At 37.3% G+C, this 114,503-nt stretch overlaps 3 protein-coding genes, 2 long non-coding RNA genes and 7 other non-coding genes across 12 annotated transcripts; 8 read left to right on the top strand and 4 right to left on the bottom strand.

Moving 5' to 3' along the window:
- The first annotated feature begins 32,459 nt into the window (after positions 1 to 32,459).
- On the top strand, positions 32,460 to 44,593 carry zdhhc13 (zinc finger DHHC-type palmitoyltransferase 13). Its single transcript, XM_055036824.1, has 17 exons — positions 32,460 to 32,541; positions 35,332 to 35,552; positions 36,650 to 36,772; positions 37,231 to 37,308; positions 38,253 to 38,397; positions 38,487 to 38,551; positions 39,081 to 39,243; positions 40,145 to 40,270; positions 40,351 to 40,484; positions 40,565 to 40,667; positions 41,230 to 41,361; positions 41,454 to 41,516; positions 41,596 to 41,689; positions 42,180 to 42,263; positions 42,343 to 42,500; positions 42,854 to 42,951; positions 43,683 to 44,593. The coding sequence occupies exons 1-17, from the start codon at positions 32,518 to 32,520 to the stop codon at positions 43,819 to 43,821; spliced, it is 1,950 nt and encodes a 649-aa protein (XP_054892799.1). The 5' UTR covers positions 32,460 to 32,517; the 3' UTR covers positions 43,822 to 44,593.
- Positions 44,594 to 45,056: 463 nt separating this feature from the next.
- Positions 45,057 to 45,246, top strand: LOC129364489 (U2 spliceosomal RNA). Its single transcript, XR_008606454.1, has one exon. It is a non-coding gene; the product is annotated as a U2 spliceosomal RNA (small nuclear RNA).
- A 4,556-nt stretch (positions 45,247 to 49,802) lies between these two features.
- Positions 49,803 to 49,992, top strand: LOC129364479 (U2 spliceosomal RNA). The gene has a single exon (XR_008606445.1). It is a non-coding gene; the product is annotated as a U2 spliceosomal RNA (small nuclear RNA).
- A 1,127-nt stretch (positions 49,993 to 51,119) lies between these two features.
- On the bottom strand, positions 51,120 to 52,299 carry LOC129364273 (uncharacterized). Its single transcript, XR_008606419.1, has 2 exons — positions 51,981 to 52,299; positions 51,120 to 51,392 (listed from the first exon to the last, which is right to left on the bottom strand). It is a non-coding gene; the product is annotated as an uncharacterized LOC129364273 (long non-coding RNA).
- Positions 52,300 to 54,533: 2,234 nt separating this feature from the next.
- Positions 54,534 to 54,723, top strand: LOC129364478 (U2 spliceosomal RNA). Its single transcript, XR_008606444.1, has one exon. It is a non-coding gene; the product is annotated as a U2 spliceosomal RNA (small nuclear RNA).
- Positions 54,724 to 55,851: 1,128 nt separating this feature from the next.
- LOC129364271 (uncharacterized) lies at positions 55,852 to 56,821 on the bottom strand. The gene is made up of 2 exons (XR_008606418.1): positions 56,713 to 56,821; positions 55,852 to 56,124 (listed from the first exon to the last, which is right to left on the bottom strand). It is a non-coding gene; the product is annotated as an uncharacterized LOC129364271 (long non-coding RNA).
- Positions 56,822 to 59,264: 2,443 nt separating this feature from the next.
- Positions 59,265 to 59,454, top strand: LOC129364488 (U2 spliceosomal RNA). Its single transcript, XR_008606453.1, has one exon. It is a non-coding gene; the product is annotated as a U2 spliceosomal RNA (small nuclear RNA).
- A 4,538-nt stretch (positions 59,455 to 63,992) lies between these two features.
- LOC129364480 (U2 spliceosomal RNA) lies at positions 63,993 to 64,181 on the top strand. Its single transcript, XR_008606446.1, has one exon. It is a non-coding gene; the product is annotated as a U2 spliceosomal RNA (small nuclear RNA).
- Positions 64,182 to 68,693: 4,512 nt separating this feature from the next.
- On the top strand, positions 68,694 to 68,883 carry LOC129364481 (U2 spliceosomal RNA). The gene has a single exon (XR_008606447.1). It is a non-coding gene; the product is annotated as a U2 spliceosomal RNA (small nuclear RNA).
- Positions 68,884 to 70,023: 1,140 nt separating this feature from the next.
- On the bottom strand, positions 70,024 to 77,214 carry csrp3 (cysteine and glycine-rich protein 3 (cardiac LIM protein)). The gene is made up of 6 exons (XM_055036823.1): positions 77,186 to 77,214; positions 76,120 to 76,262; positions 74,818 to 74,989; positions 74,267 to 74,396; positions 70,885 to 70,978; positions 70,024 to 70,296 (listed from the first exon to the last, which is right to left on the bottom strand). Exons 2-6 carry the CDS (start codon positions 76,229 to 76,231, stop codon positions 70,223 to 70,225), a joined length of 582 nt encoding a protein of 193 aa, XP_054892798.1. The 5' UTR covers positions 76,232 to 76,262; positions 77,186 to 77,214; the 3' UTR covers positions 70,024 to 70,222.
- Positions 73,437 to 73,625, top strand: LOC129364482 (U2 spliceosomal RNA). Its single transcript, XR_008606448.1, has one exon. It is a non-coding gene; the product is annotated as a U2 spliceosomal RNA (small nuclear RNA).
- A 958-nt stretch (positions 77,215 to 78,172) lies between the features above and the next one.
- Positions 78,173 to 87,983, bottom strand: e2f8 (E2F transcription factor 8). Its single transcript, XM_055036822.1, has 13 exons — positions 87,717 to 87,983; positions 86,318 to 86,548; positions 86,101 to 86,251; positions 84,882 to 85,178; positions 84,563 to 84,724; positions 83,714 to 83,851; positions 82,968 to 83,177; positions 82,797 to 82,878; positions 81,992 to 82,451; positions 80,850 to 81,110; positions 80,651 to 80,774; positions 79,635 to 79,963; positions 78,173 to 79,195 (listed from the first exon to the last, which is right to left on the bottom strand). Exons 2-13 carry the CDS (start codon positions 86,486 to 86,488, stop codon positions 79,028 to 79,030), a joined length of 2,553 nt encoding a protein of 850 aa, XP_054892797.1. The 5' UTR covers positions 86,489 to 86,548; positions 87,717 to 87,983; the 3' UTR covers positions 78,173 to 79,027.
- Between the last annotated feature and the right edge of the window lie 26,520 nt (positions 87,984 to 114,503).

Genomic DNA, 114,503 nt, shown 5'->3' with positions numbered 1-114,503 from the left:
ATAACCACATGCTGCATTATGCTTGGTTGTGCAGGAGGCTCCACTTTTGCTTTTCAAAAATGGACAGTTGCGTAATTGCACATCTGTTTGCAGCCATTTTCACAGGCTCAGAAAATTTTCAACTTTTCAAATTCAGAATTTTATTTTGTGAAACATTTCTGATATAAACCTAAAATCGCAGTTTTATGGTGAAATTTGACAGGAATTTTGTTTTTAACAGATCTGCCATATTTTTGTCAGAAAAGTGCAAATCCAGCCGACCTCACAAATATTTTTGTACAATCAGACAAAACCAATTTACAACTTCATTTTCAGGAAGATTTCAGACCTTTTTTAAGTAAATACTTTCTTAATGTTGATGAAAAAGTTCCACTTGCTGATCATTTCATTTATAAGAAAACATTTTTCTCATATCATCAGAAAAATAATCTGCCAGTGGAGCTACTATCCTTCATCAATATTAATGAATCAATTGTCTTTAAACAATTTCTTATATTTTCTTAAAAGTTACTTGCAAGTTAGTTTTGCCTTATTTCAAGTAAACTGAGATGTTCTCAGCAGACACTCGATGGGAATTTGAGTTTTTGCAGTGTAATACTTCATTGAATGTCAGCATCCATACAAACTCAGAACATTTTAATTTCAATGTTGCAGCTTTAATCACTTAATTTACTGTTTTAGTTTGAACATGATTAGGAGACAACATGATTTAAGCCAGTAGGACCGGGTTATATTTAAAGGTTTATACTCTCAGGGTTTGAGTGTTAAGGACCGAACAACAAACCCAGCAGAGTCATAGCTGCCATGTGCATTGGCAGCTGACGTTAATATGATTAGACTGGATTATGGTAATGTGTGGGGGGTTCTGGTGGGTGTGGGGCGAAGCCATGCTGCTCTCGTTTCGGGGGAATACTTAATTGGTTGGGCTGCTTTGATGTTGTGCTGATGTGGGAACCGGGAGCCTCGTCGTAATTCAAGCTGATTTCGGTTTTGGCGTTGGATCTGGGCTGGCGACAGGTAGAAAGGAACGAAACCTGAGGAACACGGCGAATATGAAGATACGTCTGGGTGGGAGCAGACATTTTGTTCTGTCCCAGGACTGAATGTGAAATATGAAGTCAGGTCTCATTCAAGTTCAGCTGTGTGACATTTACTGAGGTTAAATTCTCCCAACAGACACTAATTCATAGTAAAACAATTATTCTAGTTTTTGGGGAGGGTTTTTTTAGTCATAAAAGATATTTTCTCACATTAAATACTACGACAAGAACATTGCTACATTTCTTTGGCTGAAATTTGCTTAATTGCTATAATACGCCGTCATACAACTCGGCAGGTACTGTGCCGTTACCCAGCAACCCCAGCAGGGTTCCTCCCATCACCTAGCAACCAAAGTGGAACTCCAGCATGTTTGGTCAGCTGATTTTACCGCTGTATGAGCTTTACAATGGCTGCTGGAAAAGACAAGTGTTCTTTCTGTGTTCTTGTTGGTTGTGCAGGAGGCTCCACTTCTGCTGATCAAAGATGTACAGTTGCATAATTGTGTGTCTGTTTACAGCAACAACAAAAAAAAAGTAGAAAAATTTTCACTTTTCAATTTCAGAATTTTTCTAAAACATTTTTTTAGATCTCAAAATTGCAATTTTTGTCTAGGAAAATTTCAGCATTTGGAGCTCAGAAAGTTTTTTGCTTTTTGTAGAAAATTTTTTAGATTACTTTCAAAATTTGAGAATTTCCTAGAAAATTTCTGAAGCTAATCTAAACTTTTTTGGGGGGATCTCAAATGAAGATTACTTTATGTAGACCAGAGACGTATCCGAACTCGTTCAATGGGTCACCTTTGAAGAATTATCCAAGTTGTTTGATTTAACTTCATTCAAACTTAAAAAAAAAAAAAAAGTTTTTTACATGATAAAAGTATGTAACCTTTTGATCAGAAACTGGAAATCCAAACCAATACAAACCACTTTGATCAAATATTTAGTCTGAAAACACAATGAATGAGCCCACAAGTTGCGGATGAGCACATGGAAAGCCTGAGTCGTGACAGAAAGAAGGAATTTATGGCACCTCTGCTTGTGCCAAATGAGCTCCAGATTACAATAATACCGCTGGTGAGCAATTAAATCCTTCTAAACAGAGCAGAGTCCTGCTCTGCATCCATCAGCCGAAGACCAACCCGCCAAACACAAACCTCCCCGGCGGCTGCCCGCGCACGGACAATTAGAAGATCACAACCAACAAGCCCCGAAACTTTAAACTCTCCAGATTTAATGTCACTGACAGAAATGATCAACTTTCTTTGGTTTAAAGTAGCAGCAACATGCTAGCACATAAAAATGTAGTTAATGCCCCACTTATTCACCATGGCAACAGCGCCCAAGCTAATTAGCATCATTATGGTGAAGTAGCATTAATTAGCCGTTAAGATTCAGTTCTTCATGGTTTATTCTCTGAACTTGTTTTCAACTTTATTGTATTTTTATGAAATAAAAATTAAATGTGAATATTTAAACCCATTCCTTATTATTTTTTACCACATAATATTAACTCTAAGAAAATTTTAATAAATATATAACATTATTTTTATATGATTCTGACATTTTACTAATTACCTGAAATAAATTACAAGTGGGACTTTTTTTTATCAATATTAAGAGCTGATTGACTTCTATCTTACTAAAAAGTTAGTTTTGTTTTAATTCAAATGTACTAAGATATTTGCAGTAGAAACTAGACAAAAACACTTGGTTTGCTAATGTTATTTTCATGCATTTTTTGTGCCTCACACTGCAAAAACACAAAATCTTACCAAGTATTTTTGTTGTAGTTTCTACATTTTTTTAGATCTCAAATGCAAGTGATATCTTAGTGTTTCTTATTTCAAGTGTACTAACTTTTGAGGATGATATAGGAGCTTGTTTTAATTGAATAATCCCTGAATATTGATGAAAAAGTATTCGCAGATTATTTCACTTACAAATCGGAAAAACGTCTTAAAATCATCTTTAACATTAGCGGTTCATTTACTTGAAACAAGTTTCTATATCTTGCTAGAAGCTACATAAAAGTTAAGTGTCCTGATACATTTGCTACAGAAAATAGATCTAAAATACTTGGTAAGATTTTCTGTTTTTGCAGTGCGCTCCTCTCTCTTTCGGCTTTAAATGTAAAACTTGATTAAACTGGATCTAAAGTTCGGCGGCTAATTATTTTTCCCAGTTAATTATTTCCCCTGCAGACGGGATTGATGAGGCCATTCTGCATTGAAAGAATCTCTGAGCTGATTGAACCGGGGGAGAGTTGACCCCCTCCGACCTCCTGAACAATGCATGATTATCACAAGTGGATCTGCTGAGTGACTGCGGATGATTAGTACCTCCCTTGTTGCTTTGCATCGCCGCCGAGACAAAAGCTACATTTGTCTAATGGTATATAATTTACCTCCTTCCTGATTTTCGCTCTCCTCTGTCTTTCTCTCTCTCTGTCATTTTCGAAGCACCTTATTGATTAATTGTGTGGAGTTTTGGAAAATTACAGTGATTACAGTTATTAGCTGCTGTTGTTGCGTTACTCGCTAATCAAGGACACTGTAAACGGACAATCAATAAGGCTCACACGCCGTGGAGTTTCTGTCCTCATGGAGAAAGTTTTAACTTTGTGGAAGAGGAGAAAAACATGAAGCAAATACAAATAGAAGATAAATATCTATAAGGAATCAGAGGAGATGATTGCTTAATTAATGCAAATTACTAAATAATCTGAGAGTTCATTTAGACTGAAAGGAGACTGAGGCTTGTAGGCGAACCAGAGTTTTCTTTTTTAATGACTTCACACGTGAAGTCATTAAAAAACATCCTCCATCTACTTCCTGCTGTTGTCATCTTTGTAGTTTTCGTCAGCAGTAACATCCGGTTGTTGTGACTGGAGTGACGCACTGAAAGTGTTTCCATTGCACTTTTGTGAAATAAACCAATTTACCAAAGAAAAAAACAAATTACCCCATCCAAACTTATCAAAAAACTAGTTTTTTTTTACTTGCTGTGTTTCCATTACATATGTGTGGAAAAACTTTCCCAATATTTTGCTAATGTAATATAAAAAAACAATTGTGCAATTGTTGTGTTTCCACTAAATAAGTGAAATTAGAATCAAACATAAAATAAGTTTGTTTGTGCGATAAGTCATTGAAAAGTATCCTGCAGCTACTTCCTGTCTTTGTTGTTTCCTTCAGTAGTAACATCCGGATGTTGATCACGTGACTCGTGTGAGACGATAAATGTTTCCATTGCAGTTTTGCAAAATTTACCAAGAAACTCTTCATCTTGGTGCCAAAACTTAACAACAAATCAAACATTTTTTTCTCATTTAGCTCATTCTATTTTCAAAAATATCAATTTGCGCAATCATATGGTCACTGCTAATACATTTACTGAATCCAAATGTTTCCTTGTTTTCAGGTGAATTTTCCTCCGTTTTGCAGCACTCATTAAATCTATTAGGCCAAATTATTTTCTACAGGTGATGCATTGCCTGCTAGCCTTGATTTAAGAAGAGCTAAAAGAGGTGAAGTATTTTCTTGTTTTAATTACCTCCCTGCTACTCCTTTGAAGCACAGAAACATCCTTCATGCCTCTCATAACGGCGTCTTCTGCCCCTTGAAAAGCCCCCGACCCTCAACGCCACTCTTCATTCCAGCCATAATTAACTCCTTCAAATAGCAAATCGACTTATGTAGCTTATAATTTGGATTTGAGAACGTACACAACTCGATCTGCAAATACGACCATTTAGGAGAAGAAATTCAGGTTTGAATTTCTCACTCTCCAAGGCCAAGACTGAGATTTCTGCAGCTACATGAAGGAGCGATGCATTTGGAATAGGAATCTCGGCTATTTACAGTTTCTTTTCGTTGGACAAATAAATGCAAGAGCCCGTTTCATATTTAATGTTAGCTCACAGAAAACCAGCAGACCTTCGAAGAAGCGAGTCGATGGGAGCCGAGATGTAAACAGGCTTGCAGACAACAGGGAGCAGCCTCGCAGTGCAGAGGTTAATACTTCATTAATGGCTGATTAATGTCTCCAAGCAGATTAATTCAATTGAGCCCTTTATTAAGCAGCGCGTATTAATAGAAATGAAGACTTCCCTCAGCGGGAGATGTTTGTTGCCATATGGGGCCTTCAAGGTTGGGAAGCAACCGGGATCCCGACCGCAGCGGGTCAGCAGGGCTGGAGGAAACGTTTTCCCAGCCTGCGATATGAAGTGACTCCACAGAAAAAGACCAGCTGGATGCTAAAAGCTCACGATGAATAAACCATGGAGTTGGAGTTGCATGCAGGTGCTTCTATGTGCTCTGATGCAAAATATGTCACATTTTACACTAAAAAAGGTGAATATATGGCGAAATTCAACATTTGCACCAATTTAAGACATACGATTAATCGTGATTAATTGAATTAATCAGATTAATTATGATTAATTGTTTATCGAAATACTTATCAACTAATTGATTAATCGTCAACTGGAGTTAGAGGTGGGTGATACGGATGTTACAGTATTTTGTGGTTCTATTATTATAATAACAACAAAACTGATGATAAAATCTGATTGTTCATACTTTTTAGGTACGGCTGCGACTGCATGAAGCAGCTTATTATAGCTCCACAAACTCAAATACTGCTTTTCAAAAATATAAAATTTTAATACGCTTCTTTAGGACACCAGTCTCTTCAGAGTGTGATTTGTATCACTAAAATGCACACAATAGCTGCATGTAATTGTATTTTCAAGGTTTAATATTTATTGATACTTTATTAATCAAACAATGCAGAAAATACTAAAAAATAACTCAATTGCGATTTCTCTGTTAAATAATAACACAATTAAAATCTCAGATAAGTTTGTTCACACAATAAATCATTAATAAAACCTTCAGTGTCATCATCCTCCCACCACTTCCTGTTGTCTTCTTTGTCGTTTCCAGCAGTAGCAACATCCGGCTGTTGTTTATGTGACGAGTATTGGTTTCAACCAACTCACCACCTAGCAACCAACTCACCACCTAGCAACCAACTCACTACCTAGCAACCAACTCACCACCTAGCAACCAACTCACTACCTAGCAACCAACTCACTACCTAGCAACCAACTCACCACCTAGCAACCAACTCACTACCTAGCAACCAACTCACTACCTAGCAACCAACTCACCACCTAGCAACCAACTCACTACCTTCCCTACCTTCCCTAGCAACTCGTTCGTTCCTTGGTTACCTAGCAACTCCTTCATTCCTTGGTTCCCTAGCAACTCGTTCATTCTTTGGTTACCTGGCAACAACTTGCTGGGTAACTTGTGCAGCAGCAGTTTCATGTTTCGCCTTACAACAGTTTAAAAGTAAAAAACAATTGTTTGGAGTGAAAATTGTGGATAAAATAGGAAAGGTTTCACCACTACCATTAGCGGAACAATTTCAGATTCTTAAAACAAAACAAAAAAACGAATCAATAATTATTGACGTTGACAATTATCAATAAAAACTTGTATGAAATGCCGTATCTCCCAGCATTTCCTTTTTTACTCTTACTTGACCAAAAATAATATTTCAAAATGATTATAGCCTCTTAATCCACCTCAGATTGATTGCCAGCAATAGTTTCTCTATTGAAATGTATTTTTACTTACAGGTAGTGCTAAACGTTTTAGTCACGTTGGTGGAAAACCAGGAATCCAAATCACATTATCTAGAATTAAAAAGGTTGACTTTACAAGTACTGCTTTGAAAAATCTTTTGATGAATATAATTATGTTTGAGTCTGAGGGTCATTTTTACAAGAATTGAGCGCTGAGTTATCCGAGAAACCTAACAAAACTTTTAATTAAAGCTGCTAGTCATAAAAATGAAGAGAAGCCAGAGTCGTTTCACAAGCTTTATTTCAAACATCCTTTCCTTGACATTGACCAATTTCTTTTCTCCACTACAAATAAAATCAGGAATTCAGTTTACTGAACAGCCTGAAGGATATAATGCCGTTTTTTTTTTGTTGTTCTGTGAAACCAATCAGCTGGCGCCAGCGTTTCTTCCTTCTCTATCTGCAGCGACTCGCACGCACAGAAACCCGCGGACTGAAACTCGCTGAGACGCAGCACAGCTGTTGTTGTTGGCACACAGTGTCAACTGCGTTTGCCCTGAAAGTTAACAGCAGACACTCGACTGGAGACCTCGCCTCGCCCTCGGCCGCGCCGCCGCATCGCGACAAAGGCCTGCTCTGTCTCCGCTTTGGAGCCTTAATGGAGTACAATGACCTCTGTGTCACCGTTTTTCTTTTTTCAATCAGGCACTCTTTTTCTCAGCAAAGCTACACAGAGGATTTCAAAAACAGAAAATATCAAAGCCTTCATTGGCTTTCATCCGGTGAAATAAACCAAGTTTTTGTTTGTCTGATTACCAAGAAGTCAACACTGAGAGAAAATGACTTCTCAGAAAAGAAAAACTCTCGTAAATGCTATTTAGTTTTGCTATAACTTTAATTTTTTCCAGTGGTAAGGCACCAGTTGGGGAAAATTGCACATTTATTTGCTGCCATGCATATTTCTTCACCAATTAAAAGTTGTGGAGCTACAAGCGTCCAGCATGCAGACACAGTGGAAGTAGGGCTGAAAAACGTCACGGTATCATCGTTTCATATCAGCCTATTGATAATTATTGATAGATTCTTTCGTTTTAAATATCTGAAATATCAAAATGGTGGCATGATCTTCACTGCTTTATCCACAGTTTTCTCTCCATGTCGCTGTTTTTAGTTTTTAAGTAGTTTTTAAACTGCTACCTAGCAATAACAAGTCACTCAACATGTTGCTAGCTGACCAAAGATTTAATTAATTAATCGATTCAGCTCCAGCTGTTATGAGATATTTTCAATCAAAGTAAACATTTAGATATTCAGTTTATTTTTTAGGAAATTTGGTGAGTTGTTTCTCTTTGGTGCTGATAATAGTTTGCGGCTGAGTTAATCAGCTGTTCTTCTTCATAACAAACTCTTATTTTGAATTTGAATGCTCCAGCTACCAATTAATCATTTATTGAATTAGTTGTCCATTAATTCCAACGATCGATTAATCACGATTAATCGTTTCAGTCCTAGTTTTATGACATTTTAAATCAAAATAGAGCCTTTGTTGTTTCTCTTTGGTGCTGCAGCTGAGATTCATCAATTTGTGTGCTTTCCTCAAATGGAATGAAGTTTTTTCAAGTAATTTCTGCTTTTTAAAGCATTCAGGCGATAAGAGGAATGTCCCTTTTTCTCCTTTGGAAATCATTGAAAGCCAGCAAAATTGACGCAAAAAAAAATAAAGAAATAAAAAAAATAGGTGAACTTATGGAGGAAAACCTTCGTGTTGGAAAAAGTGACATCTCTGTAGCGTCGCATGATGAGCGCCGTGGAAATCCCATTTTTCTGGACCTGCAGAGAAGGTCAAATTGCCTTTGTTCTCTGACTAATTAAATCTCGGGTAATTACTGCGACACTGTGGATGTCAGGAAAAATAGATGAAGAGAGAGATTCAGGAGCTATATAGATCCAAATGAATGAAGGCAACATTCATCACAGATTTCATAAGAGCCGGTGGGTAATGGGAAGACGCTGTTACGACCTTAATGATGGCTGATTTGATTGGAGGGTTTTTTTTCTTCTTTTCTTCGACTCGCTCTCTCAGCTTCACAAGGTTCAGCAGCAACAGAGCGAACAGGAGCTCAAAGAGCTGAAGGAGCATTCATCATTGTTCTTGTTGCTATGCGACTCACTAATTAGCAATCTAACCTGAAGAAACAAAGGGATAAGATAGTTAAAAATAAAAATGCTTTGCAGGAAGGGAAGTAATTGCTCCTGTTGTTCCTGATGTAAAGGTTGAAGTTCTCCGCTGAGGTTTCTGCCTCAAATCCCTTCTTTGATTTTTGAAGGATAAAAATTCCTTTTAATATCGGCTTATTTTTGTTTTTTGGTTTGTCGATGTTTTTATTTCTCAAACTGATTTGTTTACTGAATCCAGTAAAACAGATTAAAGTTGAAGCCAGGAGGTAAATATCTGTTAATTTGTAAAGCTGCCTTTTGATAAACTTTGAACAAACACATTTTCAAACATTTGCAGCTAAATTATTTAAATCTGCTGGAAACCAAAATTTATTCTGTTAGTCTAAAATTTATAGATCTAACATTAAACCACAAAAACACAAACTCTTACCAACGATTCGTGGTCTAGTTTCTAGTAAAAATACCTTTGTACACTTAAATAAGACAAAACTAACTTGCAAGTAACTTTTAGCAACATTTAGCTGCTTGTTTTAAGCTGATAATTCCTATTGATATTGTTGAAAAACTACTAATATGAGTGAAAAATGTGACTCAACAATCACGGAGGTTTTTGAAATGGCTCGTTTTCCAGACAGCTAGATGGGATTTTTAAGCATTTGTTTGTTTTTAGAAGCAGTTAAAACCCAAAAAGTAGCACAAAAACGTACAAATATGATTTTGGTATAACAGTTTCCCTTTGGGTAAATCACAGCTGTGTAAGCTTGCTGCGTGTTTTAGATAAGCTAACACTGCATGAACAACCATCCTCCAGACATATGCTGTCATCTCAATAATAAACCTCCATAATCTCAATCCTACAGCTAACTGTCGTTCTCTTTCACACATAAAATGAAACCTATCCGAGATTCTGCAAAGACTCTCCGCGTTCTGGCAGATTCCTTGATTTTGTGTTGCAGCCTCAGTTCGATGTGAAGGAGGCAATAACTGTAGGGTGATGCTTCATGTTCAGCCAAACCAACCTGCCAGGTGGGGGCTCGCATATTAGATCCATAATTCACTACATGGATTGAATTTCCTCACTGGATTTGGAGCAAAGCAAGATCCATCAAAAGAGCCGGGGAGACCTCTGTGACCCTGAAGTGGAGAATTCAACAAATAGAGCAACATTCTGATTTATGATACGCAACACTGATTCTTTGCCAGTGTAGACACGCTGCATGTTTACATGTGGAAATTTCACGCATGTGTACAGCGCCGGAGGGTAAAAAAACGATTCCTTTACATCCCATTCATCCATTCATAGCCGCGCCGCTACGGCAGAACAATTAACTAAATGAAACCTGGAGATTAAGGTATTATTAATTCAGTGTGGTGCGCCACAGCAAAGGGAAAAATAATGCAGGAAAACTGTTGAACAACTCAAAACCTCTTTTTCTTGCTCTCTGTGTCGGCTACAGCTACATGTTGCTGAAGCAACTGACAACACTAAATATATGAGGATTCAGCACACAAACATTTCCCACACATGAACACAACATTCAGTCTGTCAGCTTTATGTTTTTAGGCTTGATGTTTATTTTGCAATCATTAATAAATGATCGCTGTGGTAGATTAGCTACCGGTGCTGTTAGCCAAGCTAACACAGCTGTGGTAGTTTAGGTATAGTTGCTATTAGCTAAGCTAACACAGCTGTGGTAGTTTAGGTATAGTTGCTATTAGCTAAGCTAACACAGTGGTAGATTAGCTAATTTAAACACCTGCTCTACTCAGTCGATGTCTGGGTCCCCTTTTTCTTAATTTAACTGAATGAAAACAAACCAAATTCTGCAGCACAGCTACATGCTAATGTTGTCATAGTCAAGCTAGCATAATGGTCCTAGTATATATTTTTTTCTTAATAAAAACTTTTCCCTGACCTTGTTATCATTATGTTGTAGTATTGACAATTAGTAATAAAGTTCTACGCCCATTTTTTTAAAAAAATATATGTCACATTTAAGATTTGGCGCATCATGTTGATAACTTAACAGCTACAACCAATGATGGACATCAACAGTGAGCAGCATTTTCCCTCCAGTGGTAAGCTGGCGGCGTAATCTTCAGTGTGTGATGTCACACTGCAACATGTCTTAAAATTGTTTGCATTCATCTACAAATATTTTAAGGTTCTTTGTCATCAGAAAAGTAAGTACGATTGGCACTAATTTCCTTCCATACGACCCCCACTTCAGGATTTCTCATTAAAAAATATTCCCAAGTTTTTGTTTGTAAATGCATCAACTTCTTTCACTGAAGCTTAAACCTATAAGAGAGAACAACACATAATCTCAGTAGTTCCTTTCTTTTATAACATCCCCTTGCTTCAGTGCATTTTTCTCATCTTAGGGATGAAATTTGCACATTGGTGGTCAGCTGGCTTCAGTTTGATCTCACGCTTCAAAGTTTTGATCAAACTGCTTTTGTCTGAACGCGTTCTTGAACGGAACACACTTTGAAGTTCAAAACGTGTATAATTTCAGTTTTTCCTGATGTCAATTCTCTTATCGGAACGGATTATGCGCTCCGGAGCCGCCCTCGGGGTTTTACAGTTGTTCTGGGAAGGCAGAGGACTTCTGACAGGGGACGGGACGCGAGGTGTGTTCATGCATATTTAGGCGCTTCTCGTGTGAGGCAAATGTGGCCGACTTTCTTTGAGATTACACGGATGCAAGAAGAAGTGAGAGTGCAAACTCTCGATGATGAAAGGGGGAAGTGAGATGTTTCATAGATGGAAATAGGCTGGGGAGAACGTGAAGGGTCTGCTGGGTAAAACTGATTCAGTGTTGGAGTTCAGCGACATTTGGGATTTCTGTGAAACTGAAGATTAAAGGTTCGTTGTCGAACATGTTGACCCGTATTTGTGTTTTTTGGGTTTTCGTCCATATTTCCAAGCAATTTTAACAGAATTAAATTAATGCAACAAGTAAAATGTGTCAATAATGCAAGAAAGAAATTGTGTTTCCACAGAAGAGGAATGGAGCCAATTAAAAAAATGACTCAGTTCAGACTTTAATAAATGTAACTTTAACTTTACATCATGTTTTAATATTATTCTCCGCCTTCGAGGTCAAAGCTCCGCCTCCGAGCTGCAGGTTCCAAGGCTCTATCTCATCGGATAGCTCTCACTCAGCTCCTTCAGACTAGCCAGCAGCAACTAGCAAACATCTGGTGGAACTGTGCATCTGCTGAGCTCGTTATAGGAGCTTCTTCTGAACGAATCGCTGTTAAAAACATCGTTAAGGGGTTAATAGAGGAGCTATGGTGTTTAGAGATGGAGGAACAGTTTCAAGGCTTCAAATTACCAAGTCGTATTTCTTTAAATTTTCTATTTGACATGTGAAGCATTTTTTAAACAACTGAAGGTAACAGTCACTCGGTTATGCTATAAAATACATACTACTGACCCGTTAATATGATGGGCACTAGAAAGTACTAGTTAATTTTCAGCAACACATTTTCACCATATTATAAATGAAAAAATCTTCCAGTGCAACTAGTATTTTTATATTTAATCAACATTAAGGATTCATTGGCTTAAAACAAGCTCATTTATTTTGCTGAAAAGTAGCTTGTAAGTTACTTTTGTCTTATTTCAAATGTAGTAAGACATTTATGGTAGAAAGTAGACCAAAAAAACTTGGAAACATTTATTTTTTTGCAGTGTTAAGAGATGCACTTTCTTTCTCATGTGAGATTCAATCCAATAAAGCAAATGAATGAATCATTTCTTGCGTTTTGGCATGTTTTGAATGTGTTTGAGCTTTCCACATGCAAAGCCTTCTTACCAACTACCGTAAATCAGTTCAGGCTTTATTTTTAACCTCATTAAGGATGAGATGCACACACCCAAGGCCACTCAGACAAACCCAGATTGGTTGGTGGTCTATGTTACCCGCAGCAGTCCTTTTCCAGGGCTGCAGAGGTCAGACTTGAAAGCTCTCATTGGAAGGAGAAAAAAAAACAAAAAAAAACCTTTAAAATGATGAAAGTAGGGCAACAGGGAGAAGCAACAGACTGATGGTCCTCAGAAGGCAGAGAGGAAAGAGGAATCATGTCCTGGGGGAGGAAGGAGACAAATGTTGAAAGAGTTGTTTGTTGCACTGATTGAAAGGATTGTGGAGCCGACGGAACATTTTTTCGACGCTTTAATGCCTCCTTCCTGCGCGTATTGATTCAAATTATGTACAAACACAAAAATATGCACAGCAGACACACGCGAATGCATGCGCAGGAGTTGCTGTCCCCAGAATCTGACGCATGTTTTTATTAAAGTAAGCAGCTGTTCGATAGCGCTAAGGAGTAATGCAGATTGACTCTGGCTTAATTATAAAACCCCTGCATGAATTTGGTCCTAATGGAAGCTGAACACTTAACCCAGATTAAATGCAGAAGAGCAGATCAATGCTGAAGGAGTTTTTTATTTTTCCTCCTCCACTCGCGCTCTCAGAAACACCGCATTTACATATGCAATGCATCTCCGTTAGGATAATCACAGCGAGCCTTGAGCCTCGGGACCCGTCGGGTGGGGATACCTCACAGGGTTTTACAAATGAAGATGCATGTCTGGAAAAACCTTCCAGCATGAAAAATGCACCCAGGAGTCTGTGCACACAAATAAACATGAAAATTCAAGCCGTTGCATGCATAAACATGGCACATTTTCTGGTTATTTATATGATTAAAGCAGCCACAGGATGTAAGGAGTGCAAAACTTCCCTCTTGCTCAAGGTGTGAGGAGACATCTGTGAGTTTTCTGGGAATATCAAAGTCCTAAAACAAGTATGTATAATCCAGAAACTCCATGATTTGAACAAATATGCGGTTAACTGAGAGCTGCAACCACTGATGGTTTTAGTTTATTCTGATGTTTGTTTATTCTGACGATTAATTGTTTATTTAATGATTAATTGTTGGTTCTGATTATTCAGCAGATTTTTGTCCATTTAGACTTATTTTATAGATTAGGAATACATTAAAAATGACAAATGAATAATTCAATTAAAAAAAAAGAAAAGTAAACATTTTATTCCATAAATTTGGTCCTTAAGCATTCCTTAAGTGAATGATTCTGCAGCTAAAAAGTATTTCTAACAGCGATAGCGAAAGGTTCCTATCAATAGGTCGTTTTTTGTTTTGATTTTTACACAATTTGAACTACGTAAAACTAAAACTACAACTTGGGGAGTTCAGAGTGTTTTCCTCCTAAATGCAAATATATATATATATATATATATATTTGTACTTTTTTGGTTTTAATTACTGCTTTTACTGTATATATGTATATATGCAATATGTATTTCAGCATATTGCCATTTTTTCAGTCTCTACTCCAGTAAACAATCAATTACTAAATTAGTTTTGACAATCATTTCAGTGATTGACTAATCACTCGTAATCCAATCAATTGTTTCAGCTCGAGATTCAGTGGAGAAGATGCTGTACTCCTTTCTGTCTCTGCAGAAGATGTTTTATACAGTCATAAAGACTCATGTACGGAAGAAGAATAGAGCCACTGGAAAATCTAAAAGAATTTTGACTTTTCTTCTCAGAATTCAGATTTGTTTTTCTTCTTCTCAGAATTCAGATTTGTTTTTCTTCTTCAGAATTCTAGAATTCTCACATTTAATGGTAGAATTCTTTTCTTAGTGGCCCTGATTGTCTTCCGTACTCATGTTGGAAACAAATTAGGCTTGCAAAAGTCGTCATATTTGTTGTCCTATTTTGCACCAGGACCTTGAGTTTATCACATGAGAACAACAAGGATGAAATTGTGTTAAAATGCCTCTTCTGCTTCTCTTTTAATAGCACAAAACTTCCACAAAGCCCTAATAATTCCTTAAGATGAATTATTTAATTTAATAGATAACACATGAAACCCCTTCGTCACCAGAAAAGCAGCGGATTTTGTGCTGCAGTGTTGCAGGAAGCATCGCGCTCTGCCTCTCTTTTGTCTGGCCCATTGACATGTAAATGTCCTCCTGCTATTCGGCATCAGCAGAGAAAAAAACCACCGAATTGAAATGTCAATAGTAATTTTTGGCATGCAAGGGAGAGTCAAGGGCTCCCTCCCGGGAGAAATGTAAAAACCCAGAGAGTGAAGGAAGTATGGTGTGTGTGTGTGTGTGTGTGTGTGTGTGTGTGTGTGTGTGTGTGTGTGTGTGTGTGTGTGTGTGTGTGTGTGTGTGTGTGTGTGTGTGTGTGAAGGCGATGGAGAATTGGAAGAGGATGGGAGATGTAATAGAGGGGCAGATAAAGTGGAAGTCGGTGTGATGGAGGAGGAGAAGAAGGGGGAGTAATGGCAGTCAGAAGGTGAGCTGTCAGACGGGAGGGAGAGAGCGATCCTCCGACGGCGGGGGGAGGAAGGAAGATGGAGGAAGGACCGCCGCGCGCCGCTCCTCCTCTGGGATTGTCCTCCTCTTCCTCCGCTGCTGATGGACAGGCTGAAATACCGCAGGAGCCACCTCCCGTAATGACTTGATGAATGAGCTTCTCCGGCCGAAACCCCCACCTTCACTCTTCCTCTGCCTCATCCTCGCCAAGATGGCCGCCCCCTGCGCTCCCGAACCAGCATCAGGAAACTGCCGCAAACCGCATTCACACTGCGACATGTTTACATAAAACATGCCAAGAATCACAGCAGCTGTGATACGGAAGAAGATTAGAGCAAAAAAAAAAAAAAAAATCGGACTTTTTCTCAGAATTTTGACTCAAATTTATGAGTTTTCTCAGATTTACAATTTTGTCAGAATTTGGACTTTCTCTCAGTATTATCATTTCAGCAGAATTTTTATTTACCTATTTCAGAATTCTGATTGTTTCTGAAAATTGACCTTTCTTGGAATTAGAATGAACGATTGATGGACCTTCAGGTGGATTGACTCTGAAAGCTCAGATCTAAACTTGGTCAAGTTTTCAGTGTGGATAAAATGCAGGTTTGCAGGTCAAGTGACAAAGAAGCAGTTATGTGATTATTTTCATATACTAACGGATTAATGAACATGTAGAATATTTGGTTGTTTGGAGTTTGACACAGAATTTGAATTCTGACTTTAAAGCTTTAGTATTTGATATTATATTTTCCATATGGACGCCAAGCCTGAGCAGCTCAGCTGATTTTATTTTGGTTTTACTACCAACATGCATGGATCTCGTTTATCTTATTGATCCAAATCGGCTGAGTTTTGTTTGCTTTGTGTGGTTTGATTCTGCAGCACTATGCGCTTCATGCTCAGCAAAGTCATTAATGCTGGATTTTCAAATCAATGGCTTTGACTCAGTCTTGTTTTCCAAATCAATGTTGCTGCTTTTATTTCATCTGACATGTCCTTTGTGTCCCTGCTGAGCAGAGAAAATGTAAAGTTTTTTTTTTTTCAACATGCTGGGATTAAAAAGAGAAAATGGCTCCAGTATGGAAATTATCTGCAGCACAGCCAAACATCTGCAAATATCTGACAAATTAGAGCTCTGAGTCAAAAATGACAAAACTGCTGTTTCAGAGAAAAGATGTAAAGTGTTTAACAATCAAACCGGTTCACACGGGTCTGAAAAAAAACAGGTGATGCATCTGCATTCAGGACATTAATTGGCACAAGTGGAGATTTCTTGGCACTGAACGCAACATAAGTTTCTGCTGCACAAAGCTGCATGAAACTTTGACTAGACAGCTGATACTCATGGCTGTTAAGTCATTTTTCTACTTGTAAGATGTCGGTTTTTCAAACGGTTGAAAACATCCAGGAAGGCGAGCAAAGCGCAATATTGGAAGGAATGTCATGCAGGTTTATGGTGATTTTATGAAATTTTCACATATTTAACGCTTTTCTTATCTCATAATTATGAGATTTTACATTAATGACCTCTCAAAATTATATTTTGTTGTAATTATGAGCTTTTTTCTCATAATTTAATGTGATTAATTTTTATTATTGATTTTAATGTTTTTTAATGGAAATTGCAAAATTATTGGGGGTTTTTAGACATTAGGGCAGTATCAACAAAATTTTGCTCACATTTGTAAGGGAAAGAAAATTTATCATCAACAAATAATCCTCAATACACAAAATCAGATAAAAAAGAGCATAATAGAGATTGCAGAGTCATAATGAGCGCTCTGTGCCTCCCCTGCTTGTGATGAACATGAGTTTCTGTATCCGGACGCCCTGCAGCAGACAGCCGACCCTGAGAGGTTGGCGGTTCAATCCCAGAGCTGCTCTCTGTCAGAGGCGTGATGATCTCCAGGAAAGGTCACGTCAGGACAAACAGCAGTCATAATAACAGAGCAGTGTGTCAGCACGGACCAGCTGGGAAAACGAGACGATCGCCAGTCTGGCGCAGGCGGGATGGAGGGAGTGCTCAGCAGAAACAGACATGAATGAAGGGATTTAAATCTGAGGAAAGCGTAATCTGCCCGGAAACAGGAAGCGGCGTCTTTACGTAATCACTCTTCCTTCCAGTTGGTCTTTTGGAGACGAAACATGAAATTTACACTTATCTCAAATCAGTGACAGTTATGCAGTTTAAGTGAATTTAACGGTTTTAAGTTACAATAAAAAAGTTAAAGTAGCGTAAAATATTTTATTAAAAGCTGATTGTAATAGCCGTGTTGTTGTTTTAAAATGCGTATTCAAAGGTTTGCAGATGTTTCCAGAGTGAAACGAGTGTTTGGTTCAGGTCCATTTTCAGTCACACTGGTAGAGGGCAGCATGCTCCAGTTACTAGAGAGATTTGGTACTGGATTGTTCTTTTTTTTTTGTCAGAATCAAAATTGTCAACATTGTTTATGCACCACCAGTTCTAGTCTAAATCTAACCTTAAAAATCTAATCTACTAAATACATCTTTGCCAGGTTTCCAGTGTTTTAAGTGCAGGTTTTCCAGTCCTAATGCAGGAAGAAACGGTTACAAAATTATTTTCATATTCTCAGAACTTAATAGACAAACGCCTAATAATATTTAAGTGGATTTATTTTGATTTTGACAGATTGACACAGATTTAGAATCAAGATTTTACATTCAGAATTCTAAGAAAGAAATCAGAATTTTACGTTTAAATTTTTTTCTGTTGGCGTAAATCCTCTTCTGCGGGTCAGAGGTCATGCCCACTCATGTTTTATTTTGCTCTGCCTCCCTGCCAGCAGTTGTTGACTGCAGCTGCAGGCTGAGAGACGCTCTCTGTGATTCAGAGCTGGAAATTTGTCATTTTAAAGTGTGGGTCAAACGGCCTCTCAGGCTATTGATTGGCTTGTCCTCCCTTATTACTCCCCTGTTATGTATTGCACCCTTCGTCAGAGCTGCGACAGCCGCAAACACATTAAACCTGAGCAGCTTCGATCCTCCATAAAGTGGCGCGCCGCAGCAGCTGCTGCGCTTCGCTGGGAGCAGATGAGCTACCAATCAAGAACACGGATGCAATGTTCTCGCCGCTCCGCTTTCTGGAGTTACGATCGGTCCCAGAGAGAGGATCTACAGCGCCCCGACTTCACCTCATAACACAAGGTTATTCATAACTTTCCTTTAAACAACGCCTGGTGGTGAGGAAGGAGAGAGTATGTAGGGGTGAGAAGACTCTGTCCTCTGTGAAGATAAGAAACATTAACTGCATGTTTGATCCTTTCTTTACAATTATGCAAAAATAAAGTCAAAAACAAGACGACTAGTATAGGCAGGATCTCAAACTCATTTTCATTTTTTATTCGGGTCGTTGTAGATGGAAAAAAGAAAGGTAAATTTCAGCCAAAAAATTCTGAACATTTGAGTTTAATCTCAGAAATTTTATAGATAAATCTTGATCATTTCTGAGCTTCAAGAGTGAAAACTTTGATATAAAAGAACTAAGAAATTTTTAGGTTCAAGAAACAAATGTGGAAATTTATAAGTCTTTTGAAAAGTCAAACATTTGCTAGAAATAACTCTGAAATTTGAGGCCAATGTAAAAAACCTTCAAAGGTTTTTTTGGGGTCCAAAAGAAAAAATGCGAGAAAAATTTCAGAAAGTTTGAGAGTAAGATCAAAAATTTTCAAGGAAAAAAAAAAACATTTCTGATGTCCATCAACGTCAGAATTTTTTTGAACTTTTGTGCTGTTTGCTAGTAAACTGTTTGTATTTGTCTTCTACATTTGCTCACCTCCTGAGGGCAAAGGGCCCCTTTGTTCTGAAACCCCAGTGACGCCTCTGGATGATCCTATGGACTTTGTTAACCATTTCTTTAAGATTATTCTTTAAGTTATTCATTACAAATCAGACCAGACCGTTTCTTATTTTCAACGACTGAAACAAATTTAGAAGTGAACAGAATCTGTTTTTATTAAAGGTCCGGTGCAGATGAGTCAGCAGTGTAACAACAATTTGATGTGGCGAAGTGGTTTTAATAAAGGTTACCTCAGAAGTTCATCTCCGTCTGCAGGATGTGCTAATGGGAGTCGGTCCGGCGCTGAGTGAGTTTGTGTCCGCTGGGTTTAAACGTCGGCTGTTTATCAACACTTTCATATGACAACCGTCCAGTTTCTGAGGAGGGGGAAAACTAATGCTTTTAAAAATGCTTTTTTTTATAGGTCTACTGCCTTTTTCATACACCTATCCGCACTAATATGTTTACTAAAAACAGGGACTTGTTTATTGCAAGTGCTTTGGTGTTTTCACACCTGATGGTCCGGAAGACTCGGTTAGATTTAGAACCAAAATTGCAACATTTGTTACATTTTCAGCCACTGAGGTTCAGTGTTTCACTGCGTCATGTTAAACTGTGAGAAAAACCTGTTCCCCTCCTCGCCTCTGGGGGCGCTGTGCCAAGAACCACAGAAGGAAAAATTAAGAAAACACTTCTTCACAAAATGTTAACAAAAATTGAGTAATATGGAGCTAAACTGGTGTCATGAAGTTCAAAAAAATTATTTTTTTTAAATTGGAAAAATAAAATTTAAACTGAAAAGCTATTTTGAAACAAGAAAAATAATTAAATCTGAAAAATGACAAAAAAAAATTCAAACTGAAAACAAAATTTAAAATTTCATTTTCAGTATCAAAATAATTTTAACAATTCTTTTTTAGTTTCCAAATGATTTTTTTTTTAGATAACTTTATGGCCCCAATTTAGCTCCATATAAGGACCAAAAATGTGAACTACAATCCTTGGTCTTTGTTAGTTGAAGTGAAATCTGATTAGGTTTGAATGCCTAACGAACACCCAACAGAACAGAGACCGCTCCAGAAGCAACGAGTGGACAACAGAGCAGTGCATTCTGGGTAAATACAACCAACACAGAGACACATGTCCATAGCTAAAGGGGGAAATGGCATGTGGTCTTTTAACAAAGACAAAAGCAAAAACCTTTTGTCTGACGCCGCTCCATTTTTGTTTGCATTTTGTGAAGAAGAAAGTTGCTCTCAGCGTCTTTTTCAGTGGTTGTTACATCACTTCCTTTAGTGGTCCTTGGTGCAGCGCCCCCAGAGGCGAGGAGGAGAACAGGCTTTTCAATTAGTTTAGTTTGTTTGCTGAAAATGTAGCAAATGTTGCAATTTTGGTTCCAATCGAACCAAGTCTTCCAGACTGCCATGTGTGAAAACTGGAGTCGGTCTCTCAGATTTAATTCCTTGTTAAAAAATAAGTATGATTCCTAATTAAGACTTAAAGAAACATGCAACAGAAGCAATAAGACAGCTTCTCTCCAAGGCAATATAAATGCATCTCTCATAGCAATTCTTCCATTTCTTGTTATGAGATATTTCACCTTCCAGCTACAAGATCCATCCATTTTTAGCTTAATAGGATGTAAAGAAAACACAAGAAAATAAAACGATTCTTAAAACTGGACCACCAGCTCATCCTCAGCCGTCCCCAGCGTTTGGTCCAACCAGTCTGCTTCCCGTCCAGAAAGCACAAAGTCCGTTACATCATACATGACCGGCAGGCGGAGCGCTGCTGAATCAGCTGCAGAAGCTGCTCTGATCGGACATGATGAAGGCCAGCCTGTCCTGACAGACTCACACAAACCCCCAGAGAGGCACTTGATCGCCCACCTCACCTTTTGCATTAGTGCTTTCAATCTGCCACTCACCGCTGCAGAGGGGCAGACAGGGGGCATTAGGTGGACTTATTGCCCCGCTGCTGTCTTGATGTCCATCTCCCCTCAAACGCACTCAGAGCTCGCTCCCCGTTTGCTATAAAGCACCTGATCAGTGGTGAGAGAGGATTTTGTTAGACTGCATCGGAAAAAACAAAAGTAAATTTATGTGTTTGTTTACAATAATCTACAATCTGTAGATTGTCAATTAAAAAATAGTAAATTTCTCAGAAATTTTGAAGTTGATTAAAAAAAATTTCAAGAAAAACTTTGAAATTTCTGAGTTTAAAATGTCAAACACTTGTGAGAGATAAAAATTAAAACATTTTTAGATTAAGCCCAGAAAATTTTGGAAATTTTCTGTCAAAAAGGACAAAATTTAGGCTTTTTGAGCACAGAAATTTTCACGTTTTTCTGTTTTTTTGGGTAAACTTTTGACTTTTGGAGCCACAAAATAAAAATAAAAATTTGGACAAAAAAACCCCCATAATTTTTCTGGAATTTTTGACTTCTTGAACTGAGAAATGTCTGTGCGTTTTTTTCATAAAATTTTGAGCTCAATCTCAAAATTTCAGATTTTTGGTGGAATTCTACTCCTCCTTTTTTACCTGCCTAATGGCCTAATGTTGCATCATAATAATAAAACAAGAGGAAAGATAAAGTTACAAATTAGTGTTTCCAGTGAATTTCGGTTTCAAAAGCTGAAAATGTTGAGCTTTCAGAAACTCTGAGTTTGGAGTTGTGAAGTGTGCCGCAGGTTTTCAACAAAAACTGTGCTGTAAAACTCCAGGTTCCCTTCGCTTCTTAATGAAGGACATGACGAGGTGAATCCGGGTTAAAGTCATTATCGCTCATTGATTTCCCTCATTAAATCGAAGATGTAATCACAGAGGTGAGGAAGGAAAAACGCGACTCGGGTAAACGAGATATCAAGTCTAATTTTTTTTGTTGAAACACCTCAATAATTATTGTGAAGTCGATTTTTATTGCTTTTAAAAAAAGACTAGAAGGCAATAAGCTGCAGGAAAATTACTTTATATTACAAAATCAAAGAGATCCTTAGTTTTTTCATTTTTGTAAGTCACAATGGTACAGATCTTCACATACATTTTAATATCAGGCAAATATAACCTGAGTTAAATCAAAAACAACTTTCTATCTGTGAAAGAAACAGTAATTGCCTCCCAGACTTAAAAGCTCCTACAACGATATTCTGTCTTTTACAACACTGCGGGGGAATTTTGTGCACTCTTGTTAACAATGTTTTTTAGCACAAAATCTCATTACTTTTGCTGGATTTGAGTCCTGACTTTGACTAGGACATTGCAAACCTTTCATTTTGTTTGTTTTTTTTAGCGAATTTCTTGCTGTGCTTCACATTGTCTTTTTTCTTGAAGTGAATCTGATGGACGGACATCCTCCAGAAGCAAAGTTCAATTAGTTAATTGTGATCAAATGATCATTAAAATATTCATCAATTAGTTTACTAATTGATTAATAACTAACTGGAGTATAAACGGTTACGGTTCAGTTTGCTGAAAGAGTAAAACACTAATTAAGCTAAAAAAAATGTACAAAACATATAACAATAACAGAAACTATAGTCAGAAATAAACAAATCTGAAACAGAAATGGAGAAAATAAATCTTTGGTAAACAATAAAGAAGTAAGAAAAGCAGAACCATGAATGAAAACCAAAGTACAAACATCTCAGGATTGTAATACTTTTCTTCCATTTGATTTTATAATGAAGCATCTGAATCTTTTCTTCACTACTTTGACTGAAAATTAGAGAAAGTTGTTCTGGAAGATTAAACTTCTGCTGCAAACCTCTCAACGTCTCCATCTGCCCTCATTTCTCTGCCTGAATATTTTCCACTGCATGACTTTGGTGTCGAGTTTCACCATCTTTATGTCAGTTAAATTAATCTGAAAACGCTTTCAAGCTTTACCAAAGAGTACCACTACAATTATCCTGGTTAATGCATTTTCAGTAAGATTTCAAACCAAAAAGTTGGAAAATGTTCAAATATTTCCTGATTGTTTGTCTCTACACTGCAAAAACACAAAGTCTTAGCAGGTAAGATGTTTGTTCACTAAAAATAAGATAGCTGGATTACAAGTAACTTTTCAGCAATAATTGTTTTAAGTCAATTATTCTGTAATATAGAAAGTACAAGTTAAATCAACAGATTGCTTCACTTGTAACAAAACATTTTCCTCATTTTATAAGTGAAATAATCTGGAAGTGAAACTAGTATTTTCTCACCAACATTAAAAAGTTATTGACTCTAAACAAGTTCCTATATAACTTGCTGAAAAGTTACTTCTAATCCAGTTTGGTCTTATTTTTAGTTAAGTAAGATATTTACATTAGACAAAAACCCCAAAAATATTTGGTAAGATTTTGTGTTTTTGCAGTGTAGGTAAGACGTTTCTGTCTTTTCTAATGCGATGCCACCTAAACATTAAGCAAATAGTGATTGTGAACCTCAGTTCTTGCTCGTCCCAAACATGATTCGCATCACATTCATTTTTAAAGCCAAACATCGAAACATTCTCTCAGGATTTGCAGCCGGATCTGCATCAGGTTTCCTTTGTAATCAAAAATATTCAGGAGAAATCAAATTACCTTTTGCTGAGCAGACGGAGGAGCCGCCTGCCAAACCTCTGAGAAATTTCATATGTTTCAGAAGCGCTGCCCACAGAGGAAAACACAACATCATTAGTGGAGTCATGAAATTCAAGGCCAGCTCATGAATTTGTCATTACTTTACAGGATTGTGGGTTTTTTTCTCTCTTTTAATTGGATGACTGCAGAATATATTTTTTAAGTGTGCACATTTATTTGGAGATGCAGCAGATGTTGCAGAGCTTTCAGTCCGATCAAGCAAACTTCATCTGCAGATGGACTGCTCAGGGCATCGTCCTTGAAATGTTCTGATTAAATTAACCAGATTTCTTTATGGCGGTTGTTGTTTCCTCAATTAAATCAATTTACTGCCGTGTTTATGAAGCTGCAGTTTCCCTCCTTCCTGTTCACACTGTGTCCAGATAATAAGCAGGATCTTTGGAAGCATCTTTTGTATCATTTTCACCACCTGCAGAGAGGATTTTCTTCCTTTTCATCCAAAAACTTCCTGGTGTTTGAGTTGCTAAAGCTGCCCGTCTCACGCTAACTGCTAAAATGTTACATTTATTAAGGTATGTGTGGGGTCTGACCAAACTTTGCTCCATTATTATTAAAGGTGACCAAATTACGCTGCATCTTGTGCACAAAATTATTCTCATATAATGAGATTATATTTCTGTTTTAGGGCATCTTGTCTCTTTAAATACAGATGAGCTGCTGATGGCCACGCCCCCTTCAGTCAACGTTTACATTCACATGTGAAAATGGCTGCAAGCAGATGCACAATTAGGCAACCGTACATCTTTGAAAAGCACAAGTGAAACCTCCTGCACCACTAAGAAGAATGCAGCAAATGGTTTCTGAATAGTAAGTCAACAACAAAACACTGGTCTTTTCCAGCAGCCGTTATACAGCTTGTCCAGCGGTAATCCAGCTGGCCAAATGAGCTGGACATCAGCAGTAAATCGAGAAAGAAAATTCTTGTTATAAGTGAAGTAATCTAGTACTTTTTAAAGTCAGAATTAAGAAATTATTGACTTAAAACAAGCTCCTAAATCTTTCTGAAAAGTGTTGTCTTGCAAGAAACTTGTGAGACAAAAGAAGTTTCTGAAATATTTGCACTAGAAACTATGATAATGCTTAAGATTTGGTTTTTGCTTTGTAGAACGGCCTAGTTAACGTTTAGACCTAATTGTAATTAAAAATATGTGGCAGAGCTGAAAAATGCCGTAAAATGAATCAAATGAGTGAAACCTATGATCATCACAAAAAAGGTTAATCAAATTTAGATAAAAACATATGCATGTTTCTACCATATAATTATTTTATTATCATTTTATTTCAGTGCAAAAAAGTGGAAGAAGCAAAAGCTTTAAAATGTCTGCAGTTAAACTTTGACAGCACAAATAATAAGGTGAAACTCTTAGAATAAAGTTAGATTTGATCATTGGAGCTCCAATAAGCGAATTTAAAGCCGTCCTGAGAGAAACCTCGTCATGAGATCTGATGGTGAAACTGACACCATCGTTTCAAGCGTTGGTTCAATGCGAGCGAGTAATTCGCTCAGCGACCCGCCGCCGCTGCGTTCGCAGCCAGACCCGCCCGGACTCTCTGGAGACGGGCGCAGATATGAAAGTGAGAAGACCTCGGTCGGATGAAGTTAATTATGCTGATGAAGAGGGAGGTGACCAGAGAGATGCAGCTGCAACAGAAGGAAACAAGGAATGACTCCTTCCTCCTTCCTCCTTCCTCCTTCTTTCTTTCTTCTTCCTTCTGATCAGAAAACTCAACGTTTGCTCCTCACACTGCAAGAACTCAAAACCTGACCAAGTATAATTGGTCTAGTTTCTACTGTAAATGTTATTACACTTAAATTGAGACAAAACTATCTTACAAGTAACTTCTCAGCAAGATGTAGTCAATAAATATTGATTAAAAATGTCCTGCTTGCAGATTATTTCACTTATAATATGGAAACAAGTCTTGGTGTAAGTAAAATAATCTGCGGGTGAACTTCTGCTTTTTTAAATCGATATTGAAGAATTATTTACTGAAAACAAGCTCTTATGTCTTTCCTCTGATTTTAGAGAAACTAATAACTAAGGTAAGATTTTGTGTTTTTACAGCTCTGAAAATGTTTGAGAATTTAAATAGTTAATGTTACTTTATGCCACAAAGTACCTATTCAATAAATTTCCATCTCAACTTTGGCCTAAATCTGACTGACAGACTCAGAGCTCAGATTATTAAACTTTAAAAAAGGAGAAAATGGAAAAATAAGTGAAAATCTTTTTTTAAAAAAAGGTCATTTAAGTTTGGAAGTTTGTTTATAATTCTGGGCAAAATGTATTGCAAACTAAACTTAATTTGTTTTGCCAAATATGAATCAGTAGAATCACTCAGATGAATTCTGTAAAAGAAAAATCATCTTTATATTTTAATATCTTTTCTTTTCTGAGCTTAAAACACAAAACAGTTTGACTTAATGGATATAAAATGAGTCCAAACACTGAAACTGTAAAGAGATTTTTTTATTTCTTTATTTACTCCAGTAGTAAAATCAAAACTCAGCGTTGCATTGGTCATTTCCCAAAGTGCTTTTGTGATTTTTCACAACAAAAACTTTGTTTTTTTTAATCAAAGTAAAAACCTGTAGAGGAAATCTGTGTAGGAGGCTTCATCTGCGTCCCAACAAATCAATATTCCATGAATCTTTGAAATGAGCCTCATGCCAAGGCTGCGTCGTCCTCCAGCAGCAGCTCTGCATGCAAGTTACTCAACGCAGCTGGAGTTTATCATCTGCTCTGCAAAAACACACAATCTGTGTTTTTGGTGTTTCTAACGCAAATATCTCAGTTCACTTGAAATGAGACGAAGTAACTTAAAGTTTCATCAAGATAAATAAGCTTGATTTGAGTAAATAACTTATTAAAATAGATAAATAAAGCACCAGTTCCACTTGGAGAGACATTTTTCCACGTTACAAAGTGAAATAATCGACCATCTGATGTTTTTTATTAATATTAAAAATGTACTAACTTAAAACAAGCTCCCATCTCTTGCGGAAAAGTTACCAAGTTAGTTTAGGTTTTATTCAAATGTACTAAAATATTTGCATTAGAAATTAGACCAAATTTTTCACAGATTTTACCAAACGATAAAAGAAGCGTTTTATCTGCCGGTGCTAGGTGACGTGCTTGGCTTCGCTTACGTTGCAGTTTTTGAAACGACTCATTTTCCAGACACTAAAAATATTATTGCCAAATAACATCTGGCTGCTTTTTTAAGGAAAACTGAAGTATAAAAACGTGAATAAGGTCAACGTTAAGACATAGAGCAACCCTCTAAGCAAATGTTGTTTTCTCTCACCGACGACGTCAAGTTTCTTTTCAAACTAATCAGAAATAATTTTACAACCACTAAACTATGAGGTAATGCTTACTGCTCAGAGGTTCCTGCTGCAGCGGCCGTGTCTGATGGGAAAGCAGCGTGTTTCGTCGTCTGCGCCGCCTCACCAGCAGGTCTCCCTTTGATAACTCAGCGGCAGGGTCATGGTCTGGTTTTGAACTCAAGGTCTTGTGGCATTCCAGGCCAAAGGTCAACCCAAACACTGATGAATGAAGGAGGCGGGAGGGGGTGAACCTTCGAAGGCTGACAGGAAGCCAGCAGTATTATTCTACATGTGAGTGTTAAACACAGTAACACACACGCATGCAGTGGCGAGTAACCGAAGTTACTGGGAGGTACGTCAGTGGGGGGCGGATTATTTTTCAAGAGTTTAAGCTTGGAGAACCAAATTACCTGAGACTGCCACTGAGATGGATTCAGTTTGTGTCAGTCAGAGTTCAGGGCAGAGAGGAGATTTGTTCTGGAGTTCATGGGAAGAATTAAGGAGCAGCTTCATCCGGTGAGATCAGAGCAGATCTGAGAGCTGCTTTAAACGGGATAAATAACGTTTTATTAACTTCAATTAGTGACAAACTGCTGCATCCTAAGAGCACAGAACAGGGTAACCGCAGATCCTTTGCAGTCATATTCAATAAATTAGGCAATGCAGTCAGATGAGGCCTGATTGTTCACATTCACATTTTTACATTTCCATTTGGTTTCTGCTGTTTCTAAAAACATCCCAATCAATTAAACACCCAACCAGTTTCGACAATAATGTTATGTTTTTTGTGTCTAGAAAATGAGCCAATTTAAAAAGCCTTACAATGTCAGTCACAAATCAGTGTGCTGTTACCTAGCAACCCCAGCAGAGCCCAGCCGTTACCTAGCAACCCCAGCAGAGCCCAGCCGTTACCTAGCAACCCCAGCAGAGCCCAGCCGTTACCTAGCAACCCCAGCAGAGCCCAGCTGTTACCTAGCAACCCCAGCAGAGCCCAGCCGTTACCTAGCAACCCCAGCAGAGCCCAGCCGTTACCTAGCAACCCCAGCAGAGCCCAGCCGTTACCTAGCAACCTCAGCAGAGCTCCAGCACGTTTGGTGAGCTGGGTTCACTGGTTATAAATTTATTCCCAATTAGTTTAAAACAATTGGAAGTCGTTGATGAGTGAAAACTGAGAGTACAACTTTTGTTGTTCTCTGTCTGAAAGGGAACCTATGATGCTAAATTCATGTTTTGCACATTTTTGTACTTCCATTTGAGTTTCTACCGCTTCTAACACCATCATGAGTTATTGATTTTTTGGTGCCTGGACAATAAGTCATTTCAAAAATCTCTGGAATGTAACATCAATAATGCCAGGTGAACACCAGCCCCTGTTACCTACCAACCTAGGTGGAGCTCCAGCCCGTTTGGACCGCTGGTTTTACAGTTGAGGTACTGCATAATGGCTGCTGGAAAAGACAAATATTTTGCTGATGACTTACCATCTAGAATCCCCTTGTTGCATTGTTGTTGGTTGTGCAGGAGGCTCCGCCTCTGCTTTTCAAAGACACATGGTTGGATAATTGCACTTCTGTTTCCAGCCATTTTCAAGTGCCAGTGTTAAAGTTGATTTGGGAGGAGTGGCCAGAAGCTTATTTGGATTTCATTGACAAGACGTCATAAAACAGACTAAAATCTCAACATCTAAGGATTTAGTGCAAAACTGTCCTGAGCATGTTTTGTATTAAACTATCTTAACCTGTTCAAGGAAGCATAATTGGTCACTTTTTAGGACAGTGACCAAATTTCCCAATAAATTTGTAATATTTCACAAAAAAAAGTGCTCCCCCCTGAACCAAAAACAGGAATGTTTAGTCTAGAATGTGATGACAATGAGTGGGAAAACACCCAAAGTCTAAGGAAGATTTTGATTGACACGTTTTTGAAACATTTCAGAAAACTGTCTGCTTTAAGACAAATTATAAAGAAATCAACCTTAAGCTTTTAATGAAACACTAACTGGAGTTGTGAGTTTTCACAGCGTTCAGTTTGCTCCATCAGCGCTCAAACACACATCCTCTACATGCTTTTTCTGGGCGGCCCGGCTTCCTGAATGGCTCTATTTCTGTTGACCCCGAACTCACAACAAAGATAAAACCCTCCGAGGCGTCGCTGCGTGTCCGGTTGTAAAAACACTAATTCAGCTCTCATTTGCCTCTTCTCTTTATGCGGCCTGCAGATGATAAAGTCTTGTTGACCTTTACTCCTCCTCATTGTTATGACTTCCTCATGACGGCTCAATTACCTCCGTCAGGGCCGGCCAAACCCTTTTTAGGGCCCTGAGCAGATTTTCTTCAGGGGCCCCACCATACATTGCAAAAACAAAATATTAGCAAGTTGTTTTTTGTGCAGATTATGGGAGTAGCAAACTAAAAAAAAAATTTTTTTGAGATACAGAGTGGTATTTAAGTAATGCCATATTACTTTAATTATTTGAAATTGACAACAGCTGACAAACACTGAGTCAATATATATGTTATGTTATGTTTATATATATGTTGTTTTTTCTCACTGAAGTTGAGACCAAATTTTTCTTGTTTAAACTTAGTCATAATTACCAAAATTATTTCTATTTTCTAAATGCAACTTGGCAAAAACTTTTTTCCTTAATAACTTTCCTTGAATTCAAAAGTTTGCATACATTTTGTCAGTATGAGTGTCTTTTGAACTGTCTGAAATGGGTCAAACTTTTTGGGTTTCCCAAAGCAGCTGCTCAACTCACATATGCCTCGGGCCGGCTCTGACTTAAAGATAAAACCATGATTTTGTGCATCATCTGGAACAATATGGAGTTAAAATGAACCAGGGAAGATTTTTTTTATCATCAGTGGCAGGCCTCAGTGGACAGAAAACATAAATGTAATTAATTAATTACACTTAATTAATTAATGACACACCTGTTAATTCCCAAGCTCGTTGTAGACAGTTAGAGTCGCGCTTAAGCTGCAAGGATCCTGCTTTCAGTAAAATAGAGCGACTAATGAATCCTGTGAGATATCACCAACATGTTCAAACATTTTACTCACTAGGCTTTTATATTCAGCCCCCTGCATTTTAATTAAAACGACAGTTTTTTTGTATTTCATTGGGATTCTATGTGTTTTATCAGGAGTTTCCAAAAGTTTTATAACAAGATCCTCAAGCAGGATCCAAAGTCCAAAGTGCGGTCCGCGGGCTATTTGTTGCTCTTTGATTCATTTTGAGCGGCCGCAGAATGGAACAAAGGCAAGGCTCCAACACTATTTATCGTTTTTTTTAGAATAAGATTTTCCATTGGAAGTTTTTATTGTCTTAAACTTCAAATGATAAGTACAACACTGAATTTCTCCTTAGTCTGTTTTTCTTTGTTTTTGCTTTTATCTTTATCTCATAATCAGTTGCAAACATCTCGTGAGTTTTCACTCAGACTTGATTGTACCCATCTATTATATTTGGCAAAATGCAGCAAAGTTGAAGGGCTGCACAGTGGCGCACTGCTGCCTTGCAGAAAGAAGGTCCTGGGTTCGATTCCCAGTCTTTCTGCACAGAGTTTGCATGTTCTCCCTGTGGGTGCGTGGGTTCTCTCCAGGTATTCCAGCTTCCTCCCACAGTCCAAAAACATGACTGTTAGGTTAATTGGTCTTTCCAAATTCTCCTAGGTGTGAGAGTGTGTGCGCCTGGTTGTTAGTCCTGTTTGTTTCTGTGTTGCCCTGTGACCTGTCCAGGGTGACCCTGCCTGTCCAGGGTGACCCCGCCTGTCCAGGGTGACCCCGCCTGTCCAGGGTGACCCTGCCTGTCCCGGGTGACCCCGCCTGTCCAGGGTGACCCCGCCTCTCGCCCGGAACGCAGCAGGAGAGGCACCAGCGACTCCAGACCCTGTTAGGGACAATCGTGATCAGAAAATGGATGGATGGGCAACAAAGTTGGTAAAACAAAATTTGCATTTTCTTTCCAGGGAGTTTAAAACATTCTATAAATTCTTATTTTCCATTAAAAATGGGATCATTTTAGTCTCCAGTTTCAGGTTTTGAATGTTTGAAATGAAGAAAACACTTAAAGGTCAGAGCAAACTAGAAAAGTTTAACATATTTGACCTGTTTTGTGTTCTAAAAAACTTTTTTTTGCTCAAGAATAAAAAGGTTAAACACATTTTTGCAAAAAAATAAAATAAAATAAATAATAAGAAGACTTTTTAAATGTATTGTTGCTTCATAGCCTTTATTTTATGGAATAACTTTACAAACAGGAAACCCTTCTCATTAAAGATTATCCAGTAGCGCCATCTACTGAACAGCTTTTGAAAGTGCAGGAGGCTCGGTTTTATTGAAATTACTGTTTGCTTTCTTATTTCAGCTTGATTATTGAAATTAAATTGCATATAAGTTTGATTAATTTAATTTTTAAGAAAATGAATAAGAAGAGTTTTGACATAAAGCACTGAGACAGTAACAACTAATAATTGTTAGCTTAATAAACTAATTAAAATTGCACCTTAGAGGTCAATAAAGATGATTTCAGTTTTTTAATCATCAGGCAAGTTACAACCTTTCCTAAAGTTGCAGTCCACAGGCTTATTTATGCTGAGTTGTTCTTAACTTCCAAACTTGAACTGTTTTAATATTGTATTTGCTTTATTTTTCCTCCTCCGAGAGTCTAAAGTATTTATGTTTACTTCTTAATAATGCAGGAAGCGAGTGGCAGTAAAATAGCAGTAAAATGATCAATGTGGCGTGTTCCGGAAAAAGAGCGGAAAATGGAAATTCATTTTATCCTTTCAAAATAAAACGTGGCAAATTCGATGGAAAACAAAATTACATCAAACCAGCATTTTCTGAAACACTTGACTGGAAGTTATTATTATTATTATTATTATTATTATTATTATTATTATTATTATTATTATTATTATTATTATATTATTATTATTATTATTATTATTATTATTATTATTATTATATGAATAAAATAGATTATGTGTTGAATAGAAGGAAAAGTATTTTTCAATTAAAATTGGTAACAACAACGTTTTTCTGTTTTAATTTTATATGTTAATCTTTAGTTTATATTTTTTGCTTATCTGGGCCTATTACAGAAAAATTGTCTGAAATTACAAATACATTTTTTTATTGTTTTTATGAGTATATTACATGCATTTCACCCTTTTAGACCAACCTGTTTACCTTCCAAATTATTCCAGTCAGTTATGTTTGCCTTCTTCATAAAGAGAAAACAATAATAACTAAAGTTTGCAAAAATAAATAGAAACAAGTGCAGATTTTAGCAATTTTTCAACTTTTTTCCCCCATTTGCTAATTTCATTGAATGTCCACTAAAAGTACCAGTAGTAGTGTATTAGATTTATTTTCCAGCCAGTCGGTCGGAAACTATGCTTCTTTTCACTTAATTTTCTTCAAATATCAATATCAGTGTTTGTTTTATTTTATTTTTGACCTATAAAAACCAAGTCAAATGTCCATAAAGGGTTGTCTTTTATTTTGAAAAGCTCTCGGCGGAAGTTGAACCTGTGTTCCAGATGCAGGAACTTTCACTTCGATCCGCCGCACAGAGATGGACTGGAATGATGGCGGTAATGTACGTGGGATTTACCTTCATTTGCTGCTTTTTATTATTCCGTAGTGAGCTCGTGTTTCTTTTGGGTCGGACGTGACCCGCGTAGTTTTGTTTAATTGACGTCAGTTCAGCGGAATGTTAGCATTCACTAGCTAAGCTACCGCTGAGTTTAGCCCACGATGTGTTGCTGTGACGCGGAATAACCTGTTCAGGCTGATTAAGAAATATCATTTTTGCTTCATTTGTTGTAGTTTAACTATTCCTGGTTAGCTGACACCAAACTGAGCCGCTTAACTAACCAATCCCACCTGAATTGGCTAAATTACCTGGTTTTCTTGTCAGGAAACCAGCAACATTTCGGCTTTGACATTGACATTGACATGAATTGACAGCGTGATCAGCCGTTTCATCTCCTGATTTACTCTGGTTATCATCTCCTTTCACCAATAAAACCCTCATATATGTTTTATGAAAGTATTTATAAGAGTGAAACACTGTTTTGGCGGTCCTTATGTAGACCTGTTCTAATGAAGTCTGACAGATAAAACCTGAACCTCCAGGAAATTCATCCCATTTCCTGCTGAGAGCCGGAAAATGAGTCAAGTTCTCCTCAAGCACAGAGGGAAGGGTTAGGGTAAGATGGAAATTAAATGTTATTATATTTGCCTTGATGCAAATTTATTTAAAACGCTGTTGTAGATCGTGATGGTTGTGGGCAGGCAGTACCTCCTGTAGCAGTCTGTATCACAGTTTTTCTGTAGAAACCTCTGACTGAAGGCTCTCTGTGAACAAAATGCTCAAAGCTTTTTGTAATTTTCTCAGTTCTATGAAGAATGCAGCTTAAAAAGCACAGCTATAAAACAATACATCTAATACAGACTCAGAATTGGAAATAAAGAAGCTTGTTTTGGGTGTTGAATAAAAATGAGTTTTTAAGTGAGAATTGAATGTGGTTGCACAATTTTTCTGTAAGTATTACACGTTTATCTCCTCTTCCTGGATCTAAAATACCTTTTGAGAAGCGTGAACTGTAACTATATTATCCATGTTATCCTATACAACATTGAGTCATCTTGTAATAAATTTGCTGCCTGCGCCATCATGCAATTAGTCATCCAGACAGCAGTAGGTGTCCCGGGGAAAAGGGCAAAACTTGTGAAAACATATTTTAAATGACTACATAACTGGAGGTCATTTAGTACACCATTAATTACATCTAGGAATAGAATAAAAACTAATTCAGATTGAATGGGTTGCAGACAAATTGGTGAAGATCTGCATGTTTTCTTCAAACCCTACTTAAAGTTTAATTTGACACTTAATCTAAAATTTTAAATGTTTGGTTTGATGCCAGTGATAGACTAGAAAAAATAAAGTTAAGATACTCTAAATCTGCTTTACACCTGGCTTAAAGCACTGCCTCCAAACAACATAATGGAAATGGACATGTCATTGCCATTGATCACTTCAAAAACACAAATGTATTTTTGGTGTATTTTGTATTGCAAATGTCTTAGAGTAGAAATAAGACTAAACTAACTTAAAAGTGTCTTTTCAGCAAGAAATAAAAGCTTGTTTCGAGAAAATTATTCCTTAAAGCAGTGCTTCTCAATTATTTTCCGTTACGCTCCCCCCACCCCCTAGCAAGAAGAAAACTATTCGCGCCCCCCACTCCCCACCGTGACTATCCATCTCTGCATAACATTTTTTCCTTATTAACATTTTTTTCGCTGAAAAAACTCTAGCGGCTTATCGGCGTGATTGGGATGTAACGTGTTTAAGTGACGCGCTAATTTATTTGGCTTCATGCTGTCCGCTGCGAGCATTTTTAGACACAGCAAACACACCGGTCTTTCCTCTTCTCCAACTGTAGTCACAGTGAAGCCAAGCGCTAAATACGCTTCGTCGTATTTCCTCTTCTTAGCTTTCGGTTGACTTTCTGTTGTCTCATTATCTTTGTCTCTCTCCGCTTTTCTTTTCATCCCTGTGAAAAACTTTTCATGTTGGGGGTTGTTGAATAACGGAGGCCATAGACAGAACGCAGTTGGAGCTTTTTGTTGACTTAACACTGCTAACCAAGGCAAACCTGTTGTCTTGTAAGTCGTAAAATGTTGCACTGTCGCAAACGTGACAGAAGTAACAATGAGAGCGCCACTGCCGCCTACTGTGCGCAATTACACTTTATACTAGTTCGGCCAAAAAAAAAGCCTGGTCCCCAGGATCACACGCCCCCCCAGGTATCGCACCGCGCCCCCCAAAGGGGGCCCGCCCCACTATTTGAGAAGCACTGCCTTAAAGGAATCATTTTAAAGGAAAAGTACTGGTTCCAGTGGTTAATTATTTAACTTAAAATATATTGTCATAAAGAAAAATAATTTCCAGTACTTTTCATCAATATTAAGGAATTGTTCATTTAAATGCTCTCATAGCTTGTTGTAAAGTTACTTTTAAGCTAGTTTTGTTTTATTTCAAGTGGATGAAGCGATATAAACTAACAAGTAATATATATATTTTATTTTGCAATTAGCTGTCTTCACTTGATATATATTTATGCTTATTTACCACTTATTTCTGAAATGTGAGTCAACATTGTGGAAAATATGTTACCTATTTTATTTGTTCTTGTAGGATTTTGTTCTAATAGCATATTGAGAGAACAAAACTTTCCTGAATAATCAGGCTTTTATTAAAAAAAATAAATAAATTGGTTTAGTATGTAGAGCCTATAATGATGTGTGATTCTTGACTCTGGATCCATAAAATTGGACATCTTTAGCCTCTCTTGTAGCGGTTCGGGTTTTCACTTTGCAGGGTCACAGCCACGGGCGTGACGGGTGTCATCATGGCAACTCGGGTCACTCTCACAGCCACGGGCCGAGAGCTGCAGCCTTCGGCGGCATGACCAACATGTACATGCCTGCTTACGGCCAGATGGGCAAAGGTCCGGACCCGGTCATGGACATCAGCCAGCAGCCGAAGAAACGGTCGCAGATGGATGACAGCAGCAGCTGTGACATCGTCAAGGCAACTCAGTGAGTGCAGTTTTTCCTCTCAATGCTGGCTGCGTTTCCATTCAACATTCAAAAATTTATTTAATTTAAACACGCCAATTTTGAAAAAAAATTCATTTTCAATTAAAAAGTCTTTATGAGGTGGATTTTCAACTGTCGAAATTGGTTTATTTTACAAAACGGCAATGGAAACTTGTTTTTTTCACATCACAGAAGTCACATGATCAACAGCAGGATGTTACTTCTGGCAGAAACGACAAAGAGGAAGTAGTTGAAAGATGGTGGCGTGGCATATTTTTAATGACTTATCGCCTGAACAAACTTATTTCATGTGTGATATTAATTGTTATTCTTATTTAATGGAAACATTCATACTTATATGTAACGTGTTTTTTTGACATTCGTGGAATATTGACAAAGTTTTGCACGTATTTCTAATGGAAATGCAGCTTTTGCTCTTGATTACTTTTCAAGTGCAAAAGTAATCAAATTACTTTTGCACTTGAATAAGTTGAGAATAAAAATCCAAAAAATTAAGAAAGTAGGAATGATTAGGAACTGAAATTAGCTTCTGAAAAATATCCTGCAGTTTACATACTTTTTAAAGCTTCAAGTCAAATAACAGGAGACATTGTGTTCCTCTTTTTGCCAATTTATTAGTAGAAATAAGCGCTTTAGCTTAAATGAATTAAAGGAAGTTACAGAATTTAATAGTCGTATTTAAAATCTGAACAAAGAAGGCTTCTATCTTTACCTTTCAGGTAGTTTGTGACTGTTAGTCTTTTTTCTTGCTAATATAAATCAATTAGCTAGATGGATGTAGTGAATAAAATATTTTTTTGTCAATTTATTTTCCTTTTCCAAGGAAAATCAATCATATATGTTTGGTTTATTTTCCACCAATTAACTTGTATTAGAGGATTTAAAGTTTTCAACCTTGCAGTGCAAACATATGATGATGTAATTTTGTCTAAATCTGATAGAAAGAACTCGTTTTACCAGTTCAGTGTACTTTTCTATCACCATACTCTGACAATAACAGGTTTCCTTCATCTAGAGCTGCATTTTTAGAGATTTTATTTTGTGTAAGTATGTTGAGTCTGTTTCTCCTTGGTCAGGTTTGGGATCCTGGAGCGCTGTAAGGAGCTGGTGGAGGCCGGATATGACGTCAGACAGCCAGACAAAGAGAACGTCTCCCTGCTGCACTGGGCGGCCATCAACAACCGCTCAGAGCTGGTCAAGTAAGTAAGAGTTTCTGAAAGCATCTCTATCTGAGTTTGTTGTTTTATGATGCTTAAATCATAACAAAAATACACCAACATGTTGATTTGTTAAAGAAAGTCAGTGTGTCCAACATTCAAGTTGTCATATATTAAATATGATGCTTTTACACTGCAAAAACACAAAATCTTACCAAATATTTTTAAATTTTACCTTATTGCAAGAGTACTAAGATATTTCCAATAAAAGTAGATAAAAAAATACTTTGTAGGATTTTTATTATTATTATTATTTTAACCATTTTAGAAAAATAACTACAGATTTTGGTCTCAAAATTTGATTGATTTCTATTTTTATTTTTACAATTTTAGATTAAATTTATGTAAGAAGCGCTTAAGGACAGTGACTACTCAGTAAACTCTGGGATTTTTGTTGAATAAATCAACGTCTTTTTGTATTTTTGATGTGTTTTTTTTAGGTATTATATGTCCAAAGGGGCAATTGTTGACCAGCTGGGAGGAGACCTCAAATCTACTCCCCTCCACTGGGCCATAAGGTTGGATTTATTGATCTAATTTGACTCATTAGTTTGACTGCAACTAGTGATTGTTTTAGTAATTGATTAATGTGTCAATTAATCTGATTAATTGTATTAAAGCATGGACATTCTACACATTTTTAACCAGATTAGCAATTTTTATGCAATATCAGAAACACATTTTAAATGTATATAAGAAAATAAATATGTTATTGCAACAATGTGGCATTCCTTTTGTAAATATGAAGTTTTGACTAAAACACACATCTACAGACAAAGGGATTTTCATATTAAATGCAAAACATATATTTTGTACAGTTGTGGGTTAATTTATACTGTGAATATGTGTTTCTATTTTCAGTAAATTGACATTTTGAGTCTGAATACTCCATTTAAGGATGAATCAATCACTACTAAATTAGTTGACGAATAGTTCAATAATCGATTAATGAGATTGATCACTAAAACACTAACTTGCATTCAGATGAGTCATCAGATGGAAAATTCAACACTAAAAAAATACAGTTTGTTACATTTGTAGCTTTAAATTTGTAGCTTGTCACAATGGCAAGTTTTGCTGGATGATAAATTGTTCCAGAAGTTACTGTGATAAACAATAATGTTGTTTATAATGGTAAAAGTCTCAAAGATCAATAATTTTTAATTTCTAACAAATATTTAACTTTGCAGTCTGAATACTTTAAAAATAACTAATATAAACAAACAAATAAAATGGATACTGAAGTCTCTGTAAGCAGAATAACTTTTCACAAAAGGAGCCATTTGAGAAAAACTATTCATTCAACTGGAAATGATCAAGTTTTCTTTCCAACTAATCAGGCGATTAATTCATTTATTGCTTCTTGCAACATGCCTAGGTTTAAGTGTATTCACTGCAGAACTGATTTTCTCTTCTTCCATTGCGGTTCTGTCTTGTGTTTTGTTGTTTTGTGTGTGAACAGACAGGGCCACCTTCCCATAGTGATCCAGTTGATGAGATACGGAGCAGATCCGTCCGTCACAGACGGGGAGGGCTATCGCTCGCTCCACCTCGCCATCCTCTTCCAGCACATGGCCATCGCCGCTTATCTCATGGCCAAGGGAGAGGTGAGACTCTAAAGTTCATTTTTCCACTGAGTCAGCTGCCGTTTCTCTTTTATTTGATCTTTTTTCCCCTCTTGGTGCTTTATTTTCAGGAAGTGGATGTGCCTGACTGTAATGGACAGACACCACTGATGTTAGCAGCACAGAAGATTATTGGGTGAGAGGCTTTTTTTTCTCTTCTGCTTCTGGTTACATTTATCTGAAAAATCTTATTAAACCGAACCTAAAGTGCAAAATTTACATTTGAACATTTTTGTACTTCTATTTGGGTTTCTAAAAAAAAAAACAGCCCAAGCGCTTGATAACCTCTGTTTTTTTTTTGTTTTTTTTTGATAACTTCATGTTTTTTGGACATTGGCTTTTAGTTGTTTCACAAAGCCTAGCAACCCCAGCAGAGTTCCATCTTGTTTGGTCACAGAGCTTTTCTTCTCTGTCTGTGCTGTACAATGACTGCTGGAAAAGACAAGTGTTTTGTTGTTGCCTTACCATCCAATTTTTTTCTTACCATCCAAAAATAACTTTCAGTTTTAATGGAAGGAAAAAGATCCCCCCAATTTTTACTGCTGTTACTTTTAATGCCTAAGAGAAGGATATGTTGTCTTTTATCAGGCAGAGATTATTGTTGTAACCTTTAAATAAGTAATCAATTGTATAGTGCTAACATTTCATGTTTTTTTTTGCTTCAGGCCCGAACCCACTAACTTTCTCATCAAGAACAACGCCTCAGTGAGCGCTGTGGACAAAGTTGACAGGAACACGCCGTTGCATTGCGCAGTGCTGGCGGGAAATGTTGACGCTGCCCACATCCTGTTGGAGGCAGGAGCAAGCGTGGATGCTGAAAACATCAATGTGAGTTTCACGCGTGAAGGCGTCAGTTCGTTTGTCTCTGTGGGACAAATGCCACAGGAAAACAATTTGTTTTCAGATGGCTTGTTTACTGTAAACTGAACTAAAATTCATCTGATTTTTTTAACTTCAATCTACTATTAACTTTGTATTTGTGGCTTATAAATATGTTTACACAAAGAGGCTGTTATTTAGCTAAAACAGCTTAGATTAGAGGGGAGAAATTCTCATAGTAAGTGATAAGATCAATAAACGATTGAATATTGGCAGATCCTTAATAGTTGGCATCTGGAATCATTTACGTTCTGCAACTCCTTTAAATGTTTCTATTTTATCTTCTTTATTTATTGCTTTGGTACCAACACAATTTATATAACTGCAAAAACACAGATAGTTTTTTTTAATAAAAAAGCATTTTTATCAACATACCACAAAATATTGCGATAAATTCATGTCTGTATCACCTACAGATTGCTTGATTTTTATTTTTTTTACATGCTAGTCATTATGTTTTGTGGTATTTAATGTTCTTAAATTTGTCTATAATATTTCTTTGTTGGAAGTTAAAATGTTCTCAGTATCTTTTAGTTGGAAGGAAAACATGTAATTTTATTATTTTCAGTTCAAGTCCCAAAATATTTTGTTGTTCCAATAACTCTGCATCCGATGGCACATTTAAGCTAAAGTATACTGAAGCTTCTTAAAATGGTTTTTCCAACCCTTTGTAGTTTTGAGCATTTTGCTAAGTTAAGTCTGGTGTAGGTACGAGGTCGACCTTTTTGCTTTAATTTGAAGAAACATATTCATTTTCTATTTTGCGCTTTACCCCTTTTTCCTGTTCATTAATATTATAATTGGAGCTAAAATGAACTGTTCCCATTGGATTTGTGTGTTTCTTCCTCAGGGTCACACGCCCATGGACCTGGCCCACCAAGTCCACAGCCCTCTGCTCATCCACATGCTCAACTTCACCAAACAGCAGAGGATTCGCTCCAATTCCCGCTGTTTACGCTTTGTTCTCAGATACAAGGTGCAGACTTAAGGCTCCTGATCGAACACGGTCAGAAATCAGAACTCCTTTAACATCATTTTATTTATTTATTTTTAAAGGTTTTGGTGCAGTTCCTGTTTTGCACAGCCATATTTGGATGCGTTGGTGGAATATTTGACATGAACTCCGAGTCCTGGTTGCTCAAAAGCATCTTGTTAGGCTGCGTGGTGGGGGTGATTAACCTGGCCTCGAGGTGAGAACTGGTTTGCCTGCAGATTGAAATATAAATGCCAGAGTTTGGATGTTAATCAGAACCATTTGCATTTAAAACAGGAACTTCCCAAACCCAGATTTTCAGTCTGTGCTGCCGCCGTCGTCTCTGATGGCTTCGGTCTTCTGGATGCTCATTACCTGGTGTCTCTGGTTCCTGCCAGATATCCTTTCTGTTCAAAGAAACAAACATTTTGTTTTGGTTCTTGTTACGAAGAAAACATGTTTTGTTTTTTGTCACTGTCATTCAGATTGTTGGCCATTTCAGTTTGAAAGGAATGTAAACATTCTCCCTGATTTGGATCGCTGTTATTTTTAATGCTGACACTGCAAAACACAAAATATTACCAAGTATTTTTAGTCTAGTTTCTAGTGCAATTATTGTAGGACACTTGAAATGAGTCAAAACTACCTTTATAAGTAAGTTTTAAACAAGATATGGGAGCCTGATTTAAGTAAATAGTTACTTAATAGTGATGAAAAAGTACCAGTTCTATCATGGTAAGCTAGTTTTATTTCTTATAGTCTTATTTCCAGTGTACTAAGAAATAAGACTTAGCCTAACAACTCCAGCTAACTTAGCCCGAACAAAATATGTAGTTAACATTTTTTGGATAATTTATAAACCAATGCTAACCTTGTCAGGAAAGCATAACACGTCATATTTAATAAAATGAGTTGGGTTTTCTTGTTCTTTCTTTTTTAAGTTTCTTAACTTAAATCCACATCTTCCCAGCACAGCAGTGCAGGTGCTGTTCACTCTGAACGCCACCGCTTTCCTCTACTACTTCCTGCGGACCTGCCGGACGGACCCGGGTTTCATCAAAACCACTGAAGAGCAGAAGAAAATGGTGGGAAAGGTCTTTAAATTTGTCAACCAGTTCAAGGCGTCTTACAAAGAACTGTTTCCACAACTTAACGAGGCCTTTTCTGTTTTCTGTTTGGGATTCAGAACGTGGTGGTGCTGGCCGAGGCTGGCTGTTTGGACCCCAGGGTTTTTTGCACTTCCTGCATGGTGAGGCGATCCACAGGTTCAAAACTTTAATGAAACAATAAGTTACCTGAATTATCTGAAATGACTTCCTCTCTTGCAGGTTAGGAAACCAGTGAGAGCGGTTCACTGCTTCAGCTGCGACGCATGCGTGGCAAAGCAGGACCACCACTCTGTATGGACCAACACCTGCATAGGTACCAACGAATAAATTAAAGACACAACGTTGTTTTAGTCCAAAATCTGCATTTGATTGGTTAAGAAAAATCTGCAACATTTTTTAGTTAAGCAAAACATTTTAAATGGATTCTTATATACAAAATCCAGATAAAAGGCTAAAACCTGTAGATTTTTATCATTTAAGCAATATTTCTATGAACAAGTTCTACAGCAAGTACTTTTATTATGGCAAAAATAGAAAATACGTTTGTTGGTTTACTTTTTTGTGGAAACATCTTACTCTGCTTGAAATAAGATAAAACTGACTAACATGGCAGATATTACAATTTCCTGACCAAAAATGATTAATAAAGCATCTAACTTGCTATTTAGCTTAACTTGGCTTGTTTTAACTCATTAATTCCTTTATTTTGATGAAAAAGTACAAGTGCGACTGGCAGATTATTAAAGATAAATGTTTCCTGTGCAAGTTATGCTGAATATAAACAATTATTTTTATTGTTTCAGGTGCCAGGAATCATTACTATTTCGTGCTTTTGCTGCTGTCCCTCTCAGTGATGGGGGGCTGGATGATCTACGGTTGTTTTACATGTGAGTGACTCGGCTGAAGCAGAACCTCAGCAGCTGGAGTTTCACTGTTCTAAGCAGAAACGTTGCTGTGCGTCCTCAGACTGGGCCAGCCGCTGCTCGCTGCGCTACGAGGAGCAGAGTGTGTGGGGCGCGGTGTCGGCGGTGGTCAGCTGCTCTCCCTGGGTGCTCGCCGTCTTTGTGCTGTCCTTCTACCACACCTGCTGGTCCACTTTGTTCCTGATTGGGCAGCTGTACCAGGTGACGCCTGGAATGTGTTGATGAGTTTTAGATGCTATTTAATTAGTGCAGTGGAACTCCTGCTCAAATTGATCAAACTATTACAAGATAACTACAAATTTGACTTCTTACACAATTCAGTTTTTCATTAAAAAATGAAAATCTTAATTTTCTGTTGGTAGTTTCAGTAAAAACAGTCGGAGTTCAGTGAAATTATTGAACATTCTGTCAGACGCATTATCTATTGGTATTGATCATGTGTTCGTTGTGATGCATCTTGCTGTTGGTTGATTGTCCAGCCCTATGCTGTCTTGTCGCCTTTTTCATTTGATGGACGTTTTGTGTGGAATAATTGGTTCTTTGTTTGGGTGCAGATTGCATTCCTGGGATTAACGACTTCAGAGAGAGCTAATCTGATGCTGCAGCAACGGAGAATGAGACAATCCGGATCCCTGAGACAGAATCCATTCAAGTGAGTTCACCAATGTTTCTTTCATACTTTATCAGAGGAACTACCTGCTACTGGAATCTACAGGCAAGTTTTTATTTATTTGCTGCTTTTATATAACATTTTTGGATTTTTTTTTTTAAATTAACCAATTAATAATTTGATTTTAAAAAGTTGCATTATTGGAAATATACATCTGTTGCTTTTTCAGCAAATGACCTTTTTTGAGTCTTTTAGTCCAGTTAACGATTAATCATTTACTAAACGGGTTGACAATCATACAAATAATGAATTATCATGATTAATCGGTTCAGCCCTAAATCTAAACTGTTAAATATAATTTAAGCAAATTTATCTTAAAAAATGAATGTTTTATTTTGTTTTTTTACATCTTTGAGTTGCTGCTATGAGTCTGTTGTTGTTTTAGCAAATGACCTTTTTTGAGTCTAAACTCCAGTTAACAATTAATCAATTACTAAATTATTTCAATAGTTGATTAATTGTGATTAATATGATTAATCATTTGAGCCACAGGAGTGGTTGATTATTTTCTCAGCTCCAGAACCTGCTGATTGTTCTGAAAGTCCAGTTTCTGCATAAACTCAGCACCAAATTCCTAAAGGCTTTTGCATTTTTCACTTTCTCATGAAACTGATGGTTGAAAACATAAACAACCTTTAAAACAATTTGAAAGTTAGAAGAAGAATTCCCCATTTCTCCCTCTGATGGACTCTCTTTCTGACCCGTCTGTGCAGCATGGGCGTTGTCCAGAACCTGGCGTCGTTTTTCCAGCTGCGCTGCTGCGGCCTCTGCAAGCCGACCGTCGTGGACTGGACGGCCCAGTTCCAGCCCCAATGGGACCAGTACCTGTTGGAACAAATCAACATGGTCTAACCTCGTCCCTCTTCCGTATGTCCGGGTCGAACTCTGCTTCTGGACCAAAAACACAGAATGTATTTATTTATTTTTCCATCCGTTGGCTCCTTGTAAAGAAAGACTTACTGGTAGTAGAGAGTGGAGTAGATATCAGCTGCTGCTGCCTTTCGCTCGACCAGTGATGATGGAGAAGGAAAATCCTTACGGCCTGAATAGTTCTGGGCATTTTGTGCTGTTTTTATGAACGTTAAGACTATTTTTATCATCCAGGAAGAAGAAAACAATCTTTGTAAATGTAAACGGTTTGGTTATATGACTTTTGTAAAAGCTGCATGCGTTTCATAACAAATGACCACTATTATATACTTCTATAAAACAATTATGTGCCTGTCTTTTTAACTGTTGAGAGCTCAATTGAACTTGGCTCTTAATAATAAAAAAGTGGAGGACATATATTTTTTAAATGACTGAAACCTTGATAAAACTCCTGTCTAGTTGGATTTTAAGCTCCTTTTTGTACATATTGGGTGCCATTGTAAATAGAAAATATAGTAGTAGGTCAGAGTTTGAAGGGACTTTTGATTTTCACGTTTTTTTTCTCTAAGATTAATTCAATGTCTATCTTTTCTAACAATTTTTCAATCTTGTAAATTTTAGACTTTTGGAGTTTCAAAAGTCAAAAATGTTCAACTTTCCAAACTGGGGAGTTTCCTTTTTCTTCTAAAATATTTCTGAGATAAATCTCAAATGTTTTACTTTTTGATGAAATGTTAGGTTTTTTTTTGTGTTTTTTTTTTTTTTTTTTTTTTTTAGATTAATTTTGGGAAAATCTGGATTGTTTCCAGAAACACTCTTTGGGTTTCAGTGATGTAAGCGCTGCCAGGGCAGCCATCTTGTTTGACAAGCAACTTTTGCAACTTCTGTTTTTTTCTTGGACTTTGAATTCCAAAGGCTGAGATTTTTTCCTTTTTTAATGTTTAGGCACGTACATTGGGAGACGTATTCACTTCTCCGCTTCCTATTGGACGAACGCGTACCACGTGGTTACATGTTATCCCGGATATTTTCCTTTAGTTGACTGATTTAGTTTAATTTCCCGCAACATACAAAGATTAAAACCGCCGGATCTTAATGAAATAAACACGCCACGGTCCACGCTTCGTTTGCAGGTTTAAAATAATGTTAAAGTTTGTGAACCGTGAGTCAAGCTTAGTGTCCCCGGAAAGGCTTCGCGTCCTCCCCGGCTCTTAGGCATCGCTTCTCGGCCTTTTGGCTCAGATCAAGTGTAGTTTCTGTTCTTATCAGTTTAATATCTGATAGTCCCCTATATGAGGACATCGTATTAAATTGATTTTTGGGACAGGGAGATGGACTAGGGGCTTGCTCTGTCCTCTCCAAGCATCAACCTGGTATTGCAGTATATCCGGGGATGGTGCACTTACTCCATTATGTTATATGGTAATATTGAAACTCTGCTGGACTGGAGGTGACAAGCTGAGCTTTGAGTATAGTTTAACCAGCTGAAAGGATATAGACAATCTGCAAGTTGTTAACTTCTGGGAATTTTGTATAACACATGGTATCCGTAGCCACACTGCGAAGGTAGAACAACCCCGTTAACAAAACGGGATTATTAATATAGAAGGTTCTAGTGACTGGCAGTGTAAATATCAATGATCAATTAATAGTTGTACTGTACTTATACTGCTAAATAGGAACAAGGCAATAGCTAGCTCTAAGCTAACTCTAAGCTAGAGCTTAGAGCTAGCTTATCTATATTTCTGAGATAAATCTCAAATGTTTTACTTTTTGATGAAATTTTAGGTTTTTTTTTTTTTTTTTTTTTTTTTTTTTTTTAAGATTAATTTTGGGAAAATCTGGATTGTTTCCAGAAACACTCTTTGGGTTTCAGTGATGTAAGCGCTGCCAGGGCAGCCATCTTGTTTGACAAGCAACTTTTGCAACTTCTGTTTTTTTCTTGGACTTTGAATTCAGGTCAACAGGCTGAGATTTTTTCCCTTTTTAATGAGAATAAAGTCATAATATTAGTGGAACACAGATGTAGTAAAATGAGAAACAACTGAGTATCTAGAAGAACGACTCAAACTGAGCAGGTTGAATCAGTTACTTGATAACTGTTTTTTTTTTTCTCATAATTTTAAGACTTCCTTCTGGTAAAAATGCCTTTTTCTGCTAATATTATGACTGGTCACAATTAAACAAAGGAGCTTGACCTTAAAACTCTGTCATTCAATTCACACAAGGGGTGATTGAAATAAAATCTACATTTGCAAAATATTTTCTGTCATTACTAATTGTTTTAGAGAAGAAAGCAAGAAAAAAAAATCAAAAATGTTTTGATCCACATCGCTAAGTTTTGACTTTTGCTTTAATTTGTTTGGAGATGATTCATTTACTCCGTCTGTTACTGGTGACTCTTATTTTTCAGATACAGTTTTACTAAAAATCTAAATGAAAGGATGACTTTTTTTTTTTTTTACATGTTGAAGATATAAGTGACATCACCAGAACTCATGAAAGCTGATTTAAAATACAGATTTTTTTAGCCAAATGAGAAATTAGCACATTAACAAACCAACTTTATTGCTTTTGTTATAAACTTCATTGAGAATTAATTTTATTGTAACAAAACCTCTTATTTAGTGTTGCACACATTTTTCCCTCTAATTTTCATAATGTTGCCGAGGGTTTGGTTTGTGCTGCTCCATCTTCCAGCTTTGAGACGCTGTGATCGGGTTTGAACTTCAGCAGAACCGCCAGTTTATTCTCGTTCCTCCAACATGGCCTCGTTGCCCAGACCGAATCCTTTTGGGCCGAAGTTCTTGGCATAGCAAACTGAAAAGAAAAATGTATATCAATGTCTCTGTTTCATAGAATACAGTTTATACATTTTCTTTTGTATCAAAGGTTTAACTTTCCATGTTTTTTTCTTGAAAATTTTTACATTCATCTCTAAATTTTTGGTGTAAATTTACAAAAAAAAAATTTTGTTTGCCTATTTACCCGTCTAATACCAGAATATTACAATGTTCAATGATTTCACTGACCTCCGACCCAGAATCGCTCAGCGTTCTGGGAGATGTAGGCAAAGGAAAGACATTAGCCGCTCAATCTTTCGCAGCTAGTTCAGTGAAAACTGAATAAAACAGTAACGGTTACACAACGAGCTTGGTCACATTTCAAATATTTAAAACAATAATAAATCAATAATTATTGATATCGACTGATATGAAACGCTTATATCGTAATAATATTTTCAGCCATGTTTGTGTTCACACAAATGCAGTTGGGTTAGTAGTAGAGTAAAGCTTTATTTGACTTTCCACCAACATGGGACTGGATATAAATCAGTCTTAAAGGGAGAATCATATTTCTCCAAAGAGTGTGTAGAGTTTTAGACTCTTTGTAAATAAATGGCTTCACCTTTACAGTACAGCTCTCCGTCCTTATCCGTCACTGTGGTCGACTCCAGGCTTTTACCACACAGAGCGCAGCGGAAACAGGTTTTATGCCAGGCCTGGAAACACAATATAAATGTTTATTATTTTGGAAAAAATAAATATTAGCTTGATATAGGCCTGTCACGATAACAGATTTTGCTGAGCGATTAATTGTCTCAAAAATTATTGAGATAAATAATATTGTTTGGAGACCTTTTTACACTGATTTAACGGAAATTACATAATAATACATGTGATTTCCTGCCAAAGATAGATACACTTTATTTTAAAAAAAACACTTAATGCTGGAACTGAAAAACAAAAACAAAATGGATTCTCAGTCTCCATTTACAAAAATTACTTGAATAAAAACTATATATATATATGGTAAATGGACTGAACTTATATAGCGCTTTTCCAGTCATTTTGACCACTCAAAGCGCTTTACACTAGAGTCACATTCACCCATTCACACACCGATATGCAGACCGGTAGGCGATTTTGGGTTAAGTGCCAGAGGCACTTCGACATATGGCAGGAGAAAGCTGGAATCGAACCTACAACCTTCCGATTGCAAGACGGCAACTCTGCCACACAACCACAGTCGCCCACTTTCAACTACTTAATTATAAAACCCTAGAAGAAATTATAAATCAATTAAGTTCAAGCTCCTGCTGTCTGGATGTCCTTCCCACACATTTCTTTAAGAAAGTCCTGCCTGTTATTGCTGCTGATCTGATCCAAATCGTAAACTCATCGCTTACATCAGGTGTTTTCCCCCAGGCTTTGAAAACAGCAGTCATCAAACCACCGTTAAAAAAGAACAACCTGGACAAATCACTATTGCAGAATTACAGGCCAATCTCAAACCTCACATTCATCAGCAAAGTTATTGAAAAAACTGTGTGTAAACAATTAAATAGTTTCCTCATGATGACCAACTGCTTTGACACTTTCCAGTCTGGTTTTCGTGCTCACCACAGCACGGAGACTGCCCTCGTAAAAGTATTCAATGATATCCATATAAATATGGACTGTGGGAGAACCACGGTGCTGGTTCTGTTGGACCTCAGTGCAGCTTCTGACACTGTGGACCATGACATATTACTGAATCGACTGGAGAGTTGGGTTGGACTCTCCGGTTCGGTCCTCGACTGGTTTGAATCTTACATAAAGAACAGGGATTTCTTTGTTTCAATTGAAAACTTCTTATCAAAGAGGTCAAAGGTCACATATGGGGTACCCCAAGGTTCAATCTTAGGACCCCTCTTATTTAATATTTATATTCTCCCACTAGCTCAGGTCATAACAGGAAATAATATTAGCTACCACAACTATGCGGATGACACACAGCTCTACATTACGATGTCACCAGGTGACTCTGAACCCATCCAATCACTGAATAAATGCTTAGAACAGATAAATGTGTGGATGTGCCAAAACTTTCTCCAACTGAACAAAAATAAAACTGAAGTCATTATTTTTGGACCTAAAGAGGAACGATCTAGAGTCAATGCACAGCTTCAGTTATTACAACTAAAACCTAGCGATCAGGCCCGAAACCTGGGAGTAGTGATGGACTCGGACTTGAACCTCCAGAGCCACATAAAGACAGTAACAAAATCGGCCTTCTATCACCTGAAGAACATCTCCAGGATTAGAGGACTAATGTCTCAGCCAGATCTAGAGAAACTCATTCATGCGTTTGTCTTTAGTCACATTGATTATTGTAACAGCGTCTTCACAGGCCTGTCCAACAAATCAATCAGACAGCTGCAACTGATCCAGAATGCTGCTGCTCGCGTTCTCACTAAAACCAGGAAGATAGAGCACATAACACCAGTTTTAAAGTCCCTCCACTGGCTCCCTGTAGCTCAAAGAATAGATTTTAAAATACTGTTGTTAGTTTATAAATCACTGAACGGTTTAGCACCACAATACATCAAAGATCTGCTGTTGTTGTATCAACCTTCCAGACCTCTCAGGTCTTCTGGTTCTGGTCTGCTCTGCATCCCCAGAACCAGAACCAAGAGAGGAGAAGCAGCTTTCAGCATCTATGCACCAAATTTTTGGAACAAACTTCCAGACAACTGTAAAACAGTGGAAACCCTGACTTCTTTTAAATCGCAACTAAAAACACACCTGTTTAGAGTTTCATTTGAAATGTAATATGTAACAATGTATTGTCTATTATATGTTGCATGACTTTGTGTTCTTGTGTTTATGTTGTAAAGCACTTTGAAATGCCTTGCTGAAATGTGCTATACAAATAAAATTTGATTGATTGATTGATTCTCCGCTTCCTATTGGACGAACGCGTACCACGTGGTTACATGTTATCCCGGATATTTTCCTTTAGTTGACTGATTTAGTTTAATTTCCCGCAACATACAAAGATTAAAACCGCCGGATCTTCATGAAATAAACACGCCACGGTCCACGCTTCGTTTGCAGGTTTAAAATAATGTTAAAGTTTGTGAACCGTGAGTCAAGCTTAGTGTCCCCGGAAAGGCTTCGCGTCCTCCCCGGCTCTTAGGCATCGCTTCTCGGCCTTTTGGCTCAGATCAAGTGTAGTTTCTGTTCTTATCAGTTTAATATCTGATAGTCCCCTATATGAGGACGTTGTATTAAATTGATTTTTGGGACAGGGAGATGGACTAGGGGCTTGCTCTGTCCTCTCCAAGCATCAACCTGGTATTGCAGTATATCCGGGGATGGTGCACTTACTCCGTTCTGTTATATGGTAATATTGAAACTCTGCTGGACTGGAGGTGACAAGCTGAGCTTTCAGTATAGTTTAACCAGCTGAAAGGATATATAGACACCCTGCAAGTTGTTAACTTCTGGGAATTTTGTATTACACATGGTATCCGTAGCCACACTGCGAAGGTAGAACAACCCCGTTAACAAAACGGGATTATTAATATAGAAGGTTCTAGTGACTGGCAGAGTAAATATCAATGATCAATTAATAGTTGTACTGTACTTATACTGCTAAGATAGGAACAAGGCAATAGCTAGCTCTAAGCTAACTCTAAGCTAGAGCTTAGAGCTAGCTTATCTATATTTCTGAGATAAATCTCAAATGTTTTACTTTTTGATGAAATTTTAGGGTTTTTTTTTTTTTTTTTTAAGATTAATTTTGGGAAAATCTGGATTGTTTCCAGAAACACTCTTTGGGTTTCAGTGATGTAAGCGCTGCCAGGGCAGCCATCTTGTTTGACAAGCAACTTTTGCAACTTCTGTTTTTTTCTTGGACTTTGAATTCAGGTCAACAGGCTGAGATTTTTTCCCTTTTTAATGAGAATAAAGTCATAATATTAGTGGAACACAGATGTAGTAAAATGAGAAACAACTGAGTATCTAGAAGAACGACTCAAACTGAGCAGGTTGAATCAGTTACTTGATAACTGTTTTTTTTTTTCTCATAATTTTAAGACTTCCTTCTGGTAAAAATGCCTTTTTCTGCTAATATTATGACTGGTCACAATTAAACAAAGGAGCTTGACCTTAAAACTCTGTCATTCAATTCACACAAGGGGTGATTGAAATAAAATCTACATTTGCAAAATATTTTCTGTCATTACTAATTGTTTTAGAGAAGAAAGCAAGAAAAAAAATCAAAAATGTTTTGATCCACATCGCTAAGTTTTGACTTTTGCTTTAATTTGTTTGGAGATGATTCATTTACTCCGTCTGTTACTGGTGACTCTTATTTTTCAGATACAGTTTTACTAAAAATCTAAATGAAAGGATGACTTTTTTTTTTACATGTTGAAGATATAAGTGACATCACCAGAACTCATGAAAGCTGATTTAAAATACAGATTTTTTTAGCCAAATGAGAAATTAGCACATTAACAAACCAACTTTATTGCTTTTGTTATAAACTTCATTGAGAATTAATTTTATTGTAACAAAACCTCTTATTTAGTGTTGCACACATTTTTCCCTCTACAATTTTCATAATGTTGCTGAGGGTTTGGTTTGTGCTGCTCCATCTTCCAGCTTTGAGACGCTGTGATCGGGTTTGAACTTCAGCAGAACCGCCAGTTTATTCTCGTTCCTCCAACATGGCCTCGTTGCCCAGACCGAATCCTTTTGGGCCGAAGTTCTTGGCATAGCAAACTGAAAAGAAAAATGTATATCAATGTCTCTGTTTCATAGAATACAGTTTATACATTTTCTTTTGTATCAAAGGTTTAACTTTCCATGTTTTTTTCTTGAAAATTTTTACATTCATCTCTAAATTTTTGGTGTAAATTTACAAAAAAAATTTTTGTTTGCCTATTTACCCGTCTAATACCAGAATATTACAATGTTCAATGATTTCACTGACCTCCGACCCAGAATCGCTCAGCGTTCTGGGAGATGTAGGCAAAGGAAAGACATTAGCCGCTCAATCTTTCGCAGCTAGTTCAGTGAAAACTGAATAAAACAGTAACGGTTACGCAACGAGCTTGGTCACATTTCAAATATTTAAAACAATAAATAAATCAATAATTATTGATATCGACTGATATGAAACGCTTATATCGTAATAATATTTTCAGCCATGTTTGTGTTCACCCAAATGCAGTTGGGTTAGTAGTAGAATAAAGCTTTATTTGACTTTCCACCAACATGGGACTGGATATAAATCAGTCTTAAAGGGAGAATCATATTTCTCCAAAGAGTGTGTAGAGTTTTAGACTCTTTGTAAATAAATGGCTTCACCTTTACAGTACAGCTCTCCGTCCTTATCCGTCACTGTGGTCGACTCCAGGCTTTTACCACACAGAGCGCAGCGGAAACAGGTTTTATGCCAGGCCTGGAAACACAATATAAATGTTTATTATTTTGGAAAAAATAAATATTAGCTTGATATAGGCCTGTCACGATAACAGATTTTGCTGAGCGATTAATTGTCTCAAAAATTATTGAGATAAATAATATTGTTTGGAGACCTTTTTACACTGATTTAACGGAAATTACATAATAATACATGTGATTTCCTGCCAAAGATAGATACACTTTATTTTAAAAAAAACACTTAATGCTGGAACTGAAAAACAAAAACAAAATGGATTCTCAGTCTCCATTTACAAAAATTACTTGAATAAAAACTATATATATATATGGTAAATGGACTGAACTTATATAGCGCTTTTCCAGTCATTTTGACCACTCAAAGCGCTTTACACTAGAGTCACATTCACCCATTCACACACCGATATGCAGACCGGTAGGCGATTTTGGGTTAAGTGCCAGAGGCACTTCGACATATGGCAGGAGAAAGCTGGAATCGAACCTACAACCTTCCGATTGCAAGACGGCAACTCTGCCACACAACCACAGTCGCCCACTTTCAACTACTTAATTATAAAACCCTAGAAGAAATTATAAATCAATTAAGTTCAAGCTCCTGCTGTCTGGATGTCCTACCCACACATTTCTTTAACAAAGTCCTGCCTGTTATTGCTGCTGATCTGATCCAAATCGTAAACTCATCGCTTACATCAGGTGTTTTCCCCAGGCTTTGAAAACAGCAGTCATCAAACCACCGTTAAAAAAGAACAACCTGGACAAATCACTATTGCAGAATTACAGGCCAATCTCAAACCTCACATTCATCAGCAAAGTTATTGAAAAAACTGTGTGTAAACAATTAAATAGTTTCCTCATGATGACCAACTGCTTTGACACTTTCCAGTCTGGTTTTCGTGCTCACCACAGCACGGAGACTGCCCTCGTAAAAGTATTCAATGATATCCATATAAATATGGACTGTGGGAGAACCACGGTGCTGGTTCTGTTGGACCTCAGTGCAGCTTCTGACACTGTGGACCATGACATATTACTGAATCGACTGGAGAGTTGGGTTGGACTCTCCGGTTCGGTCCTCGACTGGTTTGAATCTTACATAAAGAACAGGATTTCTTTGTTTCAATTGAAAACTTCTTATCAAAGAGGTCAAAGGTCACATGTGGGGTACCCCAAGGTTCAATCTTAGGACCCCTCTTATTTAATATTTATATTCTCCCACTAGCTCAGGTCATAACAGGAAATAATATTAGCTACCACAACTATGCGGATGACACACAGCTCTACATTACGATGTCACCAGGTGACTCTGAACCCATCCAATCACTGAATAAATGCTTAGAACAGATAAATGTGTGGATGTGCCAAAACTTTCTCCAACTGAACAAAAATAAAACTGAAGTCATTATTTTTGGACCTAAAGAGGAACGATCTAGAGTCAATGCACAGCTTCAGTTATTACAACTAAAACCTAGCGATCAGGCCCGAAACCTGGGAGTAGTGATGGACTCGGACTTGAACCTCCAGAGCCACATAAAGACAGTAACAAAATCGGCCTTCTATCACCTGAAGAACATCTCCAGGATTAGAGGACTAATGTCTCAGCCAGATCTAGAGAAACTCATTCATGCGTTTGTCTTTAGTCACATTGATTATTGTAACAGCGTCTTCACAGGCCTGTCCAACAAATCAATCAGACAGCTGCAACTGATCCAGAATGCTGCTGCTCGCGTTCTCACTAAAACCAGGAAGATAGAGCACATAACACCAGTTTTAAAGTCCCTCCACTGGCTCCCTGTAGCTCAAAGAATAGATTTTAAAATACTGTTGTTAGTTTATAAATCACTGAACGGTTTAGCACCACAATACATCAAAGATCTGCTGTTGTTGTATCAACCTTCCAGACCTCCCAGGTCTTCTGGTTCTGGTCTGCTCTGCATCCCCAGAACCAGAACCAAGAGAGGAGAAGCAGCTTTCAGCATCTATGCACCAAATCTTTGGAACAAACTTCCAGACAACTGTAAAACAGTGGAAACCCTGACTTCTTTTAAATCGCAACTAAAAACACACCTGTTTAGAGTTTCATTTGAAATGTAATATGTAACAATGTATTGTCTATTATATGTTGCATGACTTTGTGTTCTTGTGTTTATGTTGTAAAGCACTTTGAAATGCCTTGCTGAAATGTGCTATACAAATAAAATTTGATTGATTGATTGATTCTCCGCTTCCTATTGGACGAACGCGTACCACGTGGTTACATGTTATCCCGGATATTTTCCTTTAGTTGACTGATTTAGTTTAATTTCCCGCAACATACAAAGATTAAAACCGCCGGATCTTCATGAAATAAACACGCCACGGTCCACGCTTCGTTTGCAGGTTTAAAATAATGTTAAAGTTTGTGAACCGTGAGTCAAGCTTAGTGTCCCCGGAAAGGCTTCGCGTCCTCCCCGGCTCTTAGGCATCGCTTCTCGGCCTTTTGGCTCAGATCAAGTGTAGTTTCTGTTCTTATCAGTTTAATATCTGATAGTCCCCTATATGAGGACGTTGTATTAAATTGATTTTTGGGACAGGGAGATGGACTAGGGGCTTGCTCTGTCCTCTCCAAGCATCAACCTGGTATTGCAGTATATCCGGGGATGGTGCACTTACTCCGTTCTGTTATATGGTAATATTGAAACTCTGCTGGACTGGAGGTGACAAGCTGAGCTTTGAGTATAGTTTAACCAGCTGAAAGGATATATAGACACCCTGCAAGTTGTTAACTTCTGGGAATTTTGTATTACACATGGTATCCGTAGCCACACTGCGAAGGTAGAACAACCCCGTTAACAAAACGGGATTATTAATATAGAAGGTTCTAGTGACTGGCAGAGTAAATATCAATGATCAATTAATAGTTGTACTGTACTTATACTGCTAAGATAGGAACAAGGCAATAGCTAGCTCTAAGCTAACTCTAAGCTAGAGCTTAGAGCTAGCTTATCTATATTTCTGAGATAAATCTCAAATGTTTTACTTTTTGATGAAATTTTAGGGTTTTTTTTTTTTTTTTTTAAGATTAATTTTGGGAAAATCTGGATTGTTTCCAGAAACACTCTTTGGGTTTCAGTGATGTAAGCGCTGCCAGGGCAGCCATCTTGTTTGACAAGCAACTTTTGCAACTTCTGTTTTTTTCTTGGACTTTGAATTCAGGTCAACAGGCTGAGATTTTTTCCCTTTTTAATGAGAATAAAGTCATAATATTAGTGGAACACAGATGTAGTAAAATGAGAAACAACTGAGTATCTAGAAGAACGACTCAAACTGAGCAGGTTGAATCAGTTACTTGATAACTGTTTTTTTTTTTCTCATAATTTTAAGACTTCCTTCTGGTAAAAATGCCTTTTTCTGCTAATATTATGACTGGTCACAATTAAACAAAGGAGCTTGACCTTAAAACTCTGTCATTCAATTCACACAAGGGGTGATTGAAATAAAATCTACATTTGCAAAATATTTTCTGTCATTACTAATTGTTTTAGAGAAGAAAGCAAGAAAAAAAAATCAAAAATGTTTTGATCCACATCGCTAAGTTTTGACTTTTGCTTTAATTTGTTTGGAGATGATTCATTTACTCCGTCTGTTACTGGTGACTCTTATTTTTCAGATACAGTTTTACTAAAAATCTAAATGAAAGGATGACTTTTTTTTTTACATGTTGAAGATATAAGTGACATCACCAGAACTCATGAAAGCTGATTTAAAATACAGATTTTTTTAGCCAAATGAGAAATTAGCACATTAACAAACCAACTTTATTGCTTTTGTTATAAACTTCATTGAGAATTAATTTTATTGTAACAAAACCTCTTATTTAGTGTTGCACACATTTTTCCCTCTACAATTTTCATAATGTTGCTGAGGGTTTGGTTTGTGCTGCTCCATCTTCCAGCTTTGAGACGCTGTGATCGGGTTTGAACTTCAGCAGAACCGCCAGTTTATTCTCGTTCCTCCAACATGGCCTCGTTGCCCAGACCGAATCCTTTTGGGCCGAAGTTCTTGGCATAGCAAACTGAAAAGAAAAATGTATATCAATGTCTCTGTTTCATAGAATACAGTTTATACATTTTCTTTTGTATCAAAGGTTTAACTTTCCATGTTTTTTTCTTGAAAATTTTTACATTCATCTCTAAATTTTTGGTGTAAATTTACAAAAAAAAAATTTTGTTTGCCTATTTACCCGTCTAATACCAGAATATTACAATGTTCAATGATTTCACTGACCTCCGACCCAGAATCGCTCAGCGTTCTGGGAGATGTAGGCAAAGGAAAGACATTAGCCGCTCAATCTTTCGCAGCTAGTTCAGTGAAAACTGAATAAAACAGTAACGGTTACACAACGAGCTTGGTCACATTTCAAATATTTAAAACAATAAATAAATCAATAATTATTGATATCGACTGATATGAAACGCTTATATCGTAATAATATTTTCAGCCATGTTTGTGTTCACCAAATGCAGTTGGGTTAGTAGTAGAGTAAAGCTTTATTTGACTTTCCACCAACATGGGACTGGATATAAATCAGTCTTAAAGGGAGAATCATATTTCTCCAAAGAGTGTGTAGAGTTTTAGACTCTTTGTAAATAAATGGCTTCACCTTTACAGTACAGCTCTCCGTCCTTATCCGTCACTGTGGTCGACTCCAGGCTTTTACCACACAGAGCGCAGCGGAAACAGGTTTTATGCCAGGCCTGGAAACACAATATAAATGTTTATTATTTTGGAAAAAATAAATATTAGCTTGATATAGGCCTGTCACGATAACAGATTTTGCTGAGCGATTAATTGTCTCAAAATTATTGAGATAAATAATATTGTTTGGAGACCTTTTTACACTGATTTAACGGAAATTACATAATAATACATGTGATTTCCTGCCAAAGATAGATACACTTTATTTTAAAAAAAACACTTAATGCTGGAACTGAAAAACAAAAACAAAATGGATTCTCAGTCTCCATTTACAAAAATTACTTGAATAAAAACTATATATATATGGTAAATGGACTGAACTTATATAGCGCTTTTCCAGTCATTTTGACCACTCAAAGCGCTTTACACTAGAGTCACATTCACCCATTCACACACCGATATGCAGACCGGTAGGCGATTTTGGGTTAAGTGCCAGAGGCACTTCGACATATGGCAGGAGAAAGCTGGAATCGAACCTACAACCTTCCGATTGCAAGACGGCAACTCTGCCACACAACCACAGTCGCCCACTTTCACTACTTAATTATAAAACCCTAGAAGAAATTATAAATCAATTAAGTTCAAGCTCCTGCTGTCTGGATGTCCTACCCACACATTTCTTTAACAAAGTCCTGCCTGTTATTGCTGCTGATCTGATCCAAATCGTAAACTCATCGCTTACATCAGGTGTTTTCCCCCAGGCTTTGAAAACAGCAGTCATCAAACCACCGTTAAAAAAGAACAACCTGGACAAATCACTATTGCAGAATTACAGGCCAATCTCAAACCTCACATTCATCAGCAAAGTTATTGAAAAAACTGTGTGTAAACAATTAAATAGTTTCCTCATGATGACCAACTGCTTTGACACTTTCCAGTCTGGTTTTCGTGCTCACCACAGCACGGAGACTGCCCTCGTAAAAGTATTCAATGATATCCATATAAATATGGACTGTGGGAGAACCACGGTGCTGGTTCTGTTGGACCTCAGTGCAGCTTCTGACACTGTGGACCATGACATATTACTGAATCGACTGGAGAGTTGGGTTGGACTCTCCGGTTCGGTCCTCGACTGGTTTGAATCTTACATAAAGAACAGGGATTTCTTTGTTTCAATTGAAAACTTCTTATCAAAGAGGTCAAAGGTCACATATGGGGTACCCCAAGGTTCAATCTTAGGACCCCTCTTATTTAATATTTATATTCTCCCACTAGCTCAGGTCATAACAGGAAATAATATTAGCTACCACAACTATGCGGATGACACACAGCTCTACATTACGATGTCACCAGGTGACTCTGAACCCATCCAATCACTGAATAAATGCTTAGAACAGATAAATGTGTGGATGTGCCAAAACTTTCTCCAACTGAACAAAAATAAAACTGAAGTCATTATTTTTGGACCTAAAGAGGAACGATCTAGAGTCAATGCACAGCTTCAGTTATTACAACTAAAACCTAGCGATCAGGCCCGAAACCTGGGAGTAGTGATGGACTCGGACTTGAACCTCCAGAGCCACATAAAGACAGTAACAAAATCGGCCTTCTATCACCTGAAGAACATCTCCAGGATTAGAGGACTAATGTCTCAGCCAGATCTAGAGAAACTCATTCATGCGTTTGTCTTTAGTCACATTGATTATTGTAACAGCGTCTTCACAGGCCTGTCCAACAAATCAATCAGACAGCTGCAACTGATCCAGAATGCTGCTGCTCGCGTTCTCACTAAAACCAGGAAGATAGAGCACATAACACCAGTTTTAAAGTCCCTCCACTGGCTCCCTGTAGCTCAAAGAATAGATTTTAAAATACTGTTGTTAGTTTATAAATCACTGAACGGTTTAGCATCACAATACATTAAAGATCTGCTGTTGTTGTATCAACCTTCCAGACCTCCCAGGTCTTTTGGTTCTGGTTCTGCTCTGCATTACCAGAACCAGAACCAAGAGAGGAGAAGCAGCTTTCAGCATCTATGCACCAAAAATTTGGAACAAACTTCCAGAAAACTATAAAACAGCGGAAACCCTGACTTCTTTTAAATCGCAACTAAAAACACACCTGTTTAGAGTTTCATTTGAAATGTAATATGTAACAATGTATTGTCTATTATATGTTGCATGACTTTGTGTTCTTGTGTTTATGATGTAAAGCACTTTGAAATGCCTTGCTGAAATGTGCTATACAAATAAAATTTGATTGATTGATTGATTCTCCGCTTCCTATTGGACGAACGCGTACCACGTGGTTACATGTTATCCCGGATATTTTCCTTTAGTTGACTGATTTAGTTTAATTTCCCGCAACATACAAAGATTAAAACCGCCGGATCTTCATGAAATAAACACGCCACGGTCCACGCTTCGTTTGCAGGTTTAAAATAATGTTAAAGTTTGTGAACCGTGAGTCAAGCTTAGTGTCCCCGGAAAGGCTTCGCGTCCTCCCCGGCCCTTTAGCATCGCTTCTCGGCCTTTTGGCTCAGATCAAGTGTAGTTTCTGTTCTTATCAGTTTAATATCTGATAGTCCCCTATATGGGGACATCGTATTAAATTGATTTTTGGGACAGGGAGATGGACTAGGGGCTTGCTCTGTCCTCTCCAAGCATCAACCTGGTATTGCAGTATATCCGGGGATGGTGCACTTACTCCGTTCTGTTATATGGTAATATTGAAATTCTGCTGGACTGGAGGTGACAAGCTGAGCTTTGAGTATAGTTTAACCAGCTGAAAGGGTATATAGACACCCTGCAAGTTGTTAACTTCTGGGAATTTTGTATAACACATGGTATCCGTAGCCACACTGCGAAGGTAGAACAACCCCGTTAACAAAACGGGATTATTAATATAGAAGGTTCTAGTGACTGGCAGAGTAAATATCAATGATCAATTAATAGTTGTACTGTACTTATACTGCTAAGATAGGAACAAGGCAATAGCTAGCTCTAAGCTAGCTCTAAGCTAACTCTAAGCTAGAGCTTAGAGCTAGCTTATCTATATTTCTGAGATAAATCTCAAATGTTTTACTTTTTGATGAAATTTTAGGGTTTTTTTTTTTTTTTTTTTTTTAAGATTAATTTTGGGAAAATCTGGATTGTTTCCAGAAACACTCTTTGGTTTCAGTGATGTAAGCGCTGCCAGGGCAGCCATCTTGTTTGACAAGCAACTTTTGCAACTTCTGTTTTTTTCTTGGACTTTGAATTCAGGTCAACAGGCTGAGATTTTTTCCCTTTTTAATGAGAATAAAGTCATAATATTAGTGGAACACAGATGTAGTAAAATGAGAAACAACTGAGTATCTAGAAGAACGACTCAAACTGAGCAGGTTGAATCAGTTACTTGATAACTGTTTTTTTTTTCTCATAATTTTAAGACTTCCTTCTGGTAAAAATGCCTTTTTCTGCTAATATTATGACTGGTCACAATTAAACAAAGGAGCTTGACCTTAAAACTCTGTCATTCAATTCACACAAGGGGTGATTGAAATAAAATCTACATTTGCAAAATATTTTCTGTCATTACTAATTGTTTTAGAGAAGAAAGCAAGAAAAAAAATCAAAAATGTTTTGATCCACATCGCTAAGTTTTGACTTTTGCTTTAATTTGTTTGGAGATGATTCATTTACTCCGTCTGTTACTGGTGACTCTTATTTTTCAGATACAGTTTTACTAAAAATCTAAATGAAAGGATGACTTTTTTTTTTACATGTTGAAGATATAAGTGACATCACCAGAACTCATGAAAGCTGATTTAAAATACAGATTTTTTTAGCCAAATGAAAATTAGCACATTAACAAACCAACTTTATTGCTTTTGTTATAAACTTCATTGAGAATTAATTTTATTGTAACAAAACCTCTTATTTAGTGTTGCACACATTTTTCCCTCTACAATTTTCATAATGTTGCTGAGGGTTTGGTTTGTGCTGCTCCATCTTCCAGCTTTGAGACGCTGTGATCGGGTTTGAACTTCAGCAGAACCGCCAGTTTATTCTCGTTCCTCCAACATGGCCTCGTTGCCCAGACCGAATCCTTTTGGGCCGAAGTTTCTTGGCATAGCAAACTGAAAAGAAAAATGTATATCAATGTCTCTGTTTCATAGAATACAGTTTATACATTTTCTTTTGTATCAAAGGTTTAACTTTCCATGTTTTTTTCTTGAAAATTTTTACATTCATCTCTAAATTTTTGGTGTAAATTTACAAAAAAAAAAATTTGTTTGCCTATTTACCGTCTAATACCAGAATATTACAATGTTCAATGATTTCACTGACCTCTGACCCAGAATCGCTCAGCGTTCTGGGAGATGTAGGCAAAGGAAAGACATTAGCCGCTCAATCTTTCGCAGCTAGTTCAGTGAAAACTGAATAAAACAGTAACGGTTACACAACGAGCTTGGTCACATTTCAAATATTTAAAACAATAAATAAATCAATAATTATTGATATCGACTGATATGAAACGCTTATATCGTAATAATATTTTTCAGCCATGTTTGTGTTCACACAAATGCAGTTGGGTTAGTAGTAGAGTAAAGCTTTATTTGACTTTCCACCAACATGGGACTGGATATAAATCAGTCTTAAAGGGAGAATCATATTTCTCCAAAGAGTGTGTAGAGTTTTAGACTCTTTGTAAATAAATGGCTTCACCTTTACAGTACAGCTCTCCGTCCTTATCCGTCACTGTGGTCGACTCCAGGCTTTTACCACACAGAGCGCAGCGGAACAGGTTTTATGCCAGGCCTGGAAACACAATATAAATGTTTATTATTTTGGAAAAAATAAATATTAGCTTGATATAGGCCTGTCACGATAACAGATTTTGCTGAGCGATTAATTGTCTCAAAAATTATTGAGATAAATAATTTGTTTGGAGACCTTTTTACACTGATTTAACGGAAATTACATAATAATACATGTATTTCCTGCCAAAGATAGATACACTTTATTTTAAAAAACACTTAATGCTGGAACTGAAAAACAAAAACAAAATGGATTCTCAGTCTCCATTTACAAAAATTACTTGAATAAAAACTATATATATATATGGTAAATGGACTGAACTTATATAGCGCTTTTCCAGTCATTTTGACCACTCAAAGCGCTTTTACACTAGAGTCACATTCACCCATTCACACACCGATATGCAGACCGGTAGGCGATTTTGGGTTAAGTGCCAGAGGCACTTCGACATATGGCAGGAGAAAGCTGGAATCGAACCTACAACCTTCCGATTGCAAGACGGCAACTCTGCCACACAACCACAGTCGCCACTTTCAACTACTTAATTATAAAACCCTAGAAAGAAATTATAAATCAATTAAGTTCAAGCTCCTGCTGTCTGGATGTCCTACCCACACATTTCTTTAACAAAGTCCTGCCTGTTATTGCTGCTGATCTGATCCAAATCGTAAACTCATCGCTTACATCAGGTGTTTTCCCCCAGGCTTTGAAAACAGCAGTCATCAAACCACCGTTAAAAAAGAACAACCTGGACAAATCACTATTGCAGAATTACAGGCCAATCTCAAACCTCACATTCATCAGCAAAGTTATTGAAAAAACTGTGTGTAAACAATTAAATAGTTTCCTCATGATGACCAACTGCTTTGACACTTTCCAGTCTGGTTTTCGTGCTCACCACAGCACGGAGACTGCCCTCGTAAAAGTATTCAATGATATCCATATAAATATGGACTGTGGGAGAACCACGGTGCTGGTTCTGTTGGACCTCAGTGCAGCTTTGACACTGTGGACCATGACATATTACTGAATCGACTGGAGAGTTGGGTTGGACTCTCCGGTTCGGTCCTCGACTGGTTTGAATCTACATAAAGAACAGGGATTTCTTTGTTTCAATTGAAAACTTCTTATCAAAGGGTCAAAGGTCACATATGGGGTACCCCAAGGTTCAATCTTAGGACCCCTCTTATTTAATATTTATATTCTCCCACTAGCTCAGGTCATAACAGGAAATAATATTAGCTACCACAACTATGCGGATGACACACAGCTCTACATTACGATGTCACCAGGTGACTCTGAACCCATCCAATCACTGAATAAATGCTTAGAACAGATAAATGTGTGGATGTGCCAAAACTTTCTCCAGCTGAACAAAAATAAAACTGAAGTCATTATTTTTGGACCTAAAGAGGAACGATCTAGAGTCAATGCACAGCTTCAGTTATTACAACTAAAACTAGCGATCAGGCCCGAAACCTGGAGTAGTGATGGACTCGGACTTGAACCTCCAGAGCCACATAAAGACAGTACAAACGGCCTTCTATCACCTGAAGAACATCTCCAGGATTAGAGGACTAATGTCTCAGCCAGATCTAGAGAAACTCATTCATGCGTTTGTCTTTAGTCACATTGATTATTGTAACAGCGTCTTCACAGGCCTGTCCAACAACTCAATCAAACAGCTGCAGCTGATCCAGAAGCTGCTGCTCGCGTTCTCACTAGAACCAGGAAGATAGAGCACATAACACCAGTTTTTAAAGTCCCTCCACTGGCTCCCTGTAGCTCAAAGAATAGATTTTAAAATACTGTTGTTAGTTTTATAAATCACTGAACGGTTCGCACCACAATACATTAAAGATCTGCTGTTGTTGTATCAACCTTCCAGACCTCTCAGGTCTTCTGGTTCTGGTCTGCTCTGCATCCCCAGAACCAGAACCAAGAGAGGAGAAGCAGCATCTATGCACCAAAACTTTGGAACAAACTTCCAGACAACTGTAAAACAGTGGAAACCCTGACTTCTTTTAAATCGCAACTAAAAACACACCTGTTTAGAGTTTCATTTTGAAATGTAATATGTAACAATGTATTGTCTATTATATGTTGCATGACTTTGTGTTCTTGTGTTTATGATGTAAAGCACTTTGAAATGCCTTGCTGAAATGTGCTATACAAATAAAATTTGATTGATTGATTGATTGATTCTCCGCTTCCTATTGGACGAACGCGTACCACGTGGTTACATGTCATCGGATATTTTCCTTTAGTTGACTGATTTAGTTTAATTTCCCGCAACATACAAAGATTAAAACCGCCGGATCTTCATGAAATAAACACGCCACGGTCCACGCTTCGTTTGCAGGTTTAATAATGTTAAAGTTTGTGAACCGTGAGTCAAGCTTAGTGTCCCCGGAAAGGCTTCGCGTCCTCCCCGGCTCTTAGCATCGCTTCTCGGCCTTTTGGCTCAGATCAAGTGTAGTTTCTGTTCTTATCAGTTTAATATCTGATAGTCCCCTATATGGGACGTTGTATTAAATTGATTTTTGGGACAGGGAGATGGACTAGGGGCTTGCTCTGTCCTCTCCAAGCATCAACCTGGTATTGCAGTATATCCGGGGATGGTGCACTTACTCCGTTCTGTTATATGGTAATATTGAAACTCTGCTGGACTGGAGGTGACAAGCTGAGCTTTGAGTATAGTTTAACCAGCTGAAAGGGTATATAGACACCCTGCAAGTTGTTAACTTCTGGGATTTTTGTGTAACACATGGTATCCGTAGCCACACTGCGAAGGTAGAACAACCCCGTTAACAAAACGGGATTATTAATATAGAAGGTTCTAGTGACTGGCAGAGTAAATATCAATGATCAATTAATAGTTGTACTGTACTTATACTGCTAAGATAGGAACAAGGCAATAGCTAGCTCTAAGCTAACTCTAAGCTAGAGCTTAGAGCTAGCTTATCTATATTTCTGAGATAAATCTCAAATGTTTTACTTTTTGATGAAATTTTAGGTTTTTTTTTTTTTTTTTTTTTTTTAAGATTAATTTTGGGAAAATCTGAATTGTTTCCAGAAACACTCTTTGGGTTTCAGTGATGTAAGCGCTGCCAGGGCAGCCATCTTGTTTGACAAGCAACTTTTGCAACTTCTGTTTTTTTCTTGGACTTTGAATTCAGGTCAACAGGCTGAGATTTTTTCCCTTTTTAATGAGAATAAAGTCATAATATTAATGGAACACAGATGTAGTAAAATGAGAAACAACTGAGTATCTAGAAGAACGACTCAAACTGAGCAGGTTGAATCAGTTACTTGATAACTGTTTTTTTTTTCTCATAATTTTAAGACTTCCTTCTGGTAAAAATGCCTTTTTCTGCTAATATTATGACTGGTCACAATTAAACAAAGGAGCTTGACCTTAAAACTCTGTCATTCAATTCACACAAGGGGTGATTTGAAATAAAATCTACATTTGCAAAATATTTTCTGTCATTACTAATTGTTTTAGAGAAGAAAGCAAGAAAAAAAATCAAAAATGTTTTGATCCACATCGCTAAGTTTTGACTTTTGCTTTAATTTGTTTGGAGATGATTCATTTACCGTCTGTTACTGGTGACTCTTATTTTTCAGATACAGTTTTTACTAAAAATCTAAATGAAAGGATGACTTTTTTTTTTTTACATGTTGAAGATATAAGTGACATCACCAGAACTCATGAAAGCTGATTTAAAATACAGATTTTTTTAGCCAAATGAGAAATTAGCACATTAACAAACCAACTTTATTGCTTTTGTTATAAACTTCATTGAGAATTAATTTTATTGTAACAAAACCTCTTATTTAGTGTTGCACATTTTTCCCTCTACAATTTTCATAATGTTGCCGAGGGTTTGGTTTGTGCTGCTCCATCTTCCAGCTTTGAGACGCTGTGATCGGGTTTGAACTTCAGCAGAACCGCAGTTTATTCTCGTTCCTCCAACATGGCCTCGTTGCCCAGACCGAATCCTTTTGGGCCGAAGTTCTTGGCATAGCAAACTGAAAAGAAAAATGTATATCAATGTCTCTGTTTCATAGAATACAGTTTATACATTTTCTTTTGTATCAAAGGTTTAACTTTCCATGTTTTTTTCTTGAAAATTTTTACATTCATCTCTAAATTTTTGGTGTAAATTTACAAAAAAAAAAATTTGTTTGCCTATTTACCCGTCTAATACCAGAATATTACAATGTTCAATGATTTCACTGACCTCTGACCCAGAATCGCTCAGCGTTCTGGGAGATGTAGGCAAAGGAAAGACATTAGCCGCTCAATCTCTCGCAGCTAGTTCAGTGAAAACTGAATAAAACAGTAAGGTTACACAACGAGCTTGGTCACATTTCAAATATTTAAAACAATAAATAAATCAATAATTATTGATATCGACTGATATGAAACGCTTATATCGTAATAATATTTTCAGCCATGTTTGTGTTCACACAAATGCAGTTGGGTTAGTAGTAGTAAAGCTTTATTTGACTTTCCACCAACATGGGACTGGATATAAATCAGTCTTAAAGGGAGAATCATATTTCTCCAAAGAGTGTGTAGAGTTTTAGACTCTTTGTAATAAATGGCTTCACCTTTACAGTACAGCTCTCCGTCCTTATCCGTCACTGTGGTCGACTCCAGGCTTTTACCACACAGAGCGCAGCGGAAACAGGTTTTATGCCAGGCCTGGAAACACAATATAAATGTTTATTATTTTGGAAAAAATAAATATTAGCTTGATATAGGCCTGTCACGATAACAGATTTTGCTGAGCGATTAATTGTCTCAAAAATTATTGAGATAAATAATATTGTTTGGAGACCTTTTTACACTGATTTAACGGAAATTACATAATAATACATGTGATTTCCTGCCAAAGATAGATACACTTTATTTTAAAAAAACACTTAATGCTGGAACTGAAAAACAAAAACAAAATGGATTCTCAGTCTCCATTTACAAAAATTACTTGAATAAAAACTATATATATATATGGTAAATGGACTGAACTTATATAGCACTTTTCCAGTCATTTTGACCACTCAAAGCGCTTTACACTAGAGTCACATTCACCCATTCACACACCGATACGCAGACCGGTAGGCGATTTTGGGGTTAAGTGCCAGAGGCACTTCGACATATGGCAGGAGAAAGCTGGAATCGAACCTACAACCTTCCGATTGCAAGACGGCAACTCTGCCACACAACCACAGTCGCCCACTTTCAACTACTGAATTATAAAACCCTAGAAGAAATTATAAATCAATTAAGTTCAAGCTCCTGCTGTCTGGATGTCCTACCCACACATTTCTTTAACAAAGTCCTGCCTGTTATTGCTGCTGATCTGATCCAAATCGTAAACTCATCGCTTACATCAGGTGTTTTCCCCCAGGCTTTGAAAAAACAGCAGTCATCAAACCACCGTTAAAAAAGAACAACTGGACAAATCACTATTGCAGAATACAGGCCAATCTCAAACCTCACATTCATCAGCAAAGTTATTGAAAAAACTGTGTGTAAACAATTAAATAGTTTCCTCATGATGACCAACTGCTTTGACACTTTCCAGTCTGTTTTTCGTGCTCACCACAGCAACGGAGACTGCCCTCGTAAAAGTATTCAATGATATCCATATAAATATGGACTGTGGGAGAACACGGTGCTGGTTCTGTTGGACCTCAGTGCAGCTTCTGACACTGGGGACCATGACATATTACTGAATCGACTGGAGAGTTTGGGGGACTCTCGGTTCGGTCCTCGACTGACCTTGAATCAGGGATTTCTTTGTTTCAATTGAAAACTTCTTATCAAAGAGGTCAAAGGTCACATATGGGGTACCCCAAGGTTCAATCTTAGGACCCCTCTTATTTAATATTTATATTCTCCCCACTAGCTCAGTCATAACAGGAAATAATATTAGCTACCACACTATGCGGATGACACACAGCTCTACATTACGATGTCACCAGGTGACCTGAACCCATCCAATCACTGAATAAATGCTTAGAACAGATAAATGTGTGGATGTGCCAAACTTTCTCCAACTGAACAAAATAAAACTGAAGTCATTATTTTTGGACCTAAAGAGGAACGATCTAGAGTCAATGCACAGCTTCAGTTATTACAACTAAAACCTAGCGATCAGGCCCGAAACCTGGGAGTAGTGATGGACTCGGACTTGAACCTCCAGAGCCACATAAAGACAGTAACAAAATCGGCCTTCTATCACCTGAAGAACATCTCCAGGATTAGAGGACTAATGTCTCAGCCAGATCTAGAGAAACTCATTCATGCATTTGTCTTTAGTCACATTGATTATTGTAACAGCGTCTTCACAGGCCTGTCCAACAAATCAATCAGACAGCTGCAACTGATCCAGAATGCTGCTGCTCGCGTTCTCACTAAAACCAGGAAGATAGAGCACATAACACCAGTTTTAAAGTCCCTCCACTGGCTCCCTGTAGCTCAAAGAATAGATTTTAAAATACTGTTGTTAGTTTATAAATCACTGAACGGTTTAGCACCACAATACATCAAAGATCTGCTGTTGTTGTATCAACCTTCCAGACCTCCCAGGTCTTCTGGTTCTGGTCTGCTCTGCATCCCCAGAACCAGAACCAAGAGAGGAGAAGCAGCTTTCAGCATCTATGCACCAAAACTTTGGAACAAACTTCCAGACAACTGTAAAACAGCGGAAACCCTGACTTCTTTTAAATCGCAATTAAAAACACACCTGTTTAGAATTGGATTTGAAATGTAATATGTAACAATGTATTGTCTATTATATGTTGCATGACTTTGTGTTCTTGTGTTTTTGAAATGCCTTGCTGAAATGTGCTATACAAATAAAATTTGATTGATTGATTGATTGATTCTCCGCTTCCTATTGGACGAACGCGTACCACGTGGTACATGTTATCCCGGATATTTTCCTTTAGTTGACTGATTTAGTTTAATTTCCCGCAACATACAAAGATTAAAACCGCCGGATCTTCATGAAATAACACGCCACGGTCCACGCTTCGTTTGCAGGTTTAAAATAATGTTAAAGTTTGTGAACCGTGAGTCAAGCTTAGTGTCCCCGGAAAGGCTTCGCGTCCTCCCCGGCCCTTTAGCATCGCTTCTCGGCCTTTTGGCTCAGATCAAGTGTAGTTTCTGTTCTTATCAGTTTAATATCTGATAGTCCCCTATATGAGGACGTTGTATTAAATTGATTTTTCGGACAGGGAGATGGACTAGGGGCTTGCTCTGTCCTCTCCAAGCATCAACCTGGTATTGCAGTATATCCGGGGATGGTGCACTTACTCCGTTCTGTTATATGGTAATATTGAAACTCTGCTGGACTGGAGGTGACAAGCTGAGCTTTGAGTATAGTTTAACCAGCTGAAAGGATATATAGACAACCTGCAAGTTGTTAACTTCTGGGAATTTTGTATAACACATGGTATCCGTAGCCACACTGCGAAGGTAGAACAACCCCGTTAACAAAACGGGATTATTAATATAGAAGGTTCTAGTGACTGGCAGAGTAAATATCAATGATCAATTAATAGTTGTACTGTACTTATACTGCTAAGATAGTAACAAGGCAATAGCTAGCTCTAAGCTAGCTCTAAGCTAACTCTAAGCTAGAGCTTAGAGCTAGCTTATCTATATTTCTGAGATAAATCTCAAATGTTTTACTTTTTGATGAATTTTAGGGTTTTTTTTTTTTTTTTTTTTTTTAAGATTAATTTTGGGAAAATCTGGATTGTTTCCAGAAACACTCTTTGGGTTTCAGTGATGTAAGCGCTGCCAGGGCAGCCATCTTGTTTGACAAGCAACTTTTGCAACTTCTGTTTTTTTCTTGGACTTTGAATTCAGGTCAACAGGCTGAGATTTTTCCCTTTTAATGAGAATAAAGTCATAATATTAGTGAACACAGATGTAGTAAAATGAGAAACAACTGAGTATCTAGAAGAACGACTCAAACTGAGCAGGTTGAATCAGTTACTTGATAACTGTTTTTTTTTTTTTCTCATAATTTTTAAGACTTCCTTCTGGTAAAAATGCCTTTTTCTGCTAATATTATGACTGGTCACAATTAAACAAAGGAGCTTGACCTTAAAACTCTGTCATTCAATTCACACAAGGGGTGATTGAAATAAAATCTACATTTGCAAAATATTTTCTGTCATTACTAATTGTTTTAGAGAAGAAAGCAAGAAAAAAAATCAAAAATGTTTTGATCCATCGCTAAGTTTTGACTTTTGCTTATTTGTTTGGAGATGATTCATTTACTCCGTCTGTTACTGGTGACTCTTATTTTCAGATACAGTTTTACTAAAAATCTAAATGAAAGGATGACTTTTTTTTTTTTTACATGTTGAAGATATAAGTGACATCACCAGAACTCATGAAAGCTGATTTAAAATACAGATTTTTTTAGCCAAATGAGAAATTAGCACATTAACAAACCAACTTTATTGCTTTTGTTATAAACTTCATTGAGAATTAATTTTATTGTAACAAAACCTCTTATTTAGTGTTGCACACATTTTTCCCTCTACAATTTTCATAATGTTGCTGAGGGTTTGGTTTGTGCTGCTCCATCTTCCAGCTTTGAGACGCTGTGATCGGGTTTGAACTTCAGCAGAACCGCCAGTTTATTCTCGTTCCTCCAACATGGCCTCGTTGCCCAGACCGAATCCTTTTGGGCCGAAGTTCTTGGCATAGCAAACTGAAAAGAAAAATGTATATCAATGTCTCTGTTTCATAGAATACAGTTTATACATTTTCTTTTGTATCAAAGGTTTAACTTTCCATGTTTTTTCTTGAAAATTTTTACATTCATCTCTAAATTTTTGGTGTAAATTTACAAAAAAAAAATTTTGTTTGCCTATTTACCCGTCTAATACCAGAATATTACAATGTTCAATGATTTCACTGACCTCCGACCCAGAATCGCTCAGCGTTCTGGGAGATGTAGGCAAAGGAAAGACATTAGCCGCTCAATCTTTCGCAGCTAGTTCAGTGAAAACTGAATAAAACAGTAACGGTTACACAACGAGCTTGGTCACATTTCAAATATTTAAAACAATAAATAAATCAATAATTATTGATATCGACTGATATGAAACGCTTATATCGTAATAATATTTTCAGCCATGTTTGTGTTCACACAAATGCAGTTGGGTTAGTAGTAGAGTAAAGCTTTATTTGACTTTCCACCAACATGGGACTGGATATAAATCAGTCTTAAAGGGAGAATCATATTTCTCCAAAGAGTGTGTAGAGTTTTAGACTCTTTGTAAATAAATGGCTTCACCTTTACAGTACAGCTCTCCGTCCTTATCCGTCACTGTGGTCGACTCCAGGCTTTTACCACACAGAGCGCAGCGGAAACAGGTTTTATGCCAGGCCTGGAAACACAATATAAATGTTTATTATTTTGGAAAAAATAAATATTAGCTTGATATAGGCCTGTCACGATAACAGATTTTGCTGAGCGATTAATTGTCTCAAAAATTATTGAGATAAATAATATTGTTTGGAGACCTTTTTACACTGATTTAACGGAAATTACATAATAATACATGTGATTTCCTGCCAAAGATAGATACACTTTATTTTAAAAAAAAAACACTTAATGCTGGAACTGAAAAACAAAAACAAAATGGATTCTCAGTCTCCATTTACAAAAATTACTTGAATAAAAACTATATATATATGGTAAATGGACTGAACTTATATAGCGCTTTTCCAGTCATTTTGACCACTCAAAGCGCTTTACACTAGAGTCACATTCACCCATTCACACACCGATATGCAGACCGGTAGGCGATTTTGGGTTAAGTGCCAGAGGCACTTCGACATATGGCAGGAGAAAGCTGGAATCGAACCTACAACCTTCCGATTGCAAGACGGCAACTCTGCCACACAACCACAGTCGCCCCACTTTCAACTACTTAATTATAAAACCCTAGAAGAAATTATAAATCAATTAAGTTCAAGCTCCTGCTGTCTGGATGTCCTACCCACACATTTCTTTAACAAAGTCCTGCTGTTATTGCTGCTGATCTGATCCAAATCGTAAACTCATCGCTTACATCAGGTGTTTTCCCCCAGGCTTTGAAAACAGCAGTCATCAAACCACCGTTAAAAAAGAACAACCTGGACAAATCACTATTGCAGAATTACAGGCCAATCTCAAACCTCACATTCATCAGCAAAGTTATTGAAAAAACTGTGTGTAAACAATTAAATAGTTTCCTCATGATGACCAACTGCTTTGACACTTTCCAGTCTGGTTTTCGTGCTCACCACAGCACGGAGACTGCCCTCGTAAAAGTATTCAATGATATCCATATAAATATGGACTGTGGGAGAACCACGGTGCTGGTTCTGTTGGACCTCAGTGCAGCTTCTGACACTGTGGACCATGACATATTACTGAATCGACTGGAGAGTTGGGTTGGACTCTCCGGTTCGGTCCTCGACTGGTTTGAATCTTACATAAAGAACAGGGATTTCTTTGTTTCAATTGAAAACTTCTTATCAAAGAGGTCAAAGGTCACATGTGGGGTACCCCAAGGTTCAATCTTAGGACCCCTCTTATTTAATATTTATATTCTCCCACTAGCTCAGGTCATAACAGGAAATAATATTAGCTACCACAACTATGCGGATGATACTCAGCTCTACATTACGATGTCACCAGGTGACTCTGAACCCATCCAATCACTGAATAAATGCTTAGAACAGATAAATGTGTGGATGTGCCAAAACTTTCTCCAGCTGAACAAAAACAAAACTGAAGTCATTATTTTTGGACCTAAAGAGGAACGATCTAGAGTCAATGCACAGCTTCAGTTATTACAACTAAAACCTAGCGATCAGGCCCGAAACCTGGGATTAGTGATGGACTCGGACTTGAACCTCCAGAGCCACATAAAGACAGTAACAAAATCGGCCTTCTATCACCTGAAGAACATCTCCAGGATTAGAGGACTAATGTCTCAGCCAGATCTAGAGAAACTCATTCATGCGTTTGTCTTTAGTCGCATTGATTATTGCAACAGCATCTTCACAGGCCTGTCCAACAAATCAATCAGACAGCTGCAACCGATCCAGAAGCTGCTGCTCGCGTTCTCACTAGAACCAGGAAAATAGAGCACATAACACCAGTTTTAAAGTCCCTCCACTGGCTCCCTGTAGCTCAAAGAATAGATTTTAAAATACTGTTGTTAGTTTATAAATCACTGAACGGCTTCGCACCACAATACATTAAAGATCTGCTGTTGTTGTATCAACCTTCCAGACCTATCAGGTCTTCTGGTTCTGGTCTGCTCTGCATCCCAGAACCAGAACCAAGAGAGGAGAAGCAGCTTTCAGCATCTATGCACCAAAACTTTGGAACAAACTTCCAGACAACTGTAAAACAGTGGAAACCCTGACTTCTTTTAAATCGCAACTAAAAACACACCTGTTTAGAGTTTCATTTGAAATGTAATATGTAACAATGTATTGTCTATTATATGTTGCATGACTTTGTGTTCTTGTGTTTATGATGTAAAGCACTTTGAAATGCCTTGCTGAAATGTGCTATACAAATAAAATTTGATTGATTGATTGATTCTCCGCTTCCTATTGGACGAACGCGTACCACGTGGTTACATGTTATCCCGGATATTTTCCTTTAGTTGACTGATTTAGTTTAATTTCCCGCAACATACAAAGATTAAAACCGCCGGATCTTAATGAAATAAACACGCCACGGTCCACGCTTCGTTTGCAGGTTTAAAATAATGTTAAAGTTTGTGAACCGTGAGTCAAGCTTAGTGTCCCCGGAAAGGCTTCGCGTCCTCCCCGGCTCTTAGCATCGCTTCTCGGCCTTTTTGCTCAGATCAAGTGTAGTTTCTGTTCTTATCAGTTTAATATCTGATAGTCCCCTATATGGGACATCGTATTAAATTGATTTTTGGGACAGGGAGATGGACTAGGGGCTTGCTCTGTCCTCTCCAAGCATCAACCTGGTATTGCAGTATATCCGGGGATGGTGCACTTACTCCGTTCTGTTATATGGTAATATTGAAACTCTGCTGGACTGGAGGTGACAAGCTGAGCTTTCAGTATAGTTTAACCATGATATATACACCAGCTGAAAGGATATATAGACAATCTGCAAGTTGTTAACTTCTGGGAATTTTGTATAACACATGGTATCCGTAGCCACACTGCGAAGGTAGAACAACCCCGTTAACAAAACGGAATTATTAATATAGAAGGTTCTAGTGACTGGCAGAGTAAAGTCCACATAGGCCACATGTCCGTCTTAGCTAGCAGATAGGAACTGCATTAGCCAAGCATATTTTGCTAGTTTGGCAAAGTAAATATCAATGATCAATTAATAGTTGTACTATACTTATACTGCTAAGATAGTAACAAGGCAATAGCTAGCTCTAAGCTAGCTCTAAGCTAGTGGCTTGCTTATCATTGTCATAGCAACTTGATAGCAGCTGTCATGACAGTTAAGGTTTCCTACCAAGATGGCTTCCATAACAAAGTTACCGGAAGTGTGACATGAGAACTGTATTCTGAATGGGCCAAAATACGTCCATGAGAAAGTTAGAGACTCCACAAAGTTATTGTTATTGTACTCCATTTTAACTGCTGGTATTTTAAAGTAAAGTTTTCGTTTTTGTTCTTACCTTTCCTGCTCCCATCACCTTCTCGGCTGCGTACACCGCTTTGGAGCAGCGGGGGCAGCGGTCCGAGCCGCCGAACCTCTGCGAGAACTTGCTGGCGTTGGGGTTGGAAGCGGCTTGTCGAGGTTTAGAGCTGCAAAGAAAATTAAGGGACGGGAAAACATCCCGTGAAACCACAGCCACACTTAATTCGTACTACTTTAAAACTAGTTCTTCAGGCTTTCTAGAGTTTTTCCTTTCAAACTTTGGCCTCTATAACGATATTTTTAGCCCAGATTGTTCAGAAACGGGCACTGAGCCGTTACCTAGCAAATCCAGTGAAACTCCAGAATATTTGGTTGTTTTTGGTCAACTTTCCAGTGCAAATATCTTACATAGGCACAACTGATCAGACTAAAATCTCATTATTTAAGAATGACTTTGCTCAAAAAATATAATGAACATGTTTCGTACCACCCATAGACCTGAGCTGTTCAAGGAAGTGTCGTAGTTCACCTTTAATGTGATAAATCAACTCATCTGATTTGATGACCTATTTGGTGTTTAGGTCGTACTTTTGCAGCTGCGATTCTCCATCCTGTCCCGGAGGATCAGAGCTCAGCGCTCCAGCTCCTTGTCCATATCCGTACCCTTTTGGCCCGTATTTCTTCCCGTAGCAAGACTTGCAGTAAATCTCAGAGTCGTGAGCTGCGACCGTGGTGCTGTCCAGCCCTTTCCTGCAGCTCACTGTGGGGGGCAAAGCAGGACAAAATGTTTGATCCGTGTCCCATTTAAGCCGGACTGAGATATGTGTGACAGTAGATTAGATTGTAAATAGAAGAAAATGTAAAAAAAAAAGAGTAAATTTCTGCTAGGAAAATCTCAGAAACTTTCTGAAAATAGCAAGAAAAGTTTCAATAGATGCAAATTTCTCATAAAAAATTACAATTTTAATATGGGTCTCAGAACTTTTCTAGAAAAGAAAAATACATTTCTGAGTTTGAAAAATCGCAAATTTGCTACAACAGAGCTATTAAAAAAAACAGCTATTTTTGAATCTCAAAAGTTTGAAAACCTTCGATTGAAACTCAGAAAATACCCAGCAGACAGAAGTTTTTTTTTCTCACAAGTTTTTGAAATTAGTCTCAAGAATTCAGATTTTTTTCTAGCACATTTTTGGCTTTTTAAAACTGAGAAATTTCCTTGATTCTTTTTTTTTTCAAAATTTCTAAGATTTATCGAAAATATTTTGAACATTTTTCTAGCAAATTTTCTACTTTTCCAACAAATAAATGTGCTCGATTTTTCTCTACAGATCAATCCCAAAATTCAAAGTTTTTAGTAGAAATTGACTGCTCTTTTCTTAATGCCTGCTGTGGGCCTAATCCGCCGCTGCAGGAATGTCAGAAGTTAAATAAAGCTCTGATCTCGCCGGGTTTATCAGTCAACAGTCTTGTGTTGCTATTTTCAGTAGGAAGTGTGAAGTGTACGTTGGAGAGAAGATGAACTCTTAGCAGGTGGGATGAGTTTATCTCAGACGGCTTTCAGAGCTTCCCGGTGGAATAATGGATCCGTCACACGGACACCAACAAGCTGTGAGGATTTGTGCAGAGAACAGAAGCATTCAAGCCCTAAAGCAGAAATTTACCCCTCCTTTTATTCTATCATCAACTTTTACTCAATCATAGCATCCAGTCCATTTTAATAAAGTCAGAACAGATGGCATTAATCTCAGAAAGTTTCTAGATATGGTCATATTTATACTTGACCAATGTTTATGCTCAGGTGTTGGTCTGTCCTACAGCGTGTTGCTCATCTGCACCGTCCGTTTTACATAAATAAATCTTTTTAAAGTGAGAAGTAACCAGAATCCTTACTGCAGATGAAGCAGGTTTTGTGGAAACTCCTGCTGTTACACTGGATCTCCTCGGCGTGGTAAACCGTTTTCTCACAGGCGGCACACTTGGTGCCTCCGCCCCAGTTCGGCATCTCAGAAACCTCCTCTGATATTTATCAACGGCTGAAAACAAGACCGGAAGATAAAAGAAATATCCTGTTAACTATTCTTCAGCATCTCAGTCAAAAGGAGAGCTGCAAAAACAAAAATCAAATCAATTTAACTGAAAATTCAGTTTTTTAAACTGAGTTTGCTTAAAATTAGAAATCCAACTGAAACAGTTCATCGGATTAATCACGATTAATCGATAGTTGAAATAATCGACAACTAATTTGTCAATTAATTGTTAACTGAAGCATGTCTGTAGAAAAGGGAATTAGCTGAAAGAACAGTAAAATCAGAAATAAAACTTGTTTGTAAAGAAAATAAACATTTGGCATTTAAGGCAGAAAAAAATATTTTGTCTCTAAATTTGTCCACTGATTTCAAAAGTATATTTTTAGCTGCAGATTCAGAAAACGATCAAAATTATTTATTTCCTTATTTAAAAAAGAAATTCAAATTTGTTTATTTGCACATTTTAATGTATTTATAACACTTGAACAATCTGCAGTTCTTGCCTATTTTTCATCCTATTAATTGATTAATCTTCAGAATAATCAATTACTAAAATACTTAAATGTTTGAAGATATCATCACTGTCTGTCTCACAAGTCTGATTCTACTGTTTAATTTTTATTTTTTTATTTGCAAACAGCAAAACTAAATAGTTTTCTCATTTTTGTTGATATTATTTTGATTTGTTGATATTTTCTCACATGCCAGCTGCTGTGAAGGTTAGACTGGCCTCATGTTTCCATGGCTGGTATGAGGCGTTTCAAAAACAAAAACCATCCAATAACATTTTATTGGTAGAAAGAGTTTTTTAAAAACACAAATCCTCTAGAAATGTAAATAAATACCATTTTTCCGCGGTTTCATTGCAAAATTAAACATTGTTCTGATAAGTTTGTTTAGCCGCTGACATAAATAAAATGGTTCCTTACCTTCAGCTTGTGGGTTTGATGTGGCTGTTAACTCTGTTAGCAGGCGGGTTAAATACGCGCCATCAGCACAGACCGCTGCTGACGCTTCCTCCTAAAATAACCTGTGACAGATCCAAGCCCTGAAAGAGGCCCGAACATCAGGAGCTCAAACATTTGTCTGCTCAAACAGCCGCGTCTGCGTGGCATCTCCTAAACCCAGGGATCAAACGTCACGACAAATGTCGGTTTGGATGACGCCATGCAGACAAGAGAACGCTTTCTGATGGAAGAACTAAAAATATCTGATGTTAAGACGAGGTTTCAGTTGTTTACGCGACAGAAAGATCACTGAACAGAGCTTTTAGTTTTTAGTGAACATAATTTGTTCTATTCATTATTAGAATTTTATGAATGATGTGCTCAAAAAACAATGGGATAAGCATTGAGCCTTGGGGAACTCCAAGAAAGATTTAGCAGTTAGTAACAGTTGAAATGCACACATTCCATTAGAACTGTACTTCCTGACTGTAAACAGTCTGGAAAACACTGCAGAAATAAGCATTCAATTAATCAAAGTTTATAAATGTTTAGGTTTCATTTTCACAACTGAATATAAAATTCTAACATTTCATGAATTATGTGCTCCAAAACAACAATGGACCAAGCACTAAGCTTTGGGGAACTCCAAGAAACATTCAAGATCAGAGAATATTAGCAAACATTTTGTAACAGTTTTGTTTCACATTTATTGTTTGGAGATGATTGAACTAAAAAAGCTGAACATTAAATAATGCATTTATTTTTTTAATCGATGTAATCTTACCTTTTTTTTCAGCTGTTTTCAATATTTACAATTTAATACTTCATTCTGATGCAACGTTATCATTATTGAACTATTTATAATAAAAAAACTACTTATTTAGACAGTGCCTCATGCAGGAACTCACAAAACATCTGTTCATTAAAGAAATCTGAATTTAAATGTGCTCTCTATAATGAAATCTATTTAGTAAAATTTTATAAAGTTAAAAGAAAAAAAAAATCAGATGAGTTGATGTTTTTTACAAAAATCATCTTACAATTTATTCAACATTTTATAAGGAGTAAGACATCACAAACAAAAGTTTGTTTCCTCATAAATTAAACCCATCAAGCAGTAAATTTTTTCCCAAAATGCTTCAAATATTCACATAGTTCAGATTTCTACTCAGGGGTAACAGTTCACATGTTCATATGTGCAAAAGTGATCTCAGTTTTACTACAATATTGAAGTTTTTACCAATTAGGTCAATTGAAAGAAAACTCATTTTAAAAGCAAAGAAAAGCAAGAAAGTCGACAGGAATGAAAAATAAAGATGAAGATTTTAATCTAATTCTGGGAAATGTCTATCAGCGACGACGGAGAATTAGGGCCACGCTAAGAAAACCAAAAATTAAAATCACAAGAATAAAGTCACACTATGACAGCAAAGTGGAATAATACAAGAATAAAATGGTGAGACTATGAAAATAAACTTGGAAAAAAAAGAGAATACAGTCAAACTGCGGGAACAAACTTGCATGTTTGACTTTATTCTCAGAATATTGTGACTTTATTCCAGTAATTTTATGTATTTTTCCTTAGTTTGGCCCTGATGCTGGTTGTAAACGGCCTCACATGCAGCAGGGCGGTAGTGTTCCTGGGTATCTGAACTGGTTTCGTATCGGTTTCCCATAAGTCCGCTGGGCCTCAGCCAAAGTCTGCTTGGCAGCTATTTTTATGACTGATAACAAAAGGCCGCTGAGAAATGTTCAGAGGTAACAAAAATGTAAATAAACTAAAATCACAATCAGAGCGCGACCCCCAAGCGACCGGCCCAAACATCAGGAGTCCTCGGCCGAGACGTCCAGCTTCCTCTGAGGGACGTAAACCGTCCTGGAGGCCGGCTGCCCGCAAGGGGCTACCATGGCAGCCAGAGGCGAGAGCGGGACCGGCGTGTGGAAGAAGCTGTGATGAGGGAGACCCGACGCTTTCGGCGTGGCCATCAGAGGCTGAAAGACAGAAAAATTAAAGAACTGATGGGAAGGAAGGCTGTGAGAAGTCCTAGTTAAAGTTTTCACCTCTAGTTCTTGTTTTTTTTAAAGTCGAGTTTAGAAAGTTTACAGCTTCAAACAAATGTTGCTTGGCTTCCTGAGGAATGACATGATTACCAGATGATCCACTCTGAACAAGAAAGAAAGAAGCCAAAGAAAAAAAGGAAAAAGAATGAGGAAGGAAAGGAAGTAAAAAATGAAGGAAGGAAGTAAAGAAGGGAAATAAGGTAGAAAGGAAAGAATGAAGGAAGGATGGAGGTCAACAAACAGAAAGGAAAAAAATATAAAGTAAGGAAGCAGAGAAGAACTGAAGGAAGGAAGAAAGAAATGGCTGCCAATAGTAACCGTCTACATTATGCAAACTCTCAGTCTGCACCAATGAAGATCTTCCATATACCTGCTGCAGGCTGATCAGAGTGAGCGGCTGTCCAGACAACGACGGCTGGACCGGAACCGGTGAGACAGGCTTGATGAACACCAAGCCTCTGGGCTGCAGGCCCAGCGGACTCGGAGCGGCGCCAGCGCCCTCTGGAGGCTGGGGGGACCCGAAGGCTCCGCCAGGGCTGGAGATCAGACCCAAGTTCTGCAGCGTGAAGTTCAGGATGGCGGGGCTGGGACTGCTGACCCGACCGGGTTGGTGTAGAGACGAGACAGCGGCGGCGGCCGGGGGTTTGCTCAGGCGAAGGTTGGTGGGGGTCACTTCAAGGGCGGCGGCCGGTCTGGAGCCTGACGACAGAAAAATGATACGGATCAATGAGAATTCATCAATACTGATTCCAATACGGAGCTCACTTATTGGCTCTCGTTGAGTTAGGAAATGATTCAAAATACTCACAATGTAGTATTTAAAAAAAGATTTAATCAAAACTTTTTTTAAAATTGTCAAATTAACACCTGAACATGAAAAGCTAAATTTTCCTTTTCAGAAAAAATCTTTCAAGAGCAAAATCTCACATTTTTGTACTTCCTATCGGGTCTCTACTGCTTCTTAAAACGTTGAAATAATCCAAGAATAACATTGAAATAATCCATGAAAAGAGTAATAATACGAGAATAAAGATTAAATAATATGAAAATAAAGTTGAAAACATGCCAGAATAAAGAAGAAACACAAAAATAAAATATAAATAAAGTTGAAATATTACAATTTTATTATTTCAAATTTCTTCTCATGTTATTTTTCTTATTTTCTTAGCGTCGCCCTAATACTCGGTTGTATTTTTTAAATTCAAAATATTATACAAATATTTCCTTTTTTGTTATAGAAATACATTCGACCTTCTTATAAGAGAAAACTGCATTTTTTAAAACAAAATGGCCGCTCATATTGATAATACCAACCAACCGTAGATTAATTCATCATTTAGTCGATCATTTGCTTTCCTCATCTGGGATTACAGTGAAGGTACTCGCCTGCAGTCGGTGTTTGGAAGATGTAAGAGGACTTGTTGCTTTCTTCTGCAGAGTTTTGTAATTCCCTGAAGCTGATGAGGGATTGCTGAGAGATTGGGATTAAATATCCGGCTGGGACCAAAGTCTGGAGAGAATGAGACGGACTGGATGTTAAACCAAACGCTTTTCTCCCCTCCACCCAGCAGAGCCGATCGCTCACCTCAGAGTGGATCTGTCCGGGTGTGAGCGGCACCGCCCGGACCGGCGTGAACCCCGCCTCCAGGTCAGAGGTCGCAGGCCTGTCGTCTCTGTCCAGGAGGTTCTCCAGGCTGTGCTCCAGCGTCGGGCCGGCGGCGCCGGGGGTGTTGACAAACTCCGGGTCCAGGTGGAGCGCGCGTGGCGAGGGCCGGCTGACGAGGTGAGCGCCGCGGCGCGCCTTCAGCCGGGCCTGCAGGATCTCGCCGAGCTTCGGAGAGCCGTCCTGCACGGAGCGAGGAAAGGTCAAAACCAGGGTTCAGACGCCGAGACCTCAGTGAGTCTTCAAACTTTTCCAGCTAAAAACAACTTCAATGTTTCAATTCACTATTTTATGACATAATTTAACGACTTAAGATCAACATTCTGCAACTGGAGCTAGAATGGTACCTAACAATGTGTGAAAAGATCTGGTTCCAACTGTAAATCACATTTTGTAAATGCAAAAACAACAAAATCCTTTAAAATATTTACATTTCAATTAGATGTTCTAAAGCTTTGGGAAGTGTTTAAATGTACTAGATTATAGAAATTGTGCAGTTTTGTATTAAAGTGCAATTTAACATATATGAAAATATTACACTACAAAAACACAAAATCTTACCAAGTATTTTAATCCAGTTTCTAGTGCAGTTTCAAGCTTGAAATAAGAGAAAACTTACAAGGGAATAACATTAAAAGCCAAATTTTAAAATGAATTAAAGACATTTTAGGGCCTTAATTTTAGATGCACAAATTCAAGACTTTTGAAGACCATAATGAATTATATTTAAGACCTGTAAAAAAATACCAGTTTGGATTCCCATGTTAAAGGCCGACTTTTTTAAAATAAATTCACAAATTTAAGGCCTTAAGTTTGATGCACAAATAAATTTAAGACCCGTGTATATAAAAAGAAACCGTTTATGAGATTAAATAGCATCCTCAAGACAAAGTGTGAGATGTGGGAATAACACTAAAAACTAACTCTAAAAGTTAAAAAAGGCATTTTAAGGCCCTAATGTTATACACATAAATTTACCCCAAATACCATGGCAACCGCCCGTGGTAATGTGCACCAATACATTTTCTAAAGTTAGGTAAATTTCTTTAAGGTAAGCAACTTACCTTTAAGTTGGGGTCGGGCCGCTTGGCTTTCGAGGGGCTGCTCTCTGCGGTGGAACCCGAATGTTGACGTTTGAGCGTCAGAGGACTGCCGTCGGACTCCCTGGACGCCGGTCGGCTCTTGGCCGCAGACGGCGCGCTCGGACTCTGGCCCGTCTTGTCCTCGAACGTCATGGAGCGCACCGCGAGGCTGGTGGGCTGCGGTCTGGACAGAGCGTTTGACCTGAGGGAGGACGGGTGCAGGTAGACGGCGTAGGGCCCGTTGCCCCGCTGCTGAGGCAGCAGGACGGGGATCAGGGGCGAACACTGCGTCGGGATGAAGGTGACGGCGCCCTGTCCTGCTAGCGGCGTTAGGTGGACTCCAGGCTCCTGATTCGCTGCCGTTCGCGGCACTTTGGGTGGCTCCATGTGACCGGAGGCGGCTGGCGGTGACCTCTCTGTGGCGGTCGGAGTTTCTTTTGGCCTGGAACAGAAGCAGAGCTCTGGGTCAACAACCAGTTTTCTCCTCATTTTCACTCAGTATGCTGAGCTGGCTACTGAAACAAAAAACTTTGTTTGGTAAATCTGCAGCAGATGAGAAATAACAGAAAACACTAACTGAGTGACGTGTTTTTAAAGAGCTTGTTCTGCTTTTAGAAGCAGTTAAAACCCAAATAGAAACATGAAAATGGACAAAATGTTTTAACAAACAGAAGCTGTAAAAGCCCCAGGAGTTCATCAATTAAGAAAAACAATACAGTTTTTCCAAAAATTAATTTGACTTACAGCCCAACTCCAACTATAAGACAGTTATCAGACCGTTACTCACCTTGACTCCTGATCAAGTTTAATTTTACAAATGGCAGCAAGTTGGGCCATTTTGCTTGGAAAATCCACATTAGCTGAATCACCTGAGAACAAAGGAGGAAAGAACGTGTTAATCTGACATCTTAAAACCTGGAGAAGTGACTTTTTCCACAGAACAGCGCCCCCCACTGACCAAGGACACACTTGGAGGGGCTGCTGGGGGCGGAGTTGATTTTCCGCCGGTCGTCCTGGATGCTTTTCGCGAGCTTTATGAGGGACGGGTGCCGCGTGAAGCTGCGCTTGGCCCCCGATGAAGAAAACAGGTTTTTGGCGCAGTTTTCCACAGATGGCTCAAGGATTCTCTTCTTCTTGGATGAAAACTCAGGAGAGGATTTTGACAAATCTGTTGCAGAAGATGGAGCAAAGAGAATTCAGGAGCAAAAAAAAAAAAAAAAAAAAAAAAAAAAAAGAGATGAATCACAAATTTTTCAAGTTTTCAATCTTTTCCAGATTAAAAACAACAGGAACTAACTGTTAGTACCAACTACTGTTATTAATAATTTTTAAAATTTTACATTCTGCTTCAGGAACAATATAAACTTAAAAATAGCAAATGTAAATTCAGACAATTTTAGATAAATCTCTAAGAGAAGAAATTTCTAGAAATGTTCTAAATCTTTTCTTTTTTCCACAAAAAAATCCCCAGTTTTAATAACTGACATATAGATACAAGACAGCTTCTATTTCATTTAGATTGAGCCATTAGAAAAAAATAAATATTCATTACTTTGAACGAATCAGTTTGTGTAAAAGTAAATGAAATTCCTGCTCAATTCAAATGCTTAAAACAAAAAATAACTCGACTTCCTGTGAAATTAGTGATTTATGCATTTTCAAATCTTCCTTGTTCATAAAAACAGGAAAGATTTGGGTCGGTACCTTGGACTGGTGGAAGTTCTACCGGTCCGATCCATTTAAAGGCCGGTTTCCTTCCTCCTGCTTCCGTAACGTGGAATTTCTCAATCAGCTTCAGGCTCCGCAGCACGTTGGCGATGTCGTACAGACGCCTCACCTTGGCTGCAAACAGCCGAACAAGCAGTTATACCATCTACTCTCAACACAAGCAATCACTTTACAAAGCAAGTAAGGAAGCATGTGATTGGTTAATCACTTTAGATATAGTTAATCTAAAGTCAAGTGATCTTAACGATTAATTGATGAGCGGCCATTTTGGCAAAAACTTGAGTTTTCTCTTATATTAACAGGATTGACCATCTTTCCATAGCATAAACATCCTGTATCAATGGCTCTGTTTAAGGATGACCAGCAGCGCCCTCTGCTTGATGGAGGCCAAAGTACAACATAAAACACATAAAAAGGTCTAAGTGATTATGATGGAGTATTAGGACCATTGTTGATAGACAAAAGGAAGGGTAAAAAAAAAAAAAAAAACTATTTGGAAATTAATCTTAGAAGTATTTCAGGAAAAACATGGAAAGTTATGAGTCTGAAAATGTTTAGGAAAAAAAAAGTAAAATCAGAAATTTTCAATAAAAAAAACACGGATATTTCTGAGTTTAAAAAGTCAAACAATTCTAGAGAAAAACTCCAAAATTTTCTTCTAGCATTTTTTTTCGAAGTTCCTAATTCTTATTTTTTTCTATCCAAAATGTCTCTGATTGTTTAACCGATTTGAACTGATTTTAATCCATCAATCAACAATTAATCATAAGTCAATTGTTTGCCTCAAGAGTCAGAGATTGAACAAAGTCACATTTCTGTTCTCACTCTTGAACTTGCTCTTGTCCTGATCTGCAATTTGATCTTCTCCTATCAGGATCTTTGCAGCAACGTCCAGACTGACCACATGAGGGTTAGAAACCAGAAACAGCATGACGAACTTCTGGCTCATCACCCGCAGAGATTTATCTTTCCTACTGTTAACCGAAGCTGAAAAGAAAGGACAGACAGAGGGGAAAACATTTAAAATCACCATGAATGGATTTATCATGTTGGCATAAGGGATGCTATATAAGGAGCAAATGTCTGACAGTAAATGTACTTTCCCTTATTTTCTGCCTTCACTGTCATAATAATCTGTTTTCACCTGCTTTGAACTCGACTCCTGGATGCTCCACGAAGAAGAGCTCCTTCTGCTCGCCGCCCTCCGCCTCGTTCTCCTTCTCTTCCTGACCGAAGTCGAACTCCCGGTCTGCGACGCGCTGCCGGATCTGCTGCATCTGCTGGCCGTACCGGTGCGTCTCGCCGACGTTCCTCAGGATGGCCAGCGTCTCGGCCAGCTTGGTGCGGCCGTGCCAGGAGTAGCGGTTCTTCGCCGAGCGGCTGACCATGTGGAGGCTCTCCAGAACGTTCATGATGTCATAGATGCGCCGCCGCTCCACACCTGAGGAGACCAATAACGAAGCGTTGTCCAATCAACGGAAAAGGAAACAAATTATTTCCATCATGACAGAATATTCGCAAATGGCCTACTAGGACCATTGTAGATGGAAAAAAAGGAATACATTTCCACCAGAAATTTAGAGACTAAGAAAATTTCTGAGCTCCAAAAAACTTGGAAATTTGTCTTTGAAAGTCTAATATTTTCTAGAAAAATTCAGAAATTTTGACAAAAATCTGTTATCTTTAAAAATAAATAAAAAATTCTGAGCTTCAAAATAAAACATTTGCTTGAAATTTTGTAACTAATCTAAAAAACATGTCCAGAAAAAACAAGTACACTTTTGCAAAGCCTTTCATTTTCATCTCAGCTCCACTGACACTACAAACATAAAAACCTTAGTTTCAGCTGACGCTGCAGCCCAAACACATAAAATTGAGCAGAAGTGCTAACATGAAGACGGCCGCCTCTCAGTTTGTGTCAACCACTTTCATCCCTTTCCAGTTGACTGGTGTGAGACTCACAAACACCTCGGTTTCAGTTTTGCTACATATTTTTCAAAATGGCTGCTGTAGCTCAAATGGAGAATTAATGTTTGCATCCGATGTTTTGTGCAAACCAAAAAGTCAGATTCAATAACCAGTTATTTGCTGCCGTCTCGTCTCTCAGTCTGTCACACATCAGTTTCAGTTTTGGCAATTGATTTTGCTACATATTGTTACGTTAAAGTTGTACGAGTAAAATGAAAACATAATCAACATAAAGTTCAAATCATGAACATTTGTAAAATTTTATGTCAATCCGGCGGCCATCTTGAAAAAATGTTCCTGAAATTCAATTGAATAATGAGAAAGTTTTTATCCTCAGTTTAAAGAGTTTTTACCGGAGGATGCAGCACTAGTTATAGAAATATAGAAAGACGTACTGAGCTCCGTAGCAACGTCGTCCAGGCAGATGTCAGTCAGAACCGAATCTGGGTAATCTGGGTACCGGGCCAGAAACTTGTGGCACAACAAACCCAGACTCTTATCTTTCCTGCTGATCATTTTCTCCGACTCATCACCATTTTCTGAGTCCTATAAGAACAAAAACCAATCAGAAATGCATCTCAAACGTATCTACTCAGCAGTAAAACGGTTTACCTGTGTCGGGTCCAAACCGTCCCGGTCGTCGGCGTCCATGCACAGTTCCTTTTCCCTATTCCGGATCTCAGGACTGGCGGCGCTGATCAGCATTTTAAGGTTGGAGGTCGGCGTCCAGGGGTCAACTGAACCGGCCTCCGCTCTCTTTTTGGGCGTCGTGAAGGGCCCCATCGTCTCTTCTGATTTCTTTGGAGGATTTAAAGAAATTTGGGCTCAAACAAAACCATCATCCTAACACGGAGAAAGAATGCAGGTTAGACCCAATACTGGTTCAACAGGTACATAATGACAGCAAAACACCACGAACAGCCAGTATTTTTGCTTTAACTGGTTATCAGTACCATTATCTTACTTTATCCAACATTTTTGGAAAAAATAAGCTTTATATTAGCATTTTTAATGTTTACATTTTAGTTGTTCATTCAAACCCATCTAAAGGAAAAGTAGCTTCGTTTAACAAATATGTCTTTATAGATTCAGGTCTTCAACTTTCTCATTGTTTCTCACATTATAACCACAAACTTCAAGACATTTTATTGGGATTTTATATGACCAACCACACAAAATAGCATTTGAGTTAACATGCACTGCTTGCAACATTTCTCTCAACAAATATAAATCTGAAAAATATCTAAATAAAATCGGCCTTCAGAAGCCACCTTATTAATTAATCAAGTTTATGTGCAGCATCATCTAAATCCGGGTTTTCTGTGAACCATTAGTGTACAAACAGAGTCATAACATTACAAAATGTTAAATTGCTTGTATTCTATAACAGATTAATACCCATTTAATATGCAAAATAAGAAGTTTAGGCATCTCTACCCCATTAAAAGGCTTATTTTCGAATAAAAGAGTTCTAAAATAGCTAAATAAAGACAGATTATTTATCACCTGTCTGTGTTGAATTGCATGAAAGGTATAAATGATTGAAAATATGTTTTAAAAGTCTATAAACTAGTGCACAAATATTGGCGGTAACTGACACACATTCCATCGAATCGCGGTGCTCAACGGCTCCAAAAGCCCCGCCCTTTTTGCCAGAACCAGCCAATGGGAGCTCGGGCTGAGACAGCGCGGCGGAAGTGAATGTCGGCCCGCGCAGGTGAGCAATTTTTTTGAAATGCTTGGCGCGGAAGATCTCCGGGCAGAAATAGCGGCGGATTCCGCTGAAATCTCACATTTAAACCCACAAACAGCCTCACTGAAGGAGCTTAAGGAGCGCCGTGTTTTTAAAACCACCCGTATTTAAAGGAGGAAGCTCCCAAAACGAGTTAATCCGCTCACGTCTCCGAACTTCAACCGCTTTAAACTTTAACACCGTAGAAAGCTGGACGTTTCCTGTCGACCGCCAAGGAAACATGAAGGCTTTGTAACTGTTCCCACTTAAAACACTCACCAAAGTCCACGAAGCGAGCCGCTTCCTCAGAGAAACATCCGCATCTTCAAAGTATTCCCCCGAAGATAAAAGCTGCCGCTAAATGTGTTTCAAAGTGGAAAATCTGGATTTTCCTCACGCAGAGAAAAACACAAAGTCCGTCAGTTCTGACATTAGTCCTTCCCTCTCTTGGTTTCCCTCCTCCTGCCAACATCCGCGGTCTTGTGATCAACTTTCCTGCAGTTATGGGGAAACTTTGCCCAGTTTGTGATGATGACCAACATCTGACCCGCCCAGTCGGAGCATGCGCACTGAGGCTCCGCTCTTCCTGACGCCAAACCAAGAAAGAGGCGGGTTTTTAAAATCACAAAGTGTTTCCTCACATTCTGTGTTTGTATGCGCCAAACGCAACCCGGGAAAGAGACAAACATCCTCTTGTAGTTTAATCGATGATCATCTGGTCCAGGATTTACGTCATCAGTTCTTATATCACCGCATAATCAATGAAAAAGTTTCACATGTAATAAAGAAAATACATTTTTAATTGTGTTTTCTTTACGACTGTATAAAACCGAGTAGTCACCACTTGTTCCAACCATTTTAGTTTTATAATGAACAGAAAAATATATGATATTTGGTGACAATCATAAGTTTCTATGTTTGAAATAGTTAAAAACTAGTCTACTAAATGCAAGGAGTTTTCTACAACGGCCACTGGAAATAATATTAAAAAGAAGTCATTTTCCACAAAAAATTTAGAAAATTTAACATTGATCTCTGAAATTTTGTAGATTTTTGGTTAATTTTCTGAGCTTGAAAAGTCAAAAATTGGAGAGAAAAAATTCAGAAATTTTGAGATTTGTTTCATAAAATTTCCAGTGAGAAACCATAGAAATGTCTGTGTTTCAGAAGTGAAAAACTTTTTGCCTTCAGAAATGTTCTGAGTTTCAAAAGGGGAACATTTTCCATTTGTGAAACTCCCAATTTCCAAGTTTTTTCAGTAAAATTTCTGAGATTAATCTCAAATTTTCTACTTTTGGAGCTCAGAAATTTTCCTGTTTCCTGTCGTCTTCACAGGTCTGCCTAAAGAATCAGTGATCCAGATCTGCAGCCGATCTAGATCTGCAGCCGATCCAGATCTGCAGCCGATCCGGATCTGCAGCTGATCCAAAACGCTGCTGCTGGAGTTCTGACTGAAACCAGGGAGATGGAGAACATCACCCAGAACTAAAGTCCCTCCCTGTAGCTCAATGAATAGACTTTGAAATACTGTTATTAGTTTATAAATCACTGAACGGTTTAGCACCACAATACATTACAGATCTGCTGTTGTTGGATCAACCTTCCTGACTTCTCAGATTCTGGTTCTGCTCTGCATCCCCAGAACCAGAACCAAACAATGAGAAGCAACATTCAGCATCTATGCACCACAAATCTGGAATAAACCTCCAGAAAACTGTAAAACAGGTTTTCAAAAGGTTCCCACAACAACTGACAAACTTAAAGTCAAACTAGAGCAGATTGACACAATTTCTGTAGTTTTGCAAGTGTAGCAAACAAACCTTCAAATGATATAATGGCTTTTGAAGAAGTAAAAAAATAAAATTGAAAACAATAGATAGATAAATAACATCAATTAAAACTAATAAAACACAAAAATTGACAGCAAAACCTTCATTTTTTTGGTTGAAGTTAATTTGAAATCCCATTCTGGTTGGAGAAATTCTATAAAAAAATCTTACACTGCAAAAACAAAGTATTACCTCATATTTCTGTGCAGTTTCTTGTTAAAATATCTTAGTACACTTAAAAAGACTAAAATAACTTACAAATAACTTTTTAGCAAGAAATATGAGCCTATTTTAAGTCACTAATTCATAAATATTGACGACAATGTGCTGCCAGTTCGACTGGTTTTGAGTATTTTTTGGTGACGTGTCTCCACTTCGTCGGTAGGTGGCGGTAGAGCACTCCTCACGAAGAATCACCATGACAACACGCGTTCGGCTTCAAAGATGCTGAGAGAAAAGAACACGAATCACGCTGTGACGTAATTTGATGGCGTCGGGAAGAGAGCGAGCGGGACCCCGGTGCTGCCTTCAGGTGCTGCTCCAACATTTTAAAGGCGACATCAACAGGATACATTTACTGACTTTAGGACTGTGAAAAGGAAACATATCAACGTTTATCATTAAATAAAACATTATTGTGATTGTTTAAAGTACATGGACTGACTTCATATGTAATATATCACCAATGTGTGCTGATAATTTATTCCTCTGCATTTGAAACTTATCAACAATGTGGCAACACTATTTTCCCATGTTACAATTAGAACTAGTATTTTTTTTCTTAATAAATATTGAGGAATTATTTACTAATGAAAAATTACTTTAAAGTGATATCTGTTGCAAAAGCTAGAAAAAAATCAAAACAAAAAATGTTGGTAAGATCAAAATACCTACCATTTCATATGTAAGATTACATAATCAAATGGCCCAAAATATAAGTTATGTGGAAATTTAGGTATTTTAAAAACCAAACGGAAAATAATTTATATAAATTACAAAATAAAGCAAATGAAACATTTTAACAAATCAATTTCTTTCTAAATAAAACTTTTGAAACTTTAACAAAAACTGCAAATATGTACATTTTTGCTTTAAACAAACTTATTACTCAAGTAAAACAACCCCAAAGGCAATGCAAAAATATAAATAAAATATTATAATTAAATAACTTTGTTCATTTTAACTAAACTAATCTAAAATAAATGTAGTAAAATTACTATTAAAGGTAACTCCCCCCCTAAAAAAAAGTTACTCAAGTAAATGAAAAGGATTAAATATAACTAGTTACTTGCCACGTCTTTTGGTCTGTATGACCCAGCAAGCCATAATTTAAGTTAATTACATTTTCTAACTTGGAAATTAATTCTCAGATTTTCTCACCAAGCCAAAAGATTTATTCATTTTCTTCTTACATTCTTTCAGATTCATATTCTAAACAATAATAAAAACAATGCTAATTCACAATATGAAACAGAAGATCTCCAATTTTCTCGAGCTTTCCTGGCCGCTAACATTTCCGACGGCCCCTGAACGCACCACCGGGCTGCTCCGCTTGCAGCTTGGTGCGGGCAGCGCCACGCAGGAGTCGGGGAGCGACCTCTGAAGGAAGCGGAGCGTCTGGGTGAGCATCTCTTCACTCCGTGTCTTTTTGTTTTCCTGAATGTTTTGGTCGGAATGGTGAGTTTACGGGAAGCTCGGAACATCCGTCGCTTTTTTTGCGTCTCTGTCAGAGCCTAACGGTGATTCTCCTGCAGGGATGCTGCGGCGGCAATTTGTTCCACATTGTAACTCTTGACTTGATGCTTGTCAGGGCTGAGGAGCTGCTGCATATTATGACTGCTTTCTGCGCTTAAAGTTGGATTATTAAACGAGATTTCTGACGCTTTGAGGGGAATGATTGAAGAGCTGCGCACCTGCAGCAATTAGGAGGCAATTTGTCTAATTAGGGAACCTGCTTTCTGTGACGTAAGTAGAAATGGAGCATTTAAAGCCTGTAGCTAGGGCAGAAAAAGTTTACAATTATTTGCATGTCACATAAGATCTATTTTTAAAATTTTATTATTCAGTTTGGAAAGATTTGTTTATTTGTATTTATTTATTAGCATCATGGATATAGTACATTCCCCAGAAAACATTGATGGAAACTAGATTTCAAACGTGAATTAGGGCCAAGAATGAAAGAGAAAGAACATTTTGGCAAAAAAAACAAAACAAAAACAAAAAAACTCAAGAATTTTTAGAATAATCTCATAAACCTGAACTTTTTTTAGTTCAAAAGGTTTAAAGTTTGCAAGAACAAATCTCAGTAAGTTTTATGTTATTGTTACATGTTTTCTCGAAAAAAAAAAAAAAAAAACACTGAAAATGTTCTGACTTTGCAGACTGGAAGAATTTTGACTTTTGGAAATTTTTTCCGCTAAATTTGTGGGACCTCGAAGTTTCAGATTTCTTTTTTTTTTTTTTTTTGGACCATTTATTTGAGATTAGGCAGAAATTGGAAAAGTTAAAAATTTCTCTGAATTTGGAATTTTGTGAATTTCTCAGAATTCTGACCTTTCTTTCTCTAAATGTTGACTTGTTTCTCAAAATTGTGACTTTTTTTCAGAATTTTGACTTTAAACTTCTGACATCAAAAGTCAGAATTGTGAAAAACTCAAAACTTCCAAAAGTTGAACATTTTTGACATTTGGAATTTGTAAGTTTCTCAGAATTTTGACTTTTTTCCTCCTGATTTTGACATTTTCTCAGAATTTTGAATGTTTTTCGCCTCCTAACTCTGACTTTAAACGCCTCATATCAGAATTCTGAGATCTAAAGTCATATTTTGTTTATTTTCAGTGGCACTAATCTTCCTCCGTATCCCACGTCTTGAACATGTCGTCAGGGAAGGTTTTCTCTCTGTTCTGTTCCAGAGAAGTGTCCAGGTTGTGTCTCCATCAGGATGACCTCAGCAGCGATTGGGATCAAGTCTCCAGAGCATCCGTGATGTTTTTTCCCTGCGTCGTCTCGGGCGCGGACGCTCGCTCCAGTTCTGCTGCTCGGGTCCGGGAAGCGCAGGAAGTCGCCGTCGGGAAGCATTATGCCTGAGGACGCAGCTGAGGTTGAGCGTCCCGTTTTTGACGAGTTGATGGACAGGAAGCTCTTCCCTGCCTGTGGATTTGACATTCATGCACCGTAACTGGGAATCGGTTGGGAAGGTGGACTGAAATACTCTGAGCAGGTATTTCCCTTCGTTCCTGGATAGGTTTGGGTTTTGGGTGGAGGTTCGGGGTTAAAGGTTGGATATTTGGCGGTTGGATAAAGATGGAGGCCGGAGCGGAGGCGAGCCCACATCAGCACCAGAGGAGGAAGCCTGTTTTGCATGGACTGGAGGACCAGAAAAGGGTGAGTTAACCACAAAATCATCTTCTGCTTCTTTTTTCCCGCCATTGCTGCTTCTGGCTGGTGTTTCACTGAGAAACAAGCAGAACTTGAGCTGAACAGTTTGACTTTTCTTCATTCAAAGTTGACTTTTGGAAACATGGAAACGTGCGATTGGTTCACATAAAGTCATCTGGGATGCTTTTCTGGTTGTCTGGAGGAATTTATTAGAATTTTCTGACTTTGAATTTGAACTTTAATCTCATGTTTATTACTTTAAACTTCTGCAGTCGGATTAATTATCGTAACTCATTCTCTCCATGTCGGCTGTTCTCTGCATTTTAATGGAAACATTTTGATATGGAAACATTCCTGTTGGTCATAGAAACAGTGAATTTAGCCTGGCGCAGAATTCAATCAATCAATCAATCAATCAATCAATCAATCAATCAATCAATCAATCAATCAATCAATCAATCAATCAATCAATCAATCAATCAATCAATTGTGTGATAAATATATTTCCATTTAAGTGATTAATCTTTATTCATCTGTTATAATTGCTGCTGTTTTGGGGTCCTGTTTTTCATTTTGGATATAAAGTTTGAAAAGTTAACATTTATTGGTCTAATAGAGCGAATTTTTGTTATTTTGTCCAGGAAACCAACAACAATATTATTGTGTATCTTGATCATCACTGGAACAATTTATCGTCCAGCAGATTTTGTTGCTGTTTGTGCTGCTTTGTGGTGAAGAGTGTGCATGTTTTGGATGCTGGTGCATGTTTTCTCTGTTTTCCGTCTCGCGTTTCGCCACCCAGAGGTTTGTTGCTGATTGCAGAACGCAATGTGATGTGTTGGGTCATGATCCTGACGGTTTCATCACTCCGTGCTGCTTTGTATCTGGGCGCTGTTGCAGAAACACTCAGAAATGTCAGACGATCTTGTGGTTTTTTTTTCTCTCTCTGTCGCTCAAAGTGAGCAGAGATTTCTTGTTTTTGTGGCTGTGATTGATTGGTCTGGGCATCAGTTGTCTTTGTTTTTAAAGCAGAGGTGCAGCGAATTGCTCCTCCTGTGCTGCGGTGACCGTTGACACGCAGGGCGGCTGTAACGCGCAGAAAAACCCAACCAAATCAAACGGGCTTCATGCTTTCCTCATGCTTTTATGTTGTGGTTTATTGGAAAACGCTATTTTGTGGTTGAGCCGCTTCTTGTTTTATGAAATTGTGAATGTGTTTTGTTGAATTTGTGGGTCTTTTTCTTGCAAGCTGAACAGATCAGAAACATCTGTTTGGATTTTTTTCCTTGTAAATGTGCAAAAAAAGGATTTTTAAGTGCAGAAAAGCCGCTGATATAGTCCACGAAGTTCTCTCCAAGTCAATAAAATGATTTTAAATTGGTCTCTAAAATAAACCGGAAGCTGCATCAGGATTGGAGTCATGTGAAAACCTGACTGCGGCATTTTGTTTTACCAAGACGTGTTTATAGAGCATTGGAATAGTCCAGTTTGAATAAAACAAAAGAAAAAATGCTTATTTCCAACTCAGAGCGTGAGATAATGGAGCTTAGTTTGGCAATACAGTTTTCAAATGTGCAATTAAAGTGAAACCAGAATGAAAGTTTGTGCCAGTAGAAAGCCAGCAGGCATTTTTCAGGTTCAAAGGTAATTATTTCAGCTTTTCTTTTTCATTTAACTGAAGAAAACTATGAGCCTCCCACTGTTTTTAATGTAAATATAATAAGATATATGAGATTTAGCATCAGCTGGTACAAAAATTGGCTTAAAATGACTTAAAATGTTTAAAAAACAAACAAACAACACAAACACAAATGTACTGATTTACACGTTTATTTTATAAACGCAGCGAAGTGGGTTCACAAGCTGTTCAAAAATGTAAAAACAACTTTAAATTGCTCAATCAGTGCATTTAGGAGAATAACAGCCAATGTAAAAATAAATAATAATCTTTAGTCTGTAATTCCTTAATATTGATGACAAAGTTCTGGATTTAGTACTTTTTCATCAAATAAATTATTTACTAAAACAAGCTCCTTTATCTTGATTTAGAAACTAACAATTTCTAAGTTAGTTTTGTTCTATTTCAAGTTTACTCAGATATTTGCAATAAAAACCTGGATTTTGTGTTTTGCAGTACAGAATGAAAACTAGTGATTACCAACCAGTGTGAAGATTTAAAAATAAAAACAGCGCATATATTTTCTACCTGTGTTGGTCCTTTTCCCCTGTAAATTATTGATTTGATCAGGTGTGATAAATGAATCACCTGGGAATATGTAGAACATGAATATTAATTCAGTCCCAGCTGGTGTTTTCCCCCGATTTCCCATAATGCCGAGCGTCTCAGCGGCTGCTAATTGACTCACAGAGAAGCTCAAGAAATCCCAGAGTAAATAGAAAAAAATATATTCAGTCTATTTTGGGTTAATTCAACAAAAACGTTTCCAGTTCATTCAACTCGGCTCAATTTGAACAGAATTATTTTATTGATAGTGTAATTCATAACTTCATAAAGTTCAGTTCATCATTCATTGTAAGATGGCTGCCAGCTGGCCAAGGAAGGCCATGAATGGCTTTTTTTTTTAACAACAGACTATTCGGATCATATTAAGAAAAAATTAAAAGATTATGAGAATAAAGATGAGATGAAATCATCTTAGTCATAATAATGACAATAAAGTCACAATATCTTGAATAAAGTCAAGCACAAGTTTGAGTCACAATCAGACATCTTGATTATGCTAACAGTTACTCTACAAACATACCTCTGCTAACTATGTAGCTAACTAGTTAGCAGATTAACTAGTTAGCTAACTAGTTGACTACCAACTCATACCCTTGTTAGCTAATTAACTCACTTCTAAAATCCCTGATATCTCACTGCTAACATATCCTTGCTAACTAATTAGCTGGATAGTTATCAGGGGTATAAGTTGACTACCACCGTACACCCTTGTTAGGTAGTTACCTATGCCAAATAATCTTGTTATGCTTGCTGACTAGTAACTACCAACTTCTACCAATTATTTTTGTTGACTGGATAGCTAGTCAGCAAGACTGCAAAGGATAAACTTACTTCTAAACACCTGATAACTTTGCTATTATATCCTTGCTAACTAACTGGCTAGCTAGCTAGCAAGCGAATTGATTACCACCTTTGACAACACCATTGCTAGATATTTACCCTTGCTAACAGGCAAGCTTGAGCCTTTTTCCATTTTATTTATTATTATTTTTTATTTTGGATATTTAAAGTATCTTCTAGTTCTTGTTTTTTAAGTGCATGAAAATATTTAAAATTAAAAGGTTGTTTAGCTGTCATGCTTTAAGGACTCCGGGTAATGCATTTGTTTTATTTCTGCATTTAATTTTATTAAACCTTTCTTTTCTACCTGGCATAGATCTGTAGTCTAGATTCAAAGTCTAATTTTTTTTAAATCAGCTGCTAAATTTGTGACGAATGCATCACATTCTGCACAAGTTACTGAAGCTACGAAAAGCCATTATACACTTTTTCTAGAACTGCTTTCCTGTTTTACATTTTCATTTGCTACCAGGTCAGCTGTGAATTGTCTGTTTGGTGTGTCTCACATATTACTGAGAAGTTTATTTTCTTCTTCAGATTGGCTTTTTATATTTTGTGTAGTCATGTTTTTCTGTTAATATTGCACTAATTTTGTGCAATAAAACTGTTCTTCAACTGCTGCTAGGGCCACAAAAGATCAATCTGGAGACCACAAATGGCCCCGGGCCACACTTTGAACACCCCTTATTTAACAAGATAGAAAACGCACAAATTTAAAGTGAATCTTCCAGAATAAAAGCCTGTATTTCAGTCTGAGGAGGGACCCGGCTAGATTTTTATCGGCGACAGCGATCCCGGCGGTGTCTGTGGAAACAAGGCTGAACCAATTCTCACCTTCCCTTTTAATGGACTTCAACCAACTTAAATAAACTGTAAGCGGTGTTTTCACAGGAGCCTCCCATTGTTGAAGTACTGGCGCAACAGTCGCCGTCCTTCAGCAATTACCTTGGCTTTGTGGGTCTGAGATGCTGCGTGCGATCCTCACTCTGCAGGAGATAATTGGATTTTGTTCCCTCTGTGGATCTGCTGTCACACGTCTCCTGCTCTGCGTATTAATGTTCGATGAGCAGCAGTCGCAGACCTGCGCGGTCTGAAAAGGCCTGAAACGGAAGCGTTGCATTACGAGGAGGAGAATCGGGGTCGTGTGTTTGCTGGAGCAGAACTGCAGACTTTGTTGCTGAATTAGTCGTTTGATATTCATGGTATTCATTAAACATGGATTTTCTGGAATTAGATCTTTAGTGCAGTGAATCGTCTTGCAGCTGATAAGGTGGAGGACCTCAATTAAGCAACACATTTATTATGGAGTTAGCATACGCTGCAAAAACACAAAATCTCACCAAGTGTTTCTGGTTCATTCTGTCTTAGTTCACTGGAAATAAGAGAAAACTAACAAACGGGGAACTTTTCAGCAAAACTAGGAGATTGTCTTAAGTCAATTAATCTTTTTTTAGATCCACTGGAAGATAATTTAACTTGTAACAAGATTTTTTTACCATAATAATCTCTCAGAAGAACCAGCTCTGTTCAATCTGTATCAAGAAATTATTCACTTAAAACAAGATAAAAAGTTACTTGTAGATTAATTTTCTTATTTTATGTGAACTAAGATATTTCTGTGTAGTTTGTAGAACATTAAGACAAAACTAACTTAAAAATAACTTTTCAGCAAGATGTAGGAGCTTGTTTTAATTGGTTCTATTGGCAGATTACTTCACTTAATACATTATAATTTCCCAGATTAAAAGTGAAATAATCTGGCAGTCGACCTACTTTTCATCTATATTGAGGAATTATTGACTTAAAACAAGCTTGTGTATTATGCTGGAAAGTCACTTGTAAATTAGTTTGTCCTATTTTAATTGCACCAAGGTATTTTTAACAGAAACTAGGAATGTATTCCTCCATGCTGCATCAAAATGCAGAAAATAAAAGTAAAATAAGCAAAAGCCTATAAATAGAAATGAACAAATAATTTTGCTGAGATTTTTTAAAGAACAAACAATTAGAAAGATCTTATCTGGTATTAAAATGAAGCAAAACTAACCAACAAGCAAGATGGAGGAGATTAATTAATGTCAATAATTCCTTTATATTGATGAAAAAGTACAGAAAAGGCAAATTATTTAAGATGTTAAGAACTAGACACAAATCTTGGTAAGATTTTAGTTTTTGCAGTGCAAATCCTCAAACCAAGATCAATTTCTTCCCTGCGGTTAAATGTTAGTTTAAACAAAAGCCATGTGATTTTTAAAAAATGTATTTTTCTCCCACTCATCTGCATCTCTCGTTAACTAAAGCTACAGAATAGCAGCAAATAGCCAAACCAAACAGTCATTAACGAGCGATCAGCGAGGAAATGTATCATTTCCAGTTCCTCTTATGAGCAATCAATGATAGATTTCTGTTCAATAATCAATTCTTCTCTGAAAAATGGATTGTTTTTTATCTGAAAGATTCATAAAGTCTTCTCTCTCTCTCTCTTTTACAGCTTGTTGTTAAAATAATGTGATCCCAACTGTTTTCTGACTGAACCCACTGAGAGGTGTTAAAAAAGACCAAGGAAAACACTGGAAAACGCCAAACGCTGTGTGAAATCTCACCATATGTTTGCCATTTGTGGTGCAGTTTGAGTCCAAAAATAAAAACAATGAAAAGCGGCTCAGTAACGTTGGGTTGAATCTTTCATTGGGTTTCTCTCACGGCTGTTGTTGGCTGCTCTCTCCATAAATTAATCATGTTCATCCAGACATTCAGGTTCATTCTTGTAAACAAAAAACTGAAACGAATTCAGATCCACTCAGAATGTGAGATAAAACGTTGCTGTTGTTTTTATTGTTTACAAAAGAAGATTTGAACTTTATGAACCATGTTTAGATAGTTTTCCTACATCTTTTGATTATTCCATCCACACTGCAAAAACACAAAACTTTACCAAGTATTTGATTTGAGTTTCTGATGCAAATTCCTTAAGATGCTTGAAATAAGACAAAACTGACTTCAATGCAACTTTTCAGTGGCATAAAATAGTTTTAATAAGAAAAAATGTCTTGTTTTAATTAAAATAATCGATATATTGACCTCGTATTTTATTAGTATTAAGAAATCACTTATGCAAACATTTAATCATTTATTGCTGAAATGTTTCTTGAGTAATTTTAGTTTTTTAAGTGTATTAAGATATTTGCAGTAGAAACTGGACTAAAGTAAGTTTCTATTTGTGCAGTTTATAATTTTTGACAGTAAATTTGATTTACTGGAACTGAAAACTTTAAAGTTTTTCTGTAAAGTAGTTTTTTTTTTAGTTTACATTATTTTTTAGCATTTTTACTGAATTAAAATAAACTCCCACATCTTGCAGAAAAGTAACTAAAATAAAAGTGATTTATATTTTAGGAATCACAACAATGGTTGTATTTTCCTCTCTTTTCTGCTTTTGGACTGATTCTGTTCATATGAAACTTTTATTTTGTGCTGAAATGATTCATCATGGAGAGGAAATTATAAACAGGGTTAAATAAAAACAGATGCTTTTAGGTGAATCTAAATACTGAATAGAAAAGTTTCCTGTGGTTTTCTACTCTCAGCTGGGTTTTTATGAAACCTTTTGCTTTTGATGCTTCTGACTGAACTTGTCGCAATAATCAATTAATTAACCAATTAATTGCATAATAACTTAAAATGACAGATAATTTACATCCTTTTGATTACATTTTTTATTAATAGTTTCATTTGTCTTTATTTATTTGTTTTGGTTGTTTTATTTTGAATATTTAAAATATCTTCCCGTTCCAGTATTACGTGCTTTTGTACAAAATTAAAGTTTTTTAGAGCTAGTTTATCAGCATTAATATATCATTAATATATTCCTTGAAAATAATATCACTTTATGTGATAAATTATAAAATTGATCACATTAAATACTACAATATTTAACCCCACCTCCAAGGACGAAGCTCCTCCTCTCAGCTGCAGTTCCCAAACTTCAGAGCTTCTTTCTGCTTCACGGAGTCACTCTGCCTCACTCAGCTCCTTCAGACTAGCCAGCAGCAATTAGCAAACACCTGGCGGAGCTCATTACTGGAGCTACTTCTGACAGAAAAGCAGGTACAATGTTGTTAAACAATTAACAGAGGAGCCATGATGGGATAACTTCCTGAAGGCGGAGTTTCAGAAAGAGCAGGAGTTTCTTAAAGGGACAGAGACTCAATTTCAAGGCGTTAAATTATGAAGTAAAATTTCTGGAAGGGATGTGTATAAGAGTGACATGACAACACCTGTTATGAAAATGGAGTCTTCATGAATGCTTCTGACTGTTTCATGAACTTTAATTTGGTAAATAATGACACTTACTGCAAAGTTCCATTAAAATGTGCATAAAAATAAGTGTCATTATTTACCGACTGATACTTCATGTTGATAACAGGTGTTGGGTTTTTCACCGTGTCATGTCCAGTTTATGACACCTCTTCAACTAAATGTTACTAGATTCCAGTCATTTTAGTTTACTTCTCACTTGGTGATGCTATAAAATGTAACTGTGTCTGGAATATTCGTGGTACCGCCCCTTTAAGCCTCCAGTCTTCAGTGATGCAGCTCTGAGACGTTGGTTAGACTTGCCGATCCTCCATCTTCTCATCTGTTCGGTTGGCCTGTTGCCTGGATGTGAGGGGCGAGTGGAGGCTGACGATTTGTCATTGACGGGTTTGATTGATTGTGGAAGCAGAGCGCTGTGCGCCGCTGCTATCTGAAACTAATTGAATGTAATATCAGAGCGACGGGACGGGTGATGACGAATGGCCAGCCCTCTCTGACTCCTTTTGTGACATCAGTGATTACAATCTGCAGTAAACATGGTGGTTAGCTGCAGCTTTCCATTGTGGATCCAAGGGTTAAGCACTTTCCTTTTAGGGTTTGTGGTTGACCTAAACGGATCAGGATGGAGAGCAGGTTCTGGTTCTTTGCGATAGGAGGAGGAATCTAAAGGCTTTTCTTGCAAACCAGGCAGCTGCAGAGGAGAGATGGAGGGGATTTATTTATTTCTTTTTTGCAGAGGACTGTGTTTGCCCAGTCATGCAGCACTGACAAGCCTGGGGAGCGGGGCTTTAAACCGGGGGAAGGGGAGGTCTGAGGCTGGGGGTGGGGGACGGTGCAGCACCACCAGGGTCCCGGTCGGGCCTCCGGAGCCATCTGGCCTCTTCCTGGACCCGGAGGGACGGCGAAGGACAGGTGGCAGGGGCTGTTGGTGTTGACAGGACTTCAGCTTCGGGGCAGAAACGTTGGATAGATGGGCCTTATCAAACCTCATCCAAATACAAGATGACTTATCAGCAAAAAAAATAAGAAAATTATTATTTTAGTAATCAATTAATCAATAATTCTAACGATTAATCGATTAGTCTGACGATTAATCAAATAAAAAATTTACTTCTGACTAATTTCTGCTTGAATTAACATTGGTACAGTGTAGAGCTGCATCTGTTTAAGTTTTGGATTAAGCAATTAATATTTGGAAAGCAAAATTATATATATATCTTTACATTTACCATATGAAGCTAAAGTTGTGACACTTCCAGGATTTGGGGTGAAACATGTTTAAAGACAAAGGTTTTATTCATCTTAAGTGCAAAATATACATAATTTGAACAATTTTGGATTAATTATGTTGTTCTTTCAGAAAATGGCCTTGTTTAAACTCTGCAGTTAATGATTGATTTCTGAATTATTATTTCAATAATCGATTATTCATGATTAATTGTTTCAGTCCTTACAAGATAAAACATATTTTTACAGTTACCTCAGTTTTAAATTCATTTTCTCATCTTTCACAGCGATGAAACAAACATCTCTGGGTGGAAACTACAAAATGGGACTTCATCATTTATATCCATAGTTTATGTTTTACGCTTTAACACCTTAAAACGCATCTTTAAATCATGAAGAGGGAAAAGTGACTCCAGCAGAAATCCCAACTGCTTTCCACTGGAGCTGCAACTAGAAAACAAGTTAATTAATTAAAATGACATAAATAACTTGTGGAGTTCCACAAGGTTCTATATTAGGAATTTGAATAAAAACAGTACAATAAAGAGCTTTAAGAGCAACTTTTTCCACATAAATTACTTATTTCACCTCTTTGTAAGATATAATTTGAGTTTAATAATATAAAACTCAGAGGATTTTTCAGTCTTCATTAAGCAGTAATATTTATAAAAGCAGTGCTGTAATCCGGGGATGGAGGAGGGCAGCGGCCGGATTAGAATGGGTGTTTTTGCACAGATGAGTGCTGTAACTGGCCAGCTTATACCAGACTGTGAAGCTCCCAGTGTTACATACAGAGAAAAGCAGTTATGACTGCATACAATAAGCATCTTTTGACTTGTTTGTAAAGTGACAAAAGGAGACGTTAAACTGGTGCTACCTGAATAAGTCAAAAATTGTGTGAAAAGTATGGCTAAATTAAGTTGATTGATTTAATAATTTTTTTTTATTTATGTGTAACATTGAAGCTGGTATTTTTAGCTACTATGTTGTAAAAATAATTTGCTAATCAATTCTTAAGGTGTAGAACTTGTTGGAGGGAAACAGTAGATAATTATTTCACTACCAAATACTGAAATTTCCGTCTGTTAGCATAGAAAGCTACCTCTAGTTCTTGCTTTTTACGCTACAACCAGTATAGAAAATTACTGCTAACTTTCTGTACTTGTATAAAAAGATACTACTAGCTTTCTACTACTTCTACTTGTATGCTACTAGTAGTACTAGTAGTACAAGCTATTACTTGTGTAGTAGTAGCTTTCTATGCTATCAAAAACATCATCAAAGCTACTACTAGCACAGAAGGCTAGTAGTAGCTTCCTATGCTAGTAGAATATCTGATGACTTTTTTGATTGATTTTCCTATTAGCTGGACGGAGCTGAATGGACTGCTCATGATCCCTTTGGTTCCTACAAACCCAAAACTGAAAAGTCTTAAAACTGTTTAAAAGTTGTACGTTATTTTATCATCAGATTTATTAACAAATGCACAGGAAGCTACGGTTAGCTTTCTATGCTAGTATTTGATGACACTTTTCCCAGCAGCTGGATAGAAAACTCATTATGCCCAAAGCAGAAAGATATTCAAACCGTTCATTATTTCAAGTGTATTATCAAGAGATTCATCAAAGTTATTGTATGTTTTGCTAACATTGCTCAGCTGTAATAAAGCTGATAGAGTCTCTTCCTGTCACTGGTTTCTGTTTAGATGTGAATCAGCAGCAGGATGTCAGATAAGCGTTTCAGGCCGGTTTTACGTGTTAACGTCGTCATCCTGACTCTGCACAAAGACGCCGTTATCTTAAGTCTGCAGAGCATGTTTCCAGTAGACACTCCCACATGTTTTCCATTCCTGTCATCCCATCTTCTCTCCAGGAAATACGCTGGAATTAAATTTTACACACCAGGAATTTCAGCTCTGATAAGGACGAATGGAGAGCAGAAAGAAAAAGGTTTTCATCTGCAGCAGCAGGTGTGGTGCCAGAGTTTCCTCTGGTTCCTGCAGCCAATCTCTCCACGGCCTCTTAACCTCAGCCTCGCCTCCATTATGGACGCCCCGGCGTAAATCTGCCACGTTTGGAGAGCAACTCAGACAGCGAGGCAGAGGAGCAAACGGTTAGCTTTGTTACAGGAAGCAGAGGAAAACATGGTGGAAGTCTGTGAAATTTTGCCGAATCTCTCCAGGGATGTGGAGTTGGTGCACAGGTGAAAATCGCCGCTGAGGGAAAATTTCTAAAGTTACTGTTTGCTGAACATCGGGTGATATTTCTTTGACAATTTTTCCAACTCAGAAACCGTGACAGCCTGAATTATGAATAATTTTTTACAATCATATTCTACTTTAACTGCTGCAGGATTTATATCATTTCATAATGCGGCGTTAGGACCATGGAAAAATGTTAGTAAATTTCAACCAAAAAACAAAATTTTGAGGTTAATCTCAGAAATGTTCTGGACGAAGCATGAATAGTTCAGATTTTAAAATGTCAAAATTTGCTTGAAAAGAGCTCAGAAATTTTGACATTTTATGAAAATGTCTAGAAAAAACATGTTAGTTCTGAGTTTGAAAAGTCAAATTTTGAAGTTGAGGGGAAAAATGAGGATATTTCTGAATATCAACATTTTTGACTTTTGAAATTCAAATTCTTTTTCTAAAAAATTTTCTACAAACAGCTAAATATTTCTGAGCTTCATAGGTCAAAAATGTGTAAGAATTTTTTTTTATATTAATCTCAGAAATTTTGTGGAAAACCTTTGGTAATTTCTGAGCTTAGTCAAAAATATGTTTGGGACAAAAAACAAAATTTTTGAGATTTATCTCAGAAAATTTCATGTTTTTTTCTAGAATATTTCTGAGATTATAAAGTCAAAGTTTAAATTTTTGGAAATTCTCAGAGTTTCAAATGTCAAAAATATTAAATATTTTGAGCTCAGAAATTTCCCCAACAAAACATTTCTGGAAAATTACTGAAATAAATGAGTTTTTGGTGAAATTAACTTTTTCTAATTACCCCAAAATGCTTTCTTTTATTGACTAAAAACTTTTCAGCTTCTTAAAATCCCAGCGATACTTGATTTTTGGATGTAACAGCATTAGTGTCAATGTAATATTTATATTTACTACCATGAATATTAAGCATGTTGTGTCTCGTTGCTATAGTTGAACACTTTAATTCCTAGGCTAAGCTAGGCTATGCTAGGCTAAGTTAGGCTAGGCTAGGCGCTGCACCAGATGTTTCTCCTGGTTCTGAACAATCTGTCGGGAAACTCGATGGCTGCTGAGGTCACCCAGAGGTCAAGGTCTCTGTTCTGGAGTTCCTGTATTTAGCGGGAAAATAATAAACGGGTTGAATAAATAAGGATTTCTGTTTTTAATCGTAATAGTCAGTTGTGTCAAATTGTTCCAACAGAGAACTAATGTGTTGCTTTTTGTGCCGTTGTAACGTCAGAGCTACAGCTGAGTGAACAAATTGTTCTTTATGGGTCAGTGGTTTCACACAATGAATGCTAATGAGGTGAAAGCAGTCGGTGAAATCAAGCAGGTTTCTTCATCTCATGATTCAGCTTGAATTTCAACAAGCAAAGCTGCAGCGTTTCCATATTTTAATAACTTTTATACCTTTTGTCACATCAAAATCAGATGGTAAATGTATTTAAATGGGATTTTCTGTGAAGCAGTTCATAACTGTGAAGTGAAAGGAAAAGAATAAATAGCTTTTGTATTCAGCCGTAAACATTTATATAACAGCTTCACTGCAGTTACACCTGCAGATGTTTTGCTTTTTCAACCAATTAATCGCCAGAATAATTGGTACATTAATCAATAACTAAAACAATTTAGTTGCAGCCCTATATTTTGTCATTATGAAGCATTTCTAATACTTTTTTCCAATAATTAATGAGTAATCAGAGTAATCGATCAATCATCATTATAGTTGATTAATCATCAGAGTAATTGATCAATTAATCGCCATCTAAGATTATTTTTTTGTTGGAGGTCTATGTATTGCCATTATCAATCTTAAAAATGTAATTAAAAGCAAAGTTGGGCAGTAACTAGTTACATTTACTCAATTACGATTCTTCATTTTGAAATATTGCTGCTTTTACTTGAGTAAAGTTTCTGTATATTCAACCGACTGCATGAAAAATAAACATGTTTTAACCAAACATCCACCACACTCAGACACACACCTGCAGTTTGTCAAAGTTTTACTTTTTATTTACAAAAACTGATTTGGAAAAAAAATTTCAGTTGCCTGATTTTGTTATTTTTTGTTATTTATATGGATTATTGTCATTTTTGTCCTTAAAATACCAAAATTTACACCTAACCATATATTTTGACTATGTAATTTTTAAGTATGAATTGATTCAGAAATTGAGTAAACTTAAAATATTTTTTTATTCCAGGAATTTCTTGAATGGCTACTTTTTAACTTGAGTAAAACCATGTGGAAGTAGAGCTGCTCTTACTTGAGTAGGTTTTCGTGCTCTGCCCACATCTGAGTAAACGTAAAAGTTCAGTATTGCTAAAAGTGAGTCTTTCAAAAAAAGGTTACTCAAGTAAATGTAAGTAGTTACTGCCCACCTCTACCTTCATGCACGCAGGAAGTACCGTCCTCCTCAGTTACAAACATTAACGAGTTTCACCACTAAGCTGCATCCAGTCACCGTTTCCACCATGACGACCCCCATTGCTGGTATCACTTACACGGGTAATCAATACGTGCTCTCTGCCGCTATTGATCCGGGGACGGCGTGTGCTCAGCTGCTGGACCCAGAAAGGGACGGTGGACCAGCAGCGCCTGGTTCTGCTCTCCAGTATGGAGAGATTAGGGAAGACTGCAAACATCAAAGCCTGTTGGTTTATAGAGGAACTGTTAATGAGCGGCTTGTTAGGAAATCAATCTGCTGCAGGTCAACAGCTTCATTTGATGCTGTAATGAAGTGTGTCATTGAAGTGTAATACAGAACATGATGCATAAATGAAAGTATATGTAGCTTTTAATTGAGAATCGGAGGTTGTCTAAATTAGAACGCCGTGATAAACTGCATTAAAATATCATAGTTCAAAGATAGCTCAAAATAAGTTGAATTAAAAATTACCAGAGAGCTATAAAGATTATTTATTCTCATTGATAAACTATTCAATTCTGTCTTTCTATTTTCCACAAAGGCCAAATTAATGTAAAATGCTGCATCCATATTACTCTAAAAATTTTGATTAAAATTTAATCTAAAAAATTTTGATTAAAATTTAATCTAAAAAAGTTTGATTAAAATTTAATCTAAAAAAGTTTGATTAAAATTTAATCTAAAAAATTTTAGGTTAAAATTTAATCTAAAAATTTTTAGGTGAAATCAAATTGTATTTTTCCAGCAAATTCTAACTTTTAAACTCAGAAATTTTTTGAGAAACATTTATTAAATTTATATTTTTTTCTGTCAAGTTTGGGACTTTCAAGGTCAGACATTTCCTTTTTTTTTCTTGAACATTTCTCATGCTAATCTAAAAATTTCAAAGATTTTTTTTTGCCAGAAATTTACTTCTATTTTTTTCAGTATGTCCATTGGCCCTAATCGTAGCACTATAGACACCACTTAAATTCAGTACTCATAAATCTTGTGCTAGTTAAAATTAGAGGTAAAATTTTCCAAACTGAAGTCAGATTTCTGACGACTCCTGCTAATTTGCAGCATCTAGAGACAGAAAACCGAAACTGCATCCTTGTAATTGAATTACGTTTCATTTTATCTCCCTTTTCTGGACAGATTACCGTCTGTCAGAACCAATCAGTATAACCAAATCAAATCCAATCTGATGTGTTTGCAGCTGATTGATTCCTGCACGGTGTAATTAAATTGTTGCTGTAGCCGATAAGAACCATGACTGGTGACCCAGTATCATGGGAGCATCTTCCCACTGACAGATGAGATGTGGGACTGGGATTAGAGGGAAGTGGCTGGGATTTCTGCTGTATCTTCATATTTTAAAGATTAGGCTTAAGGTGTTAGAGTAAAATATAAATGATGTGAAAGATGATGAATATGTCCAAGCAAAACGGAAAGCTTTTATCTCACAGCTGAAACAATCAGATTCATTGTGATTAATCGATTATTTTAATAAATTAACTAAAGAAAACAGACTAAAAAAGGCTATTTGCTGAAAAAACAACAAACTCAGAAAAATGATTAAGCCAAAACTGTATAAAACTATATGCATTTTTATTTAAGATTAAAACAAACAAACAAACCTGTAAATATGTTATAACTTCTTAAGCAGCATAATCAAATTCTGTAAATAAAATTTCTTTTCAAGCACTTTTTCTTATCCAATTATTAATTGGTTAATCCAAAAATCAATGAACAGATTATTGTTTGTGTCTGAAGTCCAGCAGAAACGTCTGAGCTTTTCACAGAAATATTTTTTAGGAACAAATGAGCATTTACTACAAATCATAGAAATGCATATTGGCCATTAAATATTTATCAGTAAGAAAAGGAATTTGCATCTTTTAATGCATAAAAGTTTTACATGAAGAATTTGTAGAATTTTACAAATTTTTAAATGATTAATTGTAGGTAAATCCATTAATCAATATCTAAAATAATTGTTAGTTGCTGCCTTGTATTGTTATTATGAGGCATTTTCAGTACATTAGTATGAAATTATGATTTATTGTCCAGTTTTCAGACCTTTTCTGCGCGTAATGAGACTTTTGAAGCTCCATGGGATGGAGATTAGATGATCCTTGGACTTTAGTGTGAAACAAGTTGTTCTCTTATATCTTGCCCTGATGGTTTCTTTTTGTCCTCTAAAGGCAGAGGTGCTTGTTGCAGCTGGGGTCGCCCAGCATGAGGCTCAAGGACGTTGCAGTAATTCAACCGTACCTGTTAACAGGCCTGTAGCTCGTATTCTGATAAAGCACCTCGGATACTCGCTGTAAACGCTTTAAAAAGACATTAAATGGCTTTTGTTAAATCCACAATGTGATTTGACATTTAGAGGTTTCACGTATGGATGTGTTTATATGAACAGTGATCACAGTGGGATCCATAAAGAGTGGGTAAAGACGCTGATCAATACCCATCACAGTCCAGCTGATCAAATATTTATCCAGAAAGAGGGAGGAGAATAGACTTCCTGTCGGCTCAAGCGAGCCCCGTCTCCTCAGATCCTCCTGCCGGAAGAAAAGGTTTTATGAAGTCAATTCATAGACTTTGGTTCGGAAGAATATCAGGGCCACAGGGGACAGAAAAAGGACCCTGACTTTTGATGTAAGAAAATGAAAGTCAGATTTCTGAGGAAAAAAGTTTGAATTTGGAGAAAAAAAGTCAGAACTCTGAGATTATAGTCAAAATTCTGAGAAAAAACATAATAAAAAAAAATTGTCTGTTTTATAAGAACTGGAAACCCTCCTTACAATAGCTGCTGTCTTTTTAAAACAATGTTGCCGAGATATTTGTTCTTATAATCCTAATGGGTTTAAGAAAAGTAAAACCTGCTGAATTACACTAATCAGTGATGCTATATCATGCCACACCCATAGGGGGCAGTGTAGCATTAAGCTAAAATTTGCCAATCACAAAACTTCAAAACAACCAGGATTTTCTGGTAAGAATTATCAGGATTTTAAATGAGACGTATTGTCCAAAATTGACATTTTGCACATTTTTCTTCTTTTTGAATTCTTCTGCTTTTAAAAACAACCCAAGCACTTAATAAAACCCCACAACAATAAAAATAGCCTGCGCGTAGCAATCAGTCAATATTTTTTGGCGTCTTGAAAGTGAGCCGTTTCAAAAGTAAGACATAGGCCGTTACCTAGCGCCTTTGCCTACCAACCAGCATGGTTGGTCAGCTGGTTTCACCACTGTATGCACCGCACAATGGCTGCTCGAAAAAACAAGTGTTTTGTTGTTGCTCTCTGGAAACCGCTAGCTTCATTCTTGTTGGTTGTGCAGGAGGCTCCACTTCTGCTTTTCAAAGATGTAAGGTTGTACAGTTGTGCATCTGGCCAGCAGTAGCAGCTTATTTGGATTTAAAGTGACCAGATGTCCTAAAAAGACTAAAATCATATGATCTTAGAATAATTTTGTGCAAAAAATAAAAATAAAATAAAAAACTCTGCATGTTTTGTACCTCCCTTAAACCTAATAGCTCATGTATAAATATGTTATCAAAATGTCTCTACATAATTTTCTCATTCTGAAATTGTGACTCTGATGAACTGAAGTGCAAATAGTCTGTTTTTAATTTTGAGCTTTAATCTAATTAATTTTCATTAACTTCCTTTATTGTGCAACGCTTGGCTGCTTTGTTTTCCAACCTTCCACAATGATGTTTAGTCAAGCAGAAAGAAACACATTAGCAGCTCCTCCTCCTACAAGATCCACCCACAGCATACATGATGATAACAACATGTTAATTCCTCTGTCTGGAGCCTCGTCTTTCTCTCTCTCTCAAGTTGCCCCACATTCTGGGGAAGTTCCTGTTGGCAGAGATTGCACGTTTATCTGCGTTTTCCTCTTCACTCCTCCTTTTCCAACAAGTTTAATGATGTTTGAGTCGCTGGAATAATTCACTGCTCTCCCATTGACTGTCAGCTTCCAGCTGTTTTGGCTGCTGGCAGGCGGTTCCTAAAGGCTCTTAGGCAAACACTTCCTGGCTCGATGAGCTGTGACTCCGACAGAAAGGGGGCACTGGAGGGCGGAGGAGCTGCTGTTGGCGGACTGAAGCTTCTGGCTGCAGAGCCCCCTGTAGCCGCAGTGATAAGAGGCTGATATGGAGCTGCTGGTGCGGATGAGCGTTGGACACCTTGATGCATTGCTGTGCAGGAGCTCAGAGGCAACATGCTGATGATTCAGGGATTAATGTTCTGACTGTGTTCAATAAGCAGGTGTTGGTTTTGTGCAGACACCAGATTCTGGGGTTTGGGTTATTTTATTTTACCGAGCAGGCAAAGCGAAACTTTGCAGCTTGATTAGTTTTATATATGAATAATTAAACAAAATTCACATTTTGTATATTTTTATGCTTCCATTTGTGTCTCTACTGCTTCTAAAAACAAGACAAGAGCTTTAAAATAAAAGACCTGATGATGTTTTTTTGGTGTCTGGAAAATGAGTCGTTTTAAAAACCTCCCGAATGTTCAAAGATGTGTGGTTGCATATGAATCATAATTACAACCTGTATTATAATTGTGCAAACAAAACTAAACTAAAACAAATCAGCACACCCTGCCCGTTACTGAGCGACCACAGCACAGTTTCTCCTGTTCGTTGTCGTTCCTGGTTTCTGTGTTTCCGGTTCCTGCGTAAGCTTTTTGAGATGTTAATAAACTACTCGCTCTCCATTCAGGCTGCTTGTTTCATTCATAACTGTTTCCGTCCTGAAATATTACATTTAATAACCTTTAGGATAAATTAGGTGATGTGGTGAAATTATGTTGGATTTGATTTCTTTTATTTATAACAAAATTTTTATTACATGTTATAAGTGAAACAATCTGCCAGTGGAACTTGTATTCTTTTTATTATCAACTTTTGAGAAATTAATTACATAAGATAAGCTCCTATATCTTTCTGAAAAGTTACTTTTAAGTTTTTTCCCAACGTTCTAAGATATTTGGAAACAAAATTCCTGTTAAGATTTTGTGTTTTTGCAGTGTAACGCTTCCTTAAACAAAAGTCAAATCCCTCTGTTGGTAATTATGTCTTAAAATGTTTTTAACATATTATAGTAGATAATTGGAAAATAAAAGTTATAATTTGTTTTAAGATATTTTTGTTTTGTGTTGCGGCCTGTAAATTGATGCATTTCTGCTAATCAGGCTCAACTTGTTTTCAACAGCAGGTGCTCTGTGTTAATCTGCTACAGGAAATTAAATTAAATTTAACTGCAGTTGCATGCAGAATGAGTCTAAGTACTAATGAACTGTAAGGTGCAGTACGCTGAGCTGATATGTGTGTAAATATGTTGTAGCAGTCGATTGCTGCAGAGATTTTCTGCACCTGCCACACTTGGCTGCATCCATAATGCAAATGAGTCTCTCTTGGTGTTTCCACGTCTTAATTTTTGACTAGCGTAAGCACTTTGGACAAAATTTTCCCAAAGATCTGTGAGAGCAGCCTGCAGGCAGGAGAGTTTGATCAGATCCTGTTTGTATGTGTGAACAGCTGGAAGAAGGTGGGGACATTTATCAAGTGGGAAGCTTCCAGGGGTCAGCGCCGTCCAATTCTTCTCTAATGAAGAACACAGCTGAACCAATCGGAGCTCTGCTGCTCTGAGGCAGCCAATCAGGCAGGTGAGGTGTGCAGGACTGATGAAAGGAGCGAGTCCTGATGAAGGATCGCCATAAGCCGGCAGAGATAACACTCCGCTCAATGGAAATCCAATAAAGCCTGAATGTATCTCGGTGTTGGCTGGTTGATAACAGTCGTGCAGCAGGAAGCGCTGAAATGCAGCGCGAGACTCCAGAGCTTTACATGTGAAGCAGCAGTGAAAATAGGACGGTGTGTGAATGTAAGTGGCCAAAGAGTGAACCGATCATTCATTTTATCCTATAAAGAAGAGCTTTTGAAGCTCCGCTGCCAACAGAACAAAGATTATAATCTGGTTTAAATCAAATCAGTGCGACTGAAGATGAACTCATGAATGAGTTTCTATAGCTCCTGCTGAAGCATTTGTCCTCTGAAATGATGTTCAGGTGACAGAAGGCTGGCTTTGTAACTGTCTTTATGTGACTCTGAAGGTTCAGGTCAGAGTTCAGCCTGATCTCTAGTTTCCAGCTGTAATAACTGAAGCTGTGCATTGATTCTAGATCGTTCCAAAGATGATAACTCCAGTTTTGTTTCTGTTCAGTTGGAGAAATATCTGTTCTAAGCATTTATTATTTACTCTGAACCATCCAGGGTGATTTGGATGGTCACCTGGATGGTTCCAGAGTCACCTGGATGGTTCCAGAGTCACCTGGATTGTTCCAGAGTCACCTGGATGGTTCCAGAGTCACCTGGTGACATTGTAATGTAGAGCTGCAAAACATCTGCGTAGTTATTCAAACGTTTCCTTGAGCTCTAATTCCTGTTTCTCTAACTGAAACATGAGCTTTAATATGTCCAGACTTTCCAGTGTCTTCCAATAAACTTATTTATAACATCCAAATCTCTAGTATATTGTACCACATTCTCTCCAATGCAGCTTTCATAACAAATTTTGAATATATAAGAAATTAGACTGCTGTGCTGACAGAATAAACTACTAGATTCAGGTTGTACTTGATAATAACAATTTACTAATCTGTAATGTTTAAGGACTTCAGGATTTAAATCTTGGTTTTTCTTTCACTCTAAACAAAATAATCTGCAAACTTTAACGTAAATAATCAATCTAAGACAAGAGAACATGCTTTGCAAAACACTTATAATTCTAAAAATGCATTAATTTAAAAAAAGTTACTTGAATAAATGTAATTGAGTAAAGTTTGAGAATACCAGGCACTGCTACAATTTCAGATTGTGCTTTAGGAATTTGACAGGAAATCCAATGAAAAAATAGTTAGTTTTGATAAAGCCAGCCTCTGTAAGTTGCAGCTCTGTGAGCGCATGTTTCCATTACTTCCACATGAAAACCTTTCGTCAGGTGTGATTCGACATGATTGAGCTTTGTGCTGCAGACCTTGAAGAGTGATTATTGAACCGTTGCGTTTCTTATCCTACAGACTTGCCAGCAGTGCCGTTGCTCCACATTTCAGGTGTCTTATCAAGGACATCCCAAGGTTTGTTGGCTTCTTTTTAAAAGTGTGTCATAAGAGAAAAATCCAATAAATGAGCCTTCACAGACTCGCGGCCTCGTTTTGAGGAAACTTTTACTGTGAAAGCTCTACAGGCCTGGAAAAGACCTTGAAGGCCAGTGTTTTTGCTCCACTGGTTTTATTTTTGCCTGTTGAGCTTTTATGCTCCATAATTTAATTATGGAGTCGCTGCCTTGGTTTATTGGACCTCAGTAAGTAAGATTTCTGTATTTGATCCGGGTTTAAATAGTTGGATCAGGGCGATAAAGCACTCTGTGGATTTGTAACAATCTGTCGGGTTGCAATAACCCCAATGCAGACACAAAACACGTTCATTACATTTTTTGCTCAAAATCATTCTTAAATAATTTGTTTTTGCACTTGCCCATGAACATGGCTGCAAACAGATGCACAATTATACAACATTTCATATTTGAAAAGTATTACTACAGCCTGCTGCACAATTAAGAGTGCAGCAAGTGCTTTCTGGACATTAAGTCAACAACAAGACACTTGTTCTTTCCAGCAGCCATTGTACATACGGACTGGGCTTTGCTAAGGTTTCTAGGTAACGACGCAGTGCCCGGTGATTTGTGACGTTACATTCGAAAAGGTTTTTAATTGGTTCCACTGCAAAAACTTCTCACCAAGTGAGTTTCGTCTGGTTTTCTGGTGAAATATCTTTGTAGACCTGAACGAAGATAAAACTCAATATGATCTTGTTCCTTAATCATCCATGGAAACAAGATGGCTCCATTTACAGATGATTTCACTTGTAACATGGGAAAAATATCTTAATAGTGGAATAATCCCCAAGTGGAACGCACTTTTTCATCAATATTAAGGAAATATTGACTTAAAACAAGCTCCTACGTTTTGGTGAAAAGATACTTGTATGTTTGTTTGTATTACTTTAAATGTACTAAAATATTTGCATTTAGAAACTCGACAGAAATACTTGGTAAGATTTTGTCATTTTCCAGACACCAAAACTCGTTTTGTGTTTTAAGCACTTTGGGTTGTTTTTAGAAGCAGTAAAACCTCTAATGGAAGAACAAAAACATTAAAATGTGAATTTTGCCTCATACTTCCTCTCTAAGTGAGCTACTTGCAGTCAGAAAAACGTCTTTCGAACTCTTCCGCTATCGACCAGAGTTGCTGTCGTCTGTCGTTGATTTATTTGAAGTGAGGCGTGTTCATCATCGTGCAGGAAGATTACTCCTCCATGCCGAGACAGTCCCGTCTCTTTTTGTCTCTCATCATCTTCGTCATCTTCCAGAGTAAAGATCCTTCAGTCCTTTCCACTCAAACACGTTGTAGTTTTTCTGTCCTTCTAGATGTTTATTGATCCACATCTTCCTTTTTTTCTTCTTGTTAGACACTCTAGTTTATTGATCTCAGTGTAAACTTTACAGTTCCTGAATTTAACTTCATCTGA

Source organism: Poeciliopsis prolifica, unplaced genomic scaffold, assembly GCF_027474105.1.
Source record: "Poeciliopsis prolifica strain line A6 unplaced genomic scaffold, Auburn_PproV2 SCAFFOLD011, whole genome shotgun sequence".
NCBI lineage: Eukaryota > Metazoa > Chordata > Actinopteri > Cyprinodontiformes > Poeciliidae > Poeciliopsis > Poeciliopsis prolifica.
The sequence above is the reverse complement of the archived record's forward strand: the minus strand, read 5'-3'. Positions and strand labels throughout refer to the sequence as shown.

What these genes read in the sequence shown, in the direction of transcription:
- zdhhc13 (XM_055036824.1), top strand. Translation starts at nt 32,518, where the DNA reads ATGGACTGGAATGATGGCGGTAAT. An exon ending in GACATCGTCAAGGCAACTCA is followed by an intron (nt 35,553 to 36,649) that starts GTGAGTGCAGTT and finishes CTCCTTGGTCAG; the next exon opens with GTTTGGGATCCTGGAGCGCT. An exon ending in ATGGACCAACACCTGCATAG is followed by an intron (nt 41,690 to 42,179) that starts GTACCAACGAAT and finishes TTATTGTTTCAG; the next exon opens with GTGCCAGGAATCATTACTAT.
- csrp3 (XM_055036823.1), bottom strand. Translation starts at nt 76,231, where the DNA reads ATGCCGAACTGGGGCGGAGGCACCAAGTGTGCCGCCTGTGAGAAAACG. An exon ending in CAAAACCTGCTTCATCTGCA is followed by an intron (nt 74,990 to 76,119) that starts GTAAGGATTCTG and finishes TGCCCCCCACAG; the next exon opens with TGAGCTGCAGGAAAGGGCTG. An exon ending in AGGTGATGGGAGCAGGAAAG is followed by an intron (nt 70,979 to 74,266) that starts GTAAGAACAAAA and finishes TTGTGTTTCCAG; the next exon opens with GCCTGGCATAAAACCTGTTT.
- e2f8 (XM_055036822.1), bottom strand. Translation starts at nt 86,488, where the DNA reads ATGGGGCCCTTCACGACGCCCAAAAAGAGAGCGGAGGCCGGTTCAGTT. An exon ending in AGAACTTCCACCAGTCCAAG is followed by an intron (nt 83,178 to 83,713) that starts GTACCGACCCAA and finishes CTTCTGCAACAG; the next exon opens with ATTTGTCAAAATCCTCTCCT. An exon ending in CTCTGATCAGCCTGCAGCAG is followed by an intron (nt 79,196 to 79,634) that starts GTATATGGAAGA and finishes TCTGTCTTTCAG; the next exon opens with CCTCTGATGGCCACGCCGAA.